At 41.0% G+C, this 144,179-nt stretch overlaps 4 protein-coding genes and 1 gene segment (V, D, J or C); 3 read left to right on the top strand and 2 right to left on the bottom strand.

Annotated features, from left to right (window-relative positions):
- The first annotated feature begins 4,996 nt into the window (after positions 1 to 4,996).
- LOC122904145 (probable inactive serine protease 58) lies at positions 4,997 to 11,522 on the top strand. Its single transcript, XM_044244618.1, has 5 exons — positions 4,997 to 5,036; positions 6,159 to 6,315; positions 7,830 to 8,080; positions 10,844 to 10,980; positions 11,373 to 11,522. Exons 1-5 carry the CDS (start codon positions 4,997 to 4,999, stop codon positions 11,520 to 11,522), a joined length of 735 nt encoding a protein of 244 aa, XP_044100553.1.
- A 7,383-nt stretch (positions 11,523 to 18,905) lies between these two features.
- On the top strand, positions 18,906 to 25,312 carry LOC122904143 (probable inactive serine protease 58). The gene is made up of 5 exons (XM_044244617.1): positions 18,906 to 18,945; positions 20,908 to 21,046; positions 21,272 to 21,528; positions 24,929 to 25,068; positions 25,163 to 25,312. The coding sequence occupies exons 1-5, from the start codon at positions 18,906 to 18,908 to the stop codon at positions 25,310 to 25,312; spliced, it is 726 nt and encodes a 241-aa protein (XP_044100552.1).
- A 9,669-nt stretch (positions 25,313 to 34,981) lies between these two features.
- On the bottom strand, positions 34,982 to 35,887 carry LOC122905456. The segment is given in 2 exon segments: positions 34,982 to 35,478; positions 35,744 to 35,887. Coding segments are annotated over 2 exon segments (552 nt in total).
- A 4,526-nt stretch (positions 35,888 to 40,413) lies between these two features.
- LOC122904142 (putative DBH-like monooxygenase protein 2) lies at positions 40,414 to 47,754 on the top strand. The gene is made up of 13 exons (XM_044244616.1): positions 40,414 to 40,701; positions 41,594 to 41,740; positions 42,255 to 42,416; positions 42,637 to 42,720; positions 43,464 to 43,631; positions 43,826 to 43,928; positions 44,111 to 44,277; positions 44,604 to 44,695; positions 44,923 to 45,019; positions 45,161 to 45,220; positions 46,320 to 46,450; positions 47,107 to 47,221; positions 47,512 to 47,754. The coding sequence occupies exons 1-13, from the start codon at positions 40,414 to 40,416 to the stop codon at positions 47,752 to 47,754; spliced, it is 1,857 nt and encodes a 618-aa protein (XP_044100551.1).
- Positions 47,755 to 54,169: 6,415 nt separating this feature from the next.
- On the bottom strand, positions 54,170 to 143,764 carry LOC122905146 (probable maltase-glucoamylase 2). Its single transcript, XM_044246741.1, has 49 exons — positions 143,659 to 143,764; positions 139,538 to 139,617; positions 131,346 to 131,469; positions 131,119 to 131,228; positions 130,636 to 130,790; positions 129,633 to 129,804; positions 126,589 to 126,688; positions 123,863 to 123,975; positions 123,618 to 123,743; positions 121,103 to 121,234; positions 120,912 to 121,010; positions 118,028 to 118,141; positions 117,061 to 117,145; positions 114,540 to 114,657; positions 111,073 to 111,244; positions 110,450 to 110,566; positions 107,564 to 107,718; positions 107,352 to 107,436; positions 106,315 to 106,371; positions 105,242 to 105,366; positions 104,319 to 104,407; positions 103,343 to 103,386; positions 99,991 to 100,158; positions 98,653 to 98,808; positions 97,298 to 97,519; positions 94,779 to 94,933; positions 93,599 to 93,767; positions 92,297 to 92,393; positions 91,725 to 91,837; positions 91,142 to 91,267; positions 89,492 to 89,620; positions 88,139 to 88,246; positions 86,611 to 86,673; positions 85,450 to 85,584; positions 83,786 to 83,870; positions 82,599 to 82,737; positions 80,631 to 80,764; positions 80,321 to 80,355; positions 80,108 to 80,224; positions 79,433 to 79,581; positions 79,235 to 79,319; positions 78,348 to 78,404; positions 77,812 to 77,936; positions 75,966 to 76,054; positions 64,803 to 64,852; positions 60,428 to 60,601; positions 58,198 to 58,720; positions 55,711 to 56,061; positions 54,170 to 55,473 (listed from the first exon to the last, which is right to left on the bottom strand). The coding sequence occupies exons 1-49, from the start codon at positions 143,762 to 143,764 to the stop codon at positions 54,170 to 54,172; spliced, it is 7,536 nt and encodes a 2,511-aa protein (XP_044102676.1).
- Between the last annotated feature and the right edge of the window lie 415 nt (positions 143,765 to 144,179).

The raw sequence follows: 144,179 nt of genomic DNA, 5'->3' as shown, positions 1-144,179 counted from the left end.
CCCTTGTGTAACTTATGACTTCTGCAAAGCTTATCTACTAATAGCCTACTGTTGGCCAGAAGCCTTACTGATAACGTAAATGTTTGATTAACACATATTTGGTATGTTATATGGAGTATATACTATACTCTTACAGTAAAGTTGAGATAAAGTATTTTAAGAAAATCATAAGGAGGGGCTCCCGGTTGCTCAGTCATTTGAGCGTCTGCTTTTGGCTCAGGTCATGATCCGTATGTCCTGCAATCGAGTCCCACGTTGGGGTTCCCTGCTAGGCAGGGAGTCTGCACTTCCCTCTCCACTGCTCCTCCCCTGCTTGTACTCTCTCATCCTTTCTCTGTCAAGTGAATAAATAAAGCTTTTTTTTTTTTAAAGGAAAATCATAAGGAAGAGAAAATTCACTTGCAGTTCTGTACTGTAAGAAGTCCACAAATAAGTGAACCCATGCAGTTCAAGCTCATATTGTTTAAGGGTGAACATTGTAATCAGAGAAACACATAAAATGACCTATGAAAACACGGGCTCCCGGGTGGCTTGGGTGGAAAAGCAGTTAACTTGTTTTTTTGGCTTAGGTCATGAACTCAGGGTCCTGGGATTGAGCCCCGCATGGGGCTTAGTGGGGCATCTCCTTGAGGATTGTCCCTCTCCCTCTAATTCTGTTTCTGCCCCATCTCATGCTCTGTCTCTCTTGCTCTAAAATAAATAACTAGATCTTGTTTTTTTAAAGACTTATGAAAACATACTGTAATTTGAAATAAGCCACTTTATAGAGTCAGAAGAGATATCTCTCACCAACATATATTTACTACCAATAAATCCTTAATTCATAATTCCGTAAGATCCAGGGAAGACATGGTATCTCTGGGGCAAAACTAAGGAAATATATAAAGAGGTAACAATCTGATATTAGAAACAGCTACCTAAAGTCAAAAGTGTTTTTTTTTTCCTTGCTATGTCTAATCATAGTACAGACAAGTTCAGTTACCTATCACTTTCCCCTGAGAACTCTAAGATGGCTTTCAACTGTCAGCCTCATGGTTGTGACCTTTTGTAACTATGTAAAATAAAGCAATATCTGCACAAAGAAGTGCAGCTCCTTGAGTAATTTTTTTTTCCATATAGGATAGATAGCTTTCCATAAATATTTTTTCCCATACAGGATAGATAGGCTTGTGGAAGTTTACTTCGTATTGGTGTACACCATAAGCCACTTGTTGGTTTTTCCATTAACAAGCAAAGAACTTCAGCATATGCTCAAGATGAATTCATCAGAGAAAATTTGCTTTAATAAGACAGATAGAAGCCTCTTTAACCCTAGAAATCTTATTTAATTCATTATTTAAAGGTGAACTATTATCATCACTCATCTTTTATAGCAAGTGATTTTGGTATCAAACTAAAACTTTCAAAAGCCTTTAGTTATACTTTTAAAGATTTCATTTATGTATATATGTATGTATTTGTTTATTTATTTGACAGAGAGAGCACAAGCAGGCAGAGTGGAAGGCAGGAGAGGGAGAAGCAACTCCCCACTGAGCAAAGATCCTCACCCAGGTTCCTGGGATCATGACCTGAGCTGAAGGCCGAAGCTTTACCAACAGAGCCATCAGGAGCCCCAACTTTTCAAAGGCCTTTAAAAAATAAAGATATTTAGTTACTATCTTGGTATTATTCTAGTTGTACTTTTAAAGGCCAATTAAGAAGTTCTGTCTCATTTAACGGAGAGAAATACAAGTCTTTACTTTATCTTGGAGATAGTCATGTATTCTGAGTAGCTCAGTCTAATCATTGTTTATCTGTACCCCATCTCGGCTATGGACTCTGCCTAACCATAGTCTTATCATATGATCCAACAATCGAGATAAAATCTTGTCTCTACACACAAAGCTACATATGGATGTTTATAGAAAATTTATTTGTAATTGGCAAAACTTGGAAGCAACCAAGATGCTCTTCTGTAGGTGTATTGATAAATAAACTCTGGGACATCCAGCCAATGGAATATGATTCAGTGCTAAAAAGAAATGAGCTATGAAGCAACAAAAAGACATGGAGGAAACTTAAGTACATATCACTAAGGGACAGAAGCAAACTGAAAGAGCTACATATTGTATGGTTCTAACAATAAGACATTTTGGAAAAGGCACAATCATGATGTCAATAAAAAGAATAGTAGTTTCTAATGGTCAGAAGTCAGGCAAAGCATAAACAGGCAGAGCCCAGAGGACTTTTAGGGCAGTGAAAATACTCTATATGCTACTCTAATGACACAAGTCATACTAAACTATGGATTTTGATGGGTAATAATGTGTCAGTGTAGCCTCATCCTTTGTAACAAGAGTACCACTCTGGTGGGGATGTTGGTAATGGGGAAGGCTACAGGGTATATGGGAAATCTCTGCACCCTCCTCTCAATATTGCTGAGAGCCTTAAACTGCTTGCTCTTTTTTAAAAAAAGTAAAAAATTATTAACAATTTTTTGTTGAGTGAAAATTATAGAGAATGGGTCGAGCCAAAAGTATTGCAATGCTGGCCGTGCTAACAGCGGACAACGCTAAGCGGAGTTATAATTAGTGAGTTTTTATTGTCATTTCATATTTCTGCTGTTTTTCCCCCTATATTTTTATCAATAAACATATAATAGATTTTATAGAACAGATATATTGTTTGTTTTCAGTGAAATTCCCAGGATGTTTACTTCACAAAACTTAGTCATAGCCCTTACCACCTTACAAAAGTCCCACCACCCACATTCATGTCTGAGAAGGAAGCCAGCTGAGAATGCGCGCAGTGCAGGGCAGGCTGGGATTACGGACCGGCTCCACCCTCATCCTCCCACATCTGTTCAGAGTCTCACATTTGTCACCGTGTGTCACGAGCCAAATACAGTTACAATGAGAGGGCAAAGTAATTTATTTGGGGGGAGAGAGCTATAGTGGAGTGTGGACACCTGTGCTCCAGATACCCTCATGGTGCTCAACAGCCTCAAATCGCTGACTTTAGGAGCAGCATGCCCCAGGATAGGGCTGAGCCAAAATCCCAATTCTGTGAACCAGAAACATACTGAAGGTTTATTCCTTCTTAGTATTCAGGATTCATTCCTCCTTGTGGCAGAGGTGAAAAATACAATCATCATCAATATCATCACGACCAGTACTTATTAAGTTTTTTCAACATGTCACACCTTTCTTACATACTTTCAAGTAATATTCAAGCCTCACAACTATCCAAGAAATAGGCACGAATATTCCTCCTTACATGAAGCTTAGGAGGTCAACAGTTTTCTTTAATGTATGACAGCCATGAGTCTTGCTGCCAGAAATCAAATCCTAGAAGCTAGACCCCAGAGTCCATGCTCTTCACCACTATATAGGACTTCACAGAAATATTTGGACATTGGGAAAGAAAGGCATCCCCAGAAGCCTGGAAAATGTGGAGATACTAAAGTCATAGTCATTTCATTTAATAAGCATTACATAGCATTTCCTATTTCCCATAAGAACTCACTGTTGTAAATACTTTATAATTAAATCTGAACAGATCAGTGAGGAGTAGAGATTGACTCAGTAATCAAAAATCTCCCAACAGAGAAAACCCTCACTGGCAAATTCTAGTGAACATTTAAAGAGAAATTAACACCCATCCTTCTCAGACTCTTCCAAAAAGTTGAAGAGGAGGGAACACTTCCAAACTCATTGTAAGAAGCCAACATGAGTCTGATACCAAAGCCAGAGAAGGAAGGATGCATCAGAGACATAAAACTGTCTCTGATGGAACCCACTATTTGTCTCATATCTCTGCAGGGAGTGGAGGGTAGTTAAGTTCCCATATAAGGCTAACTTAAAACAGGAGTGTAGCACATTGGAGAGTAATAAATGTCAAAGATAAAAACTGAACAAGTAAGAAGAATGATTTTATTCAGACTATTGCAGTAAGAACACCCCAGATCCAAAGATCAGAGTGTCTCAGCAGGATGGCTTTGCCTTAAGACTTCTAGAGGGAGAAATAAACATGTTTACAGGTGGGGAGTTTTGTAGTTGACAAAAACAACTGGTTTCAGTCAGGGAACTTCTCAGTCAGCTGAACAAAAAGTGTTTTCTCTGTGTTTAACCAGTTTCAGGGGTAAAAGGAATTCTAAGCTTAGCTAATCACTCATGAGACAAAGAACAGGGAGATGGGAGGGTCAGTTCTGGCCACCTTAGCAGCTGCAAGTAAAAAGGGAAAGGTCTGTGTCTGGTTTTGTCACAGGTAAACAAGAGAGTCATCCCGAGTTTTATGGGAGCCACAAGAAAGAGTGGCAAAGTCTCTAGTAACTCCTGTGCAGAAGGGTAATTCTTTGTGGTAAGCCATTTCTCCAAACCCAAAATTCTGAGGATTTTTAACAGTCACTGTTTCTGGGAGCACAGGGCTCAGATGAAGTTTAACATGTCAGAGGAAATCCAGAGATTCAATCTGAGTCCTGATTTTGCCAATAACTTCCTCTTCACAGCCATAGCTTCCTCTTCATGAAAATGGGGAGCAAGGGATGGTTTATTAAATTTATTTCTAAATAAATTATCTGAATGTTTGGTGAGTCTCTACAAATGGCTAGAGACCCTTTAGAAGAAGGGAGATGGCAAATGAGGGTGGCAGGGAGGGACACCGTCATAAAGGGAGGATGGGACAACAAAGAAAGGCCATGTCACAGAGAGGGAAGGAAACATGTCAGCAGATACATCAAACTCCTGAGATATTTGCGATCAGAGAGGAGACATCAGGTGCTTGAATTGGTTTGCTCCTTCCTCTTCCACCCTGCATCAGAGACAGTGCCAAGCTGGGCGTCATATAATTGGGTTTTGAGCAGCCCTAGTCTCAAGATTGCTATGAGATCCTTGTTTCTTCCTCTAAGCCCCAGTTAAGGTTTCTGTCCAGCTGTCGTGGCCAAGGACACTTGGCTAAAGACTGGGACGGTTTGCAGCTTGATCCAACTAGCCCACTTCTGGCAAGATTCATGCCTGCCATGAAGCCCTGTCTCATCTTCACTCTTCTAAGCACAGCTGGTGAGCAGCGGGCCTTGGCTTCCTGGAGAGGGATAGGTCGGGTGGGTCGGAAGGGGAAGTAGGCAGCCACCACTGAAGAGAAAGGAAAAGGTGGGCATTTCTTTCAATTAACTGCGGAAGGAAACAAAAGGAACCACTCCCTCTGCTGACTTATCCCATCAGGACGCTCTCACGGTCCCTCTGAGCCCTGTGCTCATGGCGGGATAAGTCACTATAGTGCCTCACTCTCTCCTGAGGCTCAAGTGGGGTATTTTTTGGACTGCCACTTTTTCTGGCCAGCCACATCGCCCTCTGGGCAGGTGGACCCGGAGGAGTGTGCGGGGAAGGCAAGTGGGTTGGGTACACTAGAAGCCTTATATCCCTGCCCCAAGCCTTTCTATACCTCTCACTACCAAAGTCAGGTGGTATGTAATTATGACTTTCTTGTTTATTTGGCAAAAGTTAGTTAGAAATAATGTTTTGAAAAAAAAAAATATTGGTTTGAAAGGACTAATGCATCCCCCCCCCGGCCCCTTTTTGTAATATACCACACTGCCAATCAGGGTTTCTGATCAGCGCATGAGTTAGTCTCACAGAATTTTAATATATTTCCATCTCAAACAAAGACATGTGTCAAGGTCCCTAATGCATATAGTTTTGGTGACATGTATGATTCCTTCTGATTTTTAAAATGATGTTTAAAATAATTTGTAGTCCCTGGTATTATCTTTTTTTTCTTTTATTTTCAGCATAACAGTATTCATTATTTTTGCACCACACCCAGTGCTCCATGCAATCCATGCCCTCTATAATACCCATCACCTGGTACCCCGACCTCCCACCCCCCTGCCACTTCAAACCCCTCAGATTGTTTTTTCAGAGTCCATAGTCTCTCATGGTTCACCTCCCCTTCCAATTTCCCCCAACTCCCTTCTCCTCTCTAACACCCATGTCCTTCATGCTATTTGTTATGCTCCACAAATAAGTGAAACCATATGATAATTGACACTCTCTGCTTGACTTATTTCACTCAGCCTAGTATTATCTTTAAAAGCCTCAGGTCAGAGAAAAACTACCCTAGCCAACTCTTGCCTCTCATTCTGTTTGACTCTCTTTCTACCTGTGACTCTATTAATTCTTTAGGAGTTATTCTGGCCACAGATCCTAAAGATGATGACCCGAACTTACCAGAAGATTTTACTATTCCATACATGGTCTATCTGCAGTCCAGATCAGAACCCTGTGTGGGGTCTCTCATTCACCCTGAGTGGGTATTGACAGCTGCCCACTGCCCTTTACCGTAAGTATCCCTTTGTTCCTGGGAGCTGAGAGGGATCTGTTTAAACAAAAGCAGGTCTGGTGGGGCATCCCAACCACCCTTAATGACATTCTAAGGGAACGGGAAAACCAGAGAAGAGAGAGGATCTCCTTCCCAGTAGGAAAAATAACACACATTTGGGTGGTTTAGGAGGAGATCAATAGGAAGGTATCAGGAGACTCTCTCACGGAGAATAAATAATATCCATTCATTCAACATATTATTAGGCATTTACTATGTCTAGGAACTGTTTAATGCACTGAGAAAAGAGCAAAGAAACAAGATGGAAATAAATTTTCTCTCCTGAAGCTTATATTCTGGTAGAGGACATAAGCCAAAACAAATAAACACCCAAAAATAAAACACCAAAGAATGGCAAGCTGTAACATACAGGAATGAAACCAGAGATCTGCTCTGGTTAAGGTGGTCATTTCAGGCCACATTGAAGAGAGGAGACCAACAGGAAGAGGAGGAGGCAGCTGAATGCATAAAGCCTGGGAGAACAACCCAGGTAGAGGGTATGTACAGTCCCTGAAGTAATGAAGGTATTTGGCCAACTTTAAGACCAATGTGGCCTGTAGTGAGTAGCGGAATGCCTACAGAGTGAGGGAAGAGTCAGGCAGAAGCCACAGGATGCAGGCAACAGGAGAAAGACAAGGGAACAAGGCACAAAATCCTGCTCTCCCTTGTAAATCTGCATCCCTGCTGTGACTGCATGAGAATGTGCAGTGTACCTGGGACCTATTCAGAGTTTCAAGAGTCTACAAGGCTCATTTAAAACTCAGTTCTCAGCCACCTGATCATTCAAGACCATTTATTCAAACACAGATGGACCCCCTGCTCCGCACATGATAAGACATACAAAGGAAAGATAGTTCATCCCCTCCAAGAAGGGGAGTTGGAAAATTCGATATTCTTTTCTCAGCCATATCTAGTGCATGAACTGTTTTGGGTAGGAAATGGTGCTTGTATCTGGACTCCTGATGATGAAGTGGGTGTGTTTGAATGTGTCCAGGAAATACAATCGAAAATCATAATGGGAATCCTGATAGACTAAGAGCCTTGGGGATCAATGATAAAGAAGGCAGCACATTGCAAATATAGTGACATGGGCTTGAGAGGACCTAAGAATATCTAGAAATGAAGGGTATTATACACTTGCTCAAGAACTGCTTGAGACAACATGTCTCAAGGCACATCTCTATTACTTACCCACTCAGATTTTCCAAATCTTAGTACCAGTAATAAAACTAGACTGTACCAAGTGTGTTCTAGGTGACTGATATATGCCAGATTTTATATATACACTGGCTCTAGACCCTAATACAACAACCCCGTAAACTAGTACAATTTGACAAACCAAAGCAGGTCACTTCAGTTCTCAGGAACGAGAGAGAAAATGAAGATGACTGGGGAGGTCACTTCTGACATTTGTTGCCATTCTGACAATTCTGTGACATTCTCTTTCCCAACTTCCTGCCCCCTTTCTTCCAAAGCATTAAAATCCGACTGGGAGTTTATCAACCCAGCATCAGAAATAAGAAAGAGCAGATACGGAATTACTCATTGATTATCCCTGCCCCTGAGTTCAAGGCACGATCTCTGGAGAATGACCTGATGCTGATAAAACTGTCCAAGCCTGCTGTACTCAACTCCCACGTGGGGACCATAGCCATATCTATGGAGCCCTTAACATTTAATGATTCCTGCTTTATCCCAACCTGGACTTGGAATGAATACAAAAACCGTAAGTGTTTGAGTCTGTGTTCTTCATCCTGAGGAGGTTTTGGAGCTGGGAAAAAATGTGGAGGGATATACTTGAAGGGAATGCTTGCCATGAGGTAATGTTTTTGACCCTACAGTGATTATTGCCAGGACCTTATCCTACCAAGGTTGTAAGCCAAGAAATATCATTCAGAGAGTGATACAGAGCAGCCAATCTGACACTAATGAGTGGACCAGGCAGTAACTGCCCTATCTCTAGAATATTCAAGACCAGAGTCCAGGGAACTGAATTCAGGTAACAGTGGAGGAACTAGAAGTCCTGTGGGAAGCTGGCTTACTGTCTCATTGACAGCTGCTGAAAGTCCACCACGCAATTTATCCAACAGCAGTGAGAAAACCAAAAACAGAACTTACAGCGAGGTGACGGAGGACACTTCCCATCCCCTGCCACAGACAACCCAGTCTATGTTGATGATGATTCACTTAAGCAGACCCTGGGAGACGAGGGTAGCTGAGAGAGCTCTTCCCACCCAGAGTGCAACTCTTATACCCACTGCTTTCCCCAAAAGCTCCCCCTCACAGGTGGACACCAGGGCCTGCACAGGGGCATTGATTTTGATTATGACATACTGTTGGTGTGTCTCTGGCCTTGACCTACCTCTGAGAAAAATTGCCACAGACCCTGTTGCCGGCATGCATGATTCCAGCCTCTGAGCGCTCTTGGCATGGGCAGAGTAAATCCAGTCTCTGCAGGAGCATGCTTTACAAAGGGCACTTTATGAAGAAAGTTGCTTTCATATGCATTTGTTGGTTATTAGTGGGTCTTTACTTCATGGGGCTGCTAAAAACCTGCCATACCCTCTTTAGGGATTGTCAAAGGATAATGGGGCCACCCTCAATAGCTGAAATGAAATGACAAAGCTAAATTTATTAATGATTATAGTAAGGAGGAACAAAGCTCAACAGACACCAGTCTTACTGAGCAGAGCAGAGTACTGGGCCTAGATGGGGTTTGGGGAAAGCTTTTGGTACAGAGATTGGAGGACTTTCAGAGGCCTAAAGGAGTTTACATCTGTAGGGGCGTGGCGGTTGTTCATTGTTTGGCACTTTCTGGCATGTTTATTGCAAGGGGGTCAGATTGGCTGATTTTATTTTATTTTTTTATTTTTTTATTACAGATTTTTATTTATTTATTTGACACAGAGAGAGAGATCACAAGTAGGCAGAGAGGCAGGCAGAGGGGAAGAGGGAAGCAGGCTCCCCGCTGAGTAGAGAGCCCGATGTAGGGCTCCATCCCAGGACTCTGGGATCATGATCTGAGCCAAAGGCAAAGGCTTAACCCATGGAGCCACCCAGGTACTCCCAGACTGGCTGATTTTACAAAGGTGACATTGATTGTCTTGTTGAGTCTGTGTTCACTGATGCAATTGTCATGACATTAATCAGGTTTACACCCAGCACTGATGGCCCCAGAACAATCCATCTGTCCCATAAAAACAAATAAAAAGTGGGAATTTTATATTCTCAGTATTTGGCAGCTTCATTTTTAATTCAGAAGAAAATTTCTGGGAATCTAAGTGAATATATTTTCTTTTTTAAAGATTTTATTTATTTATTTGACAGACAGAGATCACAAGTAGGCAGAAAGGCAGGCAGAGGTGGGGGGGAAGCAGGCTCCCTGCTGAGCAGAGAGCCCAATGCGGGGCTCAATCCCAGGACCCTGAGATCATGACCTGAGCTGAAGGCAGAGGTTTAACCCACTGAGCAATCCAGGCCCCCCATGAATATATTATCTGAAAAAATTGAAGTTTATGATTTTTATCCTGGACTTTCAAGTCTTATTCAAAGTAATTACAAAATTAATTTGTTACATACTGTTTGAAAACAAAATAAAATCATACAAAGGTTTTATCACATGGGTTCTGCATGTCAGAATCATAGTGACAAACTAATTCTGTAAGCTCTTTGGTGTAAGAGTTTGGATATTTATTAGGAATTCATTATTTCGAGTGCTTGGTTACTTTCATCTTGTTTATTCTACACATTTCAATTCAAGGTTAAAAACCTAAAACTGAACATAATTCCCCTTTCTTTTTTGACTTGACACTTCCTGTTTTAGGACATCAGGTTGATACACTATCAGAAAAATCCTGCTCTGTAAGCAACATTAGGGTTAGTTTGAGCAATCTCTAATCTGTCTTTTGTTGCCTTCCTCCTCATCTCTCCCACCAGAGATTAGAATTATATTGGTTAGAAATCTTGCATTCTGAGGTTAACAGTAGAGTAACAATTACAATGAGGGAGATGAACACTCTGACTTCTTTGGGGGAAATATATTCGTATCCTTATACACACACTTATAAATAATCCATTTATAAATGATCTATTTCATTAAAAAAGCAGCTTTAGACACATTACAAATAGTTTCTCCCTTTATGGTTAAATGTAAATGTAAAAATTAAATGAATAAATATAAAGAAGTTGACGTAGATGCGAAATATAAAGATTTCTTAGGGACAATGGGTTTGTGTCTTTTTTCATGGTCATTTATAATCTTCTGGTGGGTTTTCAAAGGTTTCTGAATTAGGCCAAGGAGATGGAGAATGCCAGATCTGTTGTCTGATATAAGGGAGAACGTCGTGATCTGAATCTGCAGCTCTGACATAGATACTGAATGGGAAACCCCCAGAAGGATGGAACGTGTTCACAAAGTAGGGAGTCATCACAAGAGTATGTGTGACAAGCACAGTAACTGTGGACTTCATCTGTCTTTTTTTCCCCATAGTTAGTGACCCTGACATCCTGACGTGGATAAACCAGCCTTCTCATCCCTTCAATTACTGCAAGAATATGGTAGGAAATAGAATGGCAGTACACATCATGTGTATGGGAAAACCTTTGAACATCATATCTAAAGTCAAGGTATTTTTCCTTTCTTCAGATAGAAAGATTGCAGGGGGTCCATGAAGAGGAGGGGTGATTGTAGAAAATCAAATGGTGCTCATCCAAAAGACCTGGAGTCCCTTTCTTCTCCCCCCAGATCTTTGGGTTGGTCATTAATTCCTCTTCCCTCATTTTATAGTTCTTGGTAGAACTATTTGTCATTTCTCCTCCTGCCTGAACTCAGGTTGGGCTCAAGCTTGAACCAAGAAAAGTTAGATCTAGGTGGATGTGAAGAAAGGGATGTTACCTTTCAAGAAAAATGAGTCTAGTCCTTTAGATGCCTCTGAGTCTATAATATGCCATGTCTTTGAATTTATTCTTTTTCCATGAGGACAAAGCAACATTGACCTCCTGTTCCCTCTCTCTGGCAGGAAGTCTCAGCTGCTCCAGCCATCTGCAATGGGAGGCTGCATGGAATCTTGTGCTGGGACAAAGGAAGTGTCACCCTGGGAAGTGAAGCTTTCTTCACAGAAGTCCATCACTATGCAAGATGGATCATGAAAACTATTAATACCCACTGAGGCACTCTGTTCCTCTGTCCCCAGGGAAACATCTTCATGATTTCTGTACTGAATTCACAACTCTCTTGACCTTTCTTGTTCTTGGATAGAATCCAAATAGAAAACATTCAGTTAAAAAAAAAAAAAGGCACTAAGAACTCATGCTTTGACCGCCAGTCTCTTTATACATTAACTGCCAGCATGATGAGAAATGTAGCAACGTGCCTGTCAAGTGTTCATCCCTTTCAAAAAGTATTGAGTTGTCAGCTCCTTAGCAGACATTGCATATGCTAGGGACACTTGAGAGACTATGACCTATGCTTGGCCATCAAGCAGCCAGTTATAACACCTTATGGCTATTGTTAAAATGGAGATAAGAAGTAAGTTTAAGGAAAGCAGAGGAAAAAAAAATTCCAGGTGTCACTGCGGGAAGACATTTCACCAAATAGGCAGACAAATTAGGAGAGAATATTATAAATCCGAGGGAACAGTTAAGTCAGTCAGAAAGGACAAAAATGTGGCATGTTCAGAAAATATAACTAAATAAATAATACTGGAGGGTAGAAAGTAAATTGTCTGCAGGGGAGGAGGCAAGATGTGATAAAAGATTATTATTTATAGGTTTAGATTGTGAAGGGCCTGAACTGTTTGGTGAAGGAATTTAGATTTTTATCCTGTTGAGATCAGAGGGAGGTGTCATACTCTATGGTAGAACCTCATCAAATTTCTGAATTGGGAGATACTGAAGAAGCAGAACCTGTAGAGTTTACACGTATTGACTGTGAGTAGAAAGAGAAGTGTCTGGAATAATGCCCAAGTTTCTGACTGGGACATCTGCGTAGATAAGGGTTCACAAACATGCAGAGAACCAATATTTTCATGTGTAAAGGGTCAGAGCACAGTCATGAGCAGGAAAGACAGGCATGTTATACATAAGATCCTTGAAGGACATGGAGGTGATCATGTCTAGCACACAGCTGGAGACAAAGATCTAGATCTTAGATAATGTCTGGGCAATGACAATAGGGGAGTTATATATTTATGGGTGGTAGCCATGGATTCAGCAGAGCTCTGTGCTAGTGGGAAGAGCTCTGAATGATGCTCAGTCCCTCTCTTGCCCTAGCATAGAGTGGAGAGACGTAGACCATCCAGGACCCATTGACCAAGACATCTAAAAATATGGAATTTAAAGGATTCCAAGTCACCCAAAAGTATGGATCTATAGTGAGAAGCCATGAAGTCACAAATAGGGGAGTGGCCGTATGATATGAGGTCATCTATTAGGAAGGGAAAGGGGATCAGAGAGGGTCAGTGAGTTTAGAGAGAATAATGACACGGAAAGAAAAGACTCTACAAAGAGGGAAGAGATTTGGCATTCCATCCCATGAGAGTGGGGGTGAATCCATGCAACTGTAGAGATTTCAGGAGAGGGGAGAAAGGTTGTTTCCAAGACACTGATATACTCTGCTTTTCTTCCTCCACCAAAGCAAAAAATTTAAAAAAAAAAAAGCTGGATTATGACTAAGCCCATAGCTTTTCCTGACACACAAACAAAAAGAATCAAATTCTCAACTTGGGATACACTAAGTCCAAGTTTAATTCAAGATGTTTCCTTTTCTTATAGTTCTTGGCCGTCCAAAGCACAAGTCCCTCTGTTTGCCTGTCTTCTCAGGCAGCCTTGATCCTAGTTTCTCCCTGCTTCCTGTCTCTGATTCACTCACTACCCAATACCCTTTGTCCCCTTTACTGATTCATATTATCCCAGAGTTTTTAATAAAATGATCATCTGATCATTTCTAAATTATGTCTTCAACACATACTGGCAATCCTGCATTTCCCAAGTCACTCTCTGTACAATGCTTCATAATGGCCACCTCAAGCATTCTCCTCCTCCTCTGGCCGTCAGTGCTTCATCTTCAGTGAATGACGTCCAACTAGGAGGTTGAAGCCATCAGTGATAATTTCAACTTTCCTACCTCCCACTCTGCAAACATACTTAGTGCTTTTCTTCCTCATTCTTTTTGATCCTTCCTAGAAGTGAGGCCCTTATGTCTCCAGCATTTACTTTCATTTATGATATGGATCACTTCTCCTCTGACTTCCTCATGTACGGCTCTATTGAGTATCTCTACTTCTTTATATTTTTGCACTTCCCCTATCTATTGACTTCTTCCTATCACCATTTAAACAAGATAAATCCTATTCCATCTAAAATATGGACCCCAAGGATGTCCTCCCTTGATCTGCTCTCTGGTTGCCTCCTGGGTTTTCTTTGTAGGCAGTGCCTACTTGATAATTCCTGAACAGTGTGCTCTGGAGGATTCTTCTTGGTCTGTCTTCACTCTCTTTCATACATGCTCTTCTCTTTCGAGTCTTCATCCAACTTCCCAGAGACTTTTCCCCCTATCTCTTTATTTAATTAACTTCTACTCATCCTTTAAACCTCAAATATCACTTCCTCAAGGAGGTCTTCTTCTGACCCTTATGTTAGGGTCCCTGCTATATGTGCTTCTATCTCCCTTTCCTTCCACCATTCTGACATTCATGATGGCAGGTTTTCTTACACCTATCTTCCCTGTTAGACTTTATCATCTCATCTTCCTTACCACTAAATCATCAATAGCTAATAAAGTGCTGGTACACAGTATGTATTTGTATTGGTTTTCTATTGCTGCATAAAAATATTGCCACAAATTGAACAACTTAAAAGAGCACATATTATCTCACAGTTTCTGCAAATCAGGAGTTCAAGCATGGCTTAGGTGTGTCCTCCATTCAGGGTCTACCAAGAGTCTGAGGTAAGAATTTGCTTCCAGGCTTATTCAGGTTGTTGGCAGAATTCATTTCCCTCTGGTTGTATGATATCAGATACTCACTTTTTGTGGGCTCTCCCCTGAAAGCTGCTCTCAGGTCTTGAAGCTATCCCTAATGCAAGAGGTCATCCATACACAGTTCTTTGCCACTTAGGCCTCCTCAGTGTATCTATTCGTGACCCCATGCCAGTGGGAAGAATCTCTATTGTGCATGCTAGCAAGGTGGATGTGTATATGTGTGTGTATACACAATGTTAATATTCTCTACCAATGTAATTATCAAAATGAAATCCCATAATTTTGCCATATTCTATTAGTTCAAAGGAAGTCACAGGTCTCACACCCAAGGAAAGGAAATTGCAATAACCCCACTGGGCTTAGGGTTTGTCCAAAATATTCAATAGAATTTCATAAAATAATAAATTTATTGGATCCTTATCTCTCACACAGTAAGGACTTATGCAAGTCTTATATATGCAAGGCTTACATAATAAGACTTTTCATTATATAATTCCTGTTTCTTTCTCTACCCGGTTAACACTTCTGCTGTAATACATGGTTGCTATTCCACAAACACACCATGTTGTTTCACATATTCTTGCATTTACAGAAGACTTGCCCTCCTTTTGAATTATTTTTTCTCTTCTTTTTATGCCAGACAAGCTCCTTCCCCTTCTCTAAGACCCAGGTAAAGTATAATTTTTTAGAAACTCTTCCCTTTCACACAGTATACACTCAAGAAGTATCTTTAACCTTGTGCTCAAAGCACATAATTCAATTAAAAAAAAAACAACTTTTCCCACATTAGGAAACAAAAAAGATGAGAATAGGGAAAAAAGGAGAGAGCAAGTCAAACCAAGAAGCAGACTCATATCTACAGAGAACAAACTGGTGGTTACAGAGGGGAGAGAGTGAGACCTGGGTAAAAATAGACAATGGGGATTAAGGAGGGCACTTGCTATGATGAGCACTAGGTGATGTATGGAAGTACTGAGTCACTATATTTCACACCTGAAACTAATATTACACTGCATGTTAATTAACTAAAGACTTAAAATTTTCTCCCACATGTTATTATAAAAATTTTTAAGAATGCGATGAGGCTGAAGGAATTTTACAGTGTATACGTATATCCCCGGAGTAGTCTACCACTAAGCAGTCTGCTGGTTTTTTTTATTATCTTGCACGGATGTAGTATAACCGTTATAGCGGATGAACCAATACTGATACGTTATTAGTAACCAAAGTCCATAGCTTATGTTAGGGTTTGCTCTTTATGTTATATAGTATTATGGGTTTGGACAAAGGCATAATGCCATGTATCTACAATTAGACTATCATATGGAATCATTTTACTTCCCTAAAAATGCCCCATGCTCTTCCTGTTCACTCTTCTCCCCATCTCCCCAAATTCTGACAACCACTCATCTTTTTACTGCCTCTATAGGTTGCTTTTTTCCAAAATGTCGTAAGTTGGAACCATACAATATATAATATTTTTAGAACTGGCTTCTATCACTTAGTAATATGCATTTAAGGATCCTCTATGTGTTTCATCTTTTTTTTTTCTTTCATCTCTTGATAGCTCATTTTTTAAAAATCACTGAATAATACATTTTCCAGTGTGGATACACCACACTTCGTTTATCCATTTATCCATCTTGGTTGCTTCCAAGATTTGGTAATTATGACTAAAGTTGTTGTAATTATTCAGGTGTAAGATTCTGTGGACATAAGTTTTTAGTTCATTCAGTTAATAACCAGGGGAGGGATTGCTGGCTCATATGGTAAGATTATGTTTAGATTTTAAGAAACCACCAAACCATCTCCCAAAGTGGCTATACATTTTGTATTCCTACTAGCAATAAATGAACATTCTTGTTGTTTTACAACCTCACCAACATTTGGTGTTCTTGGTCTTAAACTTTATTCTACCATTCTACCAGGTGTGTAGTGGTATCTTATTGTTGCCTTAATTTGTAACTTCCTAATGTATGTTGAGAATCTTTTCCTATATTACTTGTCATCTATACTTCCTCTTTGTTGTTGTGTCCTCCCAAAATTCCTATGTTGAAACCATAAACCCCAAAGTGATTGTATTTGGAGATAGGTCCTATAAGGAAATAATTTGGGAGAAACGAGGTCCTAAGGGTGGGACACTGTTCTGATAGGATTAATGTCCTTATAAAAAGAGACACCAGAGAGCTGTATACATAAATACAGAGGAAGTACTGCAGGAGGATACAGTAGCCTACAAAGCCAGGAAGAGAGTTCTCACCAGAAACTGAATTTGCTGGCACCTTGATCATGGACTTTTAGCTTCCAGAACTGTGAGAAAATAAATGTCAGTTGTTCAAGATCCCCAGTCTATAGTATTTTGTTATCATAGCTGTAAGGGTCTGCCCTTCCCAGAGGAACTTGCTTGTGGACCCTGAATGTAAGGGTGGGGCAGACTGAGTGGAGACATCCAATCAGTAAGCCGTATGTATATCCACTGGGAAAATTGGAATTCAATTGGCCACCTGTGTAGGGGCGGGGCTTAACCACCCCCATAAAGGTTACTCTGCCAGGCTGTCAAGGGGGTCTGCTGCAGGAGAGCAGCGGCTGCTGCAGGAGGGATGGAGTCGGCGGAGAGCGGTGAAGTCTGCGGAGAGCGGTGAAGTCAGCGGAGAGCAGGGGAGTCAACGGTGAATAGAAGAGCTGTAACAGCTCTTGTAAGAGCTACAACTGCGTTTGCAGTCTCCAGCCTCCCGCCGGCCCCAAGCCGCTGCCTGCAGCCTCGAGCCGCCTGCAGCTTCCAGCTTCCGGCGGTCTAGCCTCCGGCGGCGGCCCAGCAGAGACCAGTTGTCAGCGGTCCCTCGACACCTGCGGTCCTGAGACATCTGCGGTCCAGTTGTCAGCGGTCCCTCGACGCCTGCGGTCCTGAGACATCTGCGGTCCAGTTGTCAGCGGTCCCTCGACGCCTGCGGTCCTGAGACATCTGCGGTCCAGTTGTCAGCGGTCCCTCGATGCCTGAGGTCCTGAGACATCTGCGGTCCAGTTGTCAGCGGTCCCTCGACGCCTGCGGTCCTGATGCCTACAGACCCTAGATGCCAGCAGTCGGTCCTGACACCTGCAGCCCCTAGATGCCAGCGGTCTGGAGGCGTAAGCAGCCCTGAGATGCCAACGGCCCCTAGACACCAGCAGCCTCGCTGCAAAATGCCTCGCCACACCGAACCACAAGTGGCCTTGTCCGCAGTGGTGGCTTCCTCCGGGTGGAAGCCTGGTCAGAGTAGCATCGTGGGGAGCAGAGTCTGTGTCATCTGGGTTGTCCTCCTTGTCATTGTTGCTTCTTCGTCATTGGGAGTGGCCTCATCCAGGAAATGGTCTTGTCCAGAACAGCCTCTTCTTGGGAGCGGCCTTGTCCGGGGAGCAACTTCATTGAGCAGTGGCCTTGTCTTGGGAGTGGCTCCAATCATGGAGCGGCCTCATCTGCGGAGCAGCAGCGTCATCTAGAGCGGCCTCGTCCAGAGTGGCCTTCTTGGAAGTGACCTTGTTGGGTTCATCGTCACCGCCTTTTCGTAAGAGGTAGCTCTGACCAGTAGTTTGATTCCTGATGCTTGGCGCGAAATAAAGTTTTGCTTGACCTTCGCTTTGTATCAGTCTCGTTCCTTTGATCACGGACCCTAACAATAGCCTCAACAGATTAATGCATTTGGGACAGTATCTGTTCAGATATTTGATGCACTTTTAATTGGGTTATTCAGGTTCTTGTTGAGTTTAAAGATCTCCTTATATATTTTGGATCCAAAATCATGTAACGGACAACGTGTTTTGCTAATATTTCCACCTAGACAATGATATCGGTGGAGTTTTAGCTCTGAACGCTTTGTTTTGCAATTGCCTTCTTATGAACCTATCATTCCCACTGGTCTATAGGCTCTCTGAAGGCAGAGCAGTGTCTTCACATTTAGGCATCCTCTACAGTGAGCACAGAGCCTAGCACAAGTCAGACACATAATATAAATTACTGGCCAGCTGTTTGAATAAATGAGTGGATGAATAGTATCATGAAAGGAAAAGCTGATCTATCTCAAGGAGGGGTTCAGTGTCAGGCAGAGGGGTCAGACCAGCACCAGCTGGCTGGGTTATGGCCGCTGGAGACAAATGTCTGTGTCACACAACCAGGGGTTAGCATCACACAGATGGGAGGGGTCACTGTCTTGAAGGACCTGATTTCAGAGTTTGACAAAGGGTGGACCAGAGAAAAGGGGGCTGGGAAACACTCTGAGCTCCAGCATCTCTCAGATTAGGTATGTTTTCCCCTGAAAACGGAAAGCAAAATGCTGAATTCCAGATCCGTTCTCTGTCAGGGACCAAATCATCTGCTCTCCATTCTTGTCCCTCTGAGACCTGACATCATTCCCTATTCTGACCAATGGACATCTCTTTGGGAGCTGAAACCTGCCACTAAAGGAATTCACATGTTTTTGTTTTCAACCCTGAAACCCCTTCTTGCTATATCTTACGAGTCCTTTTCCACCCCGCCTCTGCATCCTTTCCAGAGACCCTAGGCTGAACCTCATCCTTTGAAAAGGCTTTTGAAATCAATATGAAGTTTATCTTCTTCTGGGCTCTCTTGAGCCTGCCTGGTGAGTATCTTCACAATTTTTCTCTTTACTTGCCAAAGAGAAATCCTAGGGGAATCATGAAAGACAGATACAGACAGGGGGCATGTTCCAGACAAGTGTGTAGAACCGACTTTTCCCTCAACACTGCCACTGCCCCCATCAGCTTTCCACCGGTGGCACTGTCTGTCTGCCTAACCTCAGCTTTATTGTTCGTATGCTCTTCTGGAAGTATGGACATTAAAACCCTAATACCAAACCCTAATACCAAACCAAACAGCTTTATTAAGCAATAAAAATGCTCTTTGGGGCGGCATGGACACTGAAACCCTAATACCAGGGAAGACTGTGACCCAACTCTGGGCCCATCCGGAATGGGACTTCTGCCCTCAGGAGGTAATGAGAAGCAGAGGCAGGGGTTGGAAGCAGAGGTTCAACTAACAGACACAGCAGAGCATTCAAGGGTTTTTGGTCTCCACCTTACAGGTTCCAGTTACTCAAGCAAAAACCTTGGAGGCATTCATAAAATCTTTCTCTCACACCCCACATTCAATCTGTTTGGAAAATTTTGTTGGTTTTATCTTCTAAATATATCCCAAATCCAATCACATCTCACCACCTCCACTGTTCACAATGGCCAAGACACTATCATCTGCCTGGATTATCACATAAATCCCCTAACAGGCCTCTCTGCTTTCTACCTCTACATTCAACATTTCTCATAAGGAAATGACCATCACTGCCTTACACAAAACCCTGATGCTGTTCCACATTCCTTCAGAAGAAAGTCCCACATCCTTATGAGGCTTTACAAAACTCTGCATCACGGCTCTTGCCTCCATCCTTTCCTGCTCTTCTCCCCTTCACCTGCCATGCCAGCCACACTGGCTTTTATGATGCTCCATAAAAAAGTCTTAGGATGGAGTGCCTGGGTGGCTCAGTGGATTAAAGCCTCTGCCTTTGGCTCAAGTCATGGTCCCAGAGTCCTGGGATTAAGTCCCGCATTGGGCTCTCTGCTCCTCAGGGAGCCTGCTTCCTCCTCTCTCTCTGCCTGCCTTTCTGCCTACTTGTGATCTCTGTCTGCCAAATAAACAAATAAAATCTTAAAAAAAAAAGTCTTAGGACTCTTGCTCCAACTGTTTCCTCTGCCTGGATCCCCATTCCCCAGATACCTGATGATCTAACTCCCCCACCTTCATTTCTTTGGTCATCTCTCATCTTGTCCACAAGGCCTACCTAACCTGACTACTGTGTAGTATTGCAGAATGCCCCACCACACACATGCACATCTCTGTACTGCTTTTTCCTCTTTCTCTATTCTATTTCTCTATTCTACTGGTTTTTTCCCACCAATCACCTTGTAATACACTAGACCATTTACTTATGTTTTGTGTCTACTGTTATGGAATGTATTCTCTCATCAGAATGTATAAGACCTGGGGTATTTCTCTGCTTTATTCTGCGTATAGCCCAAACCCCTGTAACAGAGCCTGGCATACACAGGTAAGCCTGGCTCACACTTAACCTGTTGAATTATCTCCCCCTCCTCAGCCCCTCCTCAGATTGTGATAGCAATTGGCCCGTTCTTTAAAACGGCAGTTATATTGTTTTGCCTTGCATTGTTGTATGGAGAAAGGGGTGGGGCTGGTAAAAGCATTCTTAAAAAAGTATAAATAGTAAGTTCTCCAGGAGTTGATTTAACATATGTTCACTGAATTGTAGAAGATATTTAAGAAAACCTACATTTTAATCTGAAAAATATTTATTGACAATAAAAGGGAAGCCCCTTTAGTTTTGAAATTGATATGCTTCCATCATTTTATTCATGTTTTTAGAAGAAAGTAAGCCAGTTTGCAAATTTAGCTTACAGAAAAAGGTACTGGGGAGAAGGGTCGGAACTTAAACCTATTAAGTAATTTTCTTTTGTTTTTTTCTAGTGATCCCTGCTAAAATCTCAGAATTTCCTGTCTATTTTCCTCTTTCCAGTTGCTCTGGCTTTTGATCCAAATTACCGAAATAGTATCACTCCCCCATACCTGGTCTACCTGAAATCTGATTACTTGCCCTGTGTTGGAGTTCTGATCGACCCCCTTTGGGTGATCACAGCTGCACACTGCAACTTACCGTGAGTAATAAGCCCCCAATGCCACTTTGTGCTTTGGATTCTCTGGTTGGGCAGAGACCCGCATCCCTACCTGGTGCCACTGCCCAACGAAGTGGGGTTAGGGAGGCTTTCTGGGGACATGTTCAGTAGTAGAGAATAAGGTCTGTGGGAGGGGGCTAATAAGGCTCATAAGGATGAATAAATAATCTCTGCCAAGTCTTCTCTCAAACAACTACATTGTTCCAGAAAGCTTCAGGTGGTGTTGGGGATTACAAATCCATCAAATGACAATGAAAAGGATATACAAGTAGTTGGCCATGTGAAGATGATCCAACATCCATACTTCTCAACCACTTCTATTGAGCATGACCTCATGTTAATCAAGCTGGGAGAAAGTGTTGAACTTAATGACTATGTGAAACTGGTCAACCTGCCTGAAGAACCTGTCCATGAAGGTACCATGTGCATGGTCTCCACATGGGCCTACAATCTATGTGATGACTGTGAGTGACCTCAAGATAATCCTCTTCTCCCAGAGTAGGACACATTCTTTCCCTTCTCTACTCTTGGCTTCTGAATTCTTCCCAATGAGGCTTCTTTCTAACCTCTTAATTCATCCTTGTCATCTCTTTTCCCTTTCCCTATACCTCACTAAAGGAGTCCTTCAAGCATTTCCCCCCCACTGTATCCTGCTATCATCTGTTTCCAGACATGATAGAAAAGATGTTAGTGCGAAGAAGACATTTGTATTCTAGTCCTAATTTGCTGGGTAACGGTTGGCCACTTTGTCTTTGGAGCATCAATTTTCTGAACTCCAAAATGTGTTACAAACTTATCAGATGTTTTCAAACTGTTCTAGGGAATAAAGAGAATTAAATCCTTGAAAGGAGAAATAATATGCATGTTTTAAACATAAGATAAACATATAATACTGTGCCAAATCAGGCAGAATTTCTGTATGCAAGATTGTGATACAAAAAAAAAAAAAGAAAAGTTTAAGAAAAATATTTCTGAGGGGTGCCTGGTGGCTCATTCGGTTAGGCATCTGCCTTCAGTTTGGGTCATGATCTCAGAGTCCTGGGATCGAGTCCCACATCAGGCTCTCTGCTCAGTGGGGAGTCTGTTACTCCCTCTGTCTCTCCACCAACTTGTGCTTGCTCTCTCTCTTTCTCTCAAATAAATAAAATCTTATAAAAAAAAAGCAAACTAATGATGTACTACACGGTGGCTAACAACATAATAAAAAAGAAAAATATTTCTGAAACATTTTTCACTGGTAACATTCTGAACATTTACTCATTTCTTTACAAAATTAAAAAACAACTACCATTTGTAACAGTGGAGACTCTCCATATAATTTGAACCTCCTGAAATACATGTTCAATCTCAGCTTTCTTCTACTTCACATGCTTCAGATTCCATGAAAAAACTTTGAGCAAATTAGGACAGCTTTTTCTCTTCTAAGTTTTGAGCCGGTCTGCCCACTATTCCATTCTAATATTTTATAAATTCGAAACCGCTATCTGTAGCTATTAATCAAGAGAGTAATGGCTATGGGAGAAGGAAGGGCTGACTATAAGGAAAAGGGAACTATGGTCTGAATGTACTATATAGTTCTATGAGAGACCTTTAGGAAGAACTATTAGTACAATTTAGCTCCTGAGTAAGTTGTTTTTGTATTTAATATTCATCATTGTTATATACCATAGTATGAAGAAAGGAGATTCATGTTGATCAAGCCTGTCAGATTACACCCATCCATTTACCCTGACTCTATATTTATAGAAGTCAGGATAGACGGATAGAAATCACGTTTTCTAACTGTGCTACCATTGTCCCAAACGTTTTAAACTGTTCTTTTCAGACCTTGAGGTACACTTCCTTGAATATATCAAAAATGCAGAAATTCTTTTTTCCCAGCTTTATTGAGGTATATAATTGAAAAATAAAATTATATAGATTTAAGATGTATAGTGTCATGTTCATATATATCTATATATATATATATATATGCACACCCACAGCACAGACACACACACACACACACACACACACACACAAATATAGTACATATACATATAGTATATATAGTGTATATGTAGTGTATGTACATATATTGTGTGTGTATATAAAAATATATATAATGTGAAATGATGCCCCCAGTTGAGCTAATTTTCTATCATTTCAGATATTTACCTTATGTATATGTGTGTGGTGAGAGTATTTAAGATCTACTCTCTTAGAAAGTTTTAAGTACATGGGGCACCTGGGTGGCTCAGTGGGTTAAGCCGCTGCCTTCAGCTCAGGTCATGATCTCAGGGTCCTGGGATCAAGCCCTGCATCGGGCTCTCTGCTCAGCAGTGAGCTTGCTTCCCTCTCTCTCTCTGCCTGCCTCTCTGTCTACTTGTGATCTTTCTCTGTCAAATAAATAAGTAAAATCTTTTTAAAAAAAGGTTTTAAATACAGAGTACAGTATTATTAACCATAGCCACCATGCTGTATGTCCAATCTCCAGTACTTAGTCATTTAATAACTAAAGTTTTTACTCTTTGATCAACAAACCTCCTCACCATATCTTCCACCCACCAGCCTCTGACAACCACCATTATATTCTCCATTTCTGTGAGTTTGGCTTTTTTTAGATTCCACATAGAAGTGAGATTATACCGTCTTGGTCTTGCTTCATCTGGCTTATTTCACTTAGCATTCTGTCCTCTATACAAGTAGAAATGTTTTGTCCTGTGAGTGTTAATTTGAGTTTTGAAAATAAATGTCCCCCTGGTGAGCAGTATATTTGACTCATCTGGGTTATGACATTTCTGTCAAAGAGAGATACAACTTACCCCCACCCCACCTCCAAAATTCAGTTTATTTTGATCTGACTAATGAAGTAATCTTTTTTTTTATACTTTTTAGCAGATACTGAGTTTTTCTGATCTGACAAATTAAAACTAGATTCTCTCTAGAATCTAGAAATTTCAAAGGAAAAGAGATGTTATTTAAGGGTACAAACTTACAACTAGTAGAGAAACAAGTCTGGGAGACCTAATGCATAACATAATGAATACAGACAACAATATCATATTATAATCAAACTTTCTAAGAGACTAGATCTTGATTACTTCCACCACAAAAAAGAAATGATAATTATATGACATGATAGAGGTGTTAACTATAGCTACAATAGCAATCACATTACAATCTATAAATATATCAAATAAATATTTTGCACACCTTAAACTTATACATTATGACATGTCATATACATTTCAATAAAAAAATTTAAAAGGAGACAGTGATGAATTTCAACTGTGGGACAAATAATAAATGTGAAAGCTCAAAAACTAAAATAAAATAACAAAGAATTCCATGTTAAGGCTATTCTTTAAATTTTACTTTTAAGATTTATTAGTTTATTTGAGAGAAAGAGAAGGAGGGTGTACTTGCAAGGCTTTGGGGAGGGGCAGAGGGAGAGAGAATTTAAAGCAGACTCCACACTGAGCACAGAGCCTGAAATAGGGCTCGATCTCACACCCCTGAGATCACCACCTGAGCCGAAACCAAGAGTTGCATGCTTAATTGACTCTACCACCCAAGCACAGTCAGTTAAGCATTTAGAGTTTTTAAAGTAATTGATTTCACTGCAGAGATGTCTCATATTTTTGCATCATCACTTCCAGGAATTTAGCCTCTTTTTATAAAGAGATAAACACTTGTATCACGAGAAATGGTTAATCTGATCATTTCCTACTATCCAGCCAGCCCCAGCTGTGATTTCTCTCAGTGTTTGATCTCTTGTCCTTTCTTGCAGAAGAAGAAAGGTGCTGAAAAAGAGCACAAGGAGAAAAGGAGGTTTGTTATCTACTAACTCTTAAGGAAGTTGTACACCTTTCTTTTCTCTAGCCAAGGAGCCCAACTCACTACAGAATGTGAACATCTCCATAGTCTACAGGAATGAGTGCCTTGAGGCCTATAAAACTTACAGGATCGAAGATAGTATGCTGTGCCTGGGCATCATTCCAGGAAGGAGGCAGCCCTGCAAGGTAATGGACTCTCAGTGCCTTCGGGTTCCCATTTTATTTCTTGTGTCTTTTGCCAGAAAGATAAGATAACCCTATATTCCTTTTGTTCTGGCAGGAAGTCACAGCTGCCCCAGCAGTCTGCAATGGGGTACTTCAAGGAATATTGACTTTTTTGGATGGATGTGTTTTGAGAGCTGATGTTGGCATCTATACCAGAATCTTTAAATACATGTCCTGGATTAGAAATACAATGGGAAACTACTGAGCTGCCGCGGCAGGAAGTCTAGATCATGTGACACAGGCTGTCCCTATGTCCAGCCTCACACTGAAGCCTAAATAGATGCTCTCGGTCGCACCAGCATGCCTGTGTCTCTTCTGCTCAATGGAGTGGATGATTTGTACGTCCCCATATTGTGACTATACAGGACAACCCTTCTTCCACCCCTTTTGACAAAGATGACAAATACCATACCCCTTAGGCAGTTGAAGTTTAGGTAGTAGGGATTGTATTCTAACAAAGGGATCATTGACCCATTGAAAAAGGCCACTAAGCCATTTGAGGTGACAAAACCCTTATTTACTTGCATTGAGTTAACATGTGCTTTTGGCAAGTTACACATGCCAGAAGGGAAAAAGGAAGCCTGACAGAGAGTGAGCTAACTAGAAGCATGAGTGAGAGAAAAGGTTTCTGGGAGGGAACCTGTAAGAAGTATTGCCCTTATTTTCTCCTTGCCCATATGACTCTCAGCACCAGCCATAGATCCCGGTCATTCATTCTGCAGGGCTCTGGGTAGAGACTTGAGTTGTGAGAGGTTAATACAAAAGTGAACTGGGGCATAGGACCCAGCAGATGAAACACGGAGTCTGGGCCAGATTTAGTCAACACCTGCTTGCCCTTTCTATTACGCCCGCTGCTACAGGGACTCCATTCTCTCCAACTGTTACTCTTGCATTTTTCTTCCTCTCTTTTCACCTCACCCCTGCAGCTAGCTCCAGTTCCCAACTGAGAGTTTTCATTGACAGTGACTGAGGATCAAAATCTCAGAAACCAAACTGCGTTTTAGAGGGGTTTGCCTGTGGCCACTACAGGTGGACTGTTGAAAACTTACAGTCCAGTTAGAGGACAAGAGAACTCCTCTCAGGAAGTAAGTTCCAGCAGTAAATCTTGTCCTTTCCAGGATTTGAAAACCTCTCGGTAAAGCCTCGCTTGCAGCGCTCAAAAGCAACCCTTTGTGTATGAATTACTAAGGCAAATGTGAGAGCTTCACCTTTATGCGTGTTATTAACTGACATTTTAGCTATAGGAGAAACAGATGGTTTTTGCAAGAGAGCACCTCACACTGTGGAGATAGTCCCCACCTTAAAATGGAGCTATGATTTCAGAAGTTATCCTAGTCTCTTATAAGCTAGTTGATTCTAGGTGATGAAGCTTATGCCAAGTTCATTGGTTCCATAGGCATCAGCCTACTGTCACACTGATGAAGTTCTAGAACCTAGGTGAGGTTCGGTGGGCTGAGGTCCGGAGCTGATGACCAAGAAAGAATTCTTGAGACATCTTTAGTGCAAAATGGTCATTTATTAAAGCACGGGGACAGGACCCGTGGATGGGAAGAGCTGCTGCCCCAGGTTGTGAGGGTAGGCATGTTATATACCTTGCGGTTGGGGGAAGCTGAGGAGAAAGGAGGTTTCATTGGGAGTTTTCATATGCTAAAGAGGGCCTACAAGGTGCCAGGATATCGGAGGCCTATCGGAGGCCTTGCCCTTGCTGCGGCTGGATCAATGTTGTCTTCAGACCGGCCATTAACATTAAGATAGTTGGGAGACTTTTTAGTGGGATGTCACAATCCTGCTATCAATCATCTTTGTTAGTGAGATTTAGGACATTTGCAAGCCAAGGGAGACTCCTGTCTAGCAGGATTGGGAGCTCTGCAAGTTAACTATTTGCTTATTGTTCCTGGCAGTCAGGGCTGCCTGAGGGATGCTACACAGAGGACTGAGGGGGAGCGGATGGGGGGGGCACAAGGCGCCAGCTTTTGCTTTGTCCTCAGCCAGCCTCGTGCTCCCTCATCAACACCACTATCACTGTACAGTGACTTCCTTGGTTGGGAAACATTCTTCTGTTGGGGGTATATAAGGCATTCAGTTCATTCAAGGATGGTGGCACTGGGAAGATAGCAGGAAATGGAAAATCCAAATCCAGACTTATCATTCTCAGTGAGGACAATAGCTATTCCTTCCATGCTGAAAGGTGCTACTGGGGTCCCTAGGGTATAGTACTACATCAGGACTGTATCAGGGCTGAGTCACTGACACATTGTATCTGTAGCAGTGGTAGTAGTCAGGTGAGACTTTTAGGAAGTCCTTGTATATGCTCCATTTGGTCCCATTATTTGTTTATGACGTCACTAAAAAACCCTTGAGAAAATGAAGGACTTTAGAACACACCTGCTTACCTGAACTGTTGAATTGAAAGCATTTTGGTGAGAATTTTTATGGGCTATAATATTCTCCTGCTCCAAGCCTACCCTGAAAAATCCTACCAAATAATTTTTCTCCAAAGAGCTAATCCCCATTCCTTCCATCTTCCTCCCTCTGAGTGCCTGTCAAGGTAGGCCAGAGGTAACTCCCAAGAAATTCACATAAACCTCAGCTTCTCGGGGAAGAAAACAACCAGATGTGTTCATTGAATTTCTGTCTCCTGAGAAGAATCTCATTCCTCTCTTTCCTTCAGGGCATCCCTCGGAAGGGTCATATTATCACAGTAGTCGGCATGCAGTCAGTCCTAATACATCAACCAGTGAAGTCTTTCTATCCTCACTGAACTATTTATAAAAAAAAAAAAAACTCTTAGAGGTCACAGTGTGGCTTAAGGAAAATTTTCCCAGAGCAAGGGCTAGTGCAACTTATTTGGACTTTCAGGACCTAGTTTTCCTCCATTCTGTTTACACTCCAAGTTGGGTGTGGAATGTTGCTAAGCATATCCAAGTCAACGACAAAGAGTCAGGTAGCCGCACCTAGATAGAGCAAGTTTCATGGCCAACTGGTGATCTGGAGTCAGGCACTTAGTCTCCACTAGACCCCAGTGGCAAAGCAGAAGCTATTTCCCAAAGAGGAAAAAGGAGCATGACTTTGCTACCATTATTTTGGGACTGCTATTTTGACTTTCTTATTAGACTTTGCCATAAACTTCATTTAGTACAGAAAAAATACTTCTAGAACCATTGGATCTACAGAACTTTAGCTTAAGAAACAGATCCAATTAAACGGTCCAGAGCATGATATCCTAATGAGATAGATGTTTCTTGTAAAATGTACAAGGCATTCATTTTAATAGAGGAATCCAACATACACCAGTAATTTCCACTGGTTGTATCACCTACCTACTACTACATATCTGGCTTTCCAAGACACCCAGGAAACTTGCTACTTCCTTTTATCTCACCCTACCAACATGATATTGTTAATACAACAGATCAACATGGTACCCTTTGAGACTGTCAAGTTCCTTAAAGGCTATATTCAGATTCAGGGACAGAGCAATGAGGACTGCCTGAGTGTGGAGGTAAAAATATACTGTTGTCCCTGACAAATGAAAGCTCATTAATTCTGAGCTTCTCAATGCAATGTACAAAAATACATGGTCCAGATGGATTGTTGCATACTGAGTGTGAAAGACTGCATTTATTTGCTCTAGTAAGGAGCCACATACGGACCAGCAACTATAATTGGAGTTTACCACGCAATATTCAAACACTATCATTCTCCACCACTCTTATGACATGACCAACTGAAGAACCAAATGAAATTATAATACAAATTATCACCCAACATATTTCAAATTCGCGTTGGCAGTCCTGGCCTCAGCAATGTGCTGATGTTTTCGATTTACTAAGGGGAAGTTCCATCAACTCTCTTTTAGCCCTTCCTACAACAAAAGCTTACTTCACAGGCCTGACAGATATTGTAGTGATTCTACCAGTTGAAGAAAAAAAATATACCCCTTCCACCCCTGCCAGTGCACATAGGTACTGTGGAAGGAAATTCTAGATGGTTTCAGAGCTCCACTGAATTACTCTAAGGAAGACTTAGGTAAAAAATACAATTATCCCTCAATTTTCATAAGTTCCACTCTGATCAGAGGATGGCACTGATTATGAATCTTCCCTCCCCAACCACAAACATCACAGATTAGTACCAATTCAGAAAAAAAAAAAAAAATTCAACTATGTTCTTGTCCCTAGAGCACAGGTCACCAAGTAAATAGACTCAGGTCATCTTTGTACGGGCTGGAAAGGAGACTCAATGTTAGAACAAGGTTCATTCCTTAAGGTACTGGGTTCCAGTTCATTCAAGGGGCACTGAATGAGGTAATGTAAGGAACTGAGCTTTGTGACCTAGGGAGGAGCCCATACCACTTTAACATGTTGACTCCCATCCGTCCACTATTACCAAATCTGTCAGGTGTTTTTTGGTTCTATAAATCAAGTAAGAACTTGAACTTCCTATTAGTTTCATTCTTGGGGATCCCATTTTTGTAGAGAACCCTTGAAAGAATTTGCTTTAGGGCCTCAAAACATCACCAGATAAGATCGTTTGTTTGTTTCCATTTTAAAAGTAAGAGAGGAAGATGAGTTTAATAGCTTGACATTTATCTATTTCCTTAAACAAGTTAAACTAAAATCTGAGAGGCCCTTGAGCAGAGGACAAAGGCCACTCTAAGTGGGGAATGTGACACCTGTAAGGTTCTTCTGCACAGCCTCTTTGTTTATTTTCACTTTATGCTTTTAGTAGAAAATATGATAGAATCCACCACTCAGTATGCTGAATGATGGGAGACTTCTTTCTAATTTTAAGTTGCAGCCTTGGGACTCCCATGTTGCCATGCCTCTAAGCCATATTCTCTAACAGCTCAGTAAGTGACATGGCCAAAAATTTCCCTTTCCATCTGCCTTACTACTTTGTCTCTCTCAATTTGTTCAGAACTTATGTGGAAAAAACAGGGGGGGGGGGTCATTCATCAGTTTCCTCAAATCATAATAACATGTTAGGATTTAGAGAGCATGTTTTTCCACTAAGTACGGGGATACCTCCTATAACCACTGTTCTCCAGGCTGAAAAGCTATGATTCCAAAAACTAAATGAGAATGGATAGGCCAGGATCTTACAAAAGCCAAGGTGAAGATTAGGAAAGAGCTTCTGTTTGTGCGCAGAAATTAATACCAGCTACTGTATGGATGAGACTTTGTAATTCTTCTCATGTGCATTCACTTCAAGAACAGGAGGTTATCCGAAACCATAAATTGAGCTCTGTTCCATAGGGAATCAAGGTTTAAAAAAAGCCTCGATTTGACGCCGTTAGCTATAACAACTAGAGTAGAATCAAGTTGCCCACTGGAAGCTAAAGATGGGGATGAGAGAGGCTGGCCTAGGGCCTGACACTGGCAAGGAATCCCAAGGTCGTCGCTCCCAGGTCCTTTGAAAACTCAGCAGTACTAGGCACCTTCATTATCTCACGTTGGGGTTTACTCTGATGAAAATCAAACCGATGTTCCTCATTGTCTCTCTTGCCCAGTCTATGATTTGTTGTCTGCTGTCGGTTTGTTTTTAAGAGATTATTGTAAATAATGTAAATCACATGCAGGATTTGCTTCAGCTATAAAATGTACATCTAAACTTGCTTTTGTCTGGCTCTCTGTAGCCCCAGACTCCTACCTTGAGCCATTTAGTTGGCACACCTATAATCTCGAGTGCTCCATCTACAATAGCAGCCCAAGATGGGGCTCCAATTCTATCCTTGGTTAGAAGAAGTTTAGCTCATCACCAAGCCAAACTTGCTGTTATACTTTTCTACCCAGTTTTAGAGACTGGGCTTCTGTTCTATTCCTGGAGGGAAGCTCCCTCTTCTCGCCCACCCCTTCTTTTAATCCCAGTTCCATTAATGCTGTCTTTGTCTCAACAACCTTGTCTGATTCCCCAGCTCCTATAAGCCTAAGACTCTGCCTAACCCTGCCCAGATGTTGCTGTAGACCCCCAGGAGGCCTGCTGCTGACTGCTCTCCATATAGCTTGCAGGCCTGCTGCCCCTCTACTGGCCACCAGCTCTGAATTCTCTTCCACCTTCACTTCAATATGCTTTGCTCTCAGTTTAGCTGACTCTCCCTTGTGACTGCTATTCCCCACTCTGATTTCCACCATCTGTCCCTCCAGTGTGAGTTTATCTCACTTCTAGAGCCACAGAAGGATGATCTTGGGCTTAGCAGTGCTGAAAGAGCACAGGTTTGGGATCTAATTTTGTGTGTAATCCCAACTTCCACAGCTATGAGCTGTGGGTCCTCAGGTATTAAGGAATTTAACCTGTCTTGTTTTAGTTTATCTTTAAAATGGGACCGATAATACTCTTCCAGACTGTTGGAAGTAAATAGGATAATTTGTGTAAGTCATGGCGCATAATATTCAGCATATAGTAGGCATTCAATATACGATGATCCCCCTTAATCTTTGCAAAGGATTACTGCTCATCTGTTGCCATTTCTTTACATCTGAATTTATTTTTCTTCATTTAGGATGGAAGCTATTTTCATGGCCACACACACACACACACACACACACATATCAATCAATCAATCGATCAATCAGGTTATATCTGAGAGCCAAAGAACATTCTTTTTTTTTTTTTTTTTTTGCTGATGACCTCATTTATTTACTAGTACAGTACTTTTTAAAATCAAATTCACTAAATACAAATAATACAAAGAGTGATATTTTGATATTACCATTTCAAGCAAAGACAATTTTCTCCACACAGGTGTCTAGCTGGAGAATATCATACATAGCAACTATGAACTGCAGACTACGTTTGCCTCAAGAACATATTCCAAGCAAGAGTAATGATAGAGAGCAAAAGAACATTCTGATAGAATTTACCAATATATGTTCCCCTTTGTCAGGTGTTAGGCACCTGTGCCTTTCCCAGCCTGCATGGGAAAGGCCCCTAGGTATAAAATACAGAAAGGAAGTTTTGCAACATCATTGTATTTATTTGGGTAGAGGTCTAAAACTATAACTGCAAGATAAGTACATTGTAGTATCACTTAGATAGGCAATTGCCAGATAGGGTTGCTTTGTCTTTGAAGTGTTTCCCGGATTTCAGAAATCCAATTCATTGGATATAAGGAGAAGAAAAAATGAAAGTAGAAAAGTAAGTTTAAATTCACAGTCTTAGCTATTATATTACTTTTTTAAGTTTTCTGGCATTCTATACGTTCTCCTCAGTTTAGCTAATTGTTAATCCATGCTGGGATTCATTGTCTACCAAACCCAGTTAATACAGTTTATTCTTAACAAGCCCCATTAGTGTGTTATGGATGAATGTGTGCTTAAACTCAAAAGACTTGCACGGATCCTGAAGCTCTAATTATTAACCCATTATGAACTCTCCCTTCCCAAGCCCACATCTATCTAAGCCCCTACCTTCACATTAGATCCATGCTGGCTCTCCTGCTCAGGGGCCTGAAATGATAGCGTAGGGGCCATAAATATGGGCTATGTTTCTGTTCAGGCCTCAGGAGTCTGAATTATAAAAAAGACACTCATCCTGCAAGAGAAACTTTGAGCTTACGCTTTCTGCTCTCTGAGGAATATGGAAAGTAAGAAGATGGGTAAAGAGAAAACACGCCTCATATTTCTTGAAAGTTCACACCATATTTGTTAAAATACTGAAAATGGAGTGGGTATTCTACGCACGTATTGATTAGCTGAGAGAATGACTAAGACAAAGGAGAACAGAGAGATGGCTGTCTTAGGTAACGATACTCACCTGGCAGCCCTACAAGTCCGTGATCTTAAAACGAATCCAAACTACGGCGATACGACAGAGCAGAATCCAACTTACACAATCATAACATATGTTACTTTCCCTTCCAAAGGATTGGGTGCAATTAGTATAATTCTGTCTATTCCCATCTGGACCTGTTGAACCCTAGGACGCGTCTGTGGGGCCACTGAGTGTCTTTTCAGGATGCTCACCTGACCTGTTGCCACATCACATGTGGACGTCCTTGTCCTCTGTGACCTCATCTGCAACGTGAAGGGCGCTGCCTTTCTGGAAGGGACAGAGATGCCTGCCACGTCACATCTCCCTCGTTGCAGTGACAATATATTCATTACTCAACAAGGCAGCATCAGGGCGTACTGAGAGTCATAGGTCTGCCTCAGAATCCCTGTATTTGAGTGCTGGCTAGGTTGCTCAGGTGTCACATACCCGTTTCCCTATGAAAACAAAAACAAAAATAAAATACAAAAAACTTGGTAGTACTTGTCTAATAGGGCACTTGAAAGTATTGGATGAAAAAAATGAAGTTTAAATATGCTTTAAATATGCTTCCCAGAGGCATGGATGAATCCCTCACACCAGCCTGCGGACAACAGACTACATCACAGAGACCAGTATTTCCTATGTGGATAACGACGGTTAAATAACATAATCCAATCAAAAAGCATTGTTTGGGCCCTTAACATCTGCCAATCTAGGGGAACTAGTTTAATCACCGAAGAATTAAGGGTCTAGGCGGTGGTATTAAGGCATAGTTCATGGTCCAAGTGAGCAGGATGGCATCTGGGTAATGTCCACCGAGCTCCCAGGGACGGAAGTTCAAGGGGTTCATCAGAGTAATGGTGTCTTCCATCGCTCTGGTGAGGGCGCTCAGCTGTAGTTGTTTCCAGAGCTGCTAGCATGGACCTCAGCATTTCTTAAGAACAGGTGGTCCAGGCCTCTCTGCCCGGCCATCTCTGTATTTAACAGCCTCTCAGTGGCCTGGGACCAAGGATTTCCCGGTGAGGGCGTTCCCAGCGGTACCTTTCCTGGAGGGAAGAGAGAACACAGGTATCCATTTGTCTCCAGAACTCTGGCCAGGCTCTAGACCTGCTCGGCATGACTGCAGTAGTCCTCTAGAGCCGGGCAGGTGTTCACCATAACACCTGAGTGGAGGTAGGGGGGCGGTGAGAGAAGACACACCTGTCATCCACGCCGGACCCTGTCTGAGCGGATCATGGAGAACTATGGGCCGATGGCGCCCCCTGGTGGACAAATTGCTCCCTCTCCACAAGCCCTGAGGAAAGCGTGCTTGCCTGCCGCTCTGGGACCCAGAACCCCAGACCTTCATCAGAGACTGAGCTTTGAAATGACTTCTCATTCACCCCTCTCCCCTGGCTCCCAGTTACCTGCTCATCTGGTCCACACGCTCTGGGAGAAAGCTGCTCCTAGCTAGAAGCAGAGTGGAGCCGTTACAGCTGCCTTCTGGCCGCCCATCTCTGCAGGCCTCCCCGGAATCGGCCTTCTCTCCCTGGGCACCTGCCTGCTGCTTCTGGGCCATTCCCCTGGGAGCTGAGCCTCCCTGCTCCACCCTCACTCCACGCATGGCCTTGCTCACGTAGCAGACCCAGTTCTGAGCCGTGACTGCTGCGTCAATGTTTGGGGAGCCCTCACCGTGGATCCAGACCCTGGTCTTCTAGGTCAGGCTCTCTCTGAAGAGCATATTTTTTAAAAAGATCAGCTTGAGATGGTGGGGTGGGGTGGCTGAGACGTTTAGGTGGTGGCGAGCACCAAGTATGGGGATCAAATTGAAGAAGTGGGTGTTTATTCTAGGGATGTGAGTGACGGGCTACACTCTGAGATACTCCCTCTTCTTCCTTTCTGAGCCCTCAGGATTTCTCCAGGTTTCTTGCCAGCACCCCTCTGGGCGTTGACGCCGGTATTAAGAAGCATACGTTTGCTACGTGGGCATACCGTGGAGAGTCCTGCCGTTTGATCCTAATAGCAAGCCTCTGAGCTGGGTCGAGTTACTGTCTGTACTTACAGGCACAGAAACCAGGGTTCAGGGAGATGAAGTCTTTCCCAAACCTTCCAAGGGGCAGAGCAAGGTCTGCAACGGAGCCCTTCAGAGGTTGAACTGGTGGTTGAATCGCGGTGCTGGGCAGGCTGAGCCCTCCCAGGAGGGCATGGGAAAGCTGCAGGAAGAGTCGCTTGCAGAGAAGAGGCAACAGGGGAGCATAGGGGGTCGGGGCGAAGGAGGAGGTTGGGTCTGTGGTCGGCGCCCGGGATGGTTTGTGTTCACTCGTCCAAGGGGGGTTCTCTCACTGTGTGTACTGCAGGTGCAGTAGAGGCTTCTGCCCTGGGTCACATTGGTCACATGCAGCCTCAGCTCTGTGCTGTTGACCCGCTTGACCCGGTAATCTGCTCCAGGAACGGACACAACCTCCTCATCCTCAGGACTCCGCAGAGTGGCCAGCACCTGTAGTGACCCCTGGAGGTCCTGTTGGTACCAGCTCATCCAGGGGTACTGGGAATTCCTCAGGATGCAGTGCAGGGTTTTAGCCTGTCCACGAGCTACCAGGACCCACCTGGGCCTTTGCTCCACCAAGCTCGCCGTGGCACCTGAAATACACAGTCAGGCCAGGCTAAAGTTCCCGCAGATAAAGTAACTCCCGCAAATAATCAGCTGCAGCCAAACCCCAAAGTTGGTGTGGGGGGGGGGAGCATGAGCAATGCCAGCAGCAGACTCCTGGGAACAGAAGGAGTGCTTTCTGCGGGGCTGCTATGCCAGGGAGGCTCTTAGCAAGGCTGGGACCTGGGAGAAAACTTTCTGTCCCTCTTTCCCTCCCCCAACCCATGGACTGGCTTTTTCTGCCTGGCCTCTGACCTGTACTCATGGTAGCCACGAGCACCCAGACCCACAGAATGGATGGCGGTCCCATTCCCTGGCCCCACAGGCTTTCTCCGGCAAGGCAGGGGGACAGGGCCAGAAGAGCAGGATGAGGGTCTCTAAGGTGACAATTAGTAGCTGACACTCTAGGCCTGAAACTCAAAAGGGAGGGGTTTTTCAGGAAGCTCAATATTTTATCTCATTGTCTCACTGAGGTTCAAACCCCATGGGGTTTCCTGTTTCCTGCATGCCAACGGCCCTAACACAGACAGGTGCACACTCCCCAACTTCACGGAGTGACTTACTGAAGGTACGTGGCCTGCACCCTCTCCAGAGAATCTGCACCGCACGTCTTCACAAGGGATTCAAACATCTCAGTGCAAGCGAGCAGGCAGCTGGATTGAGTGAAGACTGCCCTCCCCGTGTGCCTCACACACGCACAGAGACTGCTCCGAGGCCTTCCTGGGCAGCATACAGTGGGCTCACATTTCCGACTCCCGTGTTCTCCTCTGTAAGGTCAACTAACAAATTAAACATAAGAGACTTAATTATCCCTGTTGGAAATAAGGGAAGAGACTTACCTCCTGTCCATTTTCTTAGAACATTTACTTTAGAAAACTTGTAATTTTAAGCTCTCTCTTTCTTTGAAATATATGTAAGTCACCCAGAAATATTTTTCTCTAGGACCTACAATGAATCTCTTTGAAATACAAAGAGATTGTATTTTGAACAACACATTTTGAACAGTCAAATTTTGAACAACAAAATGAGCCTAACCTAATTTAGAGTGCATGACTCACACTAAAATGTAAAATTATGCCCTGCCAGAAAGATAGGGCAAGTTGACTTGCCTTCCGGGTAAACCTGGATGGGACTCCCAGTGGGTTGTGTCTGATGGCCTATACAAAAGGCTGGGATGTCTGCCTGTCTTTGCACCAACCTAACCAAATGCCTGGGATGTATATATATCACATTCGGATTTAATGCTTATTCAATAATAAGACTGGTTTCTTTCTTTTCTACTTCCAGGGAAAGGTTTCCTGTGTTGAGAAGAGTTCTGATTCTTGGTTACATTTTCCTGACAAGGCCCAGGGCTGGCACTACCTAGTGCTCGGACTTCAGACTCAGTTTACCTAGCTTGAGATGAAGATAATAGAGTGATTTCATAGGAGTCAATAGATCCGTACACAAAAAAAAATTCTTGGAATACAGTTTGGCACAGACGGAGTCCTTAGTGAGCTGACTTCTGTCACGTCAGTGGTAAATTGCTAGTTTAATTTACATATGGCAGAATTTATGGCAGGATTTACCTCCCTTTATCTCTCTCTTAGTCATCAGCTGAGATGAAAATCACAAGTTCTCATAGCTTTCTAACATTGGCAAGAGGAATCGTTTTCTAGAAAGTTTGGAAACCAGTGATCTGGGATATTAGATTAAAAAAAAAAAAAAAAACCCTCTCAGGGCACCTGGGTGGTGGGGTCAGTTAACTTGGTCTCAGCTCAGGTCATGACCTCAGGGTCCTGGGATGGAGCCCTGCATCAGGGTCCTCGCTCAGCGGGGAGTCTGCTTGAGGTTCTCTCTCCCTCTCCCTCTGTCTCTCCGACTCATGTTCTCTCTCTCTCTCTCTCTCTCTAAAATAAATAAATAAATCTTAAAAAAAAAAAAAAAAGACTCTCTCTTCACCCTCAACATATGACGGGCAAAAACATGGGGACACATAGGGTCTAGCAACCAGACTTTACTATTTCAAGACCTGGGATCGCACTGGATTCACTCAGTGCTCCCAGTGTGGAATCTGAGCCTTACGGGGCCCTTGATGAGGGAAGAAGGGGGCCGGATGGAGCCAGGTGAGATCACGGACCCATCACTCCGGGGAGCTGACACATCGGGGAACAGCTGTGGCCTGACGTCCTGGGGCTTTGCGCCTCCCAGATTCAATATTTTTGTTAATCTGCTGACATATAAATACTTACCACAATACAGTTCATGTGGTTCTAGCAAAGAACAACAGTTATTGATGCTGCGTGCTGACAGCATAATACAGTTTATAATTCAGTTGTCTTCATAGCTTTGCAATCTCTGTGGTTCTGGATTTTTTTTTTTTTAAGATGCTCATTTTCATTATGTACAATTTGGGGTAGAAAGTGGGTTTGTTAATATTTTCCTATCAGGCGACTTCAAATGTGCATGATCTAATCGTACACAAAGTGTCCCTCTCCCCGCATGCCGAGGAACATGTGCTGCTTCTCTTTTGGCTTTTGCTCTCTTACCTCTTCCCAACCTCTTCTCTCCAGAGAGGGCGGGGGATGACGCTCTGGGAAGCATTGCCCAAATCACACATCCTGAACACTAGAAATGCGTATGTGCCCACACAGAGGCGTCCTCCCCTGGCAAGCCACGTGCGTCGCAATCAGAGGTCACAGTGGAGAGGGTGACTCTGGGGACCAGGGACAGGCTCTGGAAGAGGGGAGCAAAGCGTAACTGGTGGGGGGGAGAGGTGAACAGGGAGAAAAAAGCCCAGTGGGTGGCCAGAGGGAGCCCAGGAGCAGAAACCCTGAGGCTGTAGGCACTGGTTCGCAGCTCCCTCCCTCAGGCAGGCGCTCTGGCAGGTAGACAGATTTCAGGATAAGGGATTCTGGCCCCATCTTGGTTTACAGGGCTGGCCGACCTGTCTCCCTGTCGCTCCCTCCCTTTGCCTTAATCCCCAAACGCGATTGGGATCAGAGTGTCTCTGACACTCCTGTTATCTCCTCCCTGGATTCCTGCTCCTCAAGGTCAGTGCCTCCCCAGCTCCTCCTCCTGTCCTGGCTCTGCTCCCATCCTGGGCCAACCTCCCTGCTCCCATGCCCAGAGTTGGGCATTATGGCTGCTGCCTTGGGAGATAGGTTTTTTTCCTCCCACTGCACCCCAGTTTCTACTCAGGTGCTCACGGGAGCAGCCAACAACCTCAGCTGGGGCCTTACCAGCTTTGATGAACTCAGTAGAAAATGGAAAGAGGATGCGTGCCCTGGATGGAGGCATAAACAGATGCTCCAGGCCCTGTCCACCACAGTTGGAGCTGAGTGCCTCTGTGATGTGTGGTTCGGTTTCTGGGCTGGGGGATGCCTCACGGGCACATGTCCTTGTTAACTTTTCAGAGCCTCTCCATTCTCTGTTGGAGAAAAGACACTGGGGTCAGTGAAGTGATTTCCAGCTTTGGCTCAGCTGTGTCAGAAACTGGATAGAAAAAACACCAGGCAGTGCCCGGGGGGCTCAGTGGGTTAAGCCTCTGCTTTCGGATCAGATCATGATCTCAGGGTCCTAGGATCAAGCCCCACATTGGGCTCTCTGCTTGGCAGGGAGCCTGCTTCCCCTTTCTCTCTGCCTGCCTCTCTTCCTACTTGTGAGATCTCTCTGTCAAATAAATAAATGAAATCTTTAAAAAACAAAAAACAAAAAAATGCCAGGCATACAATGAGATGTGTGTGTCCCCTCCCTAAGAAGCAGTCAGCAGATGACAACTCCCTCCACCAGGGCAAGCCGTGGCAGGAAAGCACTTCTGGCAGCTGGGCACCCTTCGGTTGTCTGTAACCTAAGCAAATAATGGAAAGAGCACTGGTCTGGGGGCAGATCCCCTGTGTGCTGGTGTTAATTCCACCTCTGACTGTCTGGGGGATCGGGCACTACTCCTGTTACTGCTTGGTATTTCCTTTGCCTCATCTAAAAATTGAGTGAACCTAAATTCCTTTTCACTCTGGTGTTCTAATATTCTAACATTCCTTCTGTGCTTTTATGGTTTGAAAACCAAAGCACTTGTCAGTGGGGACCCTGGGCCAAGCCCCCAGTGGAGTGAGAATCACTAAATGTGACTTCTCTGGCAGGCAATTCATGGAGGGAAAGGTAGAGCACCAATGATCCCAAGGGCTAGTTTATATTTATCTCCCATTCTTTCCCTCTTCTTCCCCTCCCCACCCTCCTCCTCCTCCTTGCCGCTCCCCAGGAATATGCAGAAACTCAGGGCTGACCCAGACTTGCCCATCTGGAAAGCTGATTATGGCTCCTTCACCTCTATGTGTCCTTCCAGGGATTAGTAGCAAAGACTCCTCCGGGAGATGGAAATCATAGCCTTCCCCGAACACCCCCTCAGAAACTTCTCTCCTTCCTCTGCTGCATGTCGTCAGTCTCGCCCTCACCCCCGGCTATGCCCCAGTTCCAGGTATAGAAAATGCCCAAAAAAGCTGGGGCCTGGGGCAGGTGCCAGAGAGCAGAGTGCTCCGTAAGGCCATCCAAGGATATGGGATTGGGAGGGGTGCAGCAAGGGAGAGAGAGAGAAATAGAGACAAGGAAAGAAAGAGAAATAGAGACAAGGGGAGAACAGCAGGGAAAAACCAAACCCAGGGAGGACCCTGTCATGGGTTGGGGTGAAGAGTCTAAGGACCTTCTCCTGAGAATTTCATGTCAAGTCCCTGCTCTGGGATAAGAGCACTCTGCTCTGCACCCTCACTGGGCACCCCACACCTCCAGAGTTATGTAAGTGGCACCACTCTGAATCCAGAGGATAATCAGATCAGAAGAGCCCCAGTCTGTCCCTCCCCCATGGCACGGGGCCTGGCACAGGTAGAGGCACATATAAACCCATACTTCTTGAGTGTCCATCTATAGGAGAGATGCTCCAGATCCCAGGAGCCATGACCTGTGCCCTGCTCTTCAGGCTTCTCCTACTTATGGCCCTGGTGTCCTCCTCCCAAGGCAAACGCCTTGGCCCCACATCTCGCCTGCGTTATTCCAGGTTCCTAGACCCTTCCAATGTCATTTTCCTGCGCTGGGACTTTGACCTTGAGGCAGAGATCATCACTTTTGAGCTGCAGGTCCGGACAACTGGCTGGGTGGGCTTGGGGGTCACAAATCGCTACACCAGAGTGGGGAGCGATCTGGTTGTTGGAGGAGTCTTGCCTGATGGCAACGTCTATTTCTCGGTAAGTCTGAGGGTGATTCCTTTCCAAGGATGAAGGTCTCTTGCTGGGTTGAGGATATCTCTGGGTCCAGGAAGGATCCACATTTTCCAAACTTATCCAGGCACATGCCCAGAACACCAGCTGACTACTGATCTCTCCTTACAGAAATGGTCCATTGAAGAGTTTCAAACTAGGTCTTCTGGACTGCATGCCCCTAAGATGCTAGGGAGTGGAACCACTGGACTGAAAGAGTCCTGCACCACTAACTACAGGTCAATAGGGGAGAGTCGATGTTACCTGAGACCAAGTCTTCAGCCCTAATTTCTGTTAAACTCAGTCAGGTGGGCAACAACAGGCAGTGGTCTAATATCCACAGCAGCAGCTACAGTAATAATAGCTTAACATTGTTACGTACTCTTGATCAACCAGGCATTGTTCCCAAATCTTCCCATGTTAAACCTCACAGCCTCACTATGAGGTACATGATTACTACCCCATTTTACAGATGAAAAAGCAGCCCACCCATTTCTCCCAATCTCACCCACAGGAACTGCATTTAAATGGGTAAGTGTCAATGTTATGAGCCACAAGAGAGGACAAATAGTGTAGAGACTTCAGAGCGTTAAGGAGCTGTCAAGGGCTGGAGATAGAGGAACACTGGGATTTATTGACTTGAGATTTGGAACAGGAAAAGTAAATCAAGGCCAAGTGGTGAAACCCCATCAGACACTGTGTATCCCTCTGCCCCAGGGATCCATCCTATGCCATGCTCTGTTCCAAGAGCAATCTATGAAATCAAGGACCAGATTCGGCTAATTTAGTACCTTGGGGTTACTAAGGGGATACCAGCTTCTCCAAAGTCATGATAATTGGGGCTTCCTGTTCTTACTCTTTGATATTCACTGGATCCCAGGATCAGCACCTGGTGGATGAAGACACCCTAGAGGAGGATGGGAGCCAGGATGCTGAGTTGCAGGGGCTAATGGAAGACGCCGTCTACACCACCATGCGCTTCTCTAGGCCCTTCCGCTCCTGTGATCCTCATGACCAAGACATTACGGTAAAACAGGGAGGGAGGGGGGAGAAGCATTCAACTGTAAGCAGCTTTTTCTTTCAGGGATGTGGAGTCAACCCCAATCTAGAACATGCATGTGTCTTAGGCGATGGTCACAGTTCCCAGGGATTCTGTCCGTCTCCACATTTCCAGGCACTGCCCCAGTTGTGCCCCTCTACAAATCCACAAGCCCTCTGCCAAGTGATTCCCCCATGGATTAAGCACCCACCCCAACCTCCCTGGCTCCCCTCTCCAAGAACCTTCCTTGATTTCACTGAACTTTAGAGTGTCATTTCTCAGATGTGGACACAGGCATCAAGAGGGAATGTGATGCTCAATGTTTCCAGCAAGTTGGCCCCTGAGGTAGAACTAGAACCTGACCAGTTCTGACCCCCAGTAAGAAGCTCTTTCCACTCCACTGTGTAGATGTGAGCAAGTGGCTTGTGTCAGTCCTTGGGTGTGGGTGTTTGCGAAGTGCTATTCACGGGCAGTAGCACCTCGATGCCTATGACACCTCCAGAGTGACACCCTAAGGGTGTTGGCCACCTATGGCCTGGATGACACTCTGAAGCTGGATCGGGACCGTACTTTTATCAAGTCCATCTTCCTGCTACAAATAGTCCATCCTGACGACCTTGATGTCCCTGAGGATACCATCATCCATGACTTGGAGCTCACTGATGTAAGAGTCCTCTACCCATCCAGCCACCTCCAAGCCTCCTTCCCATCTTCCCACTCAATTTAGATCCTCCTTTTGCACCTATACTTAGTACATTCCTTGAATTGAGGTTACCGTGACTTCCTATAAATCCCTGAGGACCACCAAGCTGGTCTGTCCCTCCCCTCTCTTCTCTAAGAGCCTCATTTCCAACCCAACTCAGCCTTTATGTGTCCTTCTCCAGTTCCTCATCCCAGAGGATGACACCACGTATGCCTGCACCTTCCTCCCTCTCCCCATCGTTAGCAAGAAACATCACATCTTCAAGGTACAGTGAACCAGACATTGCTAAGGCAGTTGAGCAGTGCAGTGGGCACAGTCAACTCTGATGGGATGGTGTTTAGAAAATTGCTGAGAAGCTGAAGAGAAGTAGTTTCATGCTTTCCTGAGTCCAAAACTATAACTCCCAGCATTGTTCTATACAAGCCCCACAATACAGCAGAGATTTTGATGAAGGTCATCAATTAGTGTTTCCAGAGAGCAAAGTATAGTGCCCACCTTGGACCTAGAATTGTGCTCATGGTCCAGGAGGAAGTTCAGGCTCAGGAGACAGGGCCAAGGGCTGTCAGGTTAGTGAAATCTGGCCAGAGGGAACTCCAACATGGTCACCTGATTTCACAGTTGAGTTATTTCTAATTTTGATCTTACAAAAACTAGCAAATGTGTGGGAGCCATTTTTTTTTCTTTAGAGGAGAATACAACAAGTCATGTGCTCAGATATAGTGGACTGGTGAGGTTGTTAAGGGAAAGTCAGAAGTCTTGGAGATATTCTTGGCTAGATTTAGTATGTTGTACACTCAGGGGATGAGTTTAAAAGGGTGAGGGCTGAGAGAGAAGTCGAACAAAGTGGGGGTAAGTGATGGGTTGGGGAAGAAAAAGAGAGAACAAATAGAAAAGAAAGAGACACAGAAGTGGGAAATGGGTATAGATTTATTTGGGGGAAAGAGGATAGGGAGAATGGGACTTGACATAGAAGATCTTGACCATGATCTGCCCCCTTCTCTCACCCAGTTTGAGCCCAAGCTGCTCATGCACAATGAGACGATGGTGCATCACATCCTGGTGTATGCTTGTGGCAATGCCAGTGTTCTTCCCACGGGTATCAGTGACTGCTATGGAGCTGACCCTGCCTTCTCCCTCTGCTCACAGGTCATCGTGGGCTGGGCTGTCGGGGGCACAGTGAGTCCTGTGATGAGGGAACTAGGTGGCTAAGGGGGTGGGGTGCATGTTGTCAGATGACTGGGATTGCTGGATTGATGGCAGACCAGGAGACAGTGGAGGTCTGGGATGAGGGCCAGAAAACATGGGCAGGTCCCAGCCCCTGCACCTAGCACCCAGCCCTGCTTGCTGCCAGATCTGCTTTCATCCAACAGAGTTACCAGTTTCCAGATGATGTGGGTGTCTCTATTGGCACCCCCTTAGACCCACAGTGGATCCGACTGGAGATTCATTATAGCAATTTTCACAACCTTCCTGGTAAGTATCTACAGCATTTATGGAGGAAAATCTGGTGCAGCTTCCTGATTCTTTTAGGTGTTGGGAAGCTGCTATGGGTTGCACGCTGGCTCATTTTGGTCACAGCGCTGTCCCAGCTTTCCTCTTGTTCTCACATTGTGACCAGCTCTCTTGTCCTCTGTCATTGTTCCATTCCGCACCAGGCATTTATGACTCCTCAGGCATCCGATTATACTACACCGCACAGCTGCGCAAATATGACATGGGGGTCCTCCAGCTGGGCTTCTTCACCTTCCCCATCCACTTCATACCCCCGGGCGCGGAGTCCTTCCTGTCCTACGGGCTGTGTAAGACAGAGAAGTTTGAAGAGGTGAAGCTGGGAGGCACACCTTCCCTGAGATTCCTTGTTTCCCATCACAGATCTGGGCTGGTCCATAAGCACACACACCCTGAGTCTGAGACTTGGACAATAACTACAACCTGGTGCTCAGGAGAACCACTAACGTGAATCATGCAAGAGAAGGAAAGAGTTGGGGCTTTGGGGACTGTGTGGTGGGGCGGGAAGAGGGTCCAGGAGGGCCCAGGAAGAATGAAAGGGGCTCCTGTCATTCATGCAAGGAAGGTGTCAACTATTAAGGGAGGCAAATGGAGGAACAGGACAAGATGCAAACCAGACGTGTCTCCTCCCCATCACAGATGAATGGGGCCCCAGTGCCCGACATACAGGTATATGGCTACCTGCTTCACACGCATCTGGCTGGCCGTGCTCTGCAGGCTGTGCAATACAGGTAAGGGAAGACATGGACTTGAAGCTTTCCCATCTGCATATGGGAACAAATTTGAGGATACTTATTTATTCTGCAGTATAAGGTTATGCTTGGTTGGGATAGGAGGAGCTGGAACTACCCCTAGAATAGAGGTGGTCAGAGTAAGACTGTGGAAGAAGTTTTCCGTTTTATGTGCAACCAGTCCCCCACCCCCAGCATGAGCTCACACACTGCTTTGTTCCCTCTAGAAATGGAGCACAACTCCGAACAATCTGCAAAGATGACTCTTATGACTTCAATCTGCAGGAGACTCGAGATTTACCTTATCGAGCAGAGATCAAACCGGTGGGAGCCTGTGGGAAGGCATGACTGGAGTTGAGGGAGGGGAGGCAGCATCAGAGGTCATTACTGTTGGCCAAGAGGGTTCTAAGGCTGTACCAGTCTTTCTGTGTCTTACTTTCAGCCTTCATGTTTCACTCTGAATAGGGAGATGAGTTGCTGGTGGAATGTCACTACCAGACGCTGGACCGGGACTCCTTGACTTTTGTAAGTACCTCCCTTCCCACCATGGTCAAGCACAATGGGCTCAGAATAGAGCCCATCCCTGGCCTTGGCTATAGAGTGACTCTGATTATTCTAACTGAAGCCTTTTTCTCCCTCCAATATTATTATCCACTCACATGGGGCTTTTCATGCTCTCACATCCCTGTGATTGTAGGATGTGTACAAGGATTCCCTACTTTTCCTGTCAATGACCAATAACACCATGGGAAGACAGCATGCTATAGTAAACCAGAGCATGGACTCATGGTCTCCATGCCTGGTTCCAAATGTCAGCACAATCACTAGCTTTCTAATCTTAGATAAATTATTCAATCTCTTTGTGCCTCAATCTCTTAATTCATATGGGAACTAATAATAATACCTCTTAAAATTGTTGTAAGAGTTGATTAAACTTTATAAGACATCTAGATCATTTCCTGGCTTATAGTAGATGTTCAGTTAGAGTTAGCTGTTGTTGTTATGGTCACAAGGAACCCCACCCTTTTTGTGTGTCAAGAGTGGCTCAGTGCTTATAGGATTCCAAAGGAGTTGCATGTTATTGAGGAAGAAACTACAGCCATATGTATTATTATGCAAGGTAGAAAGTGATACATACTGTAAGACACAAATGGGAATAATGCACAAGGGGATTCACAGGGAAAAACCATAAGACCCTCCTATGGTGAACTGAACATGTGACATATTTGAGTAGGTCCAGCTTTAGACATATAGAGATGAGGAATCCTGGAGAAAATCAAAAGGGAGTGACTTTTTCAGGAAACTCAAGATCTTCTCTCATTTTCTCAACCATCTTGCCTTTTCAAATCAGAGCAGAGGCCATGGAAATGTAGAGGACAGGGCAGATATTATTTCTTTGTAAATAATATCAATAACTGTCCACCATTTGGAAGGAGAGGAGGGGAAAGGAAAGGGTGTGTAAGAAGTAGATGAACATTCATTTAGCTGGTTGTAGATTAAGGGAAAATGAAAACAGCATCATTGGTAGAATGACCACCTGCACTATTTCCTACGTGCCTTGTCCCCCTCTCTCTGCTTGCTTTGTGACTTTGTGTTCCATCTCTGTCTCTCTTTTCTTCTTCAGGGGGGCCCCAGCACCATTAATGAGATGTGCCTCATCTTCCTCTTCTACTATCCCCGAAATAATATCTCCAGCTGCATGGGGTACCCTGACATCATCCACGTGGCCCATGAGCTTGGGGAGGAGGTATCAGAGTGAGTCATCTTGGAAGAGAAGAACTTCAAGTGTGTGTGGGAGGGGTCTTGGTCTGACTCTCCTCTCAATGCTCTGACATAACACAGAATAGGGTTTTTTTTACCCCGATATCAATGAGATCATCCAGAAAAGCAGGTAAGAACTGACCTCTAAGAGTTAGATACCTTACATACAAATTCTCTGGCTGCCTTTATCTCATGTGCTACTCACTCAGTCAAAGACTCTTTACTTAAGTCATTAAGTAATGACCCTTAATTATTTAGGGGTGAGGGTTGTCTCTGAGATTCGATGAAAGCCCTGAAACTCCTTTTCCAGGAAAATGCATATCTGTGCAAACACACCCAATTCCACACACAATTTCAGGGCCTTTACATGATCCCTGAATCCCTCAATCTACCTTCTTGGACTTCAAGGCTCCCAGATTAAGAACCACTTCTTTAAAGAGTCAGGAGTTTCACTTTTTCACTTTAAAAGAAACTGCTCATCTGTGAATTTTGCTGTTTCTCCATCTGCCAAATTCGTGGTTTTCTTATTGAGTCGTGAGGCATTCCTTCTGGCTTATGCCAACATGGAGATGATGCTAACAAGCATGAAGGCATTTTGTCAAAGCTTTAAGTCGACCCTAACTCATCGTGTGTTCCCCCACCCACGGCAGCCCCATGGAGGGCATGATGGCCATGAACAATGTTGAGTGGACCCCAGAGAACATTAAGAAGGCTGAGAAAGCCTGCAAGGAGGCCCAGCAGATGGTGATCATAAAGACCATTGATGTGAGTGACCCAGGAGACAGCACCCTCTGGGGATGGTACTGGGCTAAGCCAGGAAAAGAAGGGAGGAAGCCGGTGAATGACAAAGGTGGGAACACTGGGTTAGGAAGGAGGGGCTGGGGAGCAGAAAGATGCGCTGGTGCTGCTCCAGACTGTGGAGTGGTGGGGGGGTCTCCCAGCTAGTTTATGAGGCTGCAAAGACTGGGGAATCAGCAAGTAAAGGCTGAAAAAAGGAAATGAGTGGGGGAGGATTCTGTCCTTACCCATTTTCTCCCATTTTCCACGTGCTGCAGGAATTGGTGGAAAACACGACAGGCTGGATTCCAGACATCATCCCAACGACTCGGGGACCCTGCTTGGAGTCCTCTGGAGGCAAAGTGGAGCCTCAGGACAAAACCCCTGCAGGCTTCAGGGCTGCACCAGTGGCCCTCTCGGGCTCCAGCACTGCTACCCTGAGGCGCCTCTCTCTGGCTGCCCTCTTGTTTGGGCAGGGGGCTCTTTCCTGGCTTCTTGCCACCCTGCAAGTCGGAGTCTGATACTGTCTCCTCATTTCAAATACTCAGGTTACTCTCTGCTCAGCCTTCCTCTTATTATCAAATACAGAAATTCCCCTCTGCTTGGGCTCTCCGATGTCCCCTATCTGTGCCCCTTCCCATGACCCAGGCCACGACATTGAGGCCTGGGGGTGTCACCTATTCCATAAAGGCTCTTCCATGCTGAGGGAAGCAATTCAGCCTCTCAAGCTTTGAAAACACTGATGGGTCCACATGTTTTCTGACAAAATCTGGATTCAAGGCTGGACCACTCTCTGAGAAGTCTGATGCTCCAGATTACCTAAGGGGATGCCAGCTGGGGAAGTGGTTTGCATGCAGTGGGAAAGCCCTCCAAACCCTCCTTTGCCCATGCTGACCATAAAGGGGGCTCCTGATTCTCCTTTCTTAGGGCATTTTTTGCTCAACCCTCCCTGTGAGGCAGAGGCAGCAAGCCACGTGTGTGATTGGTAGTAAAGGGAAAGACTGTGTTTATAAAGGACAAAGCTCAAGACATCAAATTAAATAAAATTTAACTCGCTTCCTGTTGCCACCTCCTTTCTTTGAGCCTTTGGTCCAGGAGAGGAAGCTGGGAGGTGTCTCGAATGGTTCAGTATAAGACATACAGAGGGTATTTGAGGATCCAGTTGCCCAAAAGACAACATCAAATGCAGTCCTTGCTCTTCTCACCTGCCATTTCTATTCCAATATTCTGTATTACTCCAAGGCTCCCAAACAAATTCATTCAACCCCAACCTCCAGATTTAAAACAAAAACCAGGGGCACCTGGGTGGCTCAAAGGTTAAGCCTCTGCCTTCAGCTCAGGTCATGATCTCAGGGTCCTGGGATCGAGTCCCACATGGGGCTCTCTGCTCAGCAGGGAGCCTGCTTCCTCCTCTCTCTCTGCCTGCCTCTCTGCCTACTTGTGCTCTGTCTGTCTAATAAATAAATAAAATCTTAATAAAATAAAAAAACACCCTCTCTGGCTGGGTTTCAGACACCAACCCTTAGTTTATGCTGCAGCTTTAATCTCAGGTCTACCCTGACAGGTTCAAGCCAGCTGGGAAGCTACCCCTAGGTTCTGTGCCAAAATCTCCCTGTGACTCCCTTTGCCCAGCTCATGGCCCAGTGCCGGTCCCAGGCTCCTCTGCTTTCCTTCCTGCTCCCTTGAATTTCTTGTTCTTGTTTGGCCTCCCTTCTTTCATCGTATTTTTCTTTCCATCTCCTGACTTCAGCATTTAGTGATCAGGCACATACTGAGCACCAACTGTGTGCTTGACATTAGGTTAGAACAGGAACTGGGACAAACACCTGCTCTGCCCTTGTGGGGCTGTGGTCAAGGTTCTATGATCCCCTCAAGGGCCATTTTCTCCTTTGGCTCACACTGTCCACCTCTGAGCTTTTCCCAGTGCCACTGAGTATTTCCACCCTCCAACTGTCTAAAGAGAGGAACTCTACTTATATCAACCTCTTGGGAATGACGTTTCTATTGTTAAAAGGGATTCATTTACATTATACATATACGAGACAGAGAGCTCAGGCCAATACTTCTGGGGAAGTATTAAATGTTTTAAAACATTCATACTTAGGATACAAGACTTATTACCTCGAGGCTTTCCAGCTCATGAGCTTTGTGACTGCAGTTTCCTGATGACCTAACGACACACTGCAGGAGGAAGGGGCTCAGTGCTGAGGGGGAAAGATGACCCCCAACTTCCTCAACATTCTGTCCCTTGGACCTGTCATCCCTCATCCCAGAGAAGTCTCTAAAGTCAGGTTGGCTCTGAATGACTGAGACTATAGTTCCTTCTCCACCTCACCTCCTCTACTCAAAACCCCATATTAAAGGAGGAGGGTAAGGGCGTTACCCTGGGTGGCTCAGTGGGTTAAAACCTTTGCCTTCAGCTCAGGTCATGATCCCAGGGTCCTGGGATCAAGCCCTACATCAGGCTCTCTGCTCAGCGGGGAGCCTGCTTCCTCCTCTCTCTGACTGCCTCTCTGCCTACTTGTAATCTCTGTCTGTCAAATAAATAAATAAAATCTTTAAAAAAAAAAAAAGGTGGAGGGTAAATAAAGGATTCAGTCCCTCGTTATTTTTTTCTGTGGTTTTTGTGAGGTCAAGAGGAACTGTGGGCTCATGTTTACAATGACCCTGGTCTTTCTTGCTGAATATTTTTTTTAAGATTTTATTTTATTTATTTACTTTAGAGAGAGAGAGCACACAGGTAGGGAGGGGGCAGAGGGAGAGTCTCCAGCGGACTCCGGCTGAGCAAGGAGCCTGACATGGGGTTGGATCTCATGATCCCAAGAGTTGGATGCTTAACTGACCGAGCCACCCAGGCACTCTTCTTGTTGAAAATTTTAATACAATGGGGCGCCTGGGTGGCTCAGTGGGTTAAGCCACTGCCTTCGGCTCGGATCATGATCTCAGGGTCCTGGGATCGCGTCCCGCATCGGGCTCTCTGCTCAGCAGGGAGCCTGCTTCCCCTCTCTCTCTCTCTCTGCCTGCCTCTCCATCTACTTGTGATTTCTCTCTGTCAAATAAATAAATAAAATCTTTAAAAAAAAAAAAGAAAATTTTAATACAATTACTAACTTATGGAAAAGTTGCAAGAATTCTCATGTATCTTTTATCTAGCTTTATCGTCTATATTTTATCACATTCTTCTCTCTCCTCTTTGTCTTCCGTTCTCTTCTCTCATTCTTCTGCTTCCTCCTCTTCCTTCTCTCTCTTCCTCTGTCTCTCTTTCTTTTTCAGGAAGCTGATAACTTAGTTTCTTTTCCCTGTTGGCTAGAATTTCCACCAATGTCTAAATTCCTGCTACCACTGAGTCAGGATAGGCTCAGAAGAAAACTCCCTGCCTCACCACTCCACCAACACGGTGGCTCCCAACCTTGACTCTGTATTGGAGTTACCTGGTTGATGGGCAAGAATCCAGGCATTAGTGAATTATGGAACTCTCCAGGAGCTCCCAATACATACCCAAGACTGAGGACCTCTAAGCTAGAAGTTCAGCTGCTCTTGACTAGTCCAGTTCCTGCACAGACAGGAATCACGTTCCAGCTTCACACATCAAAGGCTCTACTCAGGCACTCACCAACCAGAGTGGCCCCAATAAAGAAGAGCCTGGAAGCCCCCATTTGCTAGGAGTTAGAATTTTAGTTGCTGGATTGTGAGGTTATGTGGGGACCTCAGAAAGAAGGCACATTTAGGGGGCTCAGGGAAGTGGCTATTTACCAAGAATTACTCAAAAAATAAAGAGTAAAGAACAGAGGACTTTTATAATGCTGAATAATGAATGCAGGAGGAACGTGAAGTTGGAAAATCACATTTGAAAAATCTATAGGAAGAACTGATTCAGGCAAGACTCATCAACAGATGACAAAACAAATAGGAGGGGAATCAGATAGCTACCTAGCCTCAAAGTATCTCATCGTGATGTATTTATTACTTATTGCGAGAAAAAAATAGTAACTTTCCTGTGGAGAAACCTGGCACACACCACCTCAACCAAAGTAATATCACTAAAAATGGGCAAATAAATAGCCACCATGTATGTCCTGCTGCGGTGTGCCAAGAGGGACACAGCATCACTTCTGTGTTATTTCTGCCCCAAATGCACAACATCAATGCAATCATGAGGAAATATTAGGCAAACTGAAAATGAGGAATATTCTACAAATAGCTGGCTAGTAATCCTTAAAAACATCAAAATCATGAATGAAAAAGAGGGACTAAGGAATAGTTTCAGCATAGAGACCACTAAGTAGCAAACAATCCAATTAAACAGTTCAACGCAACATGTGCTTCTGGGTCAAATTCTTTGTTGCCACCTAAACCTAAACATAAATAAATATGTTATTTGAACAAGTTCATCCTCAGTTTTCCAAATCTCAAGTACTTTAAGCAAAGCCTTTGGTCAATTAATCGACTGGCAGCAGAACACCGTGTGCCTTAAGACACAGAACACTTTGTCTCATATCAGCGTTTGTGGTGCCAACAAGATAAGGGCATTGGTGCTCTCTTGGTAAAGACACAAGTGAGGGGGTCTATGACCAAGGCCAGTGGTACAGTTTGGAATTATGAGTTTCATTTTGTTTTGAGTTGGAGGGTCAAGTTGAGAGGCATATATGCCTTGGTATAAGGTCTATCAACTTAATTCAGAAGGGGGCAGGTTGTAGAAAGATTCCAAAAGGCAAATGCAACTAACTGATGAATCTTTGCCCCTCATGCAGAACCCCATCAGGCCAGCCACACAATAGTGAAGGTGTGGTGGTAGATCAGAATGCTGTGCAGATGTGTTCATAGTAGGGGGTGTATGTAGTTAGAACCTTAAGGCACAGTTGCTGGAGTTCCTAAGTGCTGGGAAAGTTCATAATGTATTTGACTATGGAAGTGATCTTCAAACTCTTTGTGGTCTCAAAACTGCTCTCTTTATGGGGGTTCCTGGGGGGCTCAGTCAGTTGAGCATCCAACTCTTGATTTCCACTCAGGTCATGATCTCATTGTCGTGAGATTGAGCCATGAGGCGGACTCCATGCTCAGTGTGGAGTCTCCTTGTCCCCCTCCTTGTGCTCTCCCCCCCGGTTCATGCTTTCTCTCTCTCTCAAATAAATAAATAGAATCTTAAAAAAAAAAAGCCCTTTACATTCAAATTTAGTGAAGACCCTGTGCTTGGTTTAGGTGGCTTGTATCTGTTAATATGTACTTTCAAAATTAAACTTGAGTCATTTATAAAATAGTTTGTAAAATATTTATTTTTTCATTCATTAAAAATAACAATATATCAACTGCATGTTCACATAAATAAAATATTTTTATGAAAAACAAATATATTTTCAAAGAATAAAATTGTGAAAGGAATGATATTTTATATTTTGTAAATCTGTTTAATGTCTATCTCAATAGATACAGGTAGATCCTTATATCTGTTTCTGTATTCATCTATAGCAACACCACACAGCATAAAGTCTCTGGAAAATGCCACTGTCTACTAATAGAGGATGAAAGTTAAAAAGGAATAGAAAAGTATAGTATTATGAAAACAGATTTGACATTGTGAACCCCAGAAAGAGTTCTATGGCCTCCATGGGTCTCCAAACTACATTTTGAGAATACTGTCCTAGGATTATGTCTTCAATAGCATTCAACTGGCTATATTTGGTTATGACCATGAGTCTATTTATGGGGTCTGGCTGATCTAAGAAAGTAACAGACCAAGGATAAATAGTAAATTTGGATATGAACGACCAAGAACATGATGAAAGTCCTAACACAGAAGGGGAGTTCACAGTGAAGTAATAAGGGAAAAGCTGGTAGATAAGAGAAAAAGTAAACAAGATTATAACTAATTAAAAGTCAACAAGAAATCCAATCCCAGGGTAGAGACTATCTCCCCTAAGCCATATCTTTAAATATTCATCTCCACCTGGGTCATTTCTAGTCTACAGAAGAGTTAGAGATTTGTAATTGAAACCAGTCATTCAGGATAACAGCAAGGACCCTAAGATTATCTCCTAAGGAAAACTGACTGTTAATTTCCTGGAAGTGCATTTAAGATTTGTAAATAAAAGTACTTATCAAATTTGCAGTAAGAGTATCAGTAGTACCTATGGAGGTAGTGGTTGCAAAGAATAGGAAGTTATGTTTTTAACATCTATAATCACATTTTTATCTCCTATGATAGTAAAAGTAACATCCAACATTTTTAATTTAATTATTTTAGTTCCTGGAGTCCAAATATATACAAGATCTACAGTGGTAGCACTTTCCATATCTATGGTTATATCTAGGATTGTTTTAGAAGTGAGAATATTTTCAGGATGTGTAATAGTGTATTATTCTATTGGTAGCCATGGTATGTGGAAAAATCCATAGGAAAATAAGGCATGATTTTTAACATTACTAATTAAATAATTACTATAATATTAACAACTGTTGCTATAGTAGCCATGTGAGTGCTACATATCACCATTGCTTTCAGTTATGGTTTCATGTCCCATAACTTAAGAACAAGTTAGGCTACTTTAATAACTACATCTAAAGCAATAGTATTTACAGAGACTAATATGGTATTTTCTGAGATACCAAAATCATCTATGAAGTCTCTAGCAAGGATATATAAAATATGTACCATTTAATTGATAAGTCTATAGGGCTCATAATTTTTAGAGTACATATTCTGGCTGCAGAAGAAGTATCCATGGTTTCTTTAATTATACTTATAAAAATAGTCATGGATGTATCTTTGGACATATCAGCTGTGTCTATAGTGCTTGGAGTAGCCATATTTATAAAAACTGCTGTTAATATCTGTGAAAACCTATGTAGCATAAAATCATGTATATTTTATTGATTTTTATACCTGTAATAGTTGTTTTAAAGAGATGTCTGTAGTAATTATGATGCTTTGGATAGTAATCATGGAACTAGAGTAGCATTTATGGCATTATCAATATAAGTTGGTTTGGTAGCAGAAGCATTCATTGTTGTTCTATCAAGAATGATAGTATTTAGAACATATGTGGTAGTATTTATAATACTGGTGGTAGCATTAGTTGTAATAATAGGTAAATAACTGACTGTAGAGTTTTTTACCTGATGGTGAGTTGTTGTGTCTACTAGAGTGGTCATTGATGTGCCTAAGGCTATTGTGGTATTTGGAATAGAAACATGTGTAGTATTACCTGGAACACTCCTAGAGTTATCTGCATCAGTAATATTTACTGCCTGCCCTGTATTATTTATAGTATTGGTAGTAGAGATAGCTATGGTATTAGTGCTAATAGAGTGAATATCTGTAGAAGAAATAGATACTGTAGGAATAGTATTACTAGTACTATTACCACCAGATATTGTAGGGGAAGGAGAACTGGTAATAGGAGTATGGTTGCCAGTGCTAGCAACATCAGTACTTATAGAAGTGGTTACCATAGCAACAGTAGTGTTCATAACATGAGTAGTTACAGAAAAAGGAGTCGTACTAGGAAAACTATTGAGAATACTACTGGCACTACTATTCATAGGAGTGGTTGAAATGGGATCAGTATTACTGGTGCTAGTAGTATCTGTTCTTATTGGGGAAAGAGTAGTGGCAATTAGAACAGTAGTATTGGTGTGAGCATCAGTATTACTTGTCGGGAAATGAGTGGTTATGACAGGAAGAGTAGTACTAGTGCCAGCAATAGTACTTATAGGGGAAAGCACAGTGGTATTAGTAACAGCAGTACTAGCTGTAACTTCAATAGTGCTTTCTGGGAAGGGACTGCTTGTGATAGGAAGGGTATCACTAGTGTTAGTAGTAGTGACACTTGTAGGGGAAGGCATAGTGCTATAAGGGATAGTAGTAGTAGGTGTAAAGGTATTAGTACCTGCCGGGAAGGGAGTGACTGTGGTAGAAAGCGTACTATAGCTAGCGGTCGTGTTCGTGGGGGAAGGCGTAGTGCTGTAAGGGACGGTAGTAGTAGGTGTAAAGGCAGTAGTACCTGTGGGGAAGGGAGTGTCCGTGGCAGGAAGAGTACTATTGCTAGCGGTCGTGTTCGTGGGGGTGGGGGAAGGCGTAGTGCTGTAAGGGGCGGTGGTAGTAGGTGTAAAGGCAGTAGTACCTGTGGGGAAGGGAGTGTCCGTGACAGGAAGAGTACTATTGCTAGCGGTCGTGTTCATGGGGGTGGGGGAAGGCGTAGTGCTGTAAGGGTTGGTGGTAGTAGGTGTAAAGGCAGTAGTACCTGTGGGGAAGGGAGTGCCCGTGGCAGGAAGAGTACTATGGCTAGCAGTCGTGTTCGTGGGGGTGGGGGAAGGCGTAGTGCTGTAAGGGTTGGTGGTAGTAGTAAAGGCAGTAGTACCTGTGGGGAAGGGAGTGTCCGTGGCAGGAAGAGTACTATTGCTAGCGGTTGTGTTCATGGGCGTGGGGGAAGGCATAGTGCTGTAAGGGGCGGTGGTAGTAGGTGTAAAGGCAGTAGTACCTGTGGGGAAGGGAGTGTCTGTGGCAGGAAGAGTACTATGGCTAGCGGTCGTGTTCGTGGGGGTGGGGGAAGGCGTAGTGCTGTAAGGGTTGGTGGTAGTAGTAAAGGCAGTAGTACCTGTGGGGAAGGGAGTGTCCGTGGCAGGAAGAGTACTATTGCTAGCGGTCGTGTTCGTGGGGGTGGGGGAAGGCGTAGTGCTGTAAGGGTTGGTGGTAGTAGTAAAGGCAGTAGTACCTGTGGGGAAGGGAGTGTCCGTGGCAGGAAGAGTACTATTGCTGGCGGTCGTGTTCGTGGGGGTGGGGGAAGGAGTAGTGCTGTAAGGGGCGGTGGTAGTAGTAAAGGCAGTAGTACCTGTGGGGAAGGGAGTGTCCGTGGCAGGAAGAGTACTATTGCTAGCGGTCGTGTGGGTGGGCGTGGGGGAAGGTGTAGTGCTGTAAGGGTTGGTGGTAGTAGGTGTAAAGGCAGTAGTACCTGTGGGGAAGGGAGTGTCCGTGGCAGGAAGAGTACTATTGCTAGCGGTCGTGTTCGTGGGGGTGGGGGAAGGCGTAGTGCTGTAAGGGGCGGTGGTAGTAGTAAAGGCAGTAGTACCTGTGGGGAAGGGAGTGTCCGTGGTAGGAAGAGTACTATTGCTATAGGTGGTATTCGTGGGGGTGGGGGAAGGCGTAGTGCTGTAAGGGTTGGTGGTAGTAGGTGTAAAGGCAGTAGTACCTGTGGGGAAGGGGGTGTCCGTGGCAGGAAGAGTACTATTGCTAGCGGTCGTGTTCGTGGGGGTGAGGGAAGGCGTAGTGCTGTAAGGGTTGGTGGTAGTAGGTGTAAAGGCAGTAGTACCTGTGGGGAAGGGAGTGTCCGTGGCAGGAAGAGTACTATTGCTAGCGGTTGTGTTCATGGGCGTGGGGGAAGGCGTAGTGCTGTAAGGGTTGGTGGTAGTAGGTGTAAAGGCAGTAGTACCTGTGGGGAAGGGAGTGTCCGTGGCAGGAAGAGTACTATTGCTAGCGGTCGTGTTCGTGGGGGTGAGGGAAGGCGTAGTGCTGTAAGGGTTGGTGGTAGTAGGTGTAAAGGCAGTAGTACCTGTGGGGAAGGGAGTGTCCGTGGCAGGAAGAGTACTATTGCTAGCGGTCGTGTGGGTGGGCATGGCGGAAGGCGTAGTGCTGTAAGGGTTGGTGGTAGTAGGTGTAAAGGCAGTAGTACCTGTGGGGAAGGGAGTGCCCGTGGCAGGAAGAGTACTATGGCTAGCGGTCGTGTTCGTGGGGGTGGGGGAAGGCGTAGTGCTGTAAGGGTTGGTGGTAGTAGTAAAGGCAGTAGTACCTGTGGGGAAGGGAGTGTCCGTGGCAGGAAGAGTACTATGGCTAGCGGTCGTGTTCGTGGGGGTGGGGGAAGGCGTAGTGCTGTAAGGGTTGGTGGTAGTAGTAAAGGCAGTAGTACCTGTGGGGAAGGGAGTGTCCGTGGCAGGAAGAGTACTATTGCTAGCGGTCGTGTTCGTGGGGGTGGGGGAAGGCGTAGTGCTGTAAGGGTTGGTGGTAGTAGTAAAGGCAGTAGTACCTGTGGGGAAGGGAGTGTACGTGGCAGGAAGAGTACTATTGCTAGCGGTCGTGTTCGTGGGGGTGGGGGAAGGCGTAGTGCTGTAAGGGGCGGTGGTAGTAGTAAAGGCAGTAGTACCTGTGGGGAAGGGAGTGTCCGTGGCAGGAAGAGTACTATGGCTAGCGGTCGTGTTCGTGGGGGTGGGGGAAGGCGTAGTGCTGTAAGGGTTGGTGGTAGTAGTAAAGGCAGTAGTACCTGTGGGGAAGGGAGTGTCCGTGGCAGGAAGAGTACTATTGCTAGCGGTCGTGTTCGTGGGGGTGGGGGAAGGCGTAGTGCTGTAAGGGGCGGTGGTAGTAGGTGTAAAGGCAGTAGTACCTGTGGGGAAGGGAGTGTCCGTGGCAGGAAGAGTACTATTGCTAGCGGTTGTGTTCATGGGCGTGGGGGAAGGCGTAGTGCTGTAAGGGTTGGTGGTAGTAGGTGTAAAGGCAGTAGTACCTGTGGGGAAGGGGGTGTCCGTGGCAGGAAGAGTACTATTGCTAGCGGTCGTGTTCGTGGGGGTGAGGGAAGGCGTAGTGCTGTAAGGGTTGGTGGTAGTAGGTGTAAAGGCAGTAGTACCTGTGGGGAAGGGAGTGTCCGTGGCAGGAAGAGTACTATTGCTAGCGGTCGTGTTCGTGGGGGTGGGGGAAGGCGTAGTGCTGTAAGGGTTGGTGGTAGTAGGTGTAAAGGCAGTAGTACCTGTGGGGAAGGGAGTGTCCGTGGCAGGAAGAGTACTATGGCTAGCGGTCGTGTTCGTGGGGGTGGGGGAAGGCGTAGTGCTGAAAGGGTTGGTGGTAGTAGTAAAGGCAGTAGTACCTGTGGGGAAGGGAGTGTCCGTGGCAGGAAGAGTACTATGGCTAGCGGTCGTGTTCGTGGGGGTGGGGGAAGGCGTAGTGCTGTAAGGGTTGGTGGTAGTAGTAAAGGCAGTAGTACCTGTGGGGAAGGGAGTGTCCGTGGCAGGAAGAGTACTATGGCTAGCCGTCGTGTTCGTGGGGGTGGGGGAAGGCGTAGTGCTGTAAGGGTTGGTGGTAGTAGTAAAGGCAGTAGTACCTGTGGGGAAGGGAGTGTCCGTGGTAGGAAGAGTACTATGGCTAGCGGTCGTGTTCGTGGGGGAAGGCGTAGTGCTATCAGAAACATTAGGTTTAGTTATAACTTCAGTAGTACTTGTTAGGAAAGATGTAGTGGTATTAAGACTAGTAATACTAGTTGTAACTTCAATAGTACTTGCTGAGAAAGTAGTGGTTGGGATAGGAAGAGTGGTACTAGTATAAACAGAACTAGTGATAATAGTCTCAAAAGTGGTAGCTGTAGTAGAGACTGTAGAAGGATGTAGAGAACCTGTGGGGAAGGTACTTGTCATAGTTGTAGTAGAAACTGTAGGGCCTTCATATATCCATGTAACATCTGTTAGCTTTTCTAGGCTGATAATCTTGTCGGTAAGTTGAATAGTCAGCTTCTGCCAGAAAAGAAGAGATAAAGTTGGTATTTAGTACTTTTTAAACATCATATTTAAGTCATTTTTCAAATTATAATTTAACAAAAACCAATACATTCATTCTTTTCCAGAGATTAATAAAAGGATATAAAGATTCCTTTCTGGGTCACTGACTTTAGACAAGTAAATAGGGGAATATGTTGTGTGCATGATCCTTGTACTGGAAATCTGTGTCTTTTCACTTCATCAGGCCACACCACATTGCTTACAAGTATTTGCAGCTTTGATTAAGCATTGATAACCAACACTTATAAAAATCTCTTTCCTGGACGAATATCCAACTTTTGTAGCAACATGGACGGGACTGGAAGAGATTATGCTGAGTGAAATAAGTCAAGCAGAGAGAGTCAATTATCATATGGTTTCACTCATTTGTGGAGCATAACCAATAGCATGGAGGACAAGGGGCGTTAGAGAGTAGTAGGGAATTTGGGTAAATTGGAAGGGGAGGTGAACCATGAGAGACTATGGACTCTGAAAAACAGTCTGAGGGGTTTGAAGTGGCGGGCGGGTGGGAGGTTGGGGTACCAGGTGGTGGGTATTATAGAGGGCACAGCTTGCATGGAGCACTGGGTGTGGTGAAAAAATAATGAATACTGTTTTTCTGAAAATAAATAAGTTGGGAAAAAAAAAATCTCTTTCCTTTGCCACTAGATTTTAACCTTCCAAAGGGCAGTCCGGTTTCATGTTTTCACCAGCCCCAACACCTAGTATAGTGCCTGGCAGATAATGGGCATCTGATATGCTACAAAATTTCCTACAAAGAAGGTCTGCATTAGTCTTAACTGGGAGTAATTACTTTCAGAGTGTGGTCTTGAGCTCAACAGCCCAGGAAAAATGTGTTGAAGTAGAGAACTAGCAAAAAGACTAGAGAGAGAAAAGCTATCTGATTGTTCGGAGGGTCATTTTCCAAAATCCAAGTATTAGCAGGGCAGGTACTCATTCACTGCTTGGAGCACAAGAAGGATACTTATCCATTTTCACTTTGCTAAATGATCCCCTCCAGGTCACTGGATCATACTTAGGACAGGTCTAGTGTTATAAAGCGGGATACTTTTCCCTCTGTGGTTACTCTTGGTAACTCTACTGGTAATTTGTCTTCCAAGTAGATATCTCCAAAATCGGGCTCTGCTAGAAGGTCTAGTAGGGTCTGCTATTTATCACTCTGTTTTGTTAAGCAAATAATTTTATCTCACATCACAGGTGGGACATAATCATCATGATGATCACCACAGTTGAATTTGCACCAACCTGGAGGATCTACCAATTTGGCCATGATCATGAGCAATTTCAAGAAAGAGGGAAAAAATCTCCCAACAATTTTAGAGGATCACTTTTTCATTTTAGCCTCTGCCACAGAAGGAAATAAGTTTTGTTATGCTATCCTGAGATACTAACCTCACTTAACACATAGAACCACTTCTGGGAAGCACATGGAAAGGATTTCACCAGACCATTGATCATAGATTCCTGGACTACATTGGGAAGACCACTAATGCTACACATTTTACAATAGGATTCAACATTCCTAACTTTTCAGGAACATACTACTGCATGTACCTTTATAACCTTTCAAATATAAGCAAGTGAAAGAATGAAAATAAAAATGGTGATAACTCTGCAGAATAATAAAATTAATTTATGATATAACATTCCTTTGTGACATACCTGACTGTAAGGTTCACTCGTAAAATTCACCACTGTAATTTGCTGGTTGTCATAGGTGAGAGTGACCTGTATCACAGAAGTAGAGCTTGTTCCCCAGATTTTAATATATCCAACTTTCAGTGGATTTGAGTCACTCAGATACTTATTGTATATGGTCTGGATTTGCAATAGATTCTATAAAGAATATATAAAGAGAAAAAATACTTAGGACATCTATCAAGAGACTGTATTTCACATTAAAATATTTAGAAACCTCATATTACTATTGTTGTGCTGGTTTGCTGTTTTTATTCTTAAACACTTCATGAATATACACTTCCTGAGCATCTGCCATGATAAACTTGATAACACCAACATAATGAAAGGTATTTTACTTATATCATTACTAATTTTTACAAAAATTTTTGAAAAGCAAGCATCATTATCTCAATTTCACCAATGAGGAAATTGAGGCTCTGGGAGTAAAGAGAGTAGCTAAATGACACAGATATGGTTGGATCATGATGCACCCATGTGTGCAGCTCTGTATGAGTTGACACAGTGTGAACACAGAATCCCAGCAAACAGCCCCTAGACTAAGGACAGCTTGCAATAAGTCTAGGACTTGACAAAATCATGAACTGTTTGTTTTTTTTTTTAAAGATTTTATTTATTTACTTGACAGAGAGAGATCACAAGTCGGCAGAGAGGCAGGCAGAGAGAGAGGAGGAAGCAGGCTCCCCAGCGAGCAGAGAGCCCAATGCGGGGCTCGATCCCAGGACCCTGGGATCATGACCTGAGCCGAAGGCAGAGGCTTTAACCCACTGAGGCACCCAGGCGCCCCCATGAACTGTTTTTGTATCAACACAAGGTTTAAACTAATGTGAGGTAAATCACAAAGTAATATGTGATTAAGGCCTAAATGAAAATCATAGTGAGTATTTGTTATAGGTGCTAAGAGAAAGGAGAAATCACTGCAGAATAAGGAGAGTCAAGAAAGGGCTTAGGAAGGGCATGGGACTTTAGGAAGCCAGGAAAGGTAGATGGATTTAGAAAGGTGAAATGAATGAGGAAGGGGCTGGAGAAAGAGTCATGTGTAAAAAAAAGGCACGTTTATTAAGTGCAAGAGCTGTGGTAGCTCATGCTGAGCAAACAAAATGAGACAGGTTAAGATGGGTAGGATGAGAAAGATTTTATGCAATGCATCAAGGAGATAGTTGCAGTGGAGTGAAGCCACAAACTCCTTGACTCTTGTGGCAATAGTAGAAAGAAAAAGTAGTCCATTCAATTGGCTTTCTGGAGAATTTAATAAGCTTTGGGACTGACTGCACAAGTGGAATCAAGGGAAAATGAAGAAAAGGGGATATAACTTGAAGTAAATGGGTCTGTTGAAGCTAGAGCTTATTGATTTGGGAGAGCCTACTGTTAAATTGCCTGGAATTCTGAAAGCCAATTGATAGCTTGAGATTGGCTAAATGGTGGGAATACATAAACCACAGGAATTAACAAAAGCCACAAATCAGCTCCACACCCCCATTACTCTATGCCAGCCAGCATGCCATTGATAATTACCCCATGGAAAGTTAGAAGCTTTCTTTCATGTCAAGCCTCTGACCTTAGAAAGAAACGCCTTCAAAAATCACACAGAAATTAGAATTCACTTATCACTTCTTTGGAATAAGAGAAGAATGAGGTTTTAGAGTTAGAAAGCATTTAAGGAAAATGTAATGCTTTATAATAAAGAAACAAATGTTAAACAGGGGAAGTGTCTTCCCTATGTTAAATAACTAGTTAGTACAAACAGAACTAAAATCCAGGATTTCTAAATCAACAGTTTCATTTAAAAAAAAAAACATTTTGAGAGGAAAGATATGTAGTTTTTGGTTCAACTTTTCTTAAATTAAGAACAGAGAATTTACTTATTTAATTAGTATACAAAGCCCTGCATTTAGTTTCAAAAAGGCAACTGCAGGATGGAGAGAGCATGACCTGACAATCATGTCTATGAAGATAATTTGAAAGTTTTAGATGTCCATGAGATTTATGTGATGCATGTGTTTAATAATTTAGATGACCGTGAGATTTATAGCATATGATACAACTGTTTAAAAAATTAAATTTAAAAAAGTTTAAAAATGTGAGGCAGTAGGCGTAAGAAAATAGAGTATAGCTAAAAAGAGGTAACAGTTGGACAATGAACTATTTATTGTTTCATGTCACTGATGTTTTGAGGTTGCCTGTTTTGCAGTATAAAGTTCATGTCATCCTACAGAAATATATGGCAAGCCATATATGTAATTTTAAATTTTCTCATAGCCACATTTTTTAAAAGTAAAAGGAAATAGGAGAAATTGATTTGAAAATACATTTTATTTAACCCAACATATCTAAAATATTATCATTTTTAACATGTATTCAATATAGAAATATTAATGAGGTATTTCACAATCTTTCAAATATTTCAAATTAGCCTAGTCATATTTCCAGGGCTCAAAAGTCATATGGGATGCCTGGGTGGCTTAGTCGGTTAAGGGTCCAACTCTTAATTTCGGCTCAGGTCATGATCTCAGAGTCAAGAAATAGAGCCCCACACAAGCCTCCACACTGCACTGGGTATGGAGCCTGCTTACGATTCTCTCTTTCCCTCTCCCTCTGCCATCCCCCCAACTCCACTTATGCTTGAGTGTGCATGTGTGCTCTCTTTCTCTCTCTTAAAAAAAAAAAAAGTCACATGTGGCTAGTAACTATCATACTGGATAATGCAGCTCTAAGATATTCTTTCAATCCTGGGTACCACGTTTTGAGAGGAATCTAGACTAATTGTGGTCCAAACAGAATAATCAGATCTGTTTAAGAATAAAACAGAGGAAGTTTGAAGTTAGCCTGCAGATGAATAATTCCAAAAGAAGATGGAAGGTATATATAACAGACATCTTCAAATAACTGAAACACTGCTATGTAGAAAAGACAATTGATTTGTGCTATGTTTTTCCTTAAATGCAAATCAATAGATAAAAATTATAAAGAAGCAAATTCCAGGTTTGACATAGAATGATATTCCTACTCTAATGAGAATGATATAGATTATCTCTGGAGTCATTTAACATGCCTGGTAGATTGGTTGTATTATTTTCTCCAATTATTCACTCCTCCCTATTCATACCCTTTTTCCATGTAATTTTGGCAATGCCCTCCCTCTCTGGATGGGGCATTGTATCCCACCTTTGTCTTTGGGCTTGGCCAACTGACTTCCCCTTGTTAATAGAATATTAGTCAACTTTCTACAAATTGGAGATTCTAAAAAATGCTCAGGCATTTCCACTTCTGTTTTTGCCCTCTACCACAGTCATAAAAAATGTCCTGTCCAGACCTGCCATAAGGCAATCTTAGGACATATTAATATAAGGACTGGCTTAGAAATTTCCAGGCAATTTAATAGTGGGCTTTCCCAGGGACACCTGGGTGGTTCAGTTGGTTAAGCATCTGCTTTTGGCTTAGTTCATGATCCTAGAATCCTGGGATCAAGCCCCATACTGGGCTCCTAGCTCAGCGGGGAGTCTACTACTCCCTCTACCTCTATGTGTGTGTTCTCTTTCACTCTTTCTCTCTTTGAAATAAATAAATCTTTAAAAACAAAAACAAAAAACCCCAAACAAAACTGTAGGCTTTCCCAAATCAACAAGAGCTAGCTTTAGGATGCCCATTTACTTCAAGTTATATCCTCTTTTCTTCATTTTCCCTTGATTCGGCTTGCAGTCAGTCTCAAAGTCTTATTAATTCTCCATAAAGCCAAATGAACAAATTTCATTTTCTTAGATCACTGGAGCCAGCTCACTCTTATACATACATACCTATGTGAGTGAGTACAGCTGGGATCATCCAAGCAGCCAAACAGACCCGTTACTGAGTGAAAGTCAGCCAAGATCAGCTAAATCCAGCCCAGATTATCAGAACACTAAAAACTCCCAGGTTAAATAATGTATTGTTTAAATTATTTATTTATTGTTACAAGCTGCTGAAGTTTTGACGTTGTTTCTTATACACCATTATTGTGCAATAGATAACTGATCTTGCATTTATCCTGCAAAATATTATCAGCCAGAAAATGCCATCTCATCCCCAGAAAACATGCTGTACATTTGAAGACCCATTTTTTTCACCAGCATTATATGAACTACAAGTTTCTTCTTATAAAAAACTGATGGCATATTGGATAATTGTCCAAATAAGGACTGTTTATTCCTGATGTTAATGTCAACGGACCCAATTTATAAGTGTAAAGGTAGGACATTCCTCTTATTAAGATGTAGGATTTTATTTTGATATAGTTAACTGATAATGTTTAATCTGCAGCTAACTGGGAATGGGTTTATAAAATTCAATAAAATAGTCTTACCTGAGCTGCAGTAAAATTTGCCAAGAAATAGTTTCCATTTTCATAGGTATCTGCAAGCAAGAAAAAAGAATAAACTACTCATTGCTTCAACTGTAGCAGATAATCTTGTATATAGTCAAAGGGGTCACAATTACTGATCAGGATAATCATGACCTCTCTGAGAAACATTAAGGATAAGTAGCCAAGGGATTCTTTCACAACAGGTAAGTATGGGGATGGAATAGGGTATTTCAAGTGAGGATCAAGTGGTTGTAAAATCAGAAAATCTTGGTTGAACTAAGGATAGATACCCCAGATGAGGAAATGTGAAGGCTGCTGCCTGGTTTCTTCTGTGCCAGTGTAGCAAGCACATAACCATGAAGGTTGACATGACTATGATGATAAAAGCTCAAAGCAGAGGAGAGTAGCTAGGAATTCAGGCTCAAGTCAGACTGACATGGATTCAAATTCCTGCTCCTACACTTAATAGTGCAAACTATGACAAATAACATTTTATCATCTGTAAAATGGAGATAGTAGCACCTAGCTCATGGTATGCTGCATGAGCAGAGTAAGTTCTCAAAATGTATTCTTTACTATCATTAGCAAAGTCATCATCATCTTCACCTTCATGATTCTTCTCTTAGACCATCCTACCACATTGCTCTAGTTCCCAAATCCTCCTGCCTCTATATAACTTACTCCATCACTTCTTCCCCAGACCCTCTTTTCTCCTCTGGGTTCCAATTATGCTCCAGAACACTCCATTCTGACAAACCCTCTCTATAGCAAGCAACCACCACATCTCTTTTTTAGTGCCATATTGTCTCAGAAAAGGTGGCCTCTGTTATGTCATGTCTGTGGACTCGACTCATAATTCAATCCTACATCTCCTGTATTTCAGTTCTAATGTTTCCTTATTTCACTGGGTCTAATCTTTTCAAAGTCACCAGTGACACAGTATATTAAATCTAAGTATCTCTTCATGATATTCAGGTGTTTTAGATCTGTTTCCCCACACATCGCTTCCTTGAAATAATCCTTAGTAGATGCCCACTTGACTCATCCTTCTCATGTAGGTTCTATAATTATTATTTCTTAAGAGTCAGTTCCATTTCATGTTCTGTTCTTGCCCTTACTGACATTCCATCTCTTACCAATATTCCAATATATCTGTCCTTGAACCAATTAATTCTCTTCTTTATTTTCTATAAATTACCTCTATTCTTGCAGAAATAATCATAAGGCCTGTATTTTTTAAATTTAGCCTTGGTTAGAAAATGTAACCTAAGCAAATATCATAAGACTCTTCTAGCAGTTTAAACAAAGAATGGAATTTTGTTAATAAGGTGATCTAAGATTATCCTTGAACTAGCTATCAAATCTCCTTATGTAAGGAAAAATTTAACAAATAGTTAAAAACCTATTAATGGAAAATTTAAGTGAAAGCTGTACTTACATTATGTCTTGGTGTTTTAAATTTTGAATTTCTAAGTCTGTTTGGTGAAAAGGAGCAAAGAGCTTCTCCATAGGAGTTAAAAAGTGTAAAAATCTTTAAACTCTCGGGGACTATTGATTTTTAACCTTGAAACTAAGACATTTGTTGAAGGAAACTGAAATTTCATAGAAAATTGTTTTCTCCTTAAATTTTTGAAATATATTGCTCATAGGGAGCTGATTTCTTAACAAAAACTAACTGTTATGTTATTAACCCACTATGACATTAATCATCTAGTTCCAGTTAGCTCAAGCTATATAAAAGGATTCTATGTTCCCTTAAAACATTGGTTCCCAACCATCAGTCATTTTGCTGGTGCGACATTTGGTGACATCTAGAAAGACATTTGATTGCTACATCTTGGGGTTGAAGAGAATGTTTTTGGCATTTGGAGGGGTGTTGCTAAACATCTTGTAATGAACAGTTCAGCCACCACCCGTAACAAAGAATTATCTAGCCCAAATTGTCAGTACAGTCAATCATATGTCTGATAAGGGACTTGTATCTAGAGGATATAAAAACACTTACAATTAAATAATAGAAAGATAATCTAATGTAAAAGTTGACACAGTTTGTGAATAGACATTTCTCCAAAAAAGATTATGAATGGCCAGTAAGGTACACCTGGGTGGCTCAGTCAGTTAAGCATCTGTCTTCTGCTCAGGTCATGATCCCAGGATTCTGGGATCAAGCCCCACATGGGGCTCCCTGCTTGGTGGGGAGTCTGCTTCTCCCTCCTCCACTCTCCCTACTTATTGTCTTTCCCTCTCTCATTCAAATAAATAAATAAAATCTTTAAAAAAAATGAATGGCTAGTAAATACAATAAAAGATCTTCAATGAGATTAGTTATCAGGGAAAAACACAAATCAATAGAAGCCACAGTGGTATATTACTTCACCCAGAAGGAAGACAATAATAAGTGTTGGCAAGGATGCTGAGACACTGGACCCCACATGCACTGCTGAAGGAATGTAAAATGGTGCCGCCTTCTTATAAAAGAATATGGGAGTTCCCACAAAAATAAACATAGAGTTACTATACAAAGGGGACGTTCCAATCCTAAGTATGCACCCTAGAGAACTAACAAAATGTCTATACAAAAACTTGTACACGGATATTCATAGCAGCATTTTTCTTAATAGTGAAAAAGTGGAAACAACTCAAGCATGTACTAGCTGATATATAAAATGTAGTATAGGGGTGCCTGGGTGGCTCAGTGGGTTAAAGCCTCTGCCTTCGGCTCAGGTCATGATCCCAGGGTCCTGGGATCGAACCCCGCATCGGGCTCTCCGCTAGGCGGGGAGTATGCTTCCTCCTCTATCTCTGCCTGCCTCTCTGCCTACTTGTGATCTCTGTCAAATAAATAAATAAAATCTTTTTTAAAAATGTAGAATATTCATACAACATCATACTATTCATCCATATTAAAGAAATGAAGTATGGATACATGCTACAACTTGCTAGAACCTTAAAAATGTTATGCTAAGTGAAAGAAGGCAGTAATAAAAGACCACACTTATTCCATTTATATGACTCCATAGATTCCATTCCTATGAAACATCTAGCATACACAGATGTATAGTGACAGAGTAGTAAATGCCTAGGGTTGCATCTCCTGGGGCTGGAGAGAATGGGGGCAGGGTGAGGGAGGACTGAGGGGTGATATCTAAAAGATGGAGGGCTTATTTTGAGGGTAAAGAAATTTTTCCAAAATTGTCTGTGTAATGGTTGCACAACTTGGCAAACATGTGAAAACCAGTGAATTATACACTTAAAAATGGGTATGTTACATAGTGTGTGAATTGTATCTCAATAAACTTGCTACCAAAAAGTTAAAGACAACCCCCCAAACTAACAACAACAAAAAGGCATTTATTTTTTATAAAAATGTATATAAAAAAGACTTCTGGGGTGCTTGGGTGGCTCAGTGGGCTAAGACTCTGCCTTCAGTTCAGGTCATGATCTCAGGGTACTGGGATGGAGCCCCACATCGGGCTCTCTGCTCAGCAGAGGCCTGTTTCCCCTCTCTCTTTGCTTACCTCTCTGCCTACTTGTGATTTCTCTGTCAAATAAATAAATAAAATCATTTAAAAAAAAAAAGACTTCTACCTGATTCATCTTAAAGATTAATATAGTGTGATTTCTACTTGTCATAACACTCCCAGGCTTCTCACTCCTCTCTTCATCAGACTTTCTGTCATCACACCCTATTTGCAAATTGCAAGCCCCACCAGGAGACTCCATAAACATCTCAAATTCCAAGCATGCAAAATTAATCTCCTTATCTCTCAGCATTCTCTAATGCCCATGTTCCATGATGATTATTCCATGATGAGCGAATCGCTTCCTGCCCAATCACCTACACATGCAGCTGGTGTGATCTGATGATGCAGTCAACAGTCAGCCTGGCGGGATGTCACCGACGTGATACAGTGTTAAATAACCTTGGCACAGCCACTAACTCTCTTAGCTGCAATTTTTTGCTCACCGAACAAATCCCTGATTAAAATCTCATGCTTCACCTAGATTTAATTTAAGGAAAAATATGTACTTCCTAATAGATGGGAACATCCTACCTCTTTCATATAATTCTTAAGTTTAAAAAATTGGCACTGTAGCTTATTATTTGTTTACAAGATTTAAGGCTGCAAGTCTCTTAAAACCTAATTTGGGTGGCTGGTTAACCTCCTTTTTCTGACTTTTGGACTTCCTGTTGTCATAGTAATCACACTGATGTAAATGCAGTATATCTTACCTAATATATCTTATCTTAAAGACTTATACTATAATTTTATTTACCTTGAGTATTAATGATATAGTCTACTCAGCATCTATGTGCCAGGAATTCTCTCTACATATGAAATCATTTTATCTCCATAAAAAGATCTACATGATAAGTACAGTTTTGTAGATGGTAAAGACAAGAAAATGCTAGCAAAGAGATGTTAAGCATCCTTCCAAAAGACATATAACCAGGAGATGACTGAAGTGATGTCAGATTCCAGGGCTATGGGATGCCACGTGCCACATGTCTCTCCATGGAATTCGCTTATCAGATTAAACTTTACAGAAATAATTGAAGACTAAGTTGAACTTGGAAAAAAGTAATCAAATCCTTTCGTATCCCACCATTAACCTGGTCTTACCACTAAATGAGCAATCAAATTATTTGAAAAATAGCTCTTTTAAATACCATATATAATGATTATGGGGTTATAATGCATTATGCATACACTGAAATTTAAAGTACCATCTGCAATACTATCAAAAACTTAGAAATACTTGGGATGTATTTAACAAAATATGTGTAAGACCCATGCACTGAAAATTACAAAATGCTCTGAGATAAAGAAGACCTAAGCAATTAAAGATGATACACAGATATTCCCAAATTGATTCATAGACTCAATGCAATAGCAGTCAAAATTCTAGCAAGTTTTTGTTAATTACTATTTGTCAAAACAGTTTTGAATCTACCTTAGTTAATGCAGTGTGGTATTGGTGTAAGTATAAACATAGAGAACATGAAACAGAACAAATAATATAAAAATAGATTCTCAGCCATATAGGACCTATTCATAGCTAACAAAAGTGTCAAAGTAATATAACAAGGGAAAAGATTCTGCTTTCAGAAAAGGTGCTGGATTAACTGGATAAACATATGAGGGAACAAATGAACCTTACATACACACAAACACATACAAAATTACATACACACAAAATTTAATACAAAATAGGTGATAGTCCTAAATGTAAAAGCTACAAGAAAAATCTCTGTGACCTTGGATTAGGCCATGTGATGTTGTGATTTATATTCTGTATTTGGTCTTCATCCCACTTCTGCCACAGAGCTCTTAAAACCCTTGGAATTTCCTGAGTGATAAGAACTAAGTATCTTTTTGTTACGTTAATGAGTTGATTTAGGGAAAGCACTTCCAGTTCTGGGTAATCAACCCTGTGATTTGAAGGTTGGAACTTCCAGCCCCACCCAGAGACTTTTGGAAGGAAATTGCAGCTGGAGAGCCATGGTGGATAATGTAGTGTCAGAATTGAGTTGAATTGTAGGACACCTAGATAGTGTCCCAGAATTACTTGTAGGTATGGGGAAACACACCCCCCACCCAACACACACACGTTAGAATTAGTACCAGATGCTTTTTAGACCAAAGCACAAGAAGCACAAATATCAAAGAAAAGCATGGTAAAAAAAAAAAATGGATTTTTATCAAAGTTTAAGTTTTTTTTTTTTTTTTTTTTTTGTAAGATACTATAAAGGAATTGTATAGGCAAGTTACAGACAGGGAGATAAAAGTTTGGTAAACATAACTCCTACAGGTCACTAAGGAAAAGGCAACATAATAAAAAATAGGCAGAGGACTTGAACCAATAACTCAATATGAAGACATACAAATAACCAATAAACATAAGATGCTCAACATCAAGGAAATGCAAATTAAATCCACCATAATGAGGTGCCCTAGGTACTACTAAAATAGTTAAAATTTTAAAGACTGACAACACCAAGTGTTAGTGAAGATGTGGGAAATTGGAACTCTGAATTTTTGTCATTAGTGAAGAGAAACAGTATAGCCAGTTTAGAAAATACTTGGGGTTTCTTCAAAAGTTAAACATACACTTACCATCTGACCCAGCCTGGCAATTTCACATCCAGACTTTTACCCAGGGGAAATGAAAATGTATGATTACAAATAATACTCAAATAAGCAAATAATACTCAAAAAATACTCAAATAATCATGGCAGATCAAAAGCTTCTGCACAGCAAAGGAAACAGTCAACAAAACAAAGAGGCAACCCACAGAATGGGAGAAGATATTTGCAAATGATAGTACAGACAAAAGGCTGATATCCAGGACCTACAAAGAACTTCTCAAACTCAACACACACAAAACAGATAATCATGTCAAAAAATGGGCAGAAGGCATGAATAGACACTTCTCCGATGAAGACATATAAATGGCTATCAGACACATGAAAAAATGTTCATCATCACTAGCCATCAGGGAGATTCAAATTATAACCACATTGAGATACCACCTTACACCAGTTAGAATGGCCAAAATTAGCAAGACAGGAAACAAAGTGTGTTGGAGAGGATGTGGAGAAAGGGGAACCCTCTTACACTGTTGGTGGGAATGCAAGTTGGTGCAGCCTCTTTGGAGAACAGTGTGGAGATTCCTCAAGAAATTAAAAATAGAGCTTCCCTATGACCCTGCAATTGCACTACTGGGTATTTACCCCAAAGATACAGATGAAGTGAAAAGAAGGGCCATCTGTACCCCAATGTTTATAGAAGCAATGGCCACAGTCATCAAACTGTGGAAAGAACCAAGATGCCCCTCAACAGATGAAAGGATAAGGAAGATGTGGTCCATATACACTATGGAGTATTATGCCTCCATCAGAAAGGATGAATACCCAACTTTTGTATCAACATGGATGGGACTGGAAGAGATTATGCTGAGTGAAATAAGTCAAGCAGAGAGAGTCAATTATCATATGGTTTCACTTATTTGTGGAGCATAACAAATAACATGGAGGATAGAGGGAGATGGAGAGGAGAAGGGAGTTGAGGGAAATTGGAAGGGGAGATGAACCATGAAAGACTATGGACACTGAAAAACAATCTGAGGGTTTTGAAGGGGTTGGGGGTGGGAGGTTGGGGGAAGCAGGTGGTGGGTATTGGAGAGGGCATGGATTGCATGGAGCACTGGGTGTGGTGCATAAACAATGAATTCTGTTACGCTGAAAAGATTTTTAAAAAATAATTGCAGGTTTATGCATAATGGTAAAAAACTTAAAACAACTCAAATATTCATCAATAAGTAAATGGATGAACAAGTTATGGTATATTCATACAATGGGATGTTATTTTTCAGGAGTCAAAAGGTAAAAGGTAATAAGCTACTTTTATATGCCACCAGATGGCAAGATGTCTTGCTACAAAAATCATTTTGCTAAGTGACAGAAGCAAAGCACAAAAGGATACACAATGCATGATTCGATTTACGTCAAACCTAGAAAAGACAAATCTCATCTAGAGAGAGAGAAAGCAGATCAGTAGTTCTAAGAGCCTGAAGTGGGGGTTGAGAGTGCGGGGTAGTTCGCTGAAAAGATGTAGAAGGGGAAATTTGGGTCATGAAAATATTCTAGATCTTGACTGTGGTGGTAACAATATAAATGTATCTATTTGTCAAAACTTATTGACCTGTATACTTAAGATGGATACATTTTGTGTAAATACAACTCAATTAAGTTGATTAATTGAGCAATAATAATTTCACTTCTAGGAATCTACCCTATGGAAATAATCTGAAATGCAAACAAAGGTTAATACTGGATGGTGTTCATAACAATGAAAACTGAAAACATCCTGTATCCTAGATTAGAGAGTCATTACAGAAAGTCAGATAAATTGTGGCATATCTTCTCAGTGGCATAGAGTAATCATAATGGTGTTTATAAGGAGTATATGATAACATCTAGACATATTTCTACCATTGTGTTAAGTGCAAAGAAACAGCATTCAGAAATTAAATACCCAGTATGTTTTCAGTGATATAAAAAGTTAAGTGTTTTCTTAAATAACATGAAAGCAAAAGAATATAGCAGTAATATTACTTTTTTTCTAGTTTTCTGTCTTTAAAATATTTTCTTTAATGATGCTATATTACCCTCATAATGAAGAAAATGGAAAGGAAGATATTACTAGTGAAAAAAAACAAGCTATGATTTCAGAAAATGTGATATGTTAAAAGATTCGAACGTTCTAGTCCTCAGTAACAAGTATTGGAAAATGGGCGTCAGTTGGTAACAACACATCAGTATTTCTGTAGAGATGTCTAAGGAAGAGGATGTTCTGACTATTGTGACAACCCCCAATTATCTCGGTAGCACTGTCCTATTCCTAGATTAGGGAAAGCATACAAAGTAATAATTCATTGACATAACGATCTTTTCGACAATGCTTAACTCCCTACTTCTGAGACACTAAGAAATTTTGTGAGCTTTCATTTGCCTCTTGAGTGAGCCTCCTCAGGAGGAACAGGTGCCTGGTAATAGGTGGATGGCCCAAATAATAGACCAGGGCTATGAACCACTGTGAATGAATGAACTGTCAGCCTCAGAGTTGCATCCACACTTTTATCAGAGCAAGGCAGTTAGTTATACAGAGATAGATCCCTCCTGGCAAGATATATTCAGGGCACTGAATGAGAAGAACATGCAGCCAAGAATACTTTATCCAGCAAGACTGACATTCAAAATGGATGGAGAGATAAAGAGTTTCCAAGACCGGCAAGGCTTAAAAGACTATGCAACCTTTTGTCTGTACTGTTATTTGCAAATATCTTCTCCCATTCCGTGGGTTGCCTCTTTGTTTTTTTGACTGTTTCCTTTGCTGTGCAGAAGCTTTTGATTTTGATGAAGTCCCAAAAGTTTATTTTCGCTTTTGTTTCCTTTGCCTTTGGAGACGTATCTTGAAAGAAGTTGCTGTGGCTGATATCAAAGAGATTACTGCCTATGTTCTCTTCTAAGATTCTGATGGATTCCTGTCTCACGTTGAGGTCTTTTATCCATTTTGAGTTGATCTTTGTGTACGGTGTAAGAGAATGGTCGAGTTTCATTCTTCTACATATAGCTGTCCAGTTTTCCCAACACCATTTATTGAAGACACTGTCTTTTTTCCACTGTATATTTTTTCCTGTTTTGTCAAAGATTAATTGACCATAGAGTTGAGGGTCCATATCTGGGCTCTCTACTCTGTTCCAGACAAAAGGTTGATATCCAGGATCTATAATGAACTCCTCAAACTCAACCCACACGAAACAGACAAACACATCAAAAAATGGGCAGAAGATATGAACAGACACTTCTCCAATCAAGACATACAAATGGCTATCAGACACATGAAAAAATGCTCATCATCATTAGCCCTCAGGGAGATTCAAATTAAAACCACATTGAGATATCACCTTACACCAGTTAGAATGGCCAAAATTAACAAAACAGGAAACAACATGTGTTGGAGAGGATGTGGAGAAAGGGGAACCCTCTTACACTGTTGGTGGGAATGCAAGTTGGTGCAGCCTCTTTGGAGAACAGTGTGGAGATTCCTCAAGAAATTAAAAATAGAGCTTCCCTATGACCCTGCAATTGCACTCCTGGGTATTTACCCCAAAGACACAGATGTCGTGAAAAGAAGGGCCATCTGTACCCCAATGTTTATAGCAGCAATGGCCACAGTCGCCAAACTACGGAAAGAACCAAGATGCCCTTCAACGGATGAATGGATAAGGAAGATGTGGTCCATATACACTATGGAGTATTATGCCTCCATCAGAAAGGATGAATACCCAACTTTTGTAGCAACATGGATGGGACTGGAAGAGATTATGCTGAGTGAAATAAGTCAAGCAGAGAGAGTCAATTATCATATGGTTTCACTTATTTGTGGAGCATAACAAATACCATGGAGGACAAGGGGCGTTAGAGAGGAGTAGGGAATTTGGGTAAATTGGAAGGGGAGGTGAACCATGAGAGACTATGGACTCTGAAAAACAGTCTGAGGGGTTTGAGGTGGCGGGGGTTTGGGAGGTTGGGGTACCAGGTGGTGGGTATTATAGAGGGCACGGCTTGCATGGAGCACTGGGTGTGGTGAAAAAATAATAAATAATGTTTTTCTGAAAATAAATAAATTGGAGAAAAAAAAAAAAAGACTATGCAACCACCAAGCCGATACTGCAGGAAATATTAAGGGGGCTTCTTTAAAGGAGGAAAAAGCCCAAGAATAGCATTGAACAGAAAGATAGAGACAATCTACAGAAAGAAAGCCTTTAAAGGTAACACGATGTCAATAAAAATGTATCTATCAATAATCACCCTCAATGTGAATGGCCTAAATGCGCCCATAAAACACTGGATAAAATGACAGGACTCATCCATATGTTGTCTACAAGAGACCCATTTTGAACCTAAAGATACACCCAGACTGATAGTGAAGGGATGGAGAAGCATCTTTCATGCCAATGGGCCTCAAAAGAAGGCTGGGGTAGCGATTCTCATATCAGACAAATTAGATTTTAAACTAAAGACTGTAGTCAGAGATCCAGAAGGACACTACATCATTCTTAAAGGGACTATCCACCAAGATGATCTAACAATTGTAAATATCTATGCCCCCAATATGGGAGCAGCCAATTACATAAGAAAACTGTTAATCAAGATAAAGAGTCATATTGATATGAATACACTAATCGTTGGAGATCTTAACACGCCTCTCTCAGAAATAGACAGATCATCGAAGCAGAAAATCAATAAAGAAACAAGGGAATTGAATGACACATTGGACCAGATGGACCTCATAGATATATACAGAGCATTCCACCCTAAAACAACAGAATACTCATTCTTCTCAAGTGCACATGGAACCTCCTGGCTGAATCCATAACATCACGTTGCTGAACCTACAAAGCTGGGGGCCCATACATTGTTCTATAGTAATTACAGTGTTATATAAGGAGCAGGCAAAAATTGCAAAAGTTCTCCCAACACCATTGCTCTATAACAGTACCAGAAACAGGTTTAGAAACAGATTATTCCAATTATATCCTGAGCTGTGATTTTTCTGCTTGCTGTATGGAGATTCTAGAACATTCATACTCACCAATGCTTTGTCCATCATCCCAGAATATCTGGCCTTCAGCTTTCCCATTGTCATCCAAAGCAACAATCAATCCCATAAATTTTTGTCGACTTTGAAAAAAAAGGAGTTATTTTTCTCTAGATTATAAATTGTAAGAGTGAAGGACAGTTTCTGTTGAAAATATTACTCATCCAGAACCAAAAAAATGCAATAAAAATGCACATAAAGTTCTAAAAATAGGTAAATTAAAATGTATCTTCTTTATAAAAGAGCTTATTGCATGCCTCTTAAATATTAAGGTTTCCTGGATGGTTTAAAACAGAATTTTATTTTCAAAAATTATACACAAAAATGTCTACTATATAACACAGCAAAATGTATAAATACCATTAAGGCTGAGCTGTACTTAGATAATTATCTTTCAAAATATATTTGCAACTAGAAATGGATTCCATCTCAAAGGATGTATGTGCAAACCAATTTTAATCAAGTGTAGTCATATTTAAATTATTTTATGTAATGAAAGACTATTCGTTTGGAATTTTGAGGTGGTTTCTTTATATATAGTAGGGACTCATAAATAACTATGATAAGTAAATATGAAATATGTTTAATCAATGTCCTTTAATTTTAATATACCTCAAGATATTTAATTTTTTAAGGATCTAATTTTTAATAATTAACATGAAATTATCAGGCATGATCTTCTTGTGGATTAATAATATAGACACTTAAAAAAATCAAATAAACATACTTACTTACATATGTATTATAAGTAATATATTAAGATATGAATTCCTTAGGAAGAAAACCACAAAACGACCCTTCAGTAGCTTCCAGACTGCTACAGAATAAAACACAAGGTCTTGCTCTGGCATTTACACCCTCCATGACCTGATCTTAGCCTGCTTGAACTTTATTTCATCCCTCTTCCTCTCTACTTTCCAATTAAACTGACTGGTTTACTATGCCCCAAACCAAACTCATTTTTCACCTTTAGCTCTTTAATACTCCGAGAATATTTCTTTCCCTGCCTTCATATATTCAAATCCTATTTATTATTCAAGACTCAGCTCAAAGCTCTCCTTCACATGAACTCATGCCTTACACCACAAGGCTAAGTTAACTTCTTTCCTTTTGAATGGTTATAGTTCTTTTTATGTGTGTCTCTCTTGACATAACATGTTCCCTTTAATTTAGTACCTAAACACAAATATAAATATATAAATATAAATGTATAAATATTTATATTTCTATAAAATCTATCCCAAGTTGACCAAAGTAGACCTGGAAATAAGCACTAAATCCTCCTTGGATAGCCATCACAAATCAAGGAGCTCATAATATCCCCAACATTTTTAATAGTGTGGGAAGGGGTAAATGCTACTGCCCTCAAGAAAATTTTTGCCCCAGGGGTAACAGAGTAGCTCAGTTGATTAAGCATAGGGCTTTTGATTTTGGCTCAGGTTGTGATCTCAGGGTGGTGAGATCGATCCCTCTTACTTGGCGCTCAACATGGAGTCTGCTTAAGATTCTCTCCCTCTACCTCTGCCCTTCCCCCAACCCCACTCTTCCACCCCCACATGCATGCTCGCTCTCTAAAATAATAAGTAAAATAAAATAAAATAAAAATTAAAGAAAATCTTTGCCCCAGGCCTTGGACACAGCTATAGATAAAAGATCTCCCCAAGACTGACTTCATGAATGCATTCTCCCCCAGATCCCAGTCAAAAGGCACTTATGGAATCGAATCAATAGGAGGGTTTGTAGTTGTATTTATTTATCCACAGAGCTTTGGTGAAGGTGGGCAGCTCCCTGAGAGGCTGCCTCATTATGACAAAGCGTGGCCATCCAGCTTTGTCCTCACCTGGCTTGAGTGTTCATCGCGGGCTCTTGCCAAGGCAGGATGTAGCCTCCTCTGATGTGAAGGTTGATGTGGTCAAGGGGTGCGTCCAGGATTTTCCACTCACCTGTCGACACATTGCCAGATTCCTAGGAGACAGAATATAGGCAAGGAGGGATGACGATAAAGAGAAGAAAGGAACAGATGCATGCTTTAGTACAAGTCTTTCTAAGGAAGCATGTTTGAGAGTCAGCAAGAAACAGTAAGTCAAAGGAAAAAAATCTCTGATTTCAGCTTTCTTAAAAACTCTAGAAATCTAGCCTTTTCTCTGTGTTCTCCAGAGAAGTAGGAGTGAGGGGAGAGAAAAGTCAATGTATGGGTGTCAGATTTTACCTAATTATTCTTTTGTGGATAATTTTGTTTAAGCAAACCTTGCTTGGCTGAAAGGTTGAAAATTACTGCCTTAGAAATTATGTGCCTGAAAGACAGAAGAAAGTGCTGGCCTCCCCTCTAGGCAGCACGGACCAGTCTGGTTCTTCACAAAATATGTGAGTTCTTACCGTGCTGTAGTCATACCAATGGGCTTTGGGAAAATAAGCAAGAATCGCAAAAGTATTCTGAAAGATAAAAATGACACATTATGCATATTCCAATAATGTAATTAATAAAAATCTTTCTCTAGAATTAAGATAAAAATGGGAATTTTATTAATGATTTTAAGAGTTTGGGAAGTTTTTAAAAAATTTTTTAAGATTATTTTAAGACTTTATTTATTTGAGAAAGAGAGAGCACAGAGGGAGAGGGAGAGGTAGAAACAGGCTCCATGCTGAGCAGAGAGCCCAACACAAGGCTTGATGCCAGGACCCTGATGTCATGACCCCAGCCAAAGGCAGACACTTAATCCACTGAGCCACCAGGTGTCCTGAGTTTAGGAAGTTTAATTGAAAAAGATCTGAGAAGGGGTTCCTGGATGGCTCAGTGGGTTAAGCCTCTGCCTTTAGCTCAGGTCATGACCCCAGGGTCCTGGGATTGAGCCCCACATTGGGCTCTCTGCTCAGCAGGGATCCTGCTTCCCACTCTCTCTCTGCCTGCTGCTCTGCCTCCTTGTGATCTGACTCTGTCAAATAAATAAGTAAAATCTTAAAAGAAAATCTGAGAAAATTCTTCAAACATAGAGAAAACTTTTTTTTTTAAAGGTTAACTTTATAAAGATGTGGGGTAACAAGATACTAAAATGAGAAATCATTTGGGGTTGTGAAGTTTTCATTAATGGGGATTTTGGGAAAAAAAAAAAAAGATCTCCCTTACATGTTCTAGAAAGATATTTGCTGGAAAAGAGCAAGTGGGACAAGATGATCTTTAAAACACTCTTCTTGTACTTGAGATTATGTTACTGAGGGTTTCTAATCTATGACAAAAAAAAAAAAAAAAAAAAAAAACAACTCACATTTTCCAGCACAGGGCTGATTAAGAGGGCAGGACCCAACATGAACTGACGGTCTATATCCCACGTTTCGTTGTCATTCGTAAACCTTAAAAAAAAAAAAGAAGTATGAAATACCCATGAAACTGTTAGGACTGCTGCAGAGTGCTCTCCCCAAGACATGGCCAGAAGCTAGGCTTGCGGGAAACAGGCTGTACTCACTCATGGAAAAGGGGTCGGACGACAGTGCTGCCCTCAACATGAGCTTTATGCATCAAAGTGTAGAGGTAGGGCAGCAGGGTGTATCTGGTCTGAAGGACTTTTCTGGAGAACATCTCAAACGTTGAATTCCAGGCCACAGGATCTTGTCTCTAAAGAGATACAGGAACATGGGGGAGACACTTCTTTATGCTATGCTAACACTATCAGAAAAAGGTCAGCAGGCGCTTATCCCAGGCACCAGTGACACAGATCCCTCCCTTCATTTCTGTCCCATCCTCTCTCTTGCCCCTGCTGTCTGACTGAACTAGTGCTGCTTCCTTCCCACTCTTTATCACAGACTCCTAAGTCCCCTGCACAGGGCTGGAGAGACGGGGCTCTCTGCAGCACTGACAGAGCTTGGATGGATCTGAGTAAAATAAAAATTCTCCAAGGAAAAAGAGCTTCTTTTAGTTTAGCTCCACAGGGAGCTACAAACCCTGCTGTCCTCATAGGCACGCATCCCTCAAGACATGAGCAAAAGTGTTTTCTTGAGAATTGCTTATAACTCTGGGGTTTTGAACTCTGTGGGTTTCCTAAGAAATGGAGGGTCTGATTTTTATGATTTTTCCTCAACAAAGGAGGATGCTTCTTTTGAGGGTAAAGAAGAAGTGATTTGAGCACCAGCCGCCGCCTCACCCTGGTCCCGATGGTGTTGTGGTTTCTGGAAAAGGGATAAAAGGCCCCCAGTTGCATCCAGCGAACACACATCTCATATTCAGCATTTCCAAAGAAGCCACAAATATCTGCTCCTGTCTGAGAAGATGCAAAATCAGAACATGAGGTGGGACTTTTGTAGGTTGCAGACACGCTGGAATATGACTAATTAATAATGGCCCCGATGTAACTTACATATGATATTCCAAAGAGACTGAACTCCATCATGCCTGCAACGAGAAGACACAGCTGTGTTGGACACAGCAGCCCTTTCAGAGGGTAGTTTTGCCCTGTCTCTTCCATACCCTGCTTCGAAGCCCTGGGTCAACAATGATGAAAATATCAAACGATGGGTAGAGACTCAAACTCATACCCACGGAGAAGTCAGCTCCTGCTGCTTTCGCTGCCCATGTGAAGGATAGGCAGACATAACCAGTGTCTCTGGCAGGACACACCCCAGCCCGCTCCCTGCCAGCAGGGGGCCCCTGGGGGGAAGCCCACACACCGATGATGGATTTCCTTAGCTGGTCCCACGCGGCTGTGTTGTCGCCCAGCCAGTGGCCTCCCCAGCGGCCAGAAGAGGGGAACGTGGAGCGCGTGATGACGACCCCTCGCTTTCCTGTCACTTCCTGCACAGCTCTGGTTGGAAGGGAACAAGGAAGTGAATTGGGCGTGAATTCGAGGATGGAACAGCTGTGGGACTTCATTACAGAGAGCCGCTCCAGTCTGAAATATGGGGTGGCAATGGTTTTCCATTTGGGGCCCAAAGGCGTCTTCCCTGGAAGCATCTGCTATTTAAAGGTGATCCCAAGAGTTACAGCAGGACAACTGGAATCCATCATCCCCTAAATGTGGATTTTCTTTCTTTAAAAAAAAAAAAATAACAAATTACCTAGTTGCCTACATCGAGGTGGCAGGAAGGAACTGGGTGAGGTGTGAGGCAGGTGTTTACAGAGCAATTGCTCTAACCAGGTATTAGCCTGGTCATTCCCGTATATATCACCTCACAACCTCCTGAGAAGGTCTCCTTGGCCTCCTTTCCTGTTACAAAACTGAGGCTCGGAGAAGTTGGACAACATATCAGAGGACATTTAAAGAGCAAGGAGGCAGATCCAGGATCCAAATAAGAGTATATATGACTATAGCTATTTGGTAATTCTCTCTGTGCTATCCTCACAAAGTGGGATACACTTGGCACACAAGGACAAATATACACAAAGGATGTTCAAATACCTCCCTACGGAAGGTGGATCTTCTGCCTGCAGCTTCAGTAAGAAAATAAAAACAACACATGGCAGGAAAATCAATGGAACAAAAAGAGAAAGGCTATTAACAGATCCTAGTACATAATTTAATTCACATATTTGCTGAAGAAAGCATTACAAATCAATAGACACAGATGAATTATTCAGTAAACGATGTTAGGGAAAGGGGCTCGCTACTGTGGCAGAGATTAATCCATTGGGTCACTTCCAATATTTCACACCAGCATAAATCCCCACCTGGATGGATACACACTTAGACACATCCACACACACGTCTGACTGAGAGGTAATGATGGCCTGAAATAAGGCAGGGATGGAGAAGAAGGGTAGATGGGAGGCAAAGAGCTTTGTCACTGACCATTTCAGAACTCTAGAAATTAACCAGCTCTGGAAAGCAATGGAAATGGTCTATCCAAGAAAAATTACTCAATCTCAGCAGGACAGTGAGGTCTGTGGGCTTTGAACTTGGGCTGTTACCAGCTGACCCCATCCCTTGTTCAGTGGCTCCAACAGCCAGCAGCGCAGCAGCAGCCTCACAGGTCTGATCTCTTTGGGTGCTCTGTGAAAAGCACCAGCCCCTGAACATAACTGATACTTTTGTTCTAGCTTCCAACCCTCTGGATGATCTCTATTTCCAAGACTCAGTGGCCAGAGCCTGGAATTCCCAAAACAGTAACAATTTTCTGGCACCATCATAGGTATTCAGGCTGGGGTTCAGTTGAGACAAAGCTCAGCTGTTCTTAGAGTAAATTCTGGAGAAGCAGAACAATGGAGAATTTTGCAAAGATCCTACATATTCCTGAGGACTGAAAAGACAGCACATGCACAAGGCTCTGGGCATGCCCAACAAAGGCCATGAGAGGAGCAAGTTCCAGGGGCTTACTTCTGGCCATACCACAGGTCCTGAGTCAGCAGGAAAGGAAAGGTCTTAGAAACTACCTCAAGTTGAAGGTGTGGCTTTTCCTACTTGTCCCCTTGGCAAAGGGTGGATGACATAGAGGCCAGGAATCCAGGTGACCAGGAAAGCCTTAACATTCCCTTGAGCTTGACTAAATTTTAGGCAGGCTTCTTCCCTTTATTATTATTTTTTAAGTTTGTTTATTTGTTTGAGTAATCTCTACACCCAACATGGGACTCAAACTCATGACCCCAAGATCAAGGATTGCATGCTCTTGGGGTCCAGCCATCCTCTCTGGGAACACACTCACTCGTAGGTGGGTCTGGTCTGGGCCCATCCGTACAGGCTGTGAACGTCGTAGTGCCGCACCCGCGAGCCGTCTGGCAGGATCTGCTCACTCTCCATGCACAGGGTCTTGCTGCTCAGGCCCTTTTCCCTGGACTCCAAATCTGCGTGGAAAGGCAGAGTTACTTCCCAAACAACTTGCTGTGTTCATTCACGAGAAATGCTCTTTAGTTTTGCTGTTTCTCCATTTCACTCAACGACTTTGTTATCAGTTACCAGTTCCAATTTCAAGAATTATTTTGTCTACAAAATCAACATCTTTATAACTAATGAAGGGTAAAGACAGGGTGTGGAGCTGGGCAAGGCACGCTTCATTGTCCTCTGATATTTATAGAATGCAACCAGAGCCCACTTATCTGTACAATAAACTCCTTTGTTGTTATGACTGTTTCTTCCACTAGATGGTAACATTCTCAAGGGAATAGATCTTGTATCAATCAACTGTATCAAGAAGGTCTCTAAATTTTCTGATTCGTTAGCACTTGCCTGATACATAAATATTGGGGGAGGAAGGAGAAGGAAGGGAGAGGGAAGGAGGGAAGAAGGGAAGAGAGGAAGAAGGGAAGGAAGAGGGAAAGGGATGCAGGAGTTAGTGAGCCATGGACAGGCTAACTGTGACCCAAACATCAAGAAACTTAGATTACAGATTCTGTCCCACAAACTACTGGTTTGGTGTTTCTAAGAAGGTAAGTTGCTTCCTTCCCTGGGTTTCTGTAAGAACTCAACTTTCTGAGATACCTTTGATGGTAAGGTCCTATGATGCTCTATTCTGTTTGTACTACAGAACAACTAAGGCATGTCCTTCATGAAGTGTCTGTGGACATGGACAGAGAGAGAACAGAGCCCAAATTTTCATTCTCTAACCAAAATAGTCTGTGTTGGGGGCGGGGGGCACGGTTATTTAAAGTGTGAGCAATCAGTTCACAGCTACCAATGTAATCATCCATTGCTTGGTCTTTCATAATACATCATGTCATTATTTCTATGCCTGATCTGTAATTTACACTTGTTCAAGGTTGTTTTATTTGGGATTTTATGTCAGGTGTACAAGTATTTTCATTCTCCAAAATTAGGCTTCACTTTGATGAGAGAAGGAAAGCTTTCAGAGTTTTTGAGTAGGGGATTAATTTGATGAAGGAATCATTTACATACATGGCATATAGGGTGGATTATTAAGAATTTCATCGCTGCAGCCCCTGACGGATCCATCCACAAAGTTTGATGGCTCATTCATATCCTGCAATGAGTTAACAAGAAAGATTCTGTGATGTCAGAGACACTGTGATCTTGGCTGTGGAGGACACAGATTTCACGGAGATGAACACATCTTACTTAAGAACTCAGCTAATCACTTCATTGCCTCCGTTTACTCTAAGGCATTGACCCAGATGGACTCTAAGAACCCATGTTTATCTATGTAGAGGGTGAAACTCCTAGCTTACGTGGCATTTTTAAACTTGTGAGGATTATTTCATAGTAGCAAAAATATGGAGCTCATGCTGGATCTAGATCTAAGGAGATTCCTTGATACATCTCCCCACACAAGAAGCCCATTTTTGTTTTCCTATGTATGAATTACTCACTTTTTATCTGTGGCCCATGGTTGCTATTCTCTTCCCCTACTCTTTCTTAGTCCAATAGCTTGGACTGATTCTGACATCAGCAGAGACCAAACACAAGGACAAGTGTCTCGCTTTCTGCAGTAGATGCAGTCCTGAAGAGTTGTAGGTTAACCCAGAACCAAATCTGGAAATGAAATCATACTTGGAGTTTATTACTAAATTTAAGCAGTGGTGGTTCCTGAGGTGAGTGTTCACTGCCTGCTTTGTTAGTGGAAAAGTTAAGATTTTGTAAATTGAACTACTTTTAACAGGAAACACTAAGGGCAAAGGCAGGTGTTGGGAACCTATTTACTATTTTTTGAGTTTTTCAGCCATGTCTTCCCTCCCCCAGAACAAATATCCCAGAGTAATCATCTCCCTATTCCTCAGAGCTACACATGTTCTTCATTATCTGTTTTGCCTTGTTCAGGCTAATCTTCCAGGTGTCTGCTCTGCTCTACCTACACTGAGAATAACGGCCGGAAAAGCTCTAGGGCTTCCCATGGGCTTGTAGGTCTATCTCTGGGTGAATTATGACCTTCTTTCAGTGTAGCCCAGACCTGTGAAACCCTTGAGAGCTGGCCTAGAAAATGCTCAGGATTTCAGGCCACTGGACAGTGGGGAAGAAAATTGGAACACTGATAGGCTTCCTATCCCCAGACAGACACAAGTAGAAGAGCCTTTGGACACATGTCCCCACAGATATTTCATGAAGCCCTGCTCTTAAGCCCAACTGACATGTGTAAGCAATATCTGAACAGACCTTTGAAAATGAGTCTGTACCAGCACCGTGGTGAACACCTATTGTCTCTTGAATTCATGCCTTGCCAGCCCCTGCTCCACCCGGTATCACAGGATGGCCCCTCAGACTCCCCTAGTATTAACTTCTGAGTAGTTTGGCCAATGGGAGGCACTAGCCAGTGAATGGAGGTTGGGAGATAAGAGAAGCTGGGGTATTTGTCCCTCTCCCACTTTCTCTGGCAGCATCTCTAGTAGTGGTCCATCTCTTCCAAGGGCTCCAGCTTTTGCAGGCATGTTCCTGGGCAGATGCACAATCCTCTCTGTGTCTCTAGGGGTCCAGCACCTCAATTATACAAAAGTATTCCTCTCTCCCATTTCCCCAGCCTTAGCTCCCTCCTCTGTTTGTCTCTGCATTGCCTCTCCATGGTTTGACTCCTAACACTTCCAAAAAAGAACCACCAAGGGTGCACTTACAATCCATAGTCCATCAAACTTCAAGTTCTTCCCTGGCTTTTGGAAATCTTCATAGAGCTCTTTGATTTCCATCTTCCACCATGCGGCTGTACTATTACGTAAGAAGTCTGGAAAAGCAACGTTGGCTCTGTACAGCTGTAAGAGTAAATACATACTTTCAGGATGGGTCTTCACCTGTCCAGGAAGGGGAGTCTGGGGACCAGGAAGGGGCGAGGAGCAGGTACCTGTGCAAGGCACTGCCCCACTCAGGGTCTGAAACTAGTCTCAGCTCTGCTGTTGCTTATACAGAGTTTACTGTGAACACAAAGCTCAGAGAAGGCTGACTGCATTCTTTATTCTCCTAGAAGGACATTAGATAGTCTTAAACCCCCTTGAAACATGAGATCCGTTTAATGACCGGACCTTTAATCATATGAACTGGAAAATTAACTATCTGGGTCTAAATGATCAAACTTCAGATATGTAAATATTTTTTCTACTCTGACCAAATAAAGGAGACCAGTCATCCAGGGAAAAGTGACCTGCAGATTGAAGGGGTGGCTAGATGTCCAGGTTGATGTGACATCAAGTATGGATTTCAAAAACATCAACCCTTTTGAACTGGCTGGCATATTTTCTTATATGGGAACAATTCATTAAAAACCTAGTCTGTTCAACCATGAGAGACTATGGACTCTGAAAAACAATCTGAGGGGTTTGAAGTGGCGGGGGGGTGGGAGGTTGGGGTACCAGGTGGTGGGTATTATAGAGGACACAGCTTGCATGGAGCACTGGGTGTGGTGAAAAAATAATGAATACTATTTTTCTGAAAATAAATAAATTAGAAAAAAGAAACAAACATAAAAAAAAAAAACTAGTCTGTTCATAACCTCTCCAGTAAAAATATTCTGGATTTCAATTTATTATTTTTCAAGCACCATTGGATTTAAACTTGATACCAACTATTAAAGGCACACATGTGAAGATACTTCACTTGATTTCCTGCTACACATTTCCAGTTTAGTTGCTTATTGTGTTTTCTGTTCTGTCTGATTTCATTCTACCAAGAAATTACTGGTTGACAAGCATGCTCAGAGAGTTGTTTAACCAAATCCTGGGATAAAACTTATAAGTATCCAGATGTTTAGGGCAATGTGGACAGAAATCTGTACACAACTATACCTTAACCTGAGTTTCATGGTCAAGGGATGTATCCACATTCACATTGGGCAGTTCTGGCCAAGCCTAGAGAGAAAGAAGAAAAATTAAAACTTCTGAAAGGCATTGCATAAGGACCATGAGATGATTCACGTGTCAGACTCTAATGACATGCATCTCCATAAAATTCTTGGATTTCTTTGTCATTAATTAAATAGTAAAATCTGAATATATGAAATTCTGTTAGGAGAAAATAGAGTAGGGTCCTTTGACTCATTTCATAAGCTTTCAAAATCATTAAGTTAAAAAACAAAATAAGCTAAATCTATTTTAAATATATCTTCTGAACAATCACCTTTCAAATGACTATTCTGCTGTCTATCATAGACATATAACAAAATTCTCTCCAAAAGTAACAAATTTAAAACACAACTCTAAAGAACTAAGATTGATTTCATTCACAACCTATAAAATTAGCCTTAATATTCTTAGGTAGCATTAACACTTACTGGAGACTCCAAATATACATAGCATTAAAAACAATCCAGAGTTTCAACCAATCTCATCGATAACTAGAAGGGCATTAACTATATACGTTGATTAATCCATTCAGCAAATGCTTACTGATACTATATGATAGGCACTGTACTATAATTTGTATCTACTGAGATTTAAGTAAGAAATAGTCCTTGTTTTCTTTTTTTTAAAGATGTATTTATTTAAGAGAGAGAGAGAGACAGAGGAAAAGAGCATGAGCAGGAAGAGTGGCAGAGGGAGAAGGAATCCTCAAACAGACTCCTCATTGAGCAGGGAGCCTGACGCAGAGCTTGACCCCAGGACCCTAAGATTATGACCTGAGCCAAACCAAGAGTTGGACTCTCAACCCACTGAGTCACGCAGTCATCTCTAGTCCTTGGATTCCAAGAGTTCACAGATAAATGTGCGTGCTAAGTGGCATGCTATCCTCTCTGAAGATGCTAATATAGAAAATGGGAGAAATGAGCAGAGCTCAACTGGTCACTGAATGCTTCTATGAGAGTACATTTGAGTTGGTCTTGAAATGCAGATATTATCTGAGTAAGCTGAGAAGGCAATATCCAAAGGCACAGTAAGCAGAGCATGCACCTAAAACAGCAGGAAGCGTAGCACAGTTACAGAGCAGAGTCTGAATCCGGTGTAGGAGCTTTTGTCATCTGGGGTCAGGAAGTGCTCCTACAATCCTGTCGCTATAAAAGAAACAGATGAAGACTGAGAGTTCAACAGACACAGACTTCAGAGCCATTCCCAAAGGAATTCTTTAGGTTTGTTACATGACCAGCTGGAATACATAAAGGTTGGAGCATCAGAATATCTCCAGACAATAAAACAAAGCCCACTGATACTTTAGAGACTTAGACCTGTAACCTTGGTCTTATTAATCAGCATCAGGAAGAGTTCTACTCATTCATATTTATTAATTACCTAATATATTTTGCCAGGATTTATTGACAGCCTCTTTTAATCAAGACATTCTGGTGCTGATTAATTATGGGCATCTTCTCCCAAGGCTCACCTTTCCCCAGACAATGTCATTACTGTTGGGCCATTTGATGAACACATTGTTTTCCTTCCCTCTGGTGAATGGCTCATACTTGGTCTCGTTGCCAGAAATAACTGGGTCCTGCAATGAAAGGGTTTAAAACAGCAAACATGAGAAAAACAGCTCCAAGACAAAAAACAAAAACAGAATACCCATAGATAATTTGCTTTATGTCCATAAAATTCTTGAGGAATAAAGTATGCTGTTGGAAAACATTCCTGGAGATAAGCCAGGTTAATAAGACATTAACCTTCCACAAAGAAAGTCAACTTATTGTGCTCCTAGAGTATGGTATCAATACTCTTTAAGAACATGAAGCTTCTTTCTTCTGTTCTGTGTCCAAAGTGGCTTCCCTGTTTACCCCACCCCATACCTGCTTCAGTTACCCTGTATAAAAGTATCCTATTTCACAATTGTCATATAAATCACCACTATCTGAAATTATCTTTAATTTTTCTCATTTTTTGAAGTTTTTATTTAAATTCCAGTTAGTTAACAGGCAATGTAATGTTAGTCCAGTTGTACAATATAGTCATTCTTTAATGGTGATTTATTGGCTGTCTCTGATTGAATAAAATCCTGTAAAAAAAAGGACAATGTCTGATTCATTAATTTAGATCATACACACAAACACACACACACACACACACACACACACTTTTTAGAATGATTTTCAAAGACCCAGTATTTAATTAATACTTGAATGAATGAATGAACGAATGAATGAATAAAAGTCAGGAAATAATGTTCTATTTCTTGGAAGCTAGAAGGGAGGACCATTTGCAGGTAACTACTTCTGTGTTTATCAAAATACAGCCTCCAGAGCAAAATCATAAATTGGTGTTCTGAATCTTAGCTCAGTTGTTTGTGAGTTTAATTAAGAAGAAGTAAATCCCCTGAGCCTCAACACTGCTGAGTAATGATACAACTGAAGTGGCTTTTGAACCCCCTAAGGTAAATATGAGACTAGGATACAGTGATTCCCTCAGAGGCACAGCGTAGAACAATGAGGCTTTTGGATATTGCTGCTATATTCAGTGTTTCAGTCCATAGTTCTGACTCTAACCAAGGGAATTGTAGTAACAAATTACATCCCAGTGATGGTTATGAAAAATAAATATTGCTAAGTATCACCTTTGGAAAGCCATTTTTCATGTGTTCTGCCCTCCTTTGTTTATTCACTTTTTAAAACTTAAAAAAAATTACTATAGTCTCACAGGAAGTTGCAAAAAATATACAGGTCTTCATCTAGTTTCCCTCAATGGTACTATTTTAAAGCCATGAACACAGAAACAGATAATGGGATCTAATCTTCTAAATACCTACCAGAATGAGAATGAATCTCATGCCATTATTCTTCATTTGCTCAATCAAGAAGCTGAGGTTTTTGAAGCTGGAGCTCAGAGTGAAGTCCAGCTTCCGCTCCATGTAATCGATGTCTAAGTGTTGGACGTCCTACAGGAAGGAGCAAGCAAGGAGCTGGGGATCCTATGGCAGTACCCCTCAGAGGCAGTGCCTCTGCTGACCCAGCCCAGGCCCCTCCTAATTTGTCCAATCTACCCCCCCAAACACACACACTGAAGATTGAAATTGCTTTCTGATTCCTGCATACAGATCACCTGTCCCCATCCTTTTCCATCTGTTCCCCCAACTGGAATTGTCTCTCCTTTCCCTCCCTTGATTTGATTCTTTTCCACTCTTCAAATTTCAAATTGGTGAGCCTATCAAAACAAGTGCTAGTTGAATATTCAAGGGTAGAAAGCAGGACTTCCCTGAGAAACATATTTATTCCCCCCCTCCAGTAAACCTCATTGGATTTATTACATTTAGAACTATATTATTGTATAGCTTTTAGAATGTGTGTATTTCTGCCATTCTGTTCTACTGGATGGTCCTTGAGATGAGAATTTTGTCTTCCCTTTTCTCTAAATATTACCAACCCAGGCTTCTACATGTGAAAGTCACTCCATCTGGGGTTGGTGAGTAATGGCTAATGTGGTTAATACTCACTTGAAAAAAAGAGATACTCCTTTTTGGCCTGAAGAGGATAATCACCCATATTGCCTTAAGATTCTAGGTAAAACTTGATTGGGGAACAGAGACTTGTGCAAAAGCCAAAGCTTGGAAAAGAACAAACTGACATATAAACACTGATCACCTTGGGGCAGTAGATCTCTGGATTTTTTCATCTGTTAAGCTTCCTACTTTTTTCTACTTTACATTTAATACATATATGGTAGAGTAGTACATAAAAATAAAATACTTAAAGCCTGGGTGAATGTTTCAAATGATCTTGATGACAACATCCTAACACTTCACTTTATTCTCATCTTCCTGTTACCCTGTATAAAAGTAGAGAGTCCTCTAAACTCTCAGGAGGTGGACTGACAGCAGAGAAAGAGGCATGAGGGACAAAAAATTGATGATTACAGAGGAGGAAGGGTGTGCTCTCTGTGGGCTTCTGCTTGCTGGCAGCAATGGCCTACATTTCTCAGGGGTTATGAAGGGGACTAGGTTGCTGTTGTGTGATATGCATATGTGGGTATGTGTGATTCCCAGAGAGTGAAGACTTGATTTTAGCTACTTTCTTTCATACTGTCACTTTATACTCATCCTCTCTAAGAACTGTCCTTCTTTTGACAGAGTCTCACTTAGAAGTTCCCAAAGTCATGACTTAAGACTAGCCATGTCTACTGCAGGGCATTCTTGACAAAAGGCAACGAATGAGTAACAATATTGTTCAAACACACTGCCAACCACGGAAGAATTAAGGCAACTTTCAATTTTGAACCCTCGATTTAAGGGTGGCATGAAATAAATTTGGAAATCACTGTATTCCACACAAGACTGGCTCCGTAACTACATTTTCCTGTACTGAAGTAGTCATCAATAATTTCCCTGAAGACATTTTCAATCTATAATTAGGCACAAATTCCCATAACTAATTAAACCATGGGCTGAGTGGGGGATTCATACATAGGGAATCTGTGCCGCCATCATTGCCTCATACAATTGGGAGATCTCAGTATCATTCTGGTATCCATAGCGACTTAGCTGGAATCCCAAGGCCCAGTATGGAGTCATTGCTGGCCGACCAATCAACTAGAAGAAAAAAGAAAAATGGGTCCAGGACAACTTTGGAGGAAAGGGAAAAAAGACATACTTGAAGCAACCTGAGCACTTCTACTGAGCACTGTCTGATCTAAGAGGCCTTGCTCAAGAAAAATAAGAAAGTCAAATGAATATGGACTGATCATCAACATGCAGGATGACAGAAAATCTCCTATATTCTAGAGATTCTACTCTGGGAAGGCTAAGAACTCAGGGGTTGTTACTGATTAGATATTCTCAGGATGCTTAGCAAATAATTAAGAGACACATGGGTTATCTATATGCCTTTATAACTGTAACATTAGAACCTAATTTCAGGAAAGACAGCAATAATATAGTAGGAATACCCAAGGGACATAGAAACTAAAATCAACTATCTCAGTGATAAGAACATGGTAATAACCAATAAACATTTGATTGTTTATCAATGCATAGAGTGAATTCTAACCTTAGTGTATTGTTGAGTTACAAGCTCAGGGGTTGGCCCTAAAACCATATAAAAGTCCAAAATCCCTCCTGTGGTGCGGTATGTCAGGGCAGGAGTGGGCTGGAATGATACATCTGTTAAAAAAAAAAAAAAAAAAAAAGATAGACGACAAGGAGTCCTTGGAGCTATGCATCCCCTAGATAGGAAATCTGCCCTAAAATGTACTCTTTACTTTCTTCCTTTCATGCCCTCCTTCCCTGGAAGGTTTTCTCTTATGCTGTGGAATAGGTGGATTTGCAGGTACCCCAAACATAATCTTAATCTCAACATCTTGTATCGCTCTGTGAAAGGAAGTTAAACTGTCACAGTAAAAGGTCATGCAATTTAGTCAAAATTTTACCGCTAACACCTGGCCTAAAGCTCTTCAAAAATCTGGAAGGAAGGAAGGAAGGAAGGAAGGATGGATGGAAGGGAGGGAAAGTCAGTTTTATCCTATTTCCCTTGCCCTTGAATTTCTCTATTTCTACTGGTATTCCAGATCCCAGGAAAGTAGTCACAGCTGGTTATGTGCAGGGAATGTGCCTCTGTCTTACCCATGGCATTGCTGTTTAGCAGGAGCACCCCATGGGCACTGCCATCTTCCTCCAGTGCCATGTAGTAGGGGTGGACGCCATAGGAATTCTTCTTGTACTGGGAGAGTCATGGGGAACAGTAGGCAGTAATCAAAAAAAGAAATACCCAAAAAGCTGTTTCTACATCATAACACAAATAGCAAGCTCCTATTCAATATTGAAGATTCACCACAATGTCATGTTCTTTATGAAACCTTTCTTTCCACCCCAAATAAAAAAATCAAGTGCCCTCCCCCTCCATATGTAATATATACATATACATATTACACATATATGTATATACATGTGTAATACACATATAATATGTATTATATTATACACATATTATATATGCATATATACATATAATATATACATGTTACACATGTATGTATATATATAATACATATATAATATATATGTATGTATTATATATGCATATATAATATAATATATATAATTATATATATAATTATATATAATATAATATATTATATTACATTGTATTACATGTATAATATTACATGTATTATATGTTAAATATTATATATTTTAATATTACATTATATATTTATATAATATATATAATATATATAATATACATGTATATATAACATATGTATATATATTATATGTATATTATATGTATATATAATATATGTATTTATAATAAATACATATATAATATATGTATAATATAATGTATAATATGTATAATATAATATATACATATTATATATGTATTATAAATGTATATACATATATGTATGATATGTGTATATGATATATTATATTATATTATATATATTATATTATATATAATATATTATATTGTATATATTATACATGTATTATATATGTATATACATATATGTGTAATATGTATATATAATATATATTATATATAATACACATTATATATGTTAATTATGTATATACTATATGAGGGGGAGGGATATATAATATATATATTACCATTAATTCTGCATCTCTCTCTCTCTCACTAGCCTATAAACCTCTGGAGAACAGACAGCATTTTTTAAATAAGACATGTACCTGACACATAGAATATACTAAAGAAAAGTTTACAAAGTAAAATCCATAGTCCACAGGAAAAACATATGTTAGGGACAGAAGGAGCATAACCTGTGGCCCATTTTGTCTGAGAACAGAATTTATCAACACAGGGTGAAGCTCATTAATCGGCACTCTACACATACATATGGATTAAGATAAATTTATACGGAGAGAAACTGATCCATAGTCTTTTTCTTTTGTGCTTACTGCTGGGGGCTCATCACGAGCAAACATTCCCCACGTGGTCCAGCTCATATTTCTTCTGAAAGCTGTGTGCTCCGTCTCCCCAAAGCCATAGATGTACTGAGAGGGGAGGCGAGTAGAAATGGAGAGGAACATGTCGTTGAAGGTGAAGCCAGGCAGCTGAGAATCCCAACTGTAACACAAAAGCATACCTCCACATTGCCCTGATCATGGGCAGAGTAAGCAGGGGGCCTGTTTGGGAATTCTAGTGGCTTCTGAAGCCTTCTAAAAAATGCACAGCTGGAAGCAGGTTCAAATACTGTGAAATGACATAGCTTGTAACAAAGGCCATGACTCACTGCCAATGTTCTGCATTTGCCTTTTTATTCTGTGGTCTGCCAGGCTGAGAACTCCTTTTCTGGGCCATGGGCTCCTTGAAGGCAACGACTATGTCTCACTCATCTCTTTATCCCAGTGATCATTGGAGAACCAGTTTGAATACATGTATGAATCAATAAGCAAGGTCTAATCACGTTTCCCAAAAGAAAAGGGGGAAGCTCTTTGCATGAGTTCTCTAGATTGGTCAAAGGTCTTCTTAGCAAAGAAGGCAACTGACCAAAGTTAGACACTCAGTCAAAGAGAGACAAAAAGCTGTCTACATGTGCGCCCAGAGCTGATGGTTTTTACTTGGAAGGGGAACTTCAGCCCCAGGCAAAATCCTTCACTTCATTCCATTCAGCAGCAAGACAAGGGATGAGAAATGACAACTCTTTTAACATTTAACATTGGGAAAAGACTGTAAGTCTACAGCGCTGATAAAAGCAAAGATTGTAAGAAGCTGTTTCTCGTAGAAAACTTTCCCTCTCTCCCGAGTCTTCTGTTATTTTGTAATGAGGCTACATAGAGCTGATTTCTATCCTTGGCCATGCTTACTAAAAAGAGTTTTCTGTTCTACTCAACAAGAACAATGAGGAGAACATGCATTTTTCTTTTTTCTGAAATTGAGCAACCCTTATTTTAAGCCTTTGGTTAATTTTTCTTATTGAGTTAGTGACTAGTAGAAAATGGAGCAACTACTCCCGGTTTAACACACACATACACATACTTACATTGTCTCTGAGATTAATATTTTATGTGCATTAATTAGAACTATCATAATTAGGTCCAGAACCACTTTAATGAAAACCAAATAAATAGTGCTTACATCACAGTGCCAGAGCTTTTTCTTCGAATCTGGATCCCAAAAGGATTGTTTTGAATCTTGACGTCATACAGACGGTCTTCAGGGGAACCAACTGGAGAGGGAGGGATGTTCAGAGGCACGGGGACCTCGTATCTTTTGTTCGTGGAATCAAAGATCTAACAAGAAGAGAGAAGGAAACTTTCTGATGGTATAATCTTCGACCTAAAATCTCTCCTGCCAGTTCATATCATTCAGTTCCCATGTTTTGTGGCCAGTTTGAATCACATTGGGAGGCATCAAATATCCCAAAGCAAATGGATGTGATTTGCTACCTACAATGCCCGATATGGATCCCGAACTCCCAAATGCCTCAGAAACACCTATTCAGAAGCAGGGAGGGCACTTCCTCTAAATAATTTATGAATTCAGTATAATAGAATTTCACAGATAGAATGTGTGTGTGTGTGTTTGTGTGTGTGTGTGTGTTTATGAGCACATGAATATGTATGTGCACATAATAATGTAAGATTATGTTTGGACATGTATGTTTAGGTCAGAAATTAGAGAACTGAGTTTTTATATGTACTTGGATCTTATTGTTTGTGCTTTCAGATGCTTAAGACAAGTTTGGTCCAGAGTCCTGCTTCTTAAAATTGTGTTTCTCTGGGGCGCCTGGGTGGCCCAGTGGATTAAGCCACTGCCTTCTGCTCAGGTCATGATCTCAGTGTCCTGGGATGGAGCCCCGCATGGGCTCTCTGCTCAGCGGGGAGCCTGCTTCCCCTTCTCTCTCTGCCTAACTCTCTGCCTACTTGTGATCTCTCTGTGTCAAATAAATAAATAAAATCTTAAAAAAAAAAATTGTGTTTCTCAGACCCTGGTGGCTCGTCAGAAATGCAAAGTCTCAGGTCACCCTCCCCTTCATTTTCTGAATCTGAATCTTTATTTTCACAAGATCCCCAGAGTGATTCCTCCCACATACTGTGAAAAACAATGCTTAGAGCTGAGTTGTCCAAGATGACACGGGGTGAGACCCCGTGACCCCCCTGAATTCAAAGGCTGATCTCCTGAACTCAGGAAACTCCTAGAAGTTTCTGCCTAACTGTAACTTTATCTTTTAGAAACTAACTATGGGATTTCTGGACCAGGAAAAGAAACATTTGAGGAGAGGTCTGTGTAGATGAACCAGAAAGTGCAGGCACAGTTACCTCAGCTTCATTATAATGTTAAAACCCCCTTCTGATATTCTTCCCAAGCCCTAACAAAAGGAGCCGGTGAATCATGAGAGACTATGGACTCTGAAAAATAATCTGAGGGTTTTGAAGGGGTGGGAGGGTGGGAGGTTGGGTTCCAGGTGGTGGGTATTAGAGAGGGCACAGATTGCATGGAGCACTGGGTGTGGTGAAAAAATAATGAATACTGTTTTTCTGAAAATAAATAAATTGAAGAAAAAAAAAAAAAAGGAGCCGGCTTACCCCTGTTGGGGAGTCACCAGCTTTGGAAATCATTCCCTGAGATGTCCTTGTTGTAAACATAAAGATGACCTTGAGAGGCAGCTCCACCTGCTGTAGTCTTTGTCTCGAACTCACCCAGCAGGGGACCCACCAGACACTTGTGGCCGTTAAATGTTCGAAAGGTGCTAATCTGAATTGAGACTTGTTATAAGTGTAAACTATACACCAAAATTTGAAGAGTTAGTATGATTAAAAGATTCTAGGGGCACCTAGGTGGCTCAGTTGTTAAATGCCTGCCATCAGGCATGATCCTACGGTCCTGGGATCAAGCCCCGAATTCGTCTCCCTGCTCCGCAGGAAGTCTGCTTCGCCCTCTCCTGCTTGTGTTCCCTCTCTATCAAATAAATAAATAAAATCTTAAAAAAAATAGATTCTAAAATAGCTCAATAACTGTATTTGGATTACATGGTAAGGTAATATTTCAGCATGTTGGTTAAATAAAATCTTATTAAAATGAATTGCATTTGATCAAAATGCATCCTTAGGAGTGTGGCTATTAGGAAATATATGTGGTTCACATTGTACTTCCCTCAGAGCAGAGCTGTGGGTCTCCAAGTGTGGCCCCTTGACCCACCTCAGCATCAGAATCATGTGGAAACATGTTAGGGATGCAGACTCTCAGACTGGGAACTCTAGGGCGGAGGCCCAGCCATCTGAGCTTTAATTTAACAAGAATTGTGGGTGATTCTGGAGCTTTCTGAAGTTAAGAGCCACTGTTAGAGAAATAATTTTAACACTGGAAGTGAGTTAATGCCGCTCGTGTGAATTTCCCATGGAGCAGACACATTTTTCACAGGGCTAAGGGAGGGGTCCTTTGAGGACACTTAATGACTGAGCGCTTGGCAGTGCAGAACATTCACAATCCCGGTGGGTCCAAGATCACATCCTGGACCGGTACCTCTCTGGGCCATGGTGCCTTTGTCCATTAAATGATGGATTTGAACCAACAGTGTGTCAATGACTTTCATCCACATGGAGCTGTAAGAACTCTGTGTTGAGAATCAAAACCTGCACCACCTTGGAGATTACCTTGAACTGCAGCATGTATTCTGTGTGGTAGATCACGCTCAGCTGGAGGAAGCTGATTGTCGCAGAGAGAGAGCCAGAGGCAGTGGCTGCTCGGGCTGATTCAGGGGCCCCCAGGTGGGCAAGTTTTGTGGTGATGCCCGTAGGCAGGTACTGAATGTTACTGACGGCATAACTAGGGATGGTGTCGTAGTAACAGGTGGGCACTTTAGGAACAGTTGTGTTCTGGAACAAGAGAAGAAATTCCCCATCAGCCTCTAGCATCACACTTCGAGGGTCTGATTTCTAGAGAAGCTGGTTCACGCAAACTGAGTCTCTTACACCATGCCCATTTTTATGGCTTTAATTATGTTCCTCCCAAAGATGTGAAGTCTTACCCTGGTATCTGTGAAAGTGACCTTATTTGGAAATAGGGTCTTTACAGATGATCAGATTCAATGAGATCATTAGGATCGGTCTAATGCGATATGACCAGTGTCCTTATTAAAAGGGGAAATTTAGACACAGAGACAGACGTGCACCCAGTGAGATGCCCATGTGAGGATGAAGGCAGAGACTGGGGCAATGTTTTTATAAACCAAGCAAGACGAAAGAGTGCCAGAGAACCACCAGAACCTGGGAGAAAAGCATGGGACAGCCTCCCTCCCTTTCCTTAGAAGGAACCAACACTGCTGACAGCTTGATCTCAGACTTCTAGCTCCCAGAACGCTCACATAACAGATTTCTGTTGTTCTAAGTCACCTAGTTTGTGGCACTTTGTTACGACAGTACCAGCAAATGAATATATCCATTTAAAAAACACATGCTCTTTGGCTTCCTCTCCTGGGTAGGCAGGTAAGGGTAAGCAGGAAGCCTGATCTGGAGACTAGAATCCTCAGGCAGGGTTCTACTCCTGGTGTCCTCATTGCTGCCATTGTGACCTTGAGGTAATCTCTCTGACTTTCATTCTATATATCAAATGAAGAGAAAAAGTCTTACCAACTTACCTTCTGCATGGACTCTCTAATAGATGAAAAAAAAAAAAACCTCACTTAAAATACTCAATACACAATGCATACCCAATGCATTGTTGCTGTGTTAAAAATAAAAGTGGGGTTTTAAATGCTGTAGTTGGAGGAAAGAGAGAGCCAGAGTGGCAGTAAGTGTTTTCTGATTCCGGATATCTGAGGAAAACACGGTCTCCTCTCACCCGGAGTTGGCAAAATAATTTTTCAGTTGACAATAATGTCATTTTCTTTCTGAAGGATGATTGCTCTTCAACCCATCAATAGTTTGGAAGTGTTTTCTAGGTGTCTAATTATCCACGGGAAGTTTCTCGAACTTTCTGCTCACTGTGGTGGTGTGTTCCTGATCATTACCTCCCAAAGGCACCCCCGCTGCCGGCAACTCTCCTCAGACACCACAGGATCCTCAGGGTAGCAGTTGAATTTCTCCAGGTCACTGACTGTAAGTTTCCATTCGATGGAGAAATTCTGACCAAGTGCCAGTCCCTTGAGATCACTGATCTTCACCATCTGAGGAAGGAGAAAGGAGGCCACATGACAAACAAGGTGAGGTTGAGCCACCCAGCCAATGTCCTTCCCTGATGATCTGGATGGGAAGCTAGCCCTTCGTCCAACACCACTTCATCATGGGATATTTGGAATATTATTTTTTATCCTCTGGGTCTTTCAACCTTCCTCTCAGGAAAATGAACTTGGCTTATTCCTGACCTTTCTCACCTCATGGAGTCACTGTGGAATGTTGAATGGGAAGGGCTTTCATCATGTTAAGGATTACAGATCACAAGCAGGGCTCTCTGTAAGACTTGTTGCCCCCTGGGTGTGGTGCTCACACACTGTAATAACGATGCCAGTAATAACAATAGTTAAACTTTATGGAGCATTTATATGGGCCAAGCACTGTGATAACTACTTTAGATGCATCATCTCCACCAATCCTAGAAGGTAATCCTATGCTGCAACTAATATGGCTATCTTCATTTTACAAAATACAAAACTGAGGGTTAAAGAGGTTTAATGCTTTGCCCGTGATCTCATAGCTAGGAGACAGCAGAACTAGGGCTGGAACCCCATTCTGCCTCGTACAGAAACCACGCTCTTACTTTTTGCAATCTGCATTGTCAAAATGGAAGGAGGCTGCCCTAAAAAATAGTGAATTTCCCAGCACTTGAAACAGTCAACTAACAGTTGGAACCTTTTGTTGAAGATTAGCTTGTAAGGGACACATTCAGTAAGGGCAGAATTGGATCATCCCTCGTGTTTTATTCAACTCTCCTTCAGTGTAATGGTATAAAAGCAGTGTGTCAATTGTTTCTCAAAGAGAGTCTTTAACTTAAATGAGAGGACAAACGTGTAAATACTCTCCAGAACTAGGCCAATGTACTGAATCATATTTTCACTATATCACATCTGGGTTCAGCAGGTCTAGTTTTAAATCTGCCCAGAGAAGAACTGCCTTGCCTCAGAGTCCCAGCGCCCACAGTCTTCTTCAGTGTTCTGATGCAAACAGAGCTTAGGAGTCCATATTTAGCATGCATAGTTTCTCCTGCAACTGCCCTGTGGTATGGTAGACTTTGCAGCAAGCTAGCTGCCTCTGAACCTGCCCAAAGTGAAAAAAGCAAGGGAGAGCTGGCTGTCAGAATCTTAGGCCCGGGCTTTTGACAAGGGCCCTGCAAGGAAGGAACAGTCGCCCACCTTTGATGAAACATTGTAGGCAACATTTGAAACGGAGGTGGCAGAATTACTATGTAAGACAATAAAATCAGTAGGCTGCTTGTCCATTCCCAAGATTATGATATCTGTAAACATGAGGTTGTTAGGGTCCGTATAGTTATTATTTACAGTCTTTGCCTGTAGACGATTCTGGAAAGAAAGAAAAAAAACACAAAAACATCTGTTTAGAAACTAGGTACATCACCACATACCACTCAACATTTTTCTTTCTGACATCTGAGGTATGTTCTTTATCTCTGAAGTTCTCATTGGTGCCTGGTGATCATCCCCAGGGAATTTGCTAACCCAGACTTTTTCAGCCTTCAATCTTTCAGTAACATTTCATGTTTGTTTTGGCTCATTGGTTACTGATTGATTCCATCGCTCAGAAAATATGTTCCTGACATCACACAATTTCCAAGTGGACAAGATGGGTACTCTTTTTTTAAAATTTTATTAACATATAATGTATTATTTGTCCTAGGGGTACAGGTCTGTGAATCATCAGTCTTACACATTTCAAAGCACTCAACATAACCCATACCCTCCCCAATTTCCATAAGCCAGCCACCCTATCCCTATCCCCCGCAATCCCTCAGCAACCCTCAGTTTGTTTTGTGAGATTAAGAGTCTCTTATAGTTTGTCTCTTTCCTGATCCCATCTTTTCATTTTTTCCCTCCCTACCCCCCACAACCCCTACTCTGCCTCTCAAATTCCTCATATCAGAGAGATCATATGATAATTATCTTCCTCTGATAGACTTATTTCACTTAGAATAATACCCTCTAGTTCCATCCATGTTGTTGCAAATGGCAAGATTTCATTCCTTTTGATGGCTGCACAGTATTCCATTATGTATATATATACCACATCTTCTTTATCCATTCATCTGTTGATGGACATCTAGGTTCTTTCCATAGTTGGCTATTGTGGACACTGCTACTATAAACATTCAGGTAGATGTGTCCCTTTGGATCACTACATTTATATCTTTAGGGTAAATACCCAATAGTGCAATTGCTGGGTCATTTTCAACTTTTTGAGGAACCTCCATGTTGTTTTCCAGAGTGGCTGCACCAGCCTGCATTAAGATGGGTACTCTTAAATAAAAAGACACCAGCACACACACAGACCTATTGGCCCACAAAGATGAAGACACACACACACACACACACACACGAAGTACCTAAATACTTTCTTTTTCCTTTTAATGATGATGAGGATAGGAGCTAAAATTTATGAGTGTTTACTCTGTACCAGGCTTGGTGCTAAGTATCTCATTCCATTCCAACAGCAAGCTATGAGCCTGAGCCCATTCTTGGGAAGACAGAAGCCCCGGGGAAGCAAACAACCTTCCCAGGGAATCACAGTTCAAAAGTGATGAAGTGAAGCTCTGACCAAGGTGGACTGAAGAAAAAAAGGGGGGTATGGGCACTTTGATGTTTAAAAAGATTAGGAAACCCACAAGCATGCCCAAGTGATTTTTTTGCAAAGGCTCAAAAGTTATGACGTAGAGAAAAGAGAGCCTTTTCAATAAACGATGCTGGGTGAGATGGCCATCCAGAGGCCAAAACTAAAATCTGTGTCTCAATCTCACATTGTTTATAAAAACTAACTCAAAGCAGATCACAGACTTAAATGTAAAAGGTACAACTAAAATTTTTAGGAAAAAAATAGGAGAAAAAATAGTCAAGATCTAGAAATAGAAAAAGTCCTTACAGTGGACATGAAAAAGCATGATCCATAAAAGAAATTAAAAAGATAAGTTAGAAAAAAAAAAAGAAAAAAAAGATAAGTTAGACACATCAAAATTTAAAACTTTTGCTTTGTGAAAAAATGAACGGACATGCCTACAGACTGATAGGAAATATTTACACACCACATATCCAAAAAGGAAGTCCTCTCTAGAACATATAAAGATCTCTCAAAACTGAACAGAAAAATCAGCCAGTCAATGAGAAAATACGCAGAAGAACTGGACAGACATTTCATCTAAGAGAATATAAATATACACAGATGACAAATGAAAGGATGGTCAACATCATTAGACATAAAGAAATACAAATTGAAACCACAATAACAGGTCATTATACCCTTATCAAAAGAACTAAAATTAAAAAAAATTATGACAACATATATGCTGGTTATGATACAGAGAAACTGGGGTGCTCAAACATGGCTGGTGGAAATGCAAAATGGTAGGGCCACTCTGAAAACCAGTTTGGCAGTTCCTCACAAAACTAAACATGCGATCACTGTAAGACCCAGAAACTGCACTGTTGGGTGTCAATCCCAGACAAATCATAACCTGTCCATGAGTGTTCATAGCAGCTTTTTTTGTAATAGCCATGCCTGGAAATAACCATTTATTAAGTGAATTGTTAAACAGAAGGTAGACGTATATATCTTAGAATGGTCCTCAGCAACAAAAAGGAATAGACTTTTAATATGCAATACCTTGGATGAATTTTGAGAGAATTTTGCTGAGGGAAAAAAATGTCAGTTTCAAGCTTACATGTTGTATGATTCCATCTACATCAAATTCTTGAAAGGATAAGATGTTCCCATGAGGGGAACCTGGGTAAAAGGGACAAGCAGAACTCTCGGTATTATTCCTTACAACTGCATGGGGCTCTATAATTATCTCAAAATAAAAAGGATAATTTAAAAAACAATATCTGTTCTTATTCTTCATTCTTCCTTTCTTAAAAGAAAGGAGAAATCAAGGAAAGAGATATCCACAAAAGAAATCTCACACATGTACAATCAGACTTCAAAGAAAATCAAATTAGAATTCTCATATCCTCTGATAGCGTTATTGCCTTTTCTTCCTCTTGATGCCTTTGGGAAAGAGAGAGATGAGGCAAGCAATGATCTGTATCTTTCTGGCCATCCAAATTCTCAAACCCATCTTCCAACCTCTCAAACCACATTTAGTACCTATGCCAAGTTTTGGGGGCTGGAAAGGAAGGCCATTATGTAAGAACCTCAAAAAGGCCCCATACCACTCATCACCCCTGCCCACATCTCACACATACTTGTACCCCATTCCCTCTGGCCAAGACCCATCCCAGAAGTCAGGACTCTTCAAGCTCAGAGACAATGATTTTTTTTTCCTAGAAGAAAGAAAAGTTCTTCACTGGAGTCATACTGACTTGAGAGGTTTATATATCTAACATAGATTTAAAACTCTCTTTTTAACTCTAATCTTTTCTGGGACCATCATGGGTACCATCCCTGTTCCATAGGACCAAGCATCGCAGCAAACCAAAAACTCAAAAAGCCATCACAGAAAAGAACATATACTGCATGTTCCTCAAAAACAGTACTTACAGATCTGACAGAAAAATCATATAGAATATACTTCTTTTCAGCATCTAGAAGAGAGAGAGGAGTACCCATGATTATAGGAAGCAGAGGAGCTGCATGGTCATGCTTTTCTCTCCTTTTTCTCTGCTTATCCAGGTTCTGCCCTTTTTGCCAAACCTCCACCAAGTTTCCTGGACTGCTTCAACCAACCCTAATTGCTTTGTCCCTCCAAACTCCCATGACTCTCTGTGGTACCATTTTGCTGGCATTTAATACATTTTGACTTGCATTTGTAGTTATCCACATATACATTGTGTCTATCCTGCTGGACCAGGAGTTCCTCAGGGGCAATGCCTACATCTTATTCATTTTCATATCCCCTGCCTACAGGGCAATAATAAATAATAAATAAATAAATAAATTTATTTTTATTAGATTTTAGATAATTAAATTAGATAGATAATTAATATAATAGATAGATAATTAAATTAGATAGATAATTAAATTAAATTAGATAATATAATTAAATAAATAAATTTATTAAAATCCAATAAATTTTAATAAATGCTAATTCTATGCAGGGCAGGGTTTTTATATAATTACAGACCATAAGCTTATGTCAGCTACTTCTGTGGGAATCTTACAATGGAAAAGCATACTATACAAATTAGATATTTCCCCCTCAATAGTAATCAAAGCAGCATTTTGCAAATCTATTAACAAAAATGCATTATTTGATATTGGTAATGACACCCAAAGAAGAGATAATTTAATTAAACTAAACTCAATAATGTCTGTTGCTTTGGAAGTCAATAACATACAGGTTGATCATCTGATCTATTTTAATGCATTGTACTGGGCTAACCAAACTTCCAGAATAAATTTGTTCTAAGCTTGCAGAAATCAGCACCGATGTTAATAGAGTTAGTGCCATATTGGCCAGCCTGCAATGACTACTTTTCACTGAGAACCCCAGGGAGGGGACCACCGGGAGGCCTACCATTAGATACACCATCATCCCAGTACAGCTCGCCCCGTGCCTGTCTCTTGTAGTCCAAGGCAACAATGAGTCCCAGGGAATTCTTTCGACTGTAAAAGAGCAACTCCCAGTTTCAGAGAATGAAGAAGGCATAGAATGTTGTTCAACCAGCCCCTTTCATGTCTCAGGGACAGAGGAACTCGGAGTCTACCCCAGAAACAGAGTAGATATTGACATTTTATGGAAACATGGACATTGGGTGAGGTTAGACAATAGAGGTTGGTAATGAATGACCATAAGAAGAATGGTAGAAGGAGGCAGTTCCTGCCAAAGACTGGGTTTGTGATACTACTAACAATCAGCACTTACAGGGTGCTTGCCATGCGCCCCTCATTCTTCTGTGTCCCGAATACAGTAAGTCATGTCTATCATTCCATTTAACCTGCTTGATGACACTAAAACATCCAGTTATTGTCATCCCCAGTTTGCTCGTGTTGTGCAGCAACACAGAGAGGATGTTGCCCAGGGCAACCCCTGTGGCAGTGACAGAGCTGGGGTCTGAACCTGAACATTCTTACTCTTGACCTTGGAAGCTATGTTCACTTCTGTGTGATAACTCTCACCTCCTCTTTAATTTGCATTCACTCAAGAAAATCTGCTTGAAGATAGTTTCTGGTCATAGGGAAATCCTCACAAGTGATTATTTCGACTGCTCTTAAATCTGATTCAATTCCCAAGTTAAAGACTCTAGAAACGTGACTAAGGCCACCTTAAGGTAAATGAACATGAAAGTACCACTTTGGGGCCAACCTTGAAAGGAGGGGAGAGAGATTCCTTACTAGAGATGTCTTCTCTTATCTACTTTTAGTGTCTATTTGCCTGTCCCACAACATCCTCCCTTGGCACATCAGGGCAGTTACACCTTAGAAGAATGAGGAGCTTACCTGGCCTCTGTGGTTGTGCTGGGTTGTTGGATGGGAAATATGAAGCCCCCTCGGAGGTGAAGTCCTATCCTATCGAGTGGCAGCAGCATCTCCACCAATTGCTTCCTCCACTGGATGGCTACCCCCTAACCAACAAAAAGATGACAGAGCAGACAAGGGAACATTGGACTAGGAGGGATCATGCAGATCATTTTAGATCAGTTGCCTCATTTAAAGTAAGTCAGACAGGGCAAGGCAAATGCTCTATGGTTTCACTCATTGTGGAATTTAAGAAACAAAACAGATGAACATAGGGGTAAAAAAGAGAGAGGCAAACCATAAAACACTCTTTTTTTTTTTGAAGATTTTATTTATTTATTCGACACAGAGAGAGAGACAGACAGACAGACATCACAAGCAGGCAGAGAGGCAGGCAGAGAAAAGGGGAAGCAGGCTGTCTGCTGAGCAGAGAGCCCGATGTGGGGCTCGATCCCAGGACCCTGAGATCATAACCTGAGCCAAAGGCAGAGGCTTAACCCACTGAGCCACCCAGGCGCCGGTAACTAAGAGGAGTTTAAATATAATTTAAATATAACAGAATTTAAATATAAATTCTCCTCCTGAAACTAACATTATACTATAGTGTAACTAAGAGGAATTTAAATAAAAACTTGGAAAAAAAAAAAAAGAAAAGCAGAGATTCCCCGCCCCCCAAAGCAAAGGGCAGCCCAAAGCATAATCAAAATAGCAGATTTGAGCCTCCAACCTGTCCTATTTCTTTGAATTACGCTGTGTGGTGATTCTTCCACAACTGGGCTTTCATTTTCTAGGGTACCCCAGCCTCAGGCCAATTATTAGTCCTCATAGCTGCAGAGTAGCCAGCTTGATACAATGAAAATTCCCCTAAAGCTACCCCAGTTATTCAAATTATTTCATAGTACACCTAGAAAGGCCTTCCTCACAGAAAAGTATCCTCTATCAACCAAATGTAAAATGCTATGCTATTATCCTACCCCAAGCTCCCAGGACTCCTGCCTTAGAATTGCCCTTTGCTAGAGGCTGGTCCCTGACGCAAGAGGGGCTGCCTTACTTACTGTCTCATAGTCGTACCAGATGGCGTCCGGTATGTATGCTTTCACTCGGTCCACACCCTAGGGAAACACCGATATGAGCAACATCAGCATGTCTGTCACAGTTTACACAATAGCTACGCCATCTGTGCTTGCGTGGGTTCATCTGAACAATCCTGAGAGGTGGTTAGGACCATCCCATTCTACAGGTCCGAATACAGATACTCAGAAAAGATGGGCAGTTCACCCAAAGCACAGTTCTGCCTAGAAGGTAAGTTTCTAGGCTCCTGAACTTTCTAAGAGAAGCAGAGAAATTTTGTTCACTGAGTTACTTGTGTAACCTGACAGGTGGGAAGAGACTGAAACAGCCAGGCCTCGAGGAGAGACTTCCAGCAGGACTGCTGCGGCTCGCAGCACCTGCCGAGAGATGGCCTCTGACGTGAGTACACTGGCAATCTCCCGGGTTTACGAAGTGATCAGCATCGTCCGCTTCCCTCCCCCACACTTCCTCCCTCACACTTTGGAAGGCTATGTGTGGCCCTTCATATCTGGTCTCCAGAGTAACACCCTGCCCTTGCCCAGACCTCCCTCCCCGATCCTCTCTCGACTCTTCTCCTTTCCCAGCCCAACCCCAAGAGCACATGTCCCCTGGTCCAAAGGAAGCACAGAGGGATAACCAACCCAAACTCACGAGGCATTTAAAGCCTATCAATCCATGGTCATATGTTTAAGAAAACAAGTTTTAAGGTAATTTTGCAAAACAGAAATTGCTTTGCTTGGAGATAGAGGGAGAGAGAGAGAATGAGCAGGGTGAGGGGCAGAGGGAGAAGCAGACTCCACACTGAGTAGAAAGCCTGACATGGGGCTCGATCCCAGGACTCTGGGATCATGACCCGAGCCAAAGGCAGAAGCTTAACGGACTGAGCCACCCAGGTGCCCCATATTTATATTTATATTCATATTTAAATGCAGCCATAGATACTCCAAACTCAGCTTATTCAGCTATAGTACCATGAGGACAAATGTGATATTCCATCCCATTGTTCACATTAGAAACACACCTCATATAAAACAGGCGTGATGAGGAGTCCAGGCCCCCATAGGAACTGCTCATGTATGCCCCAAGTAGCTGGGTCCTGGTAGAACCTGGAAAACAGAGAAGGCAGATGAAGCCTCCAGTACAGGATAACTGCACCCTAGGTGGCAACAACCACTAACAAGACAAGGGAAATGAATGCTCTGAAAGGGATTCTTCGTGGGTCGGGAAACTCACTCATGGACCAGGGGCCTTGCTACAGTGTCCCCCCGGGTGTGAGCTCGGTAGAAAAGGGTGTAGAGGTAGGGCAGCAGGGTGTAGCGGATGTTCAGATAATATCTGGAGGAATTCACCAACAGAGAGTGTTCACCAAAGGCAGCAGGATCCTGGTCCTAGAAGAAAATGAAGCAAATATGAGATACTTCCATTGTGTCTTAAAAGTTTGTTCCATTATGATAAGAGGCTTTCTCAGATGAGAGTAGCTATGTTCTCTAACTTGGAAGATATCAAAGCATTTCCAAAACTAAAAGGATCTTGGTAATGTTTCTTGATTTTATAGATGAAAAGACAGTATATCAAAGATTACATGATTCCCCCAGTGTAAACTGCAAGCCGGTGACAGAGCTTAAATTTGACCTGTGTCTTCTGATCCCAGTTGATGGTAGCCTCAAGGGTGATAAAGAAGTCCATGGTGGGGAGGGGGCACCTGGGTGGTGTAGTCGGTTTAAGCATCAGACTCTTGATGCTTAAGCATCATGATCTCAGGGTTGTGAAATCGAGTCCCAAGCTGGGCTCTGCATTCAGCATGGAGTCTGCTTGGGAGTCTCTCTCTCTCTCCCTCTGCCCCTCTCACACACGTTTCCCCTCTCTCTATCAAAATAAATCTATATTTTTTTTTTAAAAAAGCCCAGGAGGTTGCCATGGAGATAAAGGGGTTACAGTGTCCCCTGCTCCCTTCTTAGCTGATCTAATTTGTTGTATATTGAGGTTTCTCATAATACTCTGTTTGGCTAATAATAATAACAGCAGTAAGTTGTACAACCAGTGACAAGAATTTGATTTTGAAGCCCACTACCTTAGGCTGCATTGCTTAGCACCATGATCTATAATTCATCTTCTCCTTTCCATGCAATTTTATGAATTTACAATTTTGAAATTTATATGTAGTTTTGTCTGTAATGCGTTCACCATCGATATTTGTTTTCTTTTCTCTACCCCAGAAACAGTGACCTCTATTTTTTCTTCAATATACAATGTGCAAAGAAATCATGACTTTATCCAAGAGCAAAGAAATAGGCCTCTAGAAAAGAAATCTAATTTTCTTTGGACCCAGAAACAGAACTTTTCCATTAATGATGGGGCTCATTTTGTCCATTTTCCTTGTAATTTATAAGATGAGAAAGATAATGTATGTCATATTGAGATCTGTCATCCTGCACTCTATTGCTGGGACTGAATTTTAGAGAAAATTACCTAAATTTATTCCTTTCTTTTGTTCCTAAAGATGCTCATTTCCTCCCTTCAAAGGGAGTAGAAAGTAGAGTGGTCTACTGCAGCAGACCACTGTATGCCTCCAATGTAGGGCTCATGAAAACCCTGAGACCAAACACCAATGAAAATAACATTCCACATTCTCCATCACTCAGGTCTCCAACCAAGAATGTGTAGAGCTGCACTGTCCACTATGATGGCCACATACCATGAGGAGCTTTTGCACACTTGAGATGTAGTTAGTAAGAGAGAGGAACTGAACTTTTCATTTTACTTGACTTTAGTTCATTTAAATATAATCCTAAAAACTGAATATTTTTAAAGAACTATTTTTAAATAAAATAAAGAATAAAAATAAAATACTTCTAAATAAAATATTTTTTCCATTAAATATAACTTTATTGTTTTGTTTTATTCCATTCCAACTGCTGAAATCTAGTATCCAAACTGAGATCTGCTGTAACTGTAACATGCACTTGAATATTGAAGACTTAGTAGAAAGAAAAGAATATAAAATATCTCATTGATAATATTTTGTATTAAACAGGTTGAAATGATCATGTTATGGACATGCTGATTTACACAAAATATACTTAAAATGATTGCTTCTGTTTCTTTTTACTTTTTAAATTTACATTTAAACTTAATGTGTGGCTCTCATTGTCATTCTGTTGCACAGCACTTGTGGAGGGACAGGAAAACAAGGACTGAAACTTAGCAGTCTAGGTGGTCTTAATGCTCTTATCTAACTCCTTCCAGGCCATCTCAAGAGGAAGGCAACCTGCCAAACATGCTTAGAAGCCACCAGCTCAGAAGTTCAGAAATAACCCAACTCTCTCCAGCTCGTAAATGGCTAAGACTGTCTGGGGATAAAATACTTTGGTGATTTGGCTGTAAATCTTTCCCATGTTAGAGACAAAATCAAGAAGGGCAGCTAAAATGATCATCAGTAAGCTACCCCATTGAGTGTATTAAGATCTAACCTACTCAATTTTGAAGCACTTCATTAAAATAAAGGGCATTCCACCTTACTTGCTCCTGCCATTGTCCCAGACATCTCCTTAAGAGAGATTCTGAGCCCACTTCTATATACTCACCCATTAAAAAAAAAATTTTGGGGGGGATAGAAAAGGATAAAAGAGTAAAAAATAGTGAGGAGGGCAGGGTCTCACAAATCACTCACAGAAAGATAGAATGGTGTAACAAGGTGAAAAAAAGTCTTTAGATCCCTGGCCTGCCACTCCCTAAATCATCCCTCCTTGCTCCTCTGTACTAGAAGTGGCTTCTCTTGTATTGCTTGAAGTAAAATACCAGTGGACTCTAACTGTCCCATCTTACACAGATGGTAAAAGAAGTGATAGCAGCACAATTGAAATTCTAGCAACCCTTCTCACCTTCATTGGTGAGTTAAGAAAATCAATATAAATCACAATAAAATCATTCGTTACATACATACATACCAAGAATCCTTATCTCAATACTCTGCTTTTTAGGTCAATGACCCAAAATTTATCTGTTCTCCTTTTGTACTAATGGCCGAGATAAAGGTTTTTGATTCTTTTTCAATCCTTTTTGAGAACAAGTACTTTAGACAATCCAAGAAGTTTCCATTGCTTCTCTTGGGGACCTTACCCTGAACTCAGGCCCGTTGTGATTCCTTGATAGTGGATAAAATGCTCCAAGCTGCATCCATCTTGTGCAGAGCTCCTCTGTGACATCTTTTGTGTAACCACAGATGTTGGCACCTACCTGGAGAATTAGCACACATACAAAAGACAATGGTCATTGATAGTAGCAAAAACATTGACCGTATTCCTATCTGGTAAAGGGGAAAAAACTTATTCCCATCATTCTACGCTTACAGAGGTCCCAGACTTTCAGAGCCAGCCAACGGTACAAAAGCGGCAAATATGCATGATGAATCAGCTGACGAGAGCTCATTTCAATGTTCAGTTCCCAATTTCACACTTTGTTATTCACTGATGCTTTGCTAATGGAATTTTCTGTGATGCTCACATATTTTACTTACGGTGTCTCCATGCTGACTTCAAAGACTCCATGGACGACTACCCAACGATAATGTTTTACCATTCTATCCTCAAAAGACAGTTAATGCTGCATGTAAAAATGGATTTTCTAATACATACCACAGGAAGACATAAATGCTCCTTGGTTTTTAACATCACGAAAGACTAATAAAGGAAAGAATACCAAAGAACAAGAGGTAAAAGTTCCTTGTTGAGAGTAAAACTCACCATGGGGATACCAAACAGGTTGAACTCAAGGATACTAGGGATGGACCATCGGAGATCATCCCATGTGGCTGCATTGTCCCCCAACCAATGTGCAGCATATTTGCCAGATCCAGCAAAAGTAGAACGGGATAAGATCAAGTTACTTTTGTTGGGGAAGATATTCTTCATGGCCCTGAAAAGGAATACAATCTATTGAATATGAAGTGAGCTGTGAATATCTAGGACTCACCTGTACCCAAGGGGAGCAATGGGCTTTCCAACAAAACAGAAAAAACATCAGGACTTCATAAACTAGGTGAGCAAACTAGTTTTTATTATCTTACTTTATTTAAATTCAATTAACGTATAGTGTTTCATTATTTCCAGATGGAGAGTTTGGTTGTTCATCAGTTGCATTAAACACCCAGCACTGGTTACACCATGTGCCCTCCTTAATGCTCACTACCCAGTATTTTACCCAGTACTTTTTTTTGGTATCTTATATTTAAGATCTAGTATTTTTAAGAGCTTCTTTCCCACTTCTGAATAAGGTTTCAGACTTCATATAAGACAGTCCAAACCTCTACAGTCCAATCCCCCCAAAAATGTCTTTATGCTCCTGGCCTCTCTTTCTCTTATTGGATCTGACTATGTTTTGGCCCTTTTGATCAACAATATAATGTGGCCATGTCTTGAGTTCTTGACTCTATCTTCTCCACCTAGACAAAGCTTTTCCAATGTCCCTTGTTTCCATGTCTTGCTGCCTCTCTATAATCAATACTGTCTAGCACAACACCAGCTCAGGTTGTTCCTCTGCTGGAACAGTTTGTATACCAGCTGGGTTCTAGGCAGCTGAATTCCCCTAAAGCCTTAGAACTTATTATTAGCAATTCTCAATGTTGGGAAGTCTTAATCTAAAAAATAATTTTAAATTATTTTAAAATTATTAAAAAATAATTTTAATTGAGTAAGTCTCAAAAGATAACACAGGATACTCTTTATCATGTGTTAAATGCAATTAAAATATAAAATATTATTTTCATAGTACTACAAACAAAATATATATCAAATAAGATTCTATAAAAGATTAAGCAAAGGGATTGAGAACATGGAGTTCAGAAAGACAATTACTTCAGGATAGAGGGGAGTGTGAGGTGGGGTAAAAACACAGTGAAATATAAATTATCTTGCTTAACGTTTATTCTGAATATTCTTTTGCATAAGCTCTTTCCTGAAATGCCTCTCCCTTCTTTCCCCTTTCATGCTAAGCAGCTCATACCTTTCTTTAGCAATCTGAAATTAAACAAAATTACAATGGGATGGTGAAACTTGACCCACAATTGCTGCTTCTATATTTCCTTTTAGTACTTGGTCTGAGGCAAGTATATGACCAGACCTTGGTCCGTCCCTCACAGACACTGTCCCAGCCACCAACGGTCTCCCAACTTCATACTCCTGAGTACTACCTTATGTGGAGTCTATAATGGCAACATGATAGAATGGCAAAAGAGAGAAAATTCTGAAATAGAGGATGGGTTTGAAAGCATGAGGTCTGCCCTTCTGACAATTTAGTGACCAAAAAGTAAAGGTAGCATAAAGGAGAACACTCAGTCTTCAACTCCTACCCTCACGTCTTTGATCTCAACAAGCAGGTACTTTGCCTTTATTACCATCGGCTAGAGGGTTTATGGCACACTGTAATCACCGACCATGAAAGGACACATTCAGGTTGTACAGAGTGAAACCGAAAGCTGGATAAAGTTATCTGAGGTTACAGGTTTATGTAGAGGCAGACCTTTATGGTACCTCAGATTAGATAAGTCTCTGTTTTCCAGAGTAGAGGAACAATCTTATTCAGAGATCCTCAAGTCTCTCTTTTCTCTCCCTCAGGTCTGGCTGGCTTATCTTTGGTCCTGATCTCTGAGGGGATCTGGTCTTTCTACTTTCAGCGCAGAGGGAGAAGTTCCTTCTTAGCGTAACCACTGTCCCAGACGATAGTTCCAGGAAGGCTGAGCCAAATACTAATCAGATATATGGCTTAAATATTGCTGGTGCTCAGATCCCACTGAACAAAAAACATATCCCCACTGTTCTCTGGGAACTTAGGTCATTCTGTCTGACCTAGAGAGCTTAGAAGGGCACTTAACCTTCTCCATTGTAATTACCTTTTAACTATTAATCGTAGCTATTAGACTATATTACCACCCCATCACAACCTTACAGCACTTTTATTACATGGAGACACAAGCAATAAAGCAATTTGCAACTCTCTTTCCCTCCTCCAGTCCCTCCTTTCTCACCCCAGGCCATGGCCACTCTCCCTCTCATCCTCCGTTCTTAGATAGAAGCGTTTCAGAGTCAAAATAGATTGGAATAAGAAGGAACTATGGGACACATTAATCCAAGCCCCTAGTTTCAAAGTTGAGGGAACTGAGCCTTATTCTTCTAGCTTATTTCCCAGGAAAGGCAGAGTGAGAGAGAGAGAGGTCAGAAAAGGGAGGATAACAAAAATCAGAAACATGAGTCCTTCTTCTTGAAGCCTCTTTTTGGAGATCAAAACTTCTGCATTTATGAGACAAGGCCTCTCTCTCACCTGGACGATCCCACATAATACAAAGTCAGGAGGGCAAAATGGTGCTGGAGAACAAAACAGGGGTGGTCACACATCCTCTGCAGGCCCTTCTTGATGTCTCTCCCTCAGGCCCGGCAGCTATGCAACACACGTCTTAAGTACACACACTATTTATTCCTCAGGCTAAAGTTACAGGGACAACTTTGCCCTCAAAATGCTTACAGTCCAGCAAGGAAAAAAAAAAAAAAAAAAAAAAAAGGAGGGGATTGCCTAAATGTTATAATGTAAGATTTTTTTATATTGAGTATATTGTAATACAAAAAAGGTAGCATAAAAAAGGAGAAATAATCTTTTCCTACAACTGACAGGAAGGTTTCTAGAAACATCTGAAAAGAGGCTTTAAAGGTAAGCATATGTTTGCAGACAGGAGAACTGAGAGGGAGTCTGGGGCGGCCAGTGGGGAGAGAAGCCAGGAGGATGTGGTGTGGGCAGCCCTGGTGTGGGCAGGTAGACAAGGGACACACCGGCAAACTTGAATTTAATTTAAACAATAGATAATTTTTAGTGTAAATATGTCCACTACAAATTTAACTGGGCCCTATATTTTCATTTGCCAAATCAGGCAACACTGGTATGGTTTGGTAACAGGGCTGGCTTCCAACTGGGGGCTCTAAATACCTTGCACATTATTGCCTACCAGTATCTAAGGAAGTCCCTTAGTCACAAGCCAATCAAAACTAATCTCACATACGCACCAAGGGCTCTATAAGAAGAGCTCTTCAGTACCATCTAGGATCTGAGTTGCACATCCTTATAACCACAAAATATATTTGAAAAACATACTTATGGGAGATACACAAAAGCCACCATCTCCCACTTCCCCTACACAGAAATTAGGTGAAAACCAACTGCTTACGAGTCTGTTGCTTTTGCCATGGAGTAGCCGTACAAACTGTGGACATCATAATGAAGACCCCACTGAAATTCGGCATCCATGCACAGGGTTCTTGCAAAAAGCAAGCGGTCCAGAATTCCTATGGGGAAACAGCCATCAGTGAAGCACTTTCCTGTCAATCAGCTCTAACAAAATAATGACCCAATTATTTGCTTCCCAGTTACTGTACCTTCCCACTCAATCTCCACCTGACAAAATCCGTTCCGGTTTTAAATTCTGTCCTAAATGCTACATCCTCTCTGGGACCCACACTAAGCCCCACTCTAAGATAGATCATTAAAATTAAGGTGCATTCCCTTGGAGCCCATAAAACATGGCGCTAAGTGGAGGCAACTGGAAAATGAGCTGAGAGCAATGGGAAGTTGGCCTGAAATGAAATACAAATACAGCAGCACATTTCTCTACACATATCTGATCAAGAGGAATTGTGTAAGCCACAGAGATGAAGGCAGTGGGAAGGAAATACTTTAACTCTTCCGTGATAGGCATTCAACCCCAGTTAGGTTTTGTTTTGTTTTGTTTTAAGAAATGAGATTTGAGGGGCACCTGGGTGGCTCAGTAGGTTAAGCCTCTGCCTTCAGCCTAGGTCATAATCTCAAGGGTCTTGGGATCAAGACCCATCAGGCTCTCTGCTCATCAGGGAGCCTGCTTCTCTCTCTCTCTCTGCCTGCCTCTCTCCCTACTTGTGATCTCTCTTAAAAAAGAAAGAAAGAAAGAAAGAAATGAGATATGAGATTTAAATAAAAGTTCCATAAATAAGAACTCAGATTCTTCTTCTAAAATCACCAATGTCTGACCATTATTTTCTCTTTTCATACCTAAAACGCTCAATATTTTCTGCCTTGTAGCCTAGAATCTCATTCTTTTCTTCTCATACTTGTGGACCTATAGCTGGGCACCACATCAGCTCCCCTTCATCAAGCCTTACCATCGATGTAGGGCCTCAGAATGAAGCCCAGTTCCAGAAAGTAGAGGAACCAGGAAACCCTGATGTTGACTTTTCCCTACTAGTCCAACAGAATCTCACCAGCCAACTTAATCAGAAATTAAGTTGAATGATAAAACATTATGAAATTTACATTTTCGACAGAGCTTGGTTTGTGGAATGAGACTCACAACCACTTCCATGATAAGAAAAAAACACTAAAATTGTTCCAGGGTCAAAGGTAATATAAGTCTTTATCCTGCTAATTGTACTGTCTAATCCTAAAAAGGTGAGATCACAGCAGAGCCTAGTCATCGGTAGGTAGACTGAAATGCTGGGACCTGGGGTGTGAGGTGCTTGCCAGAAGTAGGCAGAAGGGGATAAGACTGCAGTTTTCTACAGAAAAGACAAAACAAAACAAAACAAAGCAAACCTTGGCTCTCACTAAGAAGAAGATTAAGAGATTAAAAGGGAAACATGGTAAAGTGATCCCTAGTTGGAAAAAAAAATGGGGGAGGGGGACATAGACTGAGGAGAGAAGAATGAGGAATAAGCAGACTAGCAAACAGTAGATTTTACAATAAATTAAATGGCCTGAAGCCAGGATTCTTCCTTTAAAAGTTCTCCACTCCTCTGGAGACCAAAAGGAGCTAAAGAAGTTGGTCACCGATGGTCCAAGGTTCAGGTGAAGTGGACAAACCAGAATTAACTGGCAGGGACAAGCCAGATGTTCACCAAAGCTGTGTTCTCCTCCTGGGGGAGTTAAGATTATATTTCACACTTTGGCTCAAGGTTAAACTGAGAATAAGTGATTGGATTCTGAGCAAAGAAATGCGAGCAAATTGCATACGCCCTACTTTGAGGCCTGCTAGTAACACTCCTCCACCTTCTCTCTCCTTTGCCCAGGAAGCTGGAAACAAAGAACTCTGAGACAGAGAACCAAGCCATGGAACCAACGAGATCCCTGAGCCACTGCTCAGATGAGAGCCACGCTTCTCACGCTAGAGTAGATGAGCCAAGAATGAACTTCTATTGCTTTAATCCACGGAGACGCTGGGGTCCACGTGTTTCCACAGCACAATCTATCTGTTACTGTTTCACACACATACACACTTTTGAAATCAGGACTGGAAAGTCTAACTAAGAATGAGACTTAAATTAAGAAGAAGCCAAAAGGAACAATGGATACTTTAAATTGTGACTAATGAGCAAAAAAAAAAGAAGTTCACAAAATTACAGTTACTTCAGTGGAAGGTTGTTTGGATCTTAAAGTATTCTGGAATTCTCCATAAAGTTGAAAACTGAAACCATTTGCCTAAGGGGTTTGGAGACCACAAACAGGATGGGAGGACCACGGGGCCTGTGGGGGAGGTGCACACCCACCACCTGCTCGCCCTGGGTTCCAGCGGTCAGCAGGTGGCCAGAGGCCCTGGTGCACTCAGGAAGGGCTTCAGTAGGGGAGCTTGTCCACAGACCCCCTGCCCTGGGAACTGAGACTGTTCTAGGCCCTGTGGAGTGCTGTGGGGAGTGCTCTAAGTGTATCTTGTGACAACTTACGGGGAGTAAAAGGAGGAAAGTTGAAGGTATTATGTTCACACTCGCCATCAGAACCGTGGAGAAAGCTGGATACTTCATCCATTTCCTTCGACACACAAGAGGCACAAGGGGAAGGGTTAAAGATGCAGGGTTAGCCTTCCAGGAAGGGTTACTGAACTAGAAACCCCACGTCTGCGACCTCTTATTGACTGGGTAATCTGCCGAGTAATCTGCCTAAATCTTCTTGCCCTCTGTTTCATCTTTTGGATTGGGTTGTGTCTAAGGTACCCTCCAAACCAAAGTGCTATCAGGCACATTTACCTTTTATACATTGATCTCAATTAGCTAATTAAGCGATACCATTTCCAAAGGCTGATTCTTACCTTATGAATAACGTGAGTTTTATGTAGTTGTTACTGTTTCAGTGCTGTTCGAAAGAGCCTAAGACAGAGGAGTATTTCTGTTTTATAATTCCCCTGTCTTTTATTCCACTCAGTGAGGGGCAAGAAGATATAACAGAAATCAAATCTGTCTCTTTAAAATGGATTAAAAATAGGTGAAGCTTAATCTTGTTAACGGAAATAATTTTCCAAATTTCAAAGAAGTATCTCCACCTGCTATCCCTACCTATAAAATAAAAGGGATTCATTAAATTACTCTCTGATTAACTTTAAATTTGAATGAATCAGTGTGACAGCCTCTCATAAAACAGTTGAAAGACAGTTAAGGGAGGAAGAAGCTGAGACCCTGGGAAAATAAAGGACTTTCTCAAAAAAGAAATAATCAGTTGGTGGCAGATCCAGAATTAAAATGTGGGGTTTTGAGGGGTCTATTTTACTGCATATAAGCTCTGCATTAAGTAAAATGATTTTAAATACCACTATGTCAAGGAAACTATTTTGTTAGATACGGATCAGGGTCAAAGCTCATTTTCAAATCTTGGACTATCCGTTTCCAAAAGAAGTTTGATTCCGGAATAACAACTTACAATCCATACTCCATCAAACTTGAGAGTTTTATGAAATTCACTGAACTGCTCCGTCCACCACTGAGTGCAAGTCGGATTACTATAATCAGGAAACACTGTCCATCCGGGGTATCCCTAGAGAATAAAGAAGGCGGCAGTGGCAGTGGTTATGCCTGAGGGCCATGACACATTCTTTGCTGCTACAGCTTCTGCCACCAGGAGCCCCAGGCATCTTATCGTTTCAGAATCAAAATTTCCCCCCAAACTAAATAGTAAACTGGATGCGAGTAACCAAAGGAAGCCAAAAGGAAAGGAAAAACAGCCAATTAAATACATGAGAAGCCATAAGATGTCTTTTTTCAATGAAAACATAAAAACAAAATTTCATGATGTCAGACCAGCGAGGAGCAGAGTCTAAAAACACTCATCCATCTAACTGGGTAAGATTTTAGGAGAGAATGACTAGATTCACTTAATGTGTGATTAAAGGTCATTTAAACCCACTTTGAATAATGATGTTTATAAATGACACATTTGGTTTAAGTAGAGAAATGATCTGTTTTAAATGGTGAAGCGAATTTTGTGCTTCTTACTTGGGTCCAATATTTCTTATCCTCTCTATTCCTACCGATGTTGCTTTTAACATTTTCCATAAATAGCGCAAAGATAGAACTTACAGCCAAATTACTGAAAACTCTGAATTGATAGGGTATAAGCTTTTTTGCTTACATTCTTATTTAAGTTCCCAACAAACTTGTAAGTTGTCATTAGGTTATATATTATATATAAAATATATATTCTCTATATATTAATATATATTACGTGTCATATATTACATATATTTTATAATAATTACATATATATTTTATATATTATTACATATATGTGTAATAATATTACATATACAATACTATTACATATATATTAAATATGTTTTTATATGTTGCAGAGACTTCTTAAAACTCAACATGAGAGCTTAAAATTCTCAGTTTCAGTGGATTGAACTCCTGGTTTCTTGTGTTAGGTGAAAGGGCACCAAATAATTAGAGGTAATTTTGAACTTAGGAAATAGGCAGTGTGGTAAAGAAGTCACCTACAGCAACATTATCTAGAGTAGGCCCAGCAAACTTCATTCCAAACAATTATCTTTATTTTTTATTTATTTGTTTATTTTAGAGAGAGGGAGAGTATGAGTGGAGGTGGGAGGAGGGTCAGGAGAGGGAGAGAGAGAATCTTAAGCAGGCTCCATGCTCAGCTCAGAGTCTGATGGGGGGCTCAATCTCACAACCCTGAGATTAAGACCTAAGGCAAATGCTTAAACACCTGAGCCACCCAGGCATCCCCCAAACACCTTTGTAATAAATCTCCCCCCACCTCCAAGACTACTACCTCAGCCAACATCTCAAATCAAATGTTTGATGTTATTTGTTGGTCAATGGAGGCAACTAATTAAATTCTTGTAGTTATATGCAAATTACCAATTGTGTACCACTCAAATATGAGTACTATTGAAATGACTCACAGGTTTGGATAATCTACTTTTTAGATAATCAAAATCATGTTTATGTGACCATGGGCTCTGATTTTGTACTTCTATATGAATACTGGTCTGATTTTTTAGAAATTCACTTCAAATAAAACAATAAAATCAAAGCATTGGTTTGGGGAAGGAAGAAACTGTTTCCTAGAAGGTTAGACTCAATGAAAAACAAATAAATAGAATTAAGTATTGTAAATAAAATCAATGATAGGAATTAAGTGAGCAGTTAGATTAAGGGGCATTGATAAACCTGAAAACACAGATTTGAAAAGTAAACTGCCCAGGAGCAACACAATTTGCAGCCGCATAAACTCTCAGATTAAGTATCAGTTTTCGTAAATGTCACATAATCCAACCAGGTAGGGCTGACCCTATATATAACTGGAATAGAAAGTTGCCTCCATGATTTGGTGTAAAGTACTCTGGAAATTAGGCTTCTAATCAGCCTACTCCAATGCCTGCAGAAAGGCTGGGCTCTATAAATCTCATTTAAAATAAAACTACATTAGCTGAGACAGGTTTCACATTAGACTATGAGCCTCCTGTTACACTATTTTTTTTCCTTTTTTTTTCTTTTTTTTTTCCAATTTATTTATTTTCAGAAAAACTATTCATTATTTTTTCACCACACCCAGTGCTCCATGCAAGCCGTGCCCTCTATTGTAGCCAAACATATTGTCTTGGGAAAGAGAGAAATTGAGAGGCAGGTGGACTTGAAGAATAAATGAATTTTTTTTCTTATACTACATTGCTTCTCAAATATCTACAGTCCAAAAGTCAGGGGCTAGCTTTTTAGAGACTAGACATTAATTTTTCCCACCACAAAAAAAGAAATGATAATCATGTGATATGGCAGAAGTGCTCTCGCCACAATGACAACCATATTGCCATATACAAATGTATCAAATTAACATGCTGTACACCTTAAATTTACACAATGTCATATGTCAAATATATTTCAATTTGTTAAAAAATCCTTCAGAATTTTAATCATTTTACTATTACATCTACCGTTTTAAAAATAATAATAAAAGAAGCCTCTAAAACCATGAAATCAGTAATAATGTTACAACATGCCTTCTACTCACTTTCTTTTTTTTTTTAAGATTATTTATTTATTTATTTGACAGAGAGAGAGAACAAGTAGGCATGGAGGCAGTCAGAGAGAGAGAGAGAGGAGGAAGCAGGCTCCCTGCTGAGCAGAGAGCTCGATGTGGGACTCGATTCCAGGACCCCGAGATCATGACCTGAGCCGAAGGCAGCGGCTTAACCCACTGAGCCATCCAGGTGCCCCTACTCACTTTCTTAACAAAAGTACAGACTTCCCCAAATGACTGTCATTTATTGATTCCCTTGCAAAATTACCTGCCCAACGACAAAGCCATTGTCCCCCAAGATCCATACTCTCTTGTGGCTTCCATTCATATAGGGCTGGTAGTCAGAGTTATTTAAGATGCCAGGATTCTAATAAATAAATATGATAACAAATATTATTTTTATCACTTTCTTTTGTACTTTGAAAGGGAAAATGAGGCAACAGACTTGTTTGAACATACCATAATGATTACATATTTCAGTCCTTGCTTATGTAAGTCGTTGATAAAATTTGAGAGATTAGGGAAAGCCTTTTCATCAGTAGTAAAATCCTTATTTCCATCCATGTAGTCTATGTCAGAGTACTGGACATCCTGAAAGATAGTGACAGACAGTTAGAACCTAGGAAATATCACCGTGCTGACTGAAGGTATCATTGCTCTGGTTCTTGCTCACTAAAACTGAAGCCATATTTCTTTCCTTTTTTTTTTGTTTTTTTTGTTTTTGTTTTTGTTTTGCCATATTTCTTTCTTTCCTCCCTCTCCTTCCTTCCTCTTTCCTTCTTTTTTTAAGATTCTATTCATGGGGGGGGAGGAGAGAGAGAGATGAGCAGGAGGAGGAGCAGAGGGAGAAACTGAGGCTGACACAGGGATTGACCCCAGGACCCTGAGATCAGGACCTGAGCCAAAGGCAGAAGCTTAACCGCCGGAGACACCCAGGTGCCCCTGAAGTCATATTTCATAATGGTCCTTGAACTTCCAGGACTTGGCTACCTCTTAGAATAAGCCCCTTCTGAAAGATTCAGGCACTCTTAGGTTGCAGCTTTATGTCTTTATCCTGACAGATGCATGTCATGAGGTACTGGAAGGAAGTTGAGGGTAGGGACTGTGTCTTGTTCATCCCTGCAACATGAGAGCTTGGATGCTGGACATAAAACAGGTGCTCTTTAAATGTATGTTTGGGTGAGTATATGATGTATATAATGATGTAACCATGTGCTAGCTTGGACCCTAAACATTAAGCTAGAATATATCATAAGAGGAGAAAACAGTCTTCTTGCTCTATAGAACTGCTAGAATAATAACTCACAAAGATAAACGACAGAGGGTCAGGGCTTTAATTCACCAAAGTCTCATACATAGATTATTTTAGTGTTTGCATACCAATCTGTGAGGAGCAGGGGTCATTCTTGGTGAGAAGACTGACATGTGAAGGGGTTGAGTGACATTTCCCAAGGTCGTAGCATGGGTGGGTGGGGTCGACTGGGGCTTTTGGGATATGATCTTTGACTCCAGCTGCTCTTTTTTTCCCAAACTGCCACAACTTCAAGGACATCTGAAGGTCTTCAAAGAAAGTGTTCCTCATGTGTCTGAGAAGGTTCTAGCTTCCAGACCTGCAGGAAAATGTGGCTGGTGGCCTCTTGCCAATGCAGCACACCTGTTCTAACACTAAGCAGTCAGTACTCAGGTGCCTCCACTCCCACATGGTGGGAAAGAGCCAGTCCGTGGAAGGAAAGCTCTTTTGTTCATGAATCAGCAGCACCTCAGAAAAGCCCTTTGCACCAGAGGTGCAGGGATAGATTGCAATAAATACCACAAGTCATCAGAAGAACTATTTTTGAATCCTGGTCCTGCCATTTGGCTAGTTCTAATGACCTTAGAGAAGTTATCAACTATGCAGTGGTATTTACAAAATACCAATAGATGATGTTTAACCATGATTGTGAAAGCACCTTGTAAAATAAAAACCATGTGGCAAACTTTGGCCTGATTCCTCCTGGAATTGAGTGCTTGTGGGTATTGATTTGGGAGCATTTAAATGAAACACATGATCAATTTCCTCTTAATAGCAAAACACCACAGCAGGTATGTTTTCTCCCTGGAAAAAGTCATCTCCCTACCTGCTCTTTTTAGTTGCCCTGAGAAGGCATTGTTAAACCCCGAGATCAGGCCAAAGTCATTTCCACCTGCACCTTCTTCCTTCACATGCTAAACAAATAAATGTTTGTAACACAGTTCCAAAGATCTAGCCCCAAATAAACTGTTCTGATAACTTCATTAAAGGCATTCCGCATCTCCTGGAGGAATTTATCAAGTACTCTGTACTTAATAATTATCTATATACTAGTGGACATTGAACATCATAAATACTTGGCAGCCACTGAGCTTTCAAAATTATAGTCTGCCAGATCTGGAAGGAGTGTTCAAGGTTGCTATGAGAAACTCACTTCCTGTGACTCATTTTTACAGTCGTCAGCTCTTGTTAACCATATCACCCTAGGTGATGCTTTCTTCCATAAAATAACAATGAATTTGGATGGAGCTCATCCTCTGTACTGCCTGCCTTCCATGCCTAGTGTAAGAATTCCTCACTACCAGTCCACCAATGAACTGGTAGAATATAATGGACTGGAGAATATAAAACATTCTCATTTTATAAAAGGGGAATTAAGTCTCAGAGATGCTAATTAACGAGCCCAACACTGATAGAGGTAAAGCTAAAGCTTTGCAAAGAAGTAAAGCCAAACTTCAAAACCATATGCATCCGACCCCATAAACTGCTGTTTCTATGATGACACAGGTAATTAGCATGCAAATCTCTGACCCTAAGTGTGCCTGTTTGTCTGTCTATGTATGTATGTACATATCTATTTATCTATCCACCTCTCTGTATTTCTTCCTAATACATTGAATCAGATGCAAAAACTACAAGATAAAAAGTGGTGCCTTACACATGTTAAGAGAAGTTCCAACTTACATAAGGGATCTGAGCTACACGATTTCGATCCACAACCTTCTTCAACCCATTGATGCCACCATAGTTCCTGCGACTAAGCTGGAACCCAAGACTCCAGTAGGGAGGCATGAATGGTCGTCCAATGAGCTGAAACAATAAATATAGACATGTCTAAGCATTTAAAAACTACTGTTTTGAGCACCATGTCTGATACAGAAAACACTGTTTCCATTTCCATTTATAACTCTCCAAGCCAAAGCCCATACCTCCAGATACTCCTGAACCACTTGTTCTGGAGTATTTCCCAGGAATATGTAAAAGTCAAGGATGCCCCCAATTGTGCGGTAAGTGATCGCGGGAGCAGGCTGCAGGGTGACCTCTGAAAGGATTAAAATGAGAGTTATAAGAATTTTGTGTTTGCAAATATGCTTTTCTCTGGAATATTAACACCTGAGTTATCCAAAACAATCCCAGTCTCATTTTGCAAGAGATGAAAATCATGTTTCTTTTTTTTTAATTTTTTATTTCTTTTCAGCATAACAGTATTCTTTTTTTTTTAATTTTTTATTTTTTCAGCGTAACAGTATTCATTGTTTTTGGTCCATGCAATCCGTGCCCTCTCCAATACCCACCACCTGGTTCCCCCAACCTCCCACCCCCTGCCCCTTCAAAACCCTCAGATTATTTTCAGAGTCCATAGTCTCTCATGGTTCACCTCCCCTTCCAATTTCCCCCAACTCCCTTCTCCTCTCCATCTCCCCTTTTCCTCCATGCTATTTTTTATGTTCCACAAATAAGTGAAACCATATGATAATTGACTTTCTCTGCTTGACTTATTTCACTCAGCATAATCTCTTCCAGTCCCATCCATGTTGATACAAAAGTTGGGTATTCATCCTTTCTGATGGAGGCACAATACTCCACAGTGTATATGGACCACATCTTCCTTATCCATTCGTCCGTTGAAGGGCATCTTGGTTCTTTCCACAGTTTGGCGACCATGGCCATTGCTGCTATAAACATTGGGGTACAGATGGCCCTTCTTTTCACTACATCTGTATCTTTGGGGTAAATACCTATGTTTCTTTTTTTTATGGATTACTGAAATTTATCATAATATTAAGTGAGTAAAACACTAATGAAGAATTGATTTTCTAAGAGAAAGCAGAACCAGTTCTATTTTTTTGTTGTAATTTTATTTTATTTTTTTTACTTAAACTCAATTAAGAACAAATTCTATTTTAATCTGGCTGTATTACAATACAAATGGCTGGAATTTGTGAGTGATTTAACGTAATGGAAAGGTTTTAAAAACTTTATAGATGAGTTTCACTCACCAATAAATAAATAAATAAATAAAAGCCCTTATTAAGGTGCTGTTAGTCCAGAAGCTTGAGGGAGAAGATTCTGGAGTAGGGAAAGGATGAACTATGAGAAACAGCTTATAGAACACAGTGTTGTTGCTTAGACAGACAACCTGGTTTATGTGTTGAAATCTACACGTGTCTTTGGGACCTGTCAATGCATCTTATTATGTACAGAATATTATGGAAAATACTGCATCAGAAGAGAACCCCAAAGAAGTTTTCAATTTGGGGACTTCTTCAAGATCAAAAGCTTCTGCACAGCAAAGGAAACAGTCAACAAAACAAAGAGGCAACCCACAGAATGGGAGAAGATATTTGCAAATTACACTATAGACAAAAGGCTGATATCCAAGATCTATAAAGAACTCCTCAAACTCAACACACACAAAACAGATAACCATGTCAAAAAATGGGCAGAAGACTTGAACAGACAATTCTCCAATGAAGACATACAAATGACTAACAGACACATGAAAAACTGTTCATCATCATTGGCCATCAGCAAGATTCAGATCAAAACCACATTGAGATACCACCTTACACCAGTTAGAATGGCCAAGATTAACAAGACAGTAAACAACATGTGTTGGAGAGGATGTGGAGAAAGGGGAACACTTTCACACTGTTGGTGGGAATGCAAGTTGGTGCAGCCACTCTGGAAAACAGTGTGGAGATTCCTTAAGAAATTCTGAGGGGTTTGAAGTGGCGGGGGGTTGGGAGGTCAGGGTACCAGGTGGTGGGTATTATAGAGGGCACGGCTTGCATGGAGCACTGGGTGTGGTGAAAAAATAATGATACTGTTATGCTGAAAATAAATAAATTTTTTTAAAAATTTATATAAAAAAAAGAAATTAAAACTAGAGCTGCCCTATGACCCTGCAATTGCACTACTGGGTATTTATCTCAAAGACACCAATGTAGTGAAAAGAAGGGCCATCCATACCCCAATGTTCATAGCAGCAATGGTCACAGTCACCAAACTGTGGAAAGAACCAAGATGCCCTTCAACAGACGAATGGATAAGGAAGATGTGGTCCATATACACTATGGAGTATTATGCCTCCATCAGAAAGGATGAATACCCAAATTTTGTATCAACATGGACAGGACTGGAAGAAATTATGCTGAGTGAAATAAGTCAAGTAGAGAGAGTCAACTATCATAAGGTTTTGCTTATTTGTAGAGCATAAAGAATAACATGGAGGACATGGGGAGATGGAGAGGAGAAGGGAGTTGGGGGAAATTGGAAGGGGAGGTGAACCATGAGAGACTGTGGACTCTGAGAAACAAACTGAGGATTTTGGAGGAGTGAGGGGTGGGAGGTTGGATACGCTTGGTGCTGGGTATTACAGAGGGCATGTATTGCATGGAGCACTGGGTGTGGTGCATAAACAATGAATTCTCGAACACTGAAAAGAAATTTTAAAAATAAATAAAAAATTAAAAAGAAACAACTTTCAGCATGAGCTGAATTTATAACAGTTTACGCTACTTTGGGGTTTCTATACAGAAGTATAGTAGGTTAAATACACATTCTGTTAAACAGTGATCTTGCCATAAAAGTCATTTTTATAAAAGCCACATCCCAAAACATATTCCTGTTGAGATAAAAAGATGCCTCCTACCCATGGCATTACTGTTCAACAGAAACACCCCAAAAGAGGCACCGCTGGTGTCTTCAAGGCACAGGAAGAATGTATGAGCTCCATACAGATTAATCATTCCCTGTCAAGAAAGATGATAACAATAGTAGTACATGTTAAAAATGGTTTTCTTTACCCTAAAATAAAATCAGAAGCCACGTATAACATGTACTTGGTCAACACTTGACATAGTTCAGTATTCTATCAAAATGGTATTAAAATGGTAACATCAACTGATATATGAAATAAAACACATACCATGGAATATGATTAGTAATAATAAGAGATGAAAAACTGATCCATGCTACAACATGTATAAATCTCATAAATGTGATGCTAAGTGAAAGAAACCGACACAAAGGAAACCATATATTGCATGATTCCATTTATAGGAAATCTCCAGAGAAGATGAATCTATACAGACAGGAATAGATGAGTGATTTCTTGGGACTCAAGTGGGTACTGGGGTGGGAATGGGGATTATGTCTATAAAGGTATGAGGGATCCTAGTGGGGTGATGAAAACCTTCTAAAACTGGATTACGGTGATAGCTGCACAACTCAGTAATGTACTAAGCAATCACTGAATTGTACCCTTAAAACAGGTGAGTTTTATAGTATATAAATTATATCTCGGTCAAGTTACTTTTAAAAATTTGGAAAATATCTGCAAAGACATAAAATGTTAGCAGAAGATGATGTCATTATGAGAAATTTTGTATCTCTTTATGTCTAACTGCATTTTCTAATTTTTCTATAATTAATATGTAATACTTCAGCAGTAAATAAGTTTAAAATTTTTTAAAAGATATTGAACCTGTCACAGGGCCATGATGAGCACGGATATAGAAAGAGATAATGTGTATTACTATGAGTGAAAAAAAAGAGAAAGAGAGGGAAAAAAGGCAGAAAGGAAAAAGGAGAGAGTGGGAGGGAAGGAAATGGAGGGAGGGAGAGTGGGAGGAAGGAAGGAAAGAAGGAAAGAAGGAAGGAAGGAAAAAGGAAGGAAGAAAGGACACCTATCTAATCTGTGACTACATAACTCAAGGATTTTTCAGCTCTAGAGAGCCAAGCTTAGTACGATGGTTAGGGTTCCGTGTTTGTCAGGGGCCTTGAGCAAGCACTTTAGTGAATGTGCTGGTATTGCTTTACTCTGTTTGGTTCAGTAAGTGTGTTCCCTTCATTGCCTCAGATACTGGTGGGTGGGCCAGTTAATGTGCTACTTGATCTGTTTATCTCCCAAGGAATATGAATTCCAAAACCTCAGTCCCATCCCTCCCTTGCAAGGTACATCAAACCTGCATCTTTTGCTCAGATTTGGGAAACATCATCAGCGCAACAGAGCCTTTAAGACCTGCTCTACAAAGCAATGCTACTCAAAGTGTTATCCATGGACAGGTACCTCCCCACACCCTTTGCTGTAAATCAACAAGGAAAGTACAAAAACAAACAAACAAAACAAAACAAAACCAAGAGAAAGAGTTCAGAAACTTTTATACCAATTTTTTTAAAGATTTATTTATTTATTTATTTGACAGAGAGAGAGAGAGAGAGATTACAAGTAGGCAGAGAGAGAGAGGAAGGGAAGCAGGCTCCCTGCTGAGCAGAGAGCCCATGCGGGACTCGATCCCAGGACCCTGAGATCATGACCCAAGCCGAAGGCAGCGGCTTAACCCACTGAGCCACCCAGGCGCCCCTTTTATAGCAATTTAAAAGAGTAATTTTATATCTCTTCATTCTAAAACTTGAGCTTATATTTTATATGTCTTTGAGTAATTTTATTTCATTTCCCCAGGATTAAAAAGAAAAAGAGAGAGAAAGAGAAAGGAACTGATCCTTCACCATAGATAAGTTGAAAGGCACTGCTCTAGACCACCTCTTTACCCACCATAATGCACATGTGGTTCACTTGTAGATCTTATTAAAGTGCAGATTCTGGTTCAGAAGGTCTGGGCTCTGACCTGAGAGTCTGCATTTCTAACAACCTCCCAAGTAGTGCCAGCACTGCTGTCTCCAGAACATACTTCAACTAGCAGAGACCTAGAATAATACTAAAGAGGATTTTTTTTTTTTTTTTTTTTTTAGTCCACTAAGTTCTACTGGGAGTAGTTCCAGCTGATGCTCTCGCTTAGATACTACCCAATTACTAAAGACAAACATAGTTATTTTGCAGAAGGATTTTCTAATATACATTAGGCCACCATATAGTCATTGAATTATATTTTCCTTTAAAAGTGGGATGTTTTTAAAAATCGATATATTACTGATGAATCACTGACCTCTACCTCTGAAACTAATAATAATATAATTAACATATATGTTAATTATATTATTGTTATATTATATTATATATTACATTATATTGTATTATATATTATATTATGTTAATTAACATAACATATAATTAACATATGTTATTTAGTTGAAAATTTTTTTTAAACATTTTATTTATTTATTTGACAGACAGAGATCACAAGTAGGCTGAGAGGCAGGCAAAGAGAGAGGAAAGGAAGCAGGCTCCCTGCTGGGCAGAGAGCCCCATGTGGGGCTTGATCCCAGGACCCTGGGATCATGACCTGAGCAGAAGGCAGAGGCTTTAACCCACTGAGCCACCCGGGTGCCCTAGTTGAATTTTTTAAAAAAAAGGTCTCATCATGAGGAAAAAATGTCTGTACCTAGTGTGGTGACAAATGTTAACTAGACTTATTGTGGTGATCATTTCACAATATAACAAATATCAAATCATGATGCTGTACACCTGAAACTAATAAAATGTTATATGTCAGCAATACCTCAGTAAGAAATAATAATAATAAAAAAAAACAAAACTAAACCAAAAAATTTGATGTGTTACTAATTGTGAGTTTATAAACCTCAAGAACAAGTATCATCCAGCACAAATGTATCTAACTTGACAAAATAAGATACAGATAGAACTCTGTAGGTTGCCTGACTCTAGGTCACTCTCTGGAAAGGAGAGAAGGGATTCCTTACCATGAGCCGTAGGTAGGAGGAAGGGAAGCTCACCTTGGTGGGCACGGCATCACGAGTGAAGATGGGCCAGGTCTTCCAGGTCATGTTGTGGCGGTACTCCTGGTGCACATGCTCCCCCAGCCCATACACAGCAGTGCTGGGCAGTCGGAAGGACAATTGCAGGTACTGCTGGGCGAACTGCAGGGGCCCGATGCTCGTGTCCAATCTGGGCCATGGGGCAAGAGTGGGAGTCACCAAACAGCTCTCTCTGCCAGGACCTTACCCGCTGGCTCTCCCTGTTCACTTTGAAAACAGTTGTTTCAGGTGTTCTCAACCACATTCGTACTACCTTGGAAGACCTTTCTAGGGTGTCTCTGATGCTTTCATTCTAGAGGAGATGTGATACCAGAAACTCAAGTTGGATGGCTGGGGCAAGAGAGCAGATGGGACCTTACATTTGCTGGGCATCTACTTCATCCCATGACCTGCTCTGGATGCTTCATGAATATAGCTTCGTTTACAGAGCAACACTGGATATTCTCATTCCCTTTCTATAGATGTGGAAACTGAGGCTGGTGTGAGACGCTTTGCCTCACATCCCAAAGCTGACCGGTGACTTGCTGGTGCCAGAACTTGAATAGAGATTTTATTCCCATTAATCCCTATACATCTCCTATACAATTTATGTTTCAATCCCAGGCTGTTGTTAGGTTCTTCATGGCAAGTTTCTCAGGGAATAAAAACTTGGAATGATAAACAATGAAGCTGAGTTCCAAAGTGAATGGTAATCCAAAATAATAAAATTTCCTGTTTCATAATAGACATTAACTGCAAGTGCATTTATCTAACTTTACATACTAGCATGTTATTTAGTATGCTGTCCTCCACAATCGTGACAAATTAACAAGTGTTAATGATTTACAGTGAAAACATTATATTTTTCTGAGGTCCAAACATTTTCCCAGGTCATACCTATCTGCATCACCCTCACTAAGTCAGATTGAATGATACTGAGACTGTATATTCAAAGACACACAAAGACTGTTGAAAAGCTCACAAGACTCTTTTGTTGCTGGTCCTCATTATTTTGATGCTGAAGGGCTTATCAATGACCTCTACATAATAGTTCAAATTGGAGGTATTGGTAGTCCTATCAGACAGGTTAATAATTTCAGGGGGCACTTCATAGCGTCTGTTGTTGATATCATTGATCTGTCAGAAGAAAAAGAGAAAGACCAACTCCAGATGAAACCCCATCCTTGTAGGGCTAGAAAGGATCCTCACTCTCAGCCCCCAGTGGAAATAGCTTCTAATTCTAAATCCTGTGTTTCTTGAGTTGTGAGACAAAAATCACCCAATCACGTGTCCTCCACAAAATACGAAACAGCCCACACATCCCATTGGGAGATTCCTACGGAGGGGAACAAAGGCAACTTCTGCCTCTACACCTCTATGCAGTGCCTGAAGGAGAAGGATCGGAACCCAGTGTGGGGACACTGCTTTCCTCAGAGATGTATTCAGTGGTAACTACCAAACCAACCTTAAAATGAAAACGATTGGATGTCTGATATTCAGCTGTGAAGCCAGCCTCCTTGACATCATATCCAAACAGAGATGGGAATGACAACTTTTCCAACTGAGCTGTAAACCCTAGAGATGGGGGGAGGAGAATGGAGAGGGGGAGGAAGCTTTTAGATTTTATTTTGCGGTTAGTGTATCTGAATCATACAGAATGATTCCCCGGGACCTCATCAAGGTGATGCTCACCTGTCTTTGTATCATTCTGCCTACTGATGATGTGATAGCCCCAGTTCCTGGGGAAGAAGCACCAGGGGACATTAATATCTGGCACAGGTTTCCAGCAGCACTTACGTTGCTGGCTGCAGGCATCCTGTAACAATGGCACTGAGTGAGCATGATATAAAACGAAGGAAAGAAAGTTCCATCTATGTATTTATAATCAATTTTATTCCAAGAAGAATTTAAGATAGGTCCCATTTCCATGCAAACATTTATTTCTTCTTCTTTTATTCTCACATTTGCCCAACCATCCGATACACATTTATTACCTAGCCGACATGAAGCTAATAACACATATAAATAAGACGCAGTTCTTGTCTTTGGCAAACCTCCATTACAGTCTACTAGTACATGCAATTTCAGTATGACAGGAGTACTCGGACAGAGAGTGCCCAAGGGCTAAAGAAACACACACGCCAGTCAGGGTACACAGCCTAGAAGACTGCAAGCGGGGTGGGGAAGGCTTCCAGTAGGTGAAAAGCAAGCCCACTCCTAGTGCACTGGGAGGGATTAAATAAGGGAACAGGAGACCAGTATTCCAAGCAGAGAAAGCTGCAATGCATGATAGATTCATAAAACCACAAGTATATTGTGCCAAGAACACTGAGTAAGAGAAACACACTGGAGGGACACAATATTTATACCACAAGTAAGCTGGATGTCGGACCAACCAGTTTAGACTTTCTCATAAGGAAGGGTCATGGAAATGACTAACAGTATATATACTGTTAGCCATTTCCGCATGTGGATTATTTTTACTTTGTTTTGTGGATTATTTTTACATATATATATACATATATATGTATATATATAATATAAGAAAAGCAAAGCAAAGGAATTAGGAATAAAGGCAGAACTGGGAGAGAGGGTAACATAAACAAATTCATGATGTCCACAAAGTAAAAATAATCCACACGTGGTTTGTCAGAGTGGTTTGATTATGGAGTTTTAAAATTATTATTTGGGGTGCCTGGGTGGCTCAGTCAGTTAAGGGTCTACCTTCAGCTCAGGTCCTTGATCCCAAGGTCCCAAGTCCCACCTGGGGTCCCTGCTCAGAGAGCCTGCTTCTCTCTCTCCCTCTGCCACTCCCCCTGCTTATGCTTTCTCTATCAAATAAATAAATAATTGATTTTAAAATGATTACTTTTGGGTAAGATGTATTTTTATAGGTCCTACAACTTTAATATTCATGTACATAAAAGTTGTTTGTTATAATGAAGAAATAAAATAGATAGCAAATTGAATCAAACTGTTGAAACAAACATAGGCATCCACTTCTCCACTCAACTAAATTTACATGAAGTGAAAGAAGTATCATTAAGAAAAAAATACAAAACCAGGGGCACCTGGGTGGCTCAGTGGGTTAAAACCTCTGCCTTCAGCTCAGGTCATGATCCCAGAGTCCTGGGATCGTGCCCCACATTGGGCTCTCTGCTCAGCGGGGAGCCTGCTTCCTCCTCTCTCTCTCTCTCTCTCTCTCTCTCTGCCTGCCTCACTGCCTACTTGTGCTCTCTGTCAAATAAATAAATAAAATCTTTAACAAAAATACAAAACCATTACAAAGCAGCCAGCTATAATGCATTAGGGCAGAAATGGTATGAAATTACTGAAACACAAGAAATAGACTTTATCAACTCTAGAGGAAAATATATTCATAACCTAGAACACAAGAGGAGGAAAAGAACTGCTCCAAGACAAGTCAATGTGGAGAAGTGGAAGAGAACCTGGGGCATAGCTTTGGATGATTAATTGGGAAGTTCCAGCATGAACATTTAGCTACCCAATCCAACATTCCTTATAGTTATTGGTAGGCTCTGGCTAACTGGTGGGCATCATGAAGTATTTGTTCAGAGACTAAAGAAGTTGGGAAAGATGCTGGGAACCAGAAAACATGGCAATGCACCAGTTAATAAGCCAGGCCCCTCACCCCCAGACAAGTACCCACATTCTCTCCAGTAGTCCTTTCCTTTTCTCCTAAAGACTTAGTGCAAGCCAACAGCATAGGACAGGCAGTCATAGATAATTAAATACAAAGATGACAGCTAAGAACCACCAAACATGAGAGAAACCAACACTATGATAGACACAAACTTAATAAACAGAAGAAACAAATTATAGGAAACAATTAATTGGAAAAAAATTACAAACCTTTTAAATAAATATAACTATTCTCTTTAAAGAGAGACATGTAACTATTGCTTCCATTAGAAGAAAAAAGCAACAAAGAATATTGAAAGTTAAGATCTTGAACAAAAAGATTTAAAACTCCATAACATTTTGACTAACAAAAAGGAAAGAGAATGATGTCAAGACAAGAAGAAATTTCTTTTTAAAATCACATTTAGGATTACCTCAGAACACAGGACAAAGATATGGAAAGAGGAGAGAAAAGGTAGGCGAAGTGACCAGTGGGGCCAGACTAGAAGATTCCAAAAAGGGTGAAAAGAGGACACAGGTGAGGGAAGGGGGAATCAAAGAGAGAAAGTGACGTCAGACGTGATGAACAACTCAATCTACCACCCAAGTAATTAGAAAAGACCAAAATAGACCCAGAGAAACTACATGAGGGATTAATGAGTAAAAGCAGTAATTAATGAAAGAGAAAAGAATCAAGTGTCGACAGTTATCAGTTTAAAACATGAAATAAGCATCTCCTCTGTTCCAGGTATGCATCTAAGTTCACATGATACAGTGCAGCCGGCAAGCTTAATACGTGAGACAGACACCACCATTAATTAAATACATTGTTTCCACTACTAACTTGAAATGCCATTTTCCTGACAAGCTGAATTTCAGTGCACATATATGAGACTGTGAATATGCATTTTGGAACTTACTATTCTATAGGTATGGCATATGTGTCAATTCCTGCTATAATTCTACACGGATAATTATTACAGTGCAAGGATGTATTTTGATATTAGCTTGGCCAATCAATAAATCTAACAAATACTCTTTGAAAAGATCAAAGAAATATTAATACCTTAAGAAATCCTCTATTGACATAAGAGGGACAAACAAGATTAGAGACAAAAATGGTGAAAGAAAACAGATATATAGAATTTTTTTGAGAGAGAGAGAGGGAGAAGGCAGTGCATGAATGGGACAGCAGGAGAGGGAGAGAGAAAATCTCAATTAGGCTCCATGCCGAGCATGTAGGGCTCCATCTCACGATCCTGAGATCATGACCTGAGTCAAAATCTAGAGTCTGAGACTCAACCAAGTGAGCCAGTCAAGTGCACCAGGTATATAGGATTTTTAACATAACTAAGGATTGTAAGAAAACTATAAAAATATTTGCCAATGAATGTGAAACTATAATGTGAACCTTTAAATAGTAAAATATCAAATAATCAAATAATCTACTGAAATGACCAGTTGCCATGAGAAACTGTAAGTAACCGAAGATGCTTCCCTAAAAAAAAATCATCTTTGCTGAGATGATTTGGGGAATAGAATATTCTCATATTATATATATTTTTCAGAAGATAGAAAAAGATGGAAAATTTCTTGATTCATTTTATTAAACTTTAATAATTCTGGCAACCAACTAGACAAGGAAAACATGTATAAGCCAATTTCACTTAAAAAACATAGATGTTTTTATAAATGTTAAATAAAAGGTTAACAATTTGAATTCATTAGTGTATTAAAAGAATTCATGCATAATAGCTAAGTAAGGTTTATCAAGTATAAATCTAAAATGGTTCAAAATTAAGAAATATTTTAACATAATTCACAACATTGACCAAAGAAAATCATAAGACCATCTCAACAGAAGCAAACTTTTTAAAATTTTTCAATTTATTTATTTTGAGAGAGAGAGAGCACATGCATGTGTGTGTATTGTGGGGGAGAGGGGAGACAGAAAGAATCTCAAGCAGACTCTGTACTCTGCATGGCTGACCCTGAGATCATGACCTGAGCCAAAGTCAAGAGTTGAATGCTTAACCAACTGAGCAACCCAGGTGCCCCAGAAGCAAACTATTTTTAAAATAAAATAATGTGGTAAATTCAAAGTTCCTAAATTTAAAAAGAAAATTACAAAATAATATATAGTATAATTTTTGTTAAAATAAAAAGTATATTAATATATGTGCATAATATATGCATATATGCAAAAACCTAGAAAAATCAAGAGAAAGATACACAACAAGGTATTGAGTTGACTCTGAGGAAGGGATTTGGAGGTAGAGAGAAAGCATTATGAATAAGCAAAGATCTTCCCACTTTACTCTGTACATAAGTATAATGTCTCAATCTTTTTCATTAAAGGAATTTATCCAGCATAAATTCTCTGATAAAAAACACAAAATATGTCACAAGGCTACTCATTTGGAAAAGTATAGTACCAACAAGTATTTCAGATGCTAACATCTGATGCAATTGCTTTGAAAAATGATAAGATGAATATAACTTAAATCAATCATGTCTATTATAAACAAAGCAATCACATTATAACCATAAAATAGTCTTAAATGTACTTTTTAATTCTGCATAGATACAGCTGATATTCCTGCCTCATCCTCTCCAGATAAGAAAAACAAAAAACCCTCGAGGGGCTCAGTGGAGAAAGAGTTTGCAGTTTCTGGATAACTGATATTCCGCATTCTGAAGCAGATACCCAGTGGCTCTGTGACCTCTGAAACTGAGGCTGGTAAAGTCCAAAAGGTTAGTTTCACTGCCATAAATTCTTCCAGTCGGTAGACCTCAACAGAAAGCAGCAAGATAAGAAATCTAACACACTCTGGTAAATATGGTATTTTTTAGCGCAGTCTGCCATAACATCCCTGCTTTAATTTTAAGCCATCCCCAGTGTTACAGACACGGAAGTTCAGACCTTTGATGTTGCTGCATCTCCTTATTCTTTTCCATTTCCACTGCCACCACACAGGAACACAGACCCTCATAAACACAGACCCTGCCTAGACGACAGTGGTTGATTCAGGACAAGTCTCCCTATCTCTATTTTTTCTTTTCCATTTCCACTGCCACCACACAGGAACACAGACCCTCATAAACACAGACCCTGCCTAGACGACAGTGGTTGATTCAGGACAAGTCTCCCTATCTCTATTTTTCCCCTAACACCACCTTTCCAAAGATTATTCTCCAGTTATCTTTTAAATAGACTTTTATGCTATTTTCCACTCAAATTATTAACTAGTAGAACTTGAGAATTGGTTAGAAATTATCTAACCAAACATCCAGTTGATATAAGGATTTTTTTCAGTAGTGCCTCTGAAAGATCTGTGAATGATGTGTAGTGAATTTCTTCAAAAATCCCAAAATTTCACCTTCATAGTTAATATTTTGCTGCAGCGTTATTCCTTATGTTTGGTAAAAATCAATCTCCAGAAAGTTCCATTCTCTGAAACTTACTATATTTGCATATTGTCTTTTAAATAAAATATCTCAAACAATATTTAAAAATTAGAAGAAAAATTGACCCTTAGTGTTAGAAGACAAAGAAAAAAATGCATATTGGGAAAAATTTAAATGGTCATTAGTTGCAGGTATCATTATTGTCTAAGAAAATCCAAAGTTCCTATAAACAAACTAGGATAATTAATAAGGAAATTTAAGATTATTTCTGGTTCCAAGATCAATATTCAAAAAACCAATTTTAAATCACTATGCCAATAACAACTTAAACAGAAAATTAAAATTCAAAAATATTTAAATAAAATCAAATAACAAACAGAAAAACATTTGGAAAAAACTTTAGATCTCTACACCAAAACCTTCAAAATTAAAAGTTTCAATAAATAAAGAAATATAGCATGATCATAGATTAGAATATTCACTCCTGTAAATATGGCAATGGTCACAAAATTATCAGTACATTTTATGTGAAGAGAATAAAATTTCTGGTAGACATTTTTGAAGAAAATGAGTGATTCTAAAATGTATTTAGAAATCAAAAGCATCAGGGCACCTGGGTGGCTCAGTCTGTTAAGTGTCTCCCTTCCGCTCAGGTCATGATCCCAGGGCCCTGGGATCTAGCCCCCACATCCGGCTCCCTGCTCAGCAGGGAGTCTGCTTCTTCTTCTCCCTCTGTCCCACTCCCCTGCTCATGCTCTCTCTCTCCCTCTCTCTCTCTCTCAAATAAAAGAGTAAAATCTTAAAAAAGAAAGAAAGAAAGAAAGAAAGAAAGGAAGGAAGGAAGGCAGGCATCTAAAGCATTAAGAATAGCTTAGGCAATCTTGAAGAAAAATAAGAATGATATGGAGGACTTCCACAACCCCATATGATGACCTTTTATAAAGCTATACTAATTAAGGCAGTGTGGTATTGGCAAAAGAGTAGACTAACAATGAAACAAAATAGATATTCCAGAAATAGGTCCTCACAGAGACATAAAATTTACAGTAAAGGTGCCACTACAATGTAGAAGAGAAAAGATAGTCATTTCAATCAGAAGTGATAAATCTATTAAAGAGTCAAGAAAAGAAATGTCCTGGACTTCTACCTGATACCATACACAAAAATCAATTCTAGCATGCTTAAAAATCTAAATTTGAAAAATAAAGCAATGTTTTTACAGGAATATATAGGAATATATTTTTCTAACTTTGAAGTAGGCAACAATTTTAAATAGAATACAAAATGCATATTAAAACTCTTTAAGTGGATTTTGTTAAAATTAATAACTACTTTTCATCAAAAGTCATCATTGGATTAAAAGTCAAATCACAGAATAAGAGAAGATACTTAAAAAAAGAGAAGATACTATCTATCTATAGGTAGATAGATAGATAGATGTCTGATAAAAGATTTGTATCCAGAATATATAAATGATTACCACAAAGCAATAAGAAAAATATGAACAGCCCAACAGAAAAAAAAACTGGTTAAAAAATTAAAAGACACTTCATAAATATGATTATTCATGTAGCCAAGAAGTAATGTGAAAAGCTGTTTAACTTCTTTAGTCATGAGGGATGTACATGGTATAGGGAATGTAGTCAATGATATTGTGATATTGTTGTACAGTAACAGATGGTAACTATACTTATCGTGGTGAGCATTGTGTAATGTATAGAAATGTTGAATCACCAGTTGTACACCGGAAACTAAAATAACATAGTGTCAACTATACCTCAATATGAAAATTTTTAAGTTAAAATTACATTAATACAAACAAAGAAAAAGGAGAAAACACTAAGAGTAGGTTAGGATGCAGAGTAATTGCTCTTATATACTGCTACAGGGAGTGTAAATTGGTGCAAACACTTTGAAAAACTATTTTGCAATATCACTGAAAGATAAAGATGTATATATCCTATGAACTGGAAATTCCGTTTTTTTTTTTCCAGTTGCCACGCTTTTTTAATTTAATTTTATTTTTGCAGTGTTACAAGATTTATTGTTTAGGCACCACACATTCTTATGTATTATTATTTGCCTAGAATATAACTGTATACTTAATAACTCAAGAAGAACTACAGAAACCATTTAGAAATGATAGGAAATTTCAGCTGGCCAATTATATAATTAATGTGTTAGGATGTAATATAACATAAATATATAAATAAAAAATAAATAAATATAGAATAATCAGTAATTTTAAAAGCACCAGTTAGAAAACATTGTGTTTTTTTGTGTTTGGGTTTTTGTTTGTTTGTTTGTTTTTTCAAGTTTTTATTTAAATTCTAGTTAATTAACATAGAGGGTAAGATTGGTGCCAGGAATAAAATTTAGTGATCTGTTTAATACCATTTTAGAAGGCTCTTGTAACAAATCACAGGAGTTCTACAAGTGACTGACTCTGTCATCCAAATGTGCTTGATGGCCTCTGTTCTCAAGGAATACATGGTCTAGCCTACAGACATTTCACCTTCTCATGGCTAGCCTTGGAATCACACTTATAACACATTTAGTAATGCTGGGAATTCCCCCCCTACTTCAGACTCGAGACCCCATGAGCCAACATTCGCTTAGTTCCTCCTCCTCCCTTTCCACTTAGCCTATCCTGCTTCCCCTGCTTCCACAGTGTTGCTGTTTATTTTAATGAGACAAGGAAGAAATGACTCCAAACAAATCAGAGGCCCACCATCCCCTCCACCACCATCCTTGTCCTACTTCATATATTTCATATATTCATTTCTTTTAAATAAAACCCAGCAGACCAATAGCAGGGAGCCCACTTTTCTGACCTCTGACACCACCTGGCCTGGAGCACAGTCTATCCTCTCTGACTCAGGGATCTCTGGGCATTCTGGAACAAATGCAGCCTCTGCATAGAAATTAAAGGAAAAAGTTGAACATTTATAGTGCAATCACAATACCAGGAAGGGTGCAGGGAAAGTTATAGACTTTCAGCCAATTCTCCAGTCAATGATTACTAGTGGCCGATATCTACATGTGCATACAAGTGCTGAACACATTTGCCTTTTGTTCAGTTGGTTTTTATTGAGATATCATTCACATGCCATAAAATTTTCGCCTTCTTAAAGTGTACAGTTGAATGGTTTTCAGTATTTCACAAAGTTGTGCAACCAAGCACCATTATCTAATTCCAGGACATTGTCATCACCCCAAAAAGAAAGCATGTACCCATGAGTGGTCACTCCTTACCCCCTTCTTCTCCCAGTCTCTGGCAAATGCTAATCTGCTTTCTGTCCCTGTGGATTTGCCTAGTCCGAGTACTTCATATAAATGAAATTGTAAAGTATGTGGTCTTTGGTGTCTGGCTTCTCTCACTTGGCATAACTATTCTCAAGGCTCACCCATGGTGCAGCATGTAATAAGTACTTCATTTCTTTTTATGGGTGAATCATACCCACAGTATGGATATCTAACCCTTTCCAAAAATCCATTCCAAAGTTGATGTACACTTGTGTTGTTTCCATTTCTTGACTATTGCACAGAATTCTACAATGAACATTCCCATACAGGTTTTTGCGTGAACAGATGTTTGGAATTCTCTTGATTATAGATCTGGAAATAGAATTGCTAAGTAATGTGGTTAACTTTAAGTTTTTGAGGAACTGCCAGACTTGTTCCCCAAGGGACTTGCCCTATTTTACATCCCCACTAGCAGTACGTGAGAGCTCCAATTGCTCCACATTTTCAACAATGGTCATTGTCTGTCTTCTTCATGATAGACATTTTAGTGGGTGTGAAGAATGTTTGATTTTGACTTGCATTTCCCCAAAACTGATACTGAACATCTTTTCATGACATATTGACCATTTATAGATCTTCTACGAAGAAATGTCTGTTCAAATCCTCAGCTCACTTTAAAAAACTAGATTATTTTTCTATTTTGTTTTGAATTGGAAGATTTCCTTATATATTCTGGATACAAGAATCAGATATGTTCCTTGCAAATATGTTTTCCCATCCAGTAGGCTGTCTTTTCACTTCCTTGACAGTGTCCTTTAAAGCACAAAATTTTTTTAAGTAAAATTTGCCTATCTTTTCTTTGGTTATTACGCTTTGGGTGTTATATCTAAGACACTGTTGCTTAGCCCAAGGTAAAAATATCTATAACTATGTTTTCTTCTTAGAATTTTATAGATTTGGCTCTTACATTTCAAGTTTTGATCCATTTTGAGCTAACTATCATGTGTGACATCAGGGGGGATCCAGCATTATTTTTTTACATGTGTATATCCTGTTGTCCCATACATTTACTTTTTTGCTATTTTCCCCACTCATTTTCAGCCATCTGTGAGGTAAACTGGGAAGATATTATTGTTCCAATTTGAACAAAGACCTTCACTCAACATTGCTATGTTTACTTTAGCTTTTGTCACCTTTGTAAGCTCCATCCCCACCCCTGCCACCCTGCAATGTAACTTCAGAAGTAGGATCTAGTTTAACAGGCTCCATGAGCCAGTCAACACCCAGAATTCCATCTGAAGCTTGAGTCAACAGTTACTGCGGACATAATAGGTACCTTTGTTTCTATTCAAAAAAGACTTCAAAACAACTCTCCTACATTTATGGCTCTATACTTGTTTGTATATATACTTAAATAAAATTTTATTTTAAAATTGGGTTAAAGATCTAAATGTAAGACCTTGAAACTGTGAAACTCCATAGACATCTGTGTGGCTCAGACAGTTAAGTGTCTGCCTTCAGCTCAGGTCAGGATCCTGGGGTCCTTGGATTGATTCCCACATAGGTCTCCTTGCTCTGTAGGGAGCTACTTCTCCCTCCATCTGCTGCTCCCCCTGTTTGTGCTTTCTCTTTCTCTCTGTCAAATAAATAAATAAAATCTATACAACAAAGGAAACCATCAGCAGAAAGAAAAGGTAATATAAAGGATGGGAGAAAATATTTGCAAACCATCTATCTGAAAATGGGCAAAATTCTAAAATACATAAGGAATGCATACAACACAATAGTAAAAACAAATAAAAAGGATCTGATTTTAAAAATGGGCAAAAGACTTCCATAAGCATTTCTCTAGAGACACACAAATGGCTAACAGGAAAGATGCTCAATGTCAGTAATCATCAGGGAAACTTAAATCAAAACCACAACTAGATATCATCTCATATCTCAGAATGGCTAATATATTAAAAAAAGAAAAAAAGAAAAAAAAAGTAAGTTTTGGTGAGAATGAGAAACAATTGGAACCTTTGTATGCCAGTGGTGGGAACGATGCAAATTGGTGCAGCCACTATGGAAAACAGTATAGAGGTTCCTCAAAAAACTAAAAATGGAAACATCATATGATCCAACAATCTCGCTGCTGGCTATTTATTCAAAGAATTCAAAGAATTGAAATCAAAACCTCAAAGAAATACTAGTACTCTCATGTTGATTGCTGTGCTATTCACAAATAACGAAGATGTGAAAACGAACCAGGCATCCATCAACCAATGGATGGATAAAGAAAATGTGGTATGTGTATATATAACAGAGTATTATTCAGTTGTAAAATAAGGAAGGAAACCCGGTCATTTCCAACAACATAGGTGAACCTGGAGGACATTATGCTAAGCGAAATAAGCTGGTTATAGAAGGACAGATGCTGCATGATTCCATTTATATTAGGTATTTAAAACAGTCAAATTCACAGATGCAAATACTAGAATGATAGTTGCCAGGGCAAGGGGTAGGGGAAGATGGGGTGTTGCTAACCAACATGTATAAAGTTTTAGTTATGCAAGATGAATAAGTTCTACAGATCTGATGTACAACATCGTGCCTCTGAGTAATTGTGCCCGATATACACTTGAGAATCTATTAAGAGGGTAGACTTCATTTTATTTTATTTATTTATTTTATTTTACCAAAATAAAAGAAATTAAGAAAGAAGCCTCCTTTTTAACTCATGGAAGCATACCTTCAAAAAACATCTTGAAAAAAGCCCAATATATAGAACAGGCGAGAGTTGACTTGTCTGCATGAATTAGACTGTGGTTTCAGGTAAATGGAGGAATGAAGATCTAGTTTTATGCTAACTAAAAGAAACTACTTATTCATGTACATTAGATAGTAATGTCATGGTACTTGTTACCCAAACAAAATTTAATAGGGTAAAAATAGTAATGGTCTAAAAATAGCTTTTATCAATGTTTTTCAAATCCTCTTTCAAAGACATAATTGTTCCTAGAAAGCACCCTAATGTTTACTGTGAATAATAGTGAAGAGAGATTGAGTAGGTAGGGTTCTGCTATCAGCACAATTTCTTCTCAATATACACTTAATCTACATGTAAATGTGAGCTTTAGCAAGCAAAATAAACCACAAATACTGTTTTAATTAGGGATAGATTTTTATATTACACACTATTATTTTATTATTTAGAGTATCATGTGCATGGAGGAGAAAGCATTCTCTTGATGCTCCTGTGTGAGAGAGAACAGTTTCAAAGGTATTGACGAAGAAATCATAGCTATTTCAATCAGAATATGGGCTGGAGGCTGATTATAATTGATATATTTAAGCCAAGTTAATCAACTTGCTGCAACCTGATTTCCTTTTCCATGATGTAGTGGGATTGGGCACTGTTACCTCAACTGTTCTTTCTACTTGAAGGCTCTACTTTATGACTGAAGTCTACTTTATGACTGGATTGAGGGTCAGACATCTGACAAGCCTAATTTTGCATCTTGTTAAAATTTCATCAAATGGGACTTGGGAGATCCTGAATGTCATTGGCATTCAAGGTTTTGTTGTAGAAAAAGAAAACTTGTCTTTTTAAGATTGACTGACAATTGGTTGTGGATGTGGATTTTGAGTGATACAACATGGTGCCATGCTGAAGAGTGAAGGAATATAATCCTTCCAACCCCAAAGCCACAAGCATCCTCCTTACCTTCAGTTTTCTCAAACACAAAAAACATCAAGAAGATATCTAAGGCCAGCACAGTTAGGAAGAAGATGATCAGAAGGACTTCCAATACAGTGAGTTTCCTTGCCATCTAGATGGACACAGATAATGGGATTTAAGCAAACCACAAAGTTCCATCAATCCAAAAGGAGAGGCATCATGATTAGAATGTGAACTCATTTGCAAGATGACTTAATTACAAGCATTCCTCCTCACATAAACCAGAGAATATTTGTTTCCACTCATCACAGTATTTACAATTAACTCTAGTCTGTGTATCCATCACCTCTAGAACCCTTGCCTTTTTGTCTGCAGAGGAATTGAGTATTGTCTAAGGCAAGAATATGTCAGACATAAAGAATGGAATACAGGAGAGAGATGAGGGTTGAGGTGCTTCACAAAGCTTTTTTAGACACCACTTTGATCCTCACACCCACCCTGGGCAGTAGAGTGGAGGGTACACTCAGGGAAGGAAAAAGTAACAAAACCAGAATCCTGGTCTTCTT

This window comes from Neovison vison, chromosome 4 (genome assembly GCF_020171115.1).
Source record: "Neovison vison isolate M4711 chromosome 4, ASM_NN_V1, whole genome shotgun sequence".
NCBI classification, from domain to species: Eukaryota; Metazoa; Chordata; class Mammalia; order Carnivora; family Mustelidae; genus Neogale; species Neogale vison.
This window is presented reverse-complemented; position numbering and strand designations above follow the sequence as displayed.

Coding starts and splice junctions, on each gene's coding strand:
- LOC122904142 (XM_044244616.1), top strand. CDS start 40,414: ATGACCTGTGCCCTGCTCTTCAGGCTTCTCCTACTTATGGCCCTGGTG. Junction 40,702..41,593: donor ATGGCAACGTCTATTTCTCG/GTAAGTCTGAGG, acceptor ACTGGATCCCAG/GATCAGCACCTGGTGGATGA. Junction 42,721..43,463: donor AGAAACATCACATCTTCAAG/GTACAGTGAACC, acceptor TCTCTCACCCAG/TTTGAGCCCAAGCTGCTCAT.
- LOC122905146 (XM_044246741.1), bottom strand. CDS start 143,764: ATGGCAAGGAAACTCACTGTATTGGAAGTCCTTCTGATCATCTTCTTC. Junction 118,142..120,911: donor ATGGCTTTGTCGTTGGGCAG/GTAATTTTGCAA, acceptor TTTATTCTCTAG/GGATACCCCGGATGGACAGT. Junction 88,247..89,491: donor TGAGATTCATTCTCATTCTG/GTAGGTATTTAG, acceptor CTTTCATTGCAG/GACCCAGTTATTTCTGGCAA.
- LOC122904145 (XM_044244618.1), top strand. CDS start 4,997: ATGAAGCCCTGTCTCATCTTCACTCTTCTAAGCACAGCTG. Junction 5,037..6,158: donor CACTCTTCTAAGCACAGCTG/GTGAGCAGCGGG, acceptor TTAATTCTTTAG/GAGTTATTCTGGCCACAGAT. Junction 8,081..10,843: donor TTGGAATGAATACAAAAACC/GTAAGTGTTTGA, acceptor TTTTCCCCATAG/TTAGTGACCCTGACATCCTG.
- LOC122904143 (XM_044244617.1), top strand. CDS start 18,906: ATGAAGTTTATCTTCTTCTGGGCTCTCTTGAGCCTGCCTG. Junction 18,946..20,907: donor GGCTCTCTTGAGCCTGCCTG/GTGAGTATCTTC, acceptor TCCTCTTTCCAG/TTGCTCTGGCTTTTGATCCA. Junction 21,047..21,271: donor GCTGCACACTGCAACTTACC/GTGAGTAATAAG, acceptor ACATTGTTCCAG/AAAGCTTCAGGTGGTGTTGG.